Source organism: Dipteris shenzhenensis, chromosome 16 (assembly GCF_047967505.1).
Source record: "Dipteris shenzhenensis isolate YYH24624 ecotype China chromosome 16, Dip_SZ_1.0, whole genome shotgun sequence".
Taxonomy (NCBI): Eukaryota; Viridiplantae; Streptophyta; class Polypodiopsida; order Gleicheniales; family Dipteridaceae; genus Dipteris; species Dipteris shenzhenensis.
This window is the reverse complement of record NC_141611.1, coordinates 13,857,745-14,001,923: the sequence shown is the minus strand read 5'-3', so window position 1 is coordinate 14,001,923 and position 144,179 is coordinate 13,857,745. Positions and strand designations below refer to the sequence as shown.

The 144,179-nt window shown below is 42.6% G+C and overlaps 2 protein-coding genes across 2 annotated transcripts; both read left to right on the top strand.

Annotated features, from left to right (window-relative positions):
- The first annotated feature begins 16,841 nt into the window (after positions 1-16,841).
- On the top strand, positions 16,842-18,017 carry LOC147892588 (glutathione S-transferase U19-like). Its single transcript, XM_087386938.1, has 2 exons — positions 16,842-17,230; positions 17,527-18,017. The coding sequence occupies exons 1-2, from the start codon at positions 16,910-16,912 to the stop codon at positions 17,896-17,898; spliced, it is 693 nt and encodes a 230-aa protein (XP_087243064.1). The 5' UTR covers positions 16,842-16,909; the 3' UTR covers positions 17,899-18,017.
- Positions 18,018-44,288: 26,271 nt separating this feature from the next.
- On the top strand, positions 44,289-82,922 carry LOC147892587 (ABC transporter F family member 2-like). Its single transcript, XM_087387343.1, has 9 exons — positions 44,289-45,573; positions 45,965-46,306; positions 47,589-47,729; positions 47,813-47,992; positions 72,414-72,569; positions 75,754-75,855; positions 76,039-76,167; positions 76,287-76,391; positions 82,525-82,922. The coding sequence occupies exons 1-9, from the start codon at positions 44,566-44,568 to the stop codon at positions 82,618-82,620; spliced, it is 2,259 nt and encodes a 752-aa protein (XP_087243469.1). The 5' UTR covers positions 44,289-44,565; the 3' UTR covers positions 82,621-82,922.
- Positions 82,923-144,179: the final 61,257 nt, after the last annotated feature.

Sequence of the window (144,179 nt, the reverse complement as noted above, 5' to 3'; positions counted from 1 at the left end):
TACACTGACCCTAGGCTCAAGGAAGCATCTAAATTTCTATCCACACTATTGCATGTCAAGTGTGGAAAGAACTGATCCATTCCACTGTACACATTTTTTTGCTCAGTAGGTAGCAGAAACAAGATTGGATCAAGCATTTGTTCATATTCTTCATAAAGAAACCTGATGGTTCATCTGGAAAAAAATGTAAAATTCCCCACCTATTCCCCACTTACTTGCAGTATCCATTAGTAAAGAGGTGCAAGAATAGGAATGAATCTACCACTATCACAAAACCTCTTGGCGATATAAACATCCTCTGGTCACCCATGTGAGAGTAATCTCAATTGCATCCTCATGCCATATTGTCCAATGAGGATTCCCCACAACAACAATTACCTCCAATGGAGGTAGGGAATGAGGAATTGTGATAGAAGATGCTATAGCTCAATGCACAATTTCAACCAATAGATCTCCATTAGCAGCAATAGGAAGAGCCACAAGCTAGATCACTACAAGCACAACCTGACAACATCATGGAATTCAATGAACCACAAGGGGATCTATTGCAAGATCCACAACAAGCCTATTTCACCCAAGTATCATAACTACCAACGGATTAAAACCATAGACAACACTACAAGGCTATCAGGGTGGATGCATGGGCACCTCATGTATCAACAGTTTTGACAAACCTCATCACCTTCTGCCATCCCTTCAACATCAAGCCAGCTAGATGCTCCAAATTTTAGAAATATTCACTAGCTTGGACAAGGAGGAGCATACCCAAGAATTGGAAAGATGAGATAGAGGTCATAGCACTTTGGGCCCAAATAGCCAAGAAAGAGGTTGAAGAAGTGCGGATGATCCAAACTCTCCAAACTCAGAAGAAAGCAATGCTTGACATGACTTCCACCCTCCAGTAGAGCCATGTATAGCTGTCAATGGCAATTCATGCTACAATAATCCTACAGAATGCCAATGACCACTTCACCTTAGTACATGCTTAGCAAGGGAAAAACTTGGACAAGCTAGGATCACACAAGTCCAAAAAGAAGAAGAACAATAGGATTGCTAGGAAAAGCTTGTAGAGATACAATAGTCTGTGGCAGCATGCACTTTTTGCATTGAGGAGCTCACAAGGGAATGCCTTTAGAATCTACTCAAAGAGCAGCTTGCCACCAATTTATAGGAAACCAATGCTCAAGTCCAAGTCTTAGAGCCCTAGTCAAGTACCAATGAATCCATTCCTCAATAAGAATAGGTCACCTTAAACATGAAAAAGCTTAAGGAAGCATACACATCAGTCTACCATAAGTATAAGGAGATTTTTTATGAGCTACACTTCCACAAGGTTACAATATCAAAGCTTGAACTCCAATTACTACTATAGAACAGTGAGGTAATTGATGACCCAATAAATGAAGCCCCACTATTGTGCACAACCATGCTTTACTAAGAGCTTATGGCCACTCTACAAGCAAAATATCATATCAAAGGACGTGCACTAATGTAATGGAAGAAACTCCAACTCAAGATCCTATTTTCTCATCCACAAATAACATGGGAACATTCTATAGGGGCAAAATCCTTGTGAACATTTGGGTGAAAGCATGCTACGGTGTATGTACTATTGGCACTCTCTTTGCAGTAGCTGAAGACCACCATGTCTCCAAGGAAGCCCAAAGGCATCACATCTCCCGCCTCCAAGAAACTCAATGTCCTTTTTTCAAGAAGAAACACTCCATCCAAGAAGTCTGCAACCAAAGAGAAGGAAAAGGCTACGGACAACAAAGCGGCTTCTATTCCAACTCCAACAAAAGATAAGCCAAACACTAAGGACAGCAAACCAATAGCAATTCCGACTAGAGTCAGTCTTGGATGGAGATTTTTCCTGAGAGCAAAGCCAGACTTATATCTAGAGTTGGACACCTAGATCCAAGAAATATGGGGAAACAACAACAAAGAGAGCCGGCGTGGCTTTCATATAGGTCGGCTAAAGAAATTTTTGTTGAACGATTTTATGAAGATTTACTATAGGATTTACAATTCGAAAACAATCACAAACAATGAAGTTGGTACAGTGTTAGCACTAGCATTCACTGCATCTACTCATGGAGTAGATGTGGATTGGGATGACTTTGCCCAACATAGAGACATGAATCTGTACTCGGCTAGCTTGGACAGCACATGTATCAAGCATGAACAAGAGCTTGTAAGTTGATAATATCAATGGAAGTTTAGCGTGGAGCAAGAAGGTTACTGCATGAGTGGAAGGGTACAGGAAATTGCAAGATTGCATGCAGACTTTGAGGCTACTACTGCAACTTAGTGTGAAGCCCTCACAAAAGTTGAATCAATTGTACATACACTTAGCTAGGTACATAGAAAAGTAGACAATTTATTACATGGTAGTGTACTATGGGATGAGTTCTTGAAGGATGTAGTAAAACTTGAGGTAGAACTAGATGCAGCAAAAGTAATATTTGAATCAACAAAAAGGCAGCAAATTAGCAGAGAGCACTACCAAGCAAGCTCAAGTTTTTGAGCAACATGCAACATCTGATTGAGAAGCTCCCAAGTCAGGGTCTCAGAGTTCTAAATCTAGCACCAATTCACCATCCCACAGGCTCTGAGCAGCGACTATGAACGTGAATATTGAATGGTAAGATTCTTAACTTCCATGTACAAATCGATGTTTTAGTTTTTAGAGTTGGGTCCTCTTACAAGTAGTGTTTACTTACCCTTTCAATAAATGTGCAGGTGTGTTTTCTGTGGGCTTGGATTTTCTCAAGAAACTATTAATGTGCTTTTTGCACCATGCTTGCAGACATACCACATCATGTGTGTAGCATTCCATTTTTCTGAGAACTTGCAATGTATTTATCTATCCTGCAATGTATTCGTGTCAAATGCATGGTTGGCTACCATGGGCTTTGACAAAGCAGGTATATTTTGTTCACTCTTTCTTTCTTATTACTTATTACTCAATAGAGTAATATAATATTCTACATGTTGAACATTTGAAGTCAGTTATTTAGTACTAAATAGTACTATTTATGTGATTTAGCAATATTTAGGATTTAGAACTATTTGGCATTTAGCAATGTTTAACATTTTGCACTATCTAGACTTTAGTACTATTTAGCACTCTCTACTAGCACTGCTAGTACTGTGTGTTTCAGAACTATTTAACATTTAACACTATTTGGCATTTAGTAGTATTTGTGATTTAGTACTATTCAGCACTATTTAGCATCAAGTACTATTTAGCATTTAGTACTATTTACCATTTAGTACTAAAAGCGTAAGCATTTAGTACTATTTGGCACTATCTCTAGCACTACTAGTACAATTGTGTTTCAGCACTATCTAGCACTGCTACTAATACTGTGTATTTAGTACTAAAAGGATAGCTAAAAAGGCTAAATACTACTAAGCATTTAATACTAGTTAGCATTTAGTACTATTTAGTACTATCTAGCACTGCTAGTACTATGTGTTTCATCACTATTTAACATTTAACACTATTTGGCATTTAGTAGTATTTGGCATGTAGTACTATTCAGCACTATTTAGCATTTAGGACTGTTCAACATTTAGTAATATTAGCACCACCTAGCATGTAGTACTATATATCATTTAGTACTAAAAGGATAGCCTAAAAGGCTAAATACTACTAAGCATTTAGTACGATTTAGCACTATCTAGCATTTAGTACTATTTAATCTTTAGTACTATTTAGTTTTTAGAACTATAATTTAGTATTTAGTACTATTTAGCATTTAGTATTATTTAGCATTTAATACTATTTATCATCTACTACTCTAAGCTAGCAGTTATTACTATTTAATTTGTAGCATTTAGTACTATTTAGTAGTATCAATAGTAATTAGTAGTATTTAGCACTAGTTAGCACTTAGTACTATTTAGTATCAGTATCAGTGGTATTTAGTAGTATTTAGTACTATTTAGTATCAGTAGTATTTAGTAGTATTTAGCATTAGTTAGCACTTAGTACTATTTAGTATTAGTAGTAATTAGTACCTTAGTTAGCACTTAATATTATCTAGCACTAATAGGATTAGCATTAGTACTGTTTAGTACTTAGCACTATTAGTATTATTTAGTACTATGTAGCAGTAGTTAGTAGTATTAGTAGTATTTAGCATTATTAGTAGCACTTAGCACTTAGTACTATTTAGTACCAATCACATATGGACTCCAACACAACCAATGGAAATATGGCCCTTGAGGGGTCCCCTTAAGGAGCAAGGGCTGTGTTAGAATATGTCCCTTGCCCCTAAAGGGGACCCCTCAAGGGCCATATTTCCTTCAAGTTTAAATACTAATTTTTTTTTAATTATTGTCTATCTTTAAATAATCTATTTGCCTTTTGAAATCAGTTTCAAATAATTGTTCTTCTCCTTACACAAATAGGTAAAGACACCGAAATACCATGTCCAAAAAAGTTGAAGACTGGTACAAAGTAAGCTAAAGCTGTTGAAAATGAGAAATGTGAAACTCCTAACATTTCAAATGTGTTCATAGACACCAAGAAAGAACAATAGGTAGAGGGGCATGCCTCGTGTGGAAAAGAAGACAATGAACAACTATAAGTCGGTTGGAAGATGACAACTCCTTAGAGGATGTTGAGGATTAGGAATATGACGAGGATGAAATGTTGGACAATGTAAAAAAGCAGTAGGCAGTGGCACAGGGGGACCTGAAAGTTGTAGAGGAGAGAAGTAGGACTCTTTTTTTTTCCTATGTGGCCAAAAGAGGGTATTTAATGTTACAAGTTCTTGTTTTATCTATTTCATTTATTCTTGTTTTATAAATTGCATCTATTCATGTATTATATATTGTTTAGTAGATGAAAGTTTGCCAGTTAAGGAAGCTCTTACTAAGATGAAGCACCACATACAACACAAGAAGAAATCTGATGTATGGTCATTGTACAAAAGCAAGAATATAGAGGAAAAGGAGGGCATGTATTTTTTTGTAAAGATGCACATTTAGAGTCTTCTGTGTACAGCACCTCAAACGTATTTCTGATCTAACTTTATATCTTTGTAGACAATCTAACTGGAGACATCAAAGACGATCAGCACTTGGATGAAGATGATATGTTGAACTTGGATGAAGAAAATCTGCAGCAACCGGATAGGATTATAGAGGAAGCAATAGCAAGATTGACATGCAAGACTTACCGGGAAACCACAACAAGATCGAAGACATAGGTGGTGGTGGGGAGTTGACTGGAAAGAACAACAAGGGTGAACACACGAATAGTGGTGAAAAGCTTGACACAAATAGTAGCGAGAGGGTCACTGAGGCAGCTGAGATTATATCAGGGCTAAAGCCTGAACTGCCTGATAGCTCTGATGGAGAGCAAATGGAGGATGACACAGTACTAGGTAGCCTTCTCCCTTAGGGGACAAAGAAGAGGAAATTTAGTCAAATAGTTTCTAAGTCGTATTTGATTGATCCTAGCAAATGCCCAACCCCAAATGTTAGGACTAGATCGTCTATGAAATGACATTGTATGAGAGCTAGTCTCACAAGTTTTAAATGAAACTCTTTTTGCAATTTATCTTCTTGTTTTTTTTACAATTTATCTTCCTTGTTTTTTTAATGAAATTATTTTTGCAATTTATCTTCCTTGTTTTTTTAATGAAATTCTTTTTGCAATTTATCTTCTCATAAGTTGATATGAAATTCTTTTTACAATTCATCAACTCAAGTATGATGGATTTATATATGTGTTATTGTTGCTTCTAAGTGACTTCGAAGATGTTCTGCCTCAAAAAAAGTTGTTTTGAATGGAATATTGTTAAAGAGGTGGTGGCGGACTGCTCCTAGTGGTATGCTTGAAATGTCGCACAACTGTTAATGCCAAGTGTCTCATGTTCCTTTTGGAGCAATGGTGTGGCAGTGCATTGAGCGAGTTTCCTTCATGGTGTGGCACTTCTAGTGCAGAGTTCTCCATCCTGCACACAATCGTATGTCAATGGTAAATCATAAATTAATGAACGACACAATAAAACAATATGTCAAAACATGCATGCTCAATCTTACTATACGAGAAAGTCATCCTGAGAGAGAGAGAGAGAGAGATGTACAGTCACTCAAACATAACTGGCTTTTGCGCTAGAGAGGACATATGGTCCAAAGTGTGAGGGCTTCAATGAGAGAGAAGGGGAGAGCCAGTTTGCATAGAGAATGGAGAGATCTGGGGAGAGAGAGAGCAATGGACCTTTGGGAGAGAGAGAGAGCAATGGACCTCTAGTGAATGTGAATGGAGATAATTGCAGGGATAGAGATAGGACTCCACGAGAGAGAAGAGAGCCGATTGTCAATGGATTCAAACATGTGCGAGTGATTCCACGAGAGAGAAGAGAGTCAATTGAGAGTAGATTGTAGATCGTGGATTCCTCGATGTGCAGGGAAATCATCCTTGATTGAGACTGGATTGCAGATTGCAGATCGTGGACTCCTCAATATGTGGAAATCTAATCCAACTATCAGTGCCTTTTAGTACACATTTTAGTACTATATCTATGCTAGAACCTTTGCTAAAAAGAGTACTTTTTTGGACACTGTAGCATGCTTTCACCCATTTGTCAATACTTTTTCTAAGATGCAAATTTACCACATGTCAGCATGGATCGGCCCACATTTGTTTTCTAATGTGGACTCCTCTGGCAGTTCTTCTAAGGGAAAGAATGACACATAACCAACTTTGCAACAGTGCTTTCCCACAACCTGATGCATATGCATTCACGTCTCTTGTTTCCATAGTTGAGCCTAGCAAAGGCTGCATGTATGATCCATGGACCTGAGTACATGAAGAGAAGGAGCATTGAATACCAGTGGGGATACAAATATGGGTGCTCTACATTATCCCTTAACAAAAATGTACACAAGATAGAGAGGCTCCAGCCTGCCAAAACCACGTCCCTATTGTGAACAATGTGACTTCATGCTCTTTAATGAGTAACGGCCTTGCTTGCATCCATTTGAGTAGTTGTACCTATTATTGGAGCATGTTGATGCTCATTACCCTACTGTTGCTAAAGTATTGAGGTCCATTGTATTTTCAGCAATGCATGCTACATTACAATGTCCATGCATTTGATTTTGTTGTATGCAAAGGCCAACTTCTACATCCATAGATTCCATAGCCACCCTCATGCTTCTAGAACCTTGTGTTTTCGACCTTGTTCTTTGTATAGCATAAATGCGACAGGCCGCCCGCATTGAATCCATTTGAGTAGTTGTATCTATCACTGAAGCATATTGATGCTCACTACCTACTGTTACCAAAGAATTGAGGTCCGTTGTATTTTTAGCAATGCACACTACATTACTACATCCATGTATCTGATTCAGTTGTCTACAAAGGCCAACTTCTATACCCATAGATTCCACAGCCACCCTCATGCTTCTAGCACCTTGTGTTTTTGACCTTGTTCTTTGTATAGCATAAATGCGATGGGCCGTCTGTGTTGAATCCAACAATCTTCTCCTATGAGACCTTACTGAATGTACCCTCTCTTCTATTTGTCTTGCCATCTTTTGTATTTATGAGAAATTGAATCCCCTTAGAAAGTATCCACTCAACCAACTAGATAAGGATCTATTCCTTAGCAAAGGAACAATAGCTTAATTAAATAGCCCATGCATCATCCCCAACCATGACACAATTGATGGATCTCAACCAATGTGCCCCAAGGAAGAAAATAATTTAGAAAGAAAGAAGCATGGGTAAATAAGCAAAGCCATTCTTTTCCCATCTATCTAAAATTGAGAGTTGACCATCTATGCATCTCATACTGTTGTTGGTAAACTGAAAGGAAAGAGTAGAGTGGACACAAATTCAGAATACTTGCATTATGGAATGAAGAAGAGTGAGGTCCTTATGTAGGCACCTCTTATATGCTCACTGACATCACTGATGACTTCAAAGCTCCACAATCATCTCCTCAATCTGCTCCTAGATTCTCTCAATCATCCTATGTGGCTTTCCACCACCTAACTATGCTTATGGGCACCTAACTGTGCCTCTAGCACTCACACATAGAAACTAAGGTGTGCCTGAGGCATACACCTTGAGATATCCCAACAAACCCCCCCTTAAGGGAATGCCTTAGGCTATGTCAAGGATATATCTAGCACAAGGTGTCTCATGCCATCTCATGGTGGTCATGGATCTATCAATGGCTAGGATCTCAAGCTAGCAAGGGTTCCCATGGGTGTAAGGTAAACAAAAGGGATACAAAAAGACCTTCCAATGGTTATCTCCCCTGCATGTACGTGTACACAATGTTTGCAGGAGGTACCGTGGAGAAAAACACATACACATGGCCTACATCATAAGGTGACCAGAGGTGTTTACAAAACACACAAAACACAATAATTTATTTCATTCATTTTGGAGGACTATCCAGGCTGAGTACCTTGACTCAACATAAAGAGAGATCTAGAGCATACATAGAGATGTTTTAAAATGCATAATCTTCAAAGGATGCCTCATCTTGTGGAGGCAGTACTATCAATGAAGTATGGATGCTTCATACAAGAATAATCCTTGGGAATTATGTAACCTTCCACTAGGAAAGAAGGCCATAGCAAACAAATGGGTATACAAAGTGAAGTACAATCCAGATGGAAGCATTGAAAGATACAAAGCAAGACTAGTTGCAAAAGGATTTGCACAGCAATATGGTCAAGACTATGATGAGACTTTTAGTTCAGTAGAGCAAAGATGGATTCCTTACGATTCTTAACATCATCAGCGACACTCAGTAGATGGAATGTGTATCAGCTTGATGTCAAGAGTGCATTTCTCAATGGTTATCTAGATGAGAAAGTCTACATGCAACAACCAGCAGGTTATGTTGAACCAAGAAAGGAGAATCAAGTTTGCCATCTCAAGAAAAGTCTCTATGGCTTAAAGCAAGCACCCAGAAGTTGGTACAGTAGAATCGACAAGTATTTTGCTGATCTCGGATACATGAAGTCCAATGCAAATCATACTCTCTACTACAAAGTTCAAGGGGAAGACATTACTATTGCACTTTTGTACGTAGATGATCTGATTGTGATAGTTACACAGCCAGATATTTGTTATGTAGTAAGCTCACTTGCACAGTTTATGGCAAATCCAAAACTGTCTCATTGGAGTGCAGCCAAAAGAGTCTTGAGATACATCAGAGGTACAAGACAATTTGGAATAGAATATAGAGGAAGTCATCCAAGGTTGCATGGATACTGTAACAATGACTATGCCGAAGATCATGAGACTAGGAGATCGACACATGGATATGCATTTTTTCTTGGTCAAGGTGCTATATCATGGTTGTCAAACAAATAGCCAACTGTTTCTTTGCCTTCGACTGAAGCAAAATATAGAGCCCTCACTACAGATGCATGTGAGGCTATATGGCTTAGAAGACTATTGGCAAAAACACACTATTTTGATTAATCAAAGCCAACAACAATATACTATGATAATCAATCAGCTCAAGCATTGGCCAAGAATCCAGTAAATCACTCTAGGACAAAGCACATTGATGTCAGAGAGTACTTCATCAGAGAAAGAGTGTTACTTGGTGACATCACATTGCATCATTATGATAACAAAGAGAATGATGCAGACAACTTCACCAAACCACTCGATAAAGAGCTTTTCAAGAAACACCAACAAGCTCTTGGTTTGACTTAGAGGAAGGACATTCCCATTAAAGGGGTGTGATGGAATGTAATGCTTAGTCCTTCTTCAATTCCCTAGAATTATTATCTTGAGGGAAGGCCTGCTTCATAATGTTGATCTTGAGGGAAGGTGTTGACAAATTATCTCAACATCATGTGATTACATGTGCATAGCACTAACACATATAGAGTGCTATAAAGGAAAGGGTTAGATTCCCTAACCCTAACCCTAAAAGGGTTTGTATATATTCTACATTTTCAACTAAATCTAGTGTACATTTAGTCATTTGTGGTGTGCTTTCTAGTTGTGCCCTCTCTCCTCATCTCCACTGTTCTCCTCTCCCCTCTTCATATTTTGTCAGTATGTATGTATCTATATACATAAAACCAATATTAGATAAAATGGGAAAATCCCAATTCCCATAAGAAACAATCTCTGGGGCAAATTGTTGTTACATAAGAAAATATTACAAATACTATTTTGCAAATTAACGCTTTACAAAAAATTGAAGTCCCACCTCATGGCTTAGATATTTTATTGATATTTTTAAATATTTTGAAGTATTTAAGCATTAACAATCATAACTTTAGAATCTACTATTCCTACCTTACAAGAAGGCTTGGAGATCTCTCGCAAGAGTCTCGCAAGTGAATCCCACAGATATAACTTCACATCATCCTAAGATAAATGTACAATCCCATGATATTTGCACAGATGACCAAATTCACCACAGGGAACCCAACTCTTGATAATGTTTGTGAATCTATCAATAATTCGTGACATGTCTAACATCAATTGAAACACAAATAGCATACAAAAACCAAAGCTGATCTATCTAATTAAAACTCAATGTTTACCATCTCAAGAAACGATGTTTATATGAATGAAGATATTCAAATGGAAATGTATAAGCATTGCATAAGCGTTTATGTGAATACACGATGCAAAACATTATAAATATTTGTGTATATCTCAAACAAAACTAAAATGGCAAGGAACAATCCACAATTCAAATATTAAATTAAACTGTCTTGTATTGCCATAGATATACTTCAAAATGAAGGTAAGAAGCTAAAATAGATTATTCCCATAAATAAAACCACATAAAATCCTTAAATTGCAAAATAGGCACAAAAAATTTGTCTTGCTAAATAACTTAAGGGCAACCCAAGTATAGGAATCCCATAGAAGGATTTGGGGTTCCTATACAAAAAGTGATGCAAAAATCTCAGGAGTATCTTAATTGTCACAACTGCTCAGTTTATGGCTCATCCTTGATAGTAGCTAAACTTGTTCTTTCAACTTATCAACTTGTAGTCTACACCCATTCTCACATACAACTTCCCCTTCTCCACTTCTCCCCAAAATCTATTGCATCCACTGATTAGTGTCCTTCATGCTATTCTCAATTTGAGAAATCCTTGCAATGAGAAATCTAGGGAATTCTCCCATGTCCTATGCTATTACTCCACCACAATCTGAATGGATTTCTCCTCATAACGAGGCCATATATTGTGTGTTCATGGCACACGCATCCTTATTATGCTCGCACATGTCTTGAATGGACTTTAAAAGATTGTATTTCCTTGAATATGATAGGCTCCTACTTGCATGCTCAGTTGCATGGGTTGAAGCTCCCCCCCTTCTAAGTCATTTCATTATAACAACAGCGCGACATTCACAACTCGACTTAAAACACCTTGAAGGCAACTTGGGAGCTTGATTTGCTCCATGAAATGAAGCCTCCGCCCTTATAACAACTTGTTTTGTCACGTGAAGGTTGGGTGGCTCACGAAAGGATGATGACACAACGTCAAAAATTGTGGAGGTCTTCACCCCTTGCTTCATTACACAAAGGCTTTGTCGCACATGAAAGCATGACTCCCTAAGATTTGGAACAGTGGTAGAAGTCATTTCTACAGCTTCATCCAAAACAAAATACAAAAACCTCTTCAGGTATGTATTGACTCAATTGTATAATTGGATCACACCAAAGGCTTTGAAATTTGTTATAATCTAGAGATGAGAGAGAGAGAGAGCACTCACCTCACATACACATAGATGGGCACTCTAATATATGTGTTGAATGAGTTGTGTGATTGCATATCGAATTGAAGACATGTCCATCCTACTCTAAGGCATATATGTCAATGTATGACACTTAGAATCCAAAGCGCCTAATGTCAGGGACGATGGATAACATCAAGGTCCATCACTCCAAAGCACCTTATGTCAGCGATGATGCATAACATGAAGGTCCATCACTCCATCACTACTCTCTCTCTCTCTCTCTCTCTCTCTCTCTCTCTCTCTCTCTCTCTCTCTCTCTCTCTCTCCCCTCTCTCTATCTATCTATCTATCTATCTACCTAAAATATTACCGTATAACACTTTTTAAGACCAAAAGATTCCCAGATCAAAGCTTGTCTTAAACCATGCAAATGTACCGGCCCCCCTAGTTCTTGCCATAAAGCAAAATGAAGCATCCCATAAATCACAATTGTCTATGTTACATGAACTACCCTCCCCCAAAACGAATGCCTATATTTTCTTACACATGCATGTGAGTGAGACAGAAAGAGAAAGAGAGAGAGATCTATTCAACCAACTACATAAGGATCTATGAAATTTTAGCTACATGGAGCACCTACCAAAATTTTAGTCTCATTGAAAGAGTCTAGGGACCTGCCTAAGGGCATATTTTTAAATCGCAACAACATCTAGAAAAATGCATGCATGCCGAGATCTCTCTCTCTCTCTCTCTCAAATGGCCCATACTTTCAACATTAATATGAAACTTTGCAATAGATAGATAGATAGAAAGTATATATACACATACACAATAATTTAAAGAAGTGTGGGTTTTTGTAGATTAACAAATGGCCTTACTTCTCTTTAAAAGTGGGTTTTCACTCAATGATCGTGATAGCATCTCCCATCTACTGGATACCATTGAGTGTTTTTGCCAAGCCTCGGGCTCAAAGTGTAGTTGGTCAAAGACCTTCGTCATCCACATGACTCAAGATCCCCCCTCGACTAACTAAAGGACCTCCAAGTTCAGATCATTCCAAATGGTGAGGTAATCCGATACCTGGGCACACCATTGGGCATATCCCTCAAGCAGAGGTTCATGTGGTTTAAGGAGAAGATAAAGGCCAATCTAAGAGCTTGGCATGGTCTCTAGTTAGGTTGGAATGCTAGGTATCTGATTGTTCAGCGTGTCCTCTCGGCGGCCACCACCTACGTCGTGACTATATGGAATTTCAAGAAACCTCATTGGCTACAGATTGAAATATTGATGCAGTCCTTTCTCTAGGCGGAAGAGGAAAATCGAAGGCACATGCATGATATATCCTGGGAGCTTATGAAGCTACCCAAGCATTTGGGTGGGTTGGGGCTTCCAGATGTGTGCAATAAGAGTATCTCACTGGTGGGCAAGTGGCTCCCTAAGCTGTTCTTTGAGGACATCCTGTGGGCCAAGTTAATAAGGTTCTTTATGGAACAAGCCAAAGGGAAAAAGGTCGGGTCATGGTCGAATCTGGGCTGGTATGATAGGCTGTTCTCTGACTTCTCGTTTCAAGTTCATGGCTCCGACATGGCCGCAGGCCTGACCTCAGCTTTCAACTTGGAAGACATGCCTTAAGTTTCTAAATTGGGTTCCTCGTCCAGGGCTGAAGGGGGATACAAGCCTCTTCGAATCCATTTGATGGAGTTGAGCAATTAGAAAGGAGGGCGACGCGTTTAGTCGGCATGACCTGCTTCATGCCAGGAGTTTATATAAGAAGCATCAGAATATGGATGGATATTTGGAATCCCCATGTGGCAGATTGGATTCCGCTAGAGGAGCTCAAAATCAAGTTTGCCCTCATGCTCAGGAAAGCGGATCTGATGGCTACAGTCCTCGAAATAATTACAGAGGAGTGGCCATCTAATTATGTCCCTGCGACAACCCACAGGAAAGACCAATGGAGAGTCGGGAAGACTTGTCTGCAGAAAATTACTGCAAAAGCGACCTACAAGCTTCTTTCCCAAGGAGCAATGCCAATAAGGAACCTAAACTCCAAGTGGATGCTAAGGAGGGGTGTGAAATGGTGGAGGGACAAGTTCCATCAGATTTGCCATGTAGGCAAAGCCAGATTCTTCCTCTAGAAGATAGCACATCAGTGCCTTCCCTTGCAGGGATGCCTGGCAAGGCGGTTCGTGATCAATCCGACCTGCTCGATGTATGGGAGAGCCAAGGAGGTAGAACTACATATGATGTGGAGCTACCCGGTGGTGTGGCAGATTTGGGCAAGGGTGGAGGGCGCGATTAGGAGGACGGGCCTGATGAGAAGTTTCTTTCTTGGGAGCAACTGGCGCAAGGCCTTCCTAGGGGATGTCTCAAACCTCCCGTCAACTTTGGTGGCAACATGGCCATATCTACGGGCTACGGTGCTTTTGGCCATCTGGGAAATAAGGAACAGCATAGTCTTTTATCATCAAGGCAGCATAGCCTTGAGAGAATCAGCTATCTTGAATGGTGTGAGGAGCTTCCTGAGGGATTTTGCCAAGCTTCTGGATACCACAGATAACATTGTCAGTGATGTGCTAGGAGGAGTAGTCACCGAATTGTAATCCCTAGTTGTCTCTTTGGTCAAGTCAGCTGCTGGTACAGCGAAGGTCTAGGGCTTAAGGCTTGCTTTTGACCAAATTTTGTAGGTTTTATCTTGGGCTAACCACCCCCCTTTCTAATATATAAGTTACTTTTTATTTATTAAAAAAAAAGTGGACATACTTTCAACACTAATATAAAACCTTGCAATAGATAGATAGATAGAAAGTATATATACACATAATAATTTAAAAAGTGTGGGTTTTGAACAATGGCTGTACTTTTTCTCCAGGCAAGAGAAGGAGAGAAAGATAGGTGGAAGGGGGGGGAGGTGGGGAGAGAGAGAGAGAGAGAGGTGCTCTAGCGATGGTTGATTTGCGTGAGAATCCGCACGCGAAAGCTTGATGCTGAGGGCTGGAGGTCCATCGTCTACAGACTGCACCATATCTCTAGAGCTCACTGGTGGCCACCGTGCGTAGGAGCTTGCTGGAGGTCACCGTTGCTGAGCTTCTAGAAGTCAAGCTTCTGGAGAGAGGAGACGGTGAGTTTGAGTCTCTGAGAGACTCCAGCATGTGTGGGGAGGTGACAGGCTGAGCCGAGGTGACGATGGAACTGGATGGAGGAGAGTGCTCGATGGGGGAGATTTGCCAGGCGTGGTGGAGCCGTGTGACGACTATGGCTAGTCTTCATGGCCTTCATCGCTCGCAGGTGGAGGCGGGAGATTTTGGAAAGGTGCGCAATGGCTGCTCAGTGGGGGGAGATTTGCTAGGGGTAGTGGAGCGGGTATTCATGGCGTCATAGGGTGTTTCGCACCAACATTTTCCCTCCTCCCTCCCCTCGTGACATGTGGCACTTGACTCTCCCCCTCGTGACATGTGGCACTTGACTCTCCCTCTCCTCACATGACACGTGGCAAGGTTGGCTCCTTCTCCGTCCTTAAGATATAGTAATAGTAAGAAGAGGTCGATAAATCCCTTGTCCCTCACATAAAAGGTTGGGGGCCCAAGGAAGAATCAGAGAGACAAGGTGGGTGAGGAAAAGGTGGTGATGTGATGTAAGCAAGGACATCACATTAACTAAGGATAACACTCAAGGTAAGGTTAAGTAAACCAAGGGGGGGAGAAGCTTCCCAAATTCTATATAAATCTCAAGGCCCTAGTCATCAGCAACCTCAAGTTCTGTTGTATCTTAACTCTCTTGCTATCCATAGCCTGACACACACACACCTCTGTCTCTCTCTCTCTCTCTCTCTCCCCCTCCAAAAATGGCCCGTACTTTCAACACTAAAATAAAACTTTGCAATGGATAGATAGATAGAAAGTATATATACACACACAATAATTTAAAAAAGTGTGGGTTTTCATCGAGTGAACAATGGCCTTGCTTCTCTTTAAAAGTGGACCATACTTTCAACATTAATATAAAACTTTGCAATAGATAGATAGATAGAAAGTATATATACACATACACAATAATTTAAAAACGTGTGGGTTTTGAACAATGGCCGTACTTTTTCTCCAAGCAAGAGAAAGAGAGAAAGATAGGTGGAAGGGGGGGGGGGGGGGGCGCGAGAGAGAGAGAGAGAGAGAGAGATCCAATGCATGGTATCCCCCCTCCAACTCGAGAGGCAAACCGCCCTAATTGAAAAACTACCCTCACGACACAGGAGTTGCGAAGATGGGCAACGAGCCTAGCAAGGTATGTTTGCACGCTGTGGCGATGGCGTCTCTAAATAGCACCCCAGGACTCGCTGTGGTGATGGTTGATTTGCGTGAGAATCCGCACACGACAGCTCGATGCTGAGGGCTGGAGGTCCACCGTCTACAGACTGCACCGTAGCTCTAGAGCTCGCTAGTGGCCACCGTGCGTGGGAGCTTGCTAGAGGTCACCGTACGCGGGAGCTCATTGGAGGTCACCGTACATTGAGCTTGTAGAGATCAAGCTTCTAGAGAGAGGAGACGATGAGTCTGGGTCTCTGAGATACTCCAGCGCGTGCGAGGAGGTGACAGCCTGAGCCAAGGTGACAATGGAATTGGATGGAGCAGGGTGCTCGGTGGGGGAGATTTCGTGATGACGACTATGGCTACTCTTGATGGCCTTCATGGCCTCACAAATGGAGGCACGAGATTTTGGAAAGGTGCGCAATGGCCACTCAACAAGGGAGATTTGCAAGGGGTGGTGGAGCGGGTATTCATGGCGTCACAGCACGTTTCACACCAACGTTTTCCCTCCTCCCTCCTCTCGCGACATGTGGCACTTGACTCTCCCTCCCCTTGCGACATGTGGTGCTTGACTCTCCCTCTCCTCACGACAGGTGGCAAGGTTGGCTCCCTCCTCCGTCCTTAAGATATAGTAATAGTCAAAAGAAGAGGTCCCTCACACAAAAGGTTGGGGGTTTGAAGAGAAAGAGGAAAAGGTGGTGATGTGATGTAAGCAATGACATCATATTAACCAACGATAACACTCGAGGTAAGGTGAAGTAAACCAAGGCGGCGAGAAACTTCCCAAATTCTATATAGATGTCAAGGCCCTAGTCATCAATAACCACAAGTTCTATTGTGTTAGCTCTCTTGCTATCCATAGGTTACATCCATAGCCCGTCCAGTCGCTAACTCTGTGACAATGCCTGCTAGCGACGTTAAGGTCCTCAACACATGGCTTAGTATGTTCGGCATGCGCGTCCTCGTCGCCCTCAAGGAGAAAGGCGTTTCTTATGATTATCACGAGGAGGACTTGCAGAACAAGAGCCAGCTCCTCCTCTCTTCCAACCCCATCCACAAGAAAATCCCTGTCTTGATCCACAATGGGAAGGCCGTCTCCGAGTCCCTCATCATCGTCCAGTATATCGACGAAGCTTGGCCCTCCTCTGAGAAGAGCTTCCTTCCTAAGGATCCTTACCAGCGAGCCGTTGCTCGCTTCTGGGCTGACTATGTAGACAAGAAGGTGAGTTGTTATGTTCTTTGGGCGGTTTGTTTTGCTCGTGCGTTGTTGCCTCTCTGCGAGTTTCTTTTAGTCCTAGCAAGGTCGGTCGGTGCTGCTAGCTGCTGCTCTGTGTGGAGTCTGCCACGCTTCTCACATGCTGAACTTCTTGCCGATGATGTCTGCCGGTCGGTACTGCTGTTTCCTGCTCTGTTTGGAGTCCGCAACGCTTCTCACTGTCTTGCGTTTTCCTGTGATTCTGTGAAACTTTCCAAGAAATTTTGACTGACTGTTGTGAGTGGTTTCCGTTGATGCTCCAGGTGTATGACGCGGGGGCCCGGATCATCAAAAGCCCAGAAGGCGAACTCCAAGAACAAGCCAAGAAAGACTTCATCGAGGTTTTCACAACACTAGACGCTGCTTTACGCGATGTTGCTGGTGGGAAGCCTTACTTCGGAGGAGATTCCATCGGTCTGGTGGACATTGCTCTAGCCCCTTTCATCTGCTGGTTCATGAGTTATGAGACGCTGGGCAAATTCAAGATCCCGGACGAGAGGCAGCTCCCTCATCTCAAGCCATGGATTGAACGGGTGGTAGAGTACCCAAGTGTGAAGGAAGCGTTGCTAATGGCTCCTCCAGCAAAAGTCTTGGTGTTTGCGACGGGGATGAGGAAGAGGGCTTTAGGAGCGTAGGTGTGGGCACTGTGACATGCCCAACTCTGTTGCTAACACTCCTCGTGTTCAGCCATGAGTAGTATAGCAGAAATTGTCGTTTCTTTGTGAGGTACGCTACTGGCGTTCCCCGGGTTTGGTAATGAGTGAAGAAATGGGGATAATTAACATATGTAACGGCTGAATAAATACGTAACTGGTTTCTACTTCGCTTCCTTATTTGTCTTTTTCCTTAGAGCAATCTGAAAATTTGATTGTTTAATTTTGTGGAAATTATACAGACAGATTTCTGATGCGTGTGCGCAACGACGCTAATATTTGCCACGTGGACGGTTGGAGTTACTAGTGCCGCTAAGCTTTTCAGAAAATCCCGAGAAGTTTTAATTTTAACACGTTCGCGCATTTCATCTACTTTTAAAATATTATAAACACATTTTAATTTAAGCAAATCATGCAATTTTCAAGTAATTTAAATTGATCGAAATTATTTATTTTAGTTAAACGACCTTTCTTTACTTGCATCTTGCATCTTATTATTGGCCTATCTTGGAAGGATAGGTCTTAGTAATGAAATTGGGATTTAGAATCTACTCGAGTGTCACTCCAGTTTATTATACTTTCCTCACAATAGCTTACTTTTCTCCAGCTTCACTCGAGTCCTCCATGCTATCCTCGTATCCTCTCTCACTCAAGTTTCTGCACTCTTTTTCCATTGCACGTCCACAAATCAGCCACATTAAGTTCAAAATTGCCCCATTGAATGAATTCACCTTGTTCTACTTGCATATTTGCATCTAATGGTATATTTGTAAATTATGCTAGAGGACATTATTATGGCTAACCACCCATTGAATGAATTCACCTTGTTCTACTTTCATACTTGAGTCTAATGGTATATTTGTAAATTATGTTAGAGGACATTATTATGGCTAGTCTAGTGGTATATTTGTAAATTATGTTAGAGGACATTATTATGGCTAATCGCTTCTCCTACTCTAAGGGCTAATATTGCTTCTCCTATTCTCTTCTTCTACTTGTTTGAATTAAATAATTACTTCCTAATTGCTTATTTTGCTTGATTATCTTAATTAACCTAAGGGTCTCTCCCTAATTAAACTAAGTAGCCCAATTAACAGAAGCCTCTCTCCTCTCCCTCACCTTAGTAGGCCTTCCTCTCCTCTCCTCTACCTTAGCCTCCCTTCCTTGCCTCAGGTGCACTTCCTTGCCTCTCCCTCGACCTCTCTCTAGCTTCAGCCACCCTTCCTTGCCCTCAGTTGACCTTTGCCTCTCCCTCACCATAGTCGCCTTACCTTACCTCTCCTCTTCCTCATCCTCCCTTGCCTCTCTCCCCTTCAATTCACCTCGCCCTCTTCCTCCCTCCCTCTTGAGGCATAGAGAGTTGCTCATAGATTGTACGTTCTCCTCTCTCAGAGCCTCTCTCCCCCTTCCATTCCTCCTTTCTTCACTGGGAGGCTTTCACAGCGCACCTTCTCTTCCCTCCAGCCTGCCTTGGTATTTATACTAATTGCAGGAATCTTCTTGAAGAAGCTACCCAATAGATGGAGTAGCTTCTTAGAATCGAAGCTTCTTGATTTTAGTTTCTTAATCGCTTCAATTCGCTTACGTCAATCAATTTCAAGCCATTGCCTTTCCATCAAACTAATTAATTAATAGGGGCCCAAATTCAATTTGGGGCCCGTTAATAGCTTACAAAAATATAATTCTATTAATGAGTTCCTTCTCATAAAAATGAAATTAATTAACCTAAGCGAGTATTGCTCCTCTTAATTAGCCCAATTAATCGAAGCCTATACTCTCCTTGGTGCCCTCAACCTCCCCCTCCTTTTTTGTCATGAGTCTCCCTCCTTTGTTGCTCCTCTTCACCTATGTGCCATCTTCAACTTCCTCCTCCTCCCTTCCATCTTCCCTACTTCCCTCCTCCTATCGCTTTCTTTGTTCCCACTTCTCCTTCCCATCTCCTCTAGGTTGCTCGGCTCGCCCTCGCACTCGATTGCCTCTCACATTTGCTAAGCTTTTTTCCTCAATCGATCGTGTGCCTCACCTTTCTCTCCACAAAGTCACCTCCCTCCACAAAGTTAAACAGCTCAAACAATTGTAATTTCTTGCTGCACTTGAGAAAATACAACACAACGTTGGCTTTCAGGCAAGTCAAGCAAGGGCTAAGGGGTTGTCAGAGAGGGAGAGGAGTGAGAAGAGATGAGCGGGGAGAGAGTGAGAAGAGAGAGGGGAGAGTAGCAAGAAGAGGCTAGAGAGAGGAGAAAAGTGAGGGAAAGGGAGGAAGGGGGAGAGCTAAGCTAGCAACAAAGAGGAGAGGGAGGGAAACAAGCTAGAGTCACAAGAGGATATGGAACTAATACAATTGGAATTTTTGATTTTTCAATGTTAGGGGGTCATACTCGATGCCACGCTTTTTTTTTTTTTGGCCTACCCTCTGGGTAGCCTTAACAAGGCTAAAATTGGGCAAAACAGAAATTAGGCATTTTTAGAATTTTTGGAAGTACATTTTTCCTATTGGACAATATGTTCACTCTTCTTCATTGGACTTGAATGTAGACTTTAAAGTGGTTGACTCTCTCTCTCTCTCTCTCTCTCTCTCTCTCTCTCTCAAGGCTTCTTACAAACCATCTCCACCTTTTCTCCCCCCCCCTCTCTTTCTCTCTCTCCCCTTTATTGCCTAGAGTCTTCCTCCACACCATTCCTTTTTGTTTACTTTTTTGGCCCTGCAAGGGTCCTAAGGGATGGACAGATTAGTTTTTTGCTAATCAGGCCCATCCCACTTCTTTCAGTTCATTTAGTCAACTAGCATCCCCCCTTAAAGCTGCATGCTTTTCCAAGTCAATTTCTATACACAGTTTCCAAACTGCCAAATAATCCTGCCACCAAGTCAAATCTCTTGATTTTCATTAATAATTCAGACACAAGCCTATCAGACCAAGAAAGGGAGGTCCAAAAGCCTACTCTAGCACTTTGACCTTGTTCTATAAACCATTTTACCAATTCGACCGAAGGGGACTTATCTCGAAATAGTGTAGGCAACCATTTCCCAATTAATGATAGATTCTTCACTCATGTCAGGGAATCTGAACCCTCTTTGATGCGTTCTCCTCCTACCACTAGAGAAAGGACCAGAGCAACCTTTCAATTTGCATCCAAAGGATTTTTCAAATTTCCAAATACTAGCCACATACGTGGTTGCAGTAGTAAGGACATGCTTAAGAATCAGTAATCTGGCATTCTAGCCCAAACACAACCCACTCCATGCTTTGAATTTTGCTTTAATCTTGTCAAAAAAATAGTTGAACCTTGCTTCATAGTCACCCCTTACCCAATTGGGGCACCCAGATATCTCACAACCTCCCCTCGCTTAATCCAACCCAGTGCTAAATCGCTAGCCCATGGAGGGAGGGGATCGATACTAGTTGTCATCCCAAAGTTTTATGCCAGTTACACTTAGACCCCGAGACCCTACAGAAATATTGCATAACCAGCATCAGATATTGCACACTTTGATGATCCTCATGTACTAGAGCCATTAGATCATCTGCAAAAATTTGGGAGCATATCTATTCATCCTCAAGCAAGACAACCCCCTTCAAACTTCCTTCTACACATGAGAGGAACCATACAAACTGCAAATAATAATGGGGCAATGGGGCACCCTTGTTGGATAGAACGATGGAGATCAAAGCACCCGACCACGCCCCCATTCAAATAGAGAATTGTTGAAAGAGAGTGGATATCATTGCCACACAAAGCCATCTCCAAACCCCAATCAGGCAAAAACTTCTAGAATAATTTTCCATCTTATCCTGACATATGCTTTATCTAAATCGAACCAAATAGCATACACTTTTGACCAATTTTCACTACAAAATCCAAGGTAGTCGAGATGTTCAAGATGTTAAAGATCTCTCTTGACTTCATAAATCTGCTATGTCCCATCAACCACCTGCATATACACCTCCCAAATACGAAGAGCAATAGCCTTGGCCATGATTTTATATGATGTATTCAGCATTGAAATGGGCCTTCCATCCTGTACCCGAAGTTTGATCTAGCATTTAGGGAAAAGCTTCATTACTCCTACATTTACATCTATTGAAAGGAACCCCCTTCATACAAAGGCATTAAGCATCTCAACTAGATTAGCCCCCACCATGTCCCAAAAGTAGAGAAAGAACTTCGCTAGGAAGCCATCAAGACTTAGGGGACTGTCCTTCATCTTCTTCAAGGCATCAAATAGTTCATCCCGATTAAATGGCCTAGCCATTAAAGCACGTTGGCCCTCAAACACTCTAATATCCAATCCTTCCATTCAAACCTCTAAGGCATCCCTCCAGTCTTGATCTTGAGTGGCATGCATCCCAACAATGGCATGGAGCTGAGTTTTAAAAACCTTCGCAATATGCCAATCCTTTATAACCAACTCCCTTTTGTCATCAAGCACTCTATCAATCCTTCCCTAATGAATTTCCTCTTCATAGTCTAGGGGAAAAAAAGATGGGCAATCCCCAAGCTCAAGCCACACTTGATGACTACGGATCCTAGCTTTTTCTACCTCCTCTAATTCCTTTAACTATATAGTATTTTCCACTTCACAAAGCAAAGTAACACAGGTCAAATCATTCCAATGATTTCTTCAACGCCACACAAATATACCAAAATTTGCAATCTTAATCACCTTAAACTAAGCCTGCTTCATCCAATTTTGGGCAACCTTCTTAAACTTAGCCTGCTTCATCCAATTCTGGGCAACCTTTACCATCACTCTAATAGAGATGTCCCACCTTTGGTATGGCTCATCCAACTAGGAATGATGGGACCATGTGTTTCTTATTAGGCTGCATAATTCCACGTTGCTCAACAACATATTATCCAACTTAAAAGGGACATCCAAAGAATAAGCAACATGAATGGAATACCAAATTTCCACAATAGAGGGAGATGATCTAACAAGCAAGACTGGGTATTGTAACCTGAGACCTCCCTTCATAGGGGTGCAGCACCACCATCTTTCATATGATAGGTAGAATCTATCGATTCTACCCGCTCTAAATTCCTCCCCTTTGTGCCCGTTTAACCAAGAGAATGTTGTATGAATTGAGATCCTCGTAGATCCTATTAGTTAGCTGCCACCTCTCTTAGCTGGCAAACGAGGAGTCCTAACAGACTCGCCCGATAGATTCTACCCGCTCTAAATTCCTCCCCTTTGTGCCCGTTTGACCAAGAGAATGTTGTATGAATTGAGATCCTCGTAGATCCTATTAGTTAGCTGCCACCTCTCTTAGCTGGCAAACGAGGAGTCCTAACAGACTCGCCCTTCTTGCAATTCTTGCAATGTACTCAAGCCTTCTTACATAAGAGGCCCATTGACAATCAATCAATACCATCACTTTTCTTAAGTTTTTCTCTCTTGCATCCTTCAACTCCCTGGCTTTCGTCTGCATGATTGTATTCTCTCCCACCATTCCCACAATGGTTATGGGTCCCTAACTCTACGCATATAACCTAACTCGCCGTTCAGCACAACTGCCTAGCTCTCTTCGTTAGGATTTCCCACCTCCACCTGACTCACCCATAATGGCGTTTGACCCGATTGCGCTCCTCAACTCCCATGTGCTTAAACGATTGGAAGGCTCCACCAACTATGGTTTATGGAAGTGTAAGATCCGCATGTTTCTCGAAGAAAAGAACTTATGGCGTATCAGGTGAAGAAAAAGAACCTTCCACGGAAGAAATCGGGAGCCACTCCAACATTTCGATGCCCATCCCAACGTCCACTCAAGAGGCCAGTGGATCATCCACTCGTGTGGTGACCCCTCCACTTGCTCTAGCAACGACCATCAGTATCAACACCACTCGCATTGAAGATCCATCAATCTTCTTAGCAAGAGAATGACAAGCCAAGATGATCATATGCTTGACCTTCGGAGACATACCCACCAGCCAAGTCCAAAAATGTGACACTGTGCATCACGCTTGGATGATTCTCAAAGAAACCTACGAAGTGCGAAATGTAGGAAGCATCCTCACGCTCAAACGAACCTTGGGCTCCCTCAAAAGGAAGGACAAGCAGTCGCCCCCCATCTGGAAACGATCAAAGCCTTGGCTCAACAACTGGAAGCGGATGGAATGCCAGTTCCTGTCAATCAGTTGGCTTTCGTCATCTTAGGCAGCATGCCTAGCTCATACGACCCGCTCATCATGACTATCGAAGGCAAAGGAGACTCTCTCACCATTTCCAATGTCAGCAATCGATTACTTCAGGAAGAAGCACGAAGGAAAAGCGTGTTCCCAGTTGAAGAACATGCTTTAGTTGGAGGTCCTCCAGTCATCAACAAGAAACCACAGCAACCAAGCCGGTTCGGCAACAGCATGCACAATCCCAAATGCATCTCCCACGACGAAGGTACTAAGCCTAAACCCATCTGCTATTACTACAACGATCGTGGGCACTATGCTAAAGAATGTCCCAAGAGAACTGAGGACATGCTCATGCGAGACCAGATGCGTGCACATCTGTCCGAGACTCAGATTGACCTCAATCCACCCAAAGCCCTCGTCGTCTTGCTTCAGGCAGAAGCACCCGAGGCATCTGACACTCCAAAACAGAATATTCATTGGCATCCAAGGGGATACCAGAAGAAGCTCACACTGTTGATCGGCACTAGTACCTTGATTCAGGTGCCAGCTGCCATATGATCTTCGACATTCACACATTCTCTTCATATACTACTCTTCCACGGGTGAAGACAGTTGTGATCGGAGACAATGGCTCCATCGATGCGATCGGCAAGGGCTAGGTCCACATCTCCCTCCCCACTGAAGAACACACAGTGATTCATGATGTTCTACACGTCCCCCAACTCGTCAAGAATCTACTCTCTGTTGGTATACTTGACAACCGAGGGCTGGAAGTCCAGTTCAAGGGAGGGCACTGCCTTCTTCTACACAATGGTGTTGTCTTTGCACAAGGGATCCGTCGGGGAGGATTATATCAACTCGATGCCACAACGGCTTATCCTTCTCCCACCACCGCTCTTGCAGCAGTCGTCCCAGCGCGACACAACTGTCTCTGGCACAGAAGATTGGGACACACAAACACTACCAAACTTGAGTGTATGTACTATGGCCAAACATCAACTGGTAGAAGGTTTCGAATACCAACGCAGCCCTGATCTCACAATCTGCAAAGGGTGCATCTACGGGAAGCAACACAAGGAACCATTCCCTCGTCATCCGATCCATCGTGCTGTCGGTATCCTTAACCTCATTCACAGTGATGTGTGTGGCCCCATGCAGCTCAACTCTGTTGGCTACCCTGCCAACTGCCCACTCCCTGCACTTGCCTCCTTGACACCTGAATCTACACCTACCCCCCCTCCACTTTCTCCATCTTTCCCTCCTACTCCCACGGATGACCCCTTCTGACCTCGAGTTCCACCTGGAAAAGCACCCATGCCGATGTCACCTCCCCATGCACTACCCACACCTCCACCACTTGGCAAGAGGAGCATCTCCTTCGGCCTACCCCTACACGTTGACCTCGAATTACCCCCTCCATCCCCCATTTGCCATTCCCAGCTCCCTTCCCTCCCACCCGATGACTCGACCCCCTAAGTTCGTCGCTCCACCCGCATCCGCAACCCACCGATCCAGTTCGATGAGAATGTCTACCTCACTGGTTCTCCAGACCCGACTGAACCGACCAGCCTCCATGAGGCCCAAGCCTCTACTCAATGGGCACGATGGGAAGCAGCCATGGGCGTGGAACTCCTTTCCATTTAACGGAACCACACATGGGATGTGGTCCCTTTACCACCCAATCGCACACCCATTAGTTGTAAATGGGTGGTCAAAATAAAATATCACCCTGATGGCACAATCTCCCAATTCAAAGTGTGTCTCATTGCCCATGGTTTTACTCAACAGCAAGGCATAGATTACATGGACACCTTTGCTCCAGTTCTTCGAATCTCCTCCATTTGCCTTCTTCTAGCTTGGGGTACCATTCACCACCTCCACATCCACCAGCTCGACGTCCAAATGGCTTTTCTCCATAGTGACCTTGATGAAGACATCTACCTCCAATCGCCCCTCGGTTATGCACATCCAGCTAGAATAGTCTGCAAGCTTTGCAAAGCCCTATATGGCCTCAAGCAAGCATCGCGGTCTTGGTACCTCAAAATTGATTCCTATTTTCTACAACGGGGCTTCTAGCACTGCTACAGTGGTCACAGTCTTTATTTTTGCACTGCCTCTACATTTTTTCTTGCTATTGCACTCTATGTCGAACAACCTCATCATCCTTTGCAGTGACCTGCAATGCCTTGAGATATTCAAACAAGACCTGCAACATGAATTCTCCATGACGGATTCCGGTGACCTCCATTATTGCTTGGGTATTGAGGTCCATCGTGATAGACAATGTGGCAAAACCTTGTTACATCAACAACGGTATATCCACCAGATGTTGCCAAAGTACAATATGGGTGATTGTGTCCCCCTCAGCACACCTATGGATCCTAATGCCCACCTCTCTGCAGCCATGTCTCCCTCAACCGCTGAAGAGCATCACAACATGGACACCATCCCTTACAGAAGCCTCGTGGGCTCCCTCATATAAGCAACTAAGCAATTCCCACTTTACGGGGCAATCAAATGGCTTACAGGCCAGCCAAAAGGCCAGCTCTCTCAGCCAAACAAATGGCCTGCAAGTCCAGCTGGTCTGGCCGACCAGATCTGGCCGACCAGTTGGCCGACCAGCTAGCAGGCCCACCGACCAACTGGCAGGCCCAACCGACCAGCTGGCCGACCAGCTAGGTCTGGCCTATAAGAGGCCTTTGCCCTCACTCTTCTGTTTGACTCTTCCTGGACAGGACAGGACCTGCAGCTGATCCTCATCTCCTCCATCTTTTGCTGCAGGCCCGCCTGCTCCATCTACCTCTCCTCTGCTGTCTCCCTCTCCTGCCTCTCCTTCATGCCTCCTGGCTGCTTCATCCTCTACTCCAAGATCTGCTCCCAACTTCTGCTCCTCTGCTCAGATCTGCTCCCCTACTTCAGCTCAGCTCCTTCTGCTCCAGATCTGTCCCATCCTACTCCAGATCTGTCCCCTTCTGCTCCTCTTCTCCAGATCAGATCCTTCTACTCCAGATCTGTCCCATCCTACTCCAGATCTGTCCCCTTCTGCTCCTCTGCTACATAACAGCTCCTTCTGCCCTAGATCAGTTCCTTTTCTTCATCCTATTGCTATTCCAGATAGCCTGAAGGTTCCTTCCTCAGAGCATGCTGGTTTCAGCCATCTCCAAGGGCAGCTCCAGCTCCCATATCCTCGTCATCATTGAGCTACACGGAGGACTGCGTGACGCTTCCTCTGCGGCTATCTGTTCTACTGTCTCTCTACAGATTCACCTCAGCCACAGTCCTTCAGACACGATGGCTTGAGGTTCTTGTATTCAGTTTTTCATATTACCGACAGGCACTATGTTTTCTGAGTTCCGTTCTTCAGTTGTATCTGAGTATTGTCTATTTTCTGATCGCTCCACTGCAAACCCTATGGTTTCTCTATCGTTTCTCTATATGGTATCAGAGCCATGGTGATGAGAGCCATGGAGATCAGAGCCATGGTGATCTAAAGACCCCAGATCTCAGGTGATCTAAAGATCCTGCTTCTTCATGGAGGCCATAGGTACAGGGAGCATCACTCCTATGAACATATCAGTTTCCTCTTCATTCCGCTGCGCACTAAGGGAGAGACCTCCATCTTCTACTCCCATCCCTCCCTCCCTTTCAGAACTCCATCTTCTACTGCCATCCCTCCCTTCCTTTCTTACCTCCATCTTCTACTACTATCCCTCCCTCCTTTTCTAGGTTTCTGGCTTGACACTCCCCATTCCTTCGAAAGAGGGGGTCATGACACTTCACCTCTACCTCCATCGGCATCGACTTCCAGGATCTACAAGTTCTCCCTAGGAGGGACCCTTTCTGTTCACATGTGTCTAGATGACTGTTGTTTCGAATATTCTACCTGCATGGAGGCGGGAATAGACTCCTCTCTCCCGAGGTCCAAGATCGACACACTGGCTCACTGTTCAGCTCCGATCTCTTTGGATTATCAGTACTGCTACGACAAATTTGTTCCTTCCCTTTGCACTTTCCTCCACTTTTTCGGCGGTGAGAGGGGGTGGCTTATTCTCTCAAGCTTCACAGTGTTCTTATTTCTATCTGGTATCATACGTGTAACTACGACACTTGAGGAAGTGAACAATTCCCTTGCAAGGGCACTCCTCTTGTGATCTTCTATTGTGTATTTCACAGGAATAGCCAGCACCACCATCGACATCCCTACACGAAGCTCCAAGCACACAATATTTGCCCCTCAAAATTGGCAATTGAGAGGGGGTATTAAGCAACTAAGCAATTCCCACTTTACGGGGCAATCAAATGGCTTACAGGCCAGCCAAAAGGCCAGCTCTCTCAGCCAAATAAATGGCCTGCAAGTCCAGCTGGTCTGGCCGACCAGATCTGGCCGACCAGTTGGCCGACCAGCTGGCAGGCCCACCGACCAACTGGCAGGCCCAACCGACCAGCTGGCCGACCAGCTGGCAGGCCCACCGACCAGCTGGCCGACCAGCTAGGTCTGGCCTATAAGAGGCCTTTGCCCTCACTCTTCTGTTTGACTCTTCCTGGACAGGACAGGACCTGCAGCTGATCCTCATCTCCTCCATCTTTTGCTGCAGGCCCGCCTGCTCCATCTACCTCTCCTCTGCTGTCTCCCTCTCCTGCCTCTCCTTCATGCCTCCTGGCTGCTTCATCCTCTACTCCAAGATCTGCTCCCAACTTCTGCTCCTCTGCTCAGATCTGCTCCCCTACTTCAGCTCAGCTCCTTCTGCTCCAGATCTGTCCCATCCTACTCCAGATCTGTCCCCTTCTGCTCCTCTTCTCCAGATCAGATCCTTCTACTCCAGATCTGTCCCATCCTACTCCAGATCTGTCCCCTTCTGCTCCTCTGCTACATAACAGCTCCTTCTGCCCTAGATCAGTTCCTTTTCTTCATCCTATTGCTATTCCAGATAGCCTGAAGGTTCCTTCCTCAGAGCATGCTGGTTTCAGCCATCTCCAAGGGCAGCTCCAGCTCCCATATCCTCGTCATCATTGAGCTACACGGAGGACTGCGTGACGCTCCCTCTGCGGCTATCTGTTCTACTGTCTCTCTACAGATTCACCTCAGCCACAGTCCTTCAGACACGATGGCTTGAGGTTCTTGTATTCAGTTTTTCATATTACCGACAGGCACTATGTTTTCTGAGTTCCGTTCTTCAGTTGTATCTGAGTATTGTCTATTTTCTGATCGCTCCACTGCAAACCCTATGGTTTCTCTATCGTTTCTCTATAGCCCTGACATCTCCACTGCTATCACAAAGCTTGCCTAGTTCATGCTCAACCCCGGTCTTGAACATTGGATTTCTGCTAGGCATGTACTCAGGTACCTCAAAGGGACCTCATCCTTCAGCATCACATACTTACAACAAACTTCGCATCTCTTCGGATATGCTAATTCTGATTGGGTTGGGGACTTGGATGATCGGCATTCCACCAATGGGTATGTATGCCTACTTACAAGAGGTCCAATTTCTTGCACTAAATAGAAATCAGTCGCCCTTTCTTCCACAGAAGTTTAGCTAAAGAACATGTTTGGCTAAAGAACATGACAGGGAACAACTTGGACACGACCTATCCTCAACTCTGTAAAGTTCCAATCTCCTCCCAAAAGCGAGTGAGATTCCAATAATAGACAATTTAGAAGACCAATACTCGACCAATACTCACTCCTATCATTAGGAAGATTCAGAGCAGAGAGACTAAGGATATTAAAAACAAAACCATCAATAGTAAAACCGACACGGCTATGAACCAACCTTCCTTTCTATGGAAAGCTCTTGGGCTATTAGAGACTTCCCTACTAGAATTTTTGAACCCTCCTTGTCCCTAACTGGATAGTTAAAAAAAGCCTCAAACCCTAACTTGCTAAAAGGAACCAGAAATAGTCAAACTCTCTCCACTTCACCTCTTGCAGATGGATGACATCGGGGTTTGCATCCCTTAGCATAGAAAATAGCCATGATTCTTAACAAGCCCACAACATCCTCTGAGATTCTAGGACACCACAGTCATAGACTTACCCGCCTCATCCCTGATAACCCGGTTAGACTTCTTGGTTGGATCGCACAAAAAATCAAATCTATTTTCCTTACCTTGCCCTGAGTTTCTGGCCATGTCCTTGAGCCATTTAGACATAGATCGAAACTACTGTGGATAAGTAACTGCATTGAGAGGACCTAGGGGAGTCCTATCTTGAGCTTTGTCATCTAGGGGATGGTTATGCTAATATGCATCAGGTAGGTCCTCCTCCACAATACCAATTGTGTGAGTACCCAGGGCATTAAGTTGTGGATACTGCATTGACTTCTTAGGAGGGATCCACACCTTGAAGGAGAGCAATTACCCTTTCCCACCCAAACTACATTGTTTTTCCCCAAATCAGAAGGTGGAGATGTGAATTCTCATGCAACACTTTACCTTTCCTCCCAATGGTCCTCTTCTTGTGACCCACTAGTTTTTGCTTGACCACCTTGGGGTAGCTTCTCTCCCACCAATTATCCTTTCTCTTTGGACACTGCAGATCTCCTTCCTATGCCACCGACTTTGAAAGGTCTTCATTTCCAATCTTAGAAAAATTCTTGTGTTTCTCCACTAGCACCATCGGGTTAGTTGTATCCTCTGCTCTATCCCTCGATGCAAGCTTTTTATTGGTTGCTTGCTTCGGACAATTTTTGACAAAATGAGCTTGGAGTGGCAAAGGTAACAGAAGTTCGCAAACTGGCCAAACCACACATGTTGGGCAACTATCACCCCATTAGAGAGTTCAATATTGAGAAAGACTGTAGTATCCTAGCTACGGTCTCAGAGGATCCAAGCCCTTTGGATTGCCGATGATGAATTAGACACCTGTGGAACCAGAAAAACCCTACCCAAAGATGATGCAAGAAAAATCACAGAGCTACTAGACAAGTCCAAAAGACCCAGGAACTCTACCCAAATCGGACGTTCATGAATCAAAAATTCTTCTATGCTGAACAACGGGCTCAATTGAACAATGACTAAGACTGTAGAACTTGCAAACATATTTGTTTTACCTACAACTTCGTTTTGAATATCTTTAGAAATGAATCTAAAAAGAAACCTTTTCCTAAGAACCTAGCAAAAAGCCCTGTTGTGAGAATATCACACTCGTTGTCTTAGGCTTAAGGTCATGAAGCTTGAGTTTCCAGACTATGGATGCCTCTCCCTACCTCAAACCAAGGCTTCCCCTCCACCTCTCTCGCTCTTCTCACACCCTTTGCATGCAATAACTTGCGAGCATCTTCGTCGTCTAGCTATGAAAAACCACTCTGGAGTCTCCTTACAAGTTTGTCAGTATATGATGGAGCCCCCTTACCTACCCCATCTCCATTTATCCTGATGTTTCTACTCTCTGGCTGAGTTTTTGCCTTTAATGCATATAAATCCTCTAGTTTTCCCCCTATCCCTTCAGTCTTGACTTCACTCATCGCTTCTTCCTCGAAATCCCTTTCAGTAATCTCATCCCACCTTGGTGGCTTCAAATGCCCACCTACACTATGAGAACCCACTAGCATGCACTACTGCAGGGAGATTCACTACCCACTCTCCACCAACTCGTCATCCGTCCTCTATAAATGAAGCTTTTATGAGTTGTAGGTATCTTGATATTTATTTATTTTTTGAAAATATTTAAATCAATGATTGAGTAAATTCTTTTTATGAGTTGCAAACAAATAAATTTAAAATTTTAGCGAGTTGCAAATGAAACAATGCCATTTCACATCAATGAGAGAAAAGCTTTGAGTGAAAAGATTATTCAAAAAATGATGGAGATGAAAAGTTGTGAAGGAAGATGTGTGTAGAGGGCCAATCAGTATGTCCAATGAGAAGCATGGGCCTTGCTGAGTAGAGGTCATTATTTCCCACCAACGACGATACATCATGTAAGGTGCAAAAAACCTACATAATTGGTTTAACATTCACAAAGCTATCTATTAAAACACGATGTCTATTGATGTTAAGATTGATTCGAATTGACTTGACTTGTCTCAAGCTGTTGAATATGAGGCTTTTCAATCATTTGACAAAGATAACAGATGCATGCTACAACTTTCAGTTTATATTGAGCTTGAGAGTTTGTGCAAGGAATATAATAGGGTACAACACTATGGTTTCTTTATGCTTTTTTCTTGGAAAGGATGCCCATGGAGGATGTTGGTTTCTTGCAACATATGAGGGTAAATGTACACTTTTCAACTATCACTTCATTGGTCATGGGTTTTTCCAAGCTTCAATTTGCTCATTAACTATGGACGAAGCCCATTAGCATCATGAATTCCATGTGTGGATGCATTTCTATCCAAAGAACTACCATGCCAATGGTTTTCCAACTGTCATCGTCAACCATCTCTTCTCTTTATCGGGCTCCAAGGTTTTTGAGTCATCCTCAAAGGAGATTTGGACACGCCCAAGTGTGGCATAAGTTCCTACTCCGATCTTCTATAGGAGCATGTCCCCCCTCAAATTTTTCACCAGATTCCAAACAAGTGTTAGCGGCCTTTCTCGGGTAGTCTCTCGCATAATGAGACGTCTCCTTGCAAATATAGCATGAGTTGGGGAAGCCCCAATCCTGGCCTGCTGAGTGACGATGTTCCCATTGGATAGTTTGATCTTGAAAAAGTTGGGAGTGTCTTGGCTTTGATCCCAATGGATCCAATCCCTCCTAATGCTCGACAACTATTTGGTAGGGGGAGGGACCAGGAGCACTCTCCCCAAGGATGCTACAATCTGCTCCACCAATTCCCCAGGATGGTGGGAAGATTAGGAAGATCAATCCAAACTGAGCACTCTCAAAAGAGGTATTTGTCAATGCTAAAGCAGGGGCTCCATGAGAAAACCAAAATAGCAGCTCCTACAAAGACAAAGGAGTGACTGGAAATCTCCTCTCTAAGTTGCTTGAGGCCAGCTAACCACGAAAAATGTTGTTTCCAAAAATCTTGTAGGGTACCCAATCGATGGAATGTCACATCCATAAGATAAGAACTCCTCTAGCTCAACCATTGAAGGCACTCTTCCCATGAAGAAAAGGTACAAGCCACCTTTTTCCAAATGAGTGGACCTCAAATTGTTTGATTTTGCAAGAAATAGTGTTTTCTACCTGACTTGAACCACTGCTTCTTTGTAACTTCCCTAGCTCTCCTATCTACTTCAACATGCAACAGTTTGACATCCATATCATCATCAATCTCCAAAAAACCAGCACCAAGCCTTTTAGCAAGGGTCTCAACATAAAAGGGAGGGCAAGGATCATCAGCCTCTTTACTATTGTCCTTTGGATTAACACCTTCACCCTGCCCAGCCAACCTACAACCATCATTGGCACCGTCCGACATTTGCACCATCCCCTTCAAAAGAAAGCCAAATTCACAAGGAAACTCAACCCATCTTGAGTTCTTCTCGTAACCAACACCACCTGATGTTTGAGGCTCTAAGATGGACACAATGCTCACACGCAAAAACTCTAGCGCTCCAGCTGAGACAACTGGTAGTTGCCTTCTTTCATTAGTGAACTACTTGTGTTTTCTTTTATGTACTTGAATTTGAATTTCTTGCTCTTATTATTTGTCTTGAAATTAAGATTAGGAGTTGTGATTGGATTTGAAGTTTTTGCTTTTATCATTTAAGGAGAATGCAGACCCATTTGCAAAAAAAGACTTTATGTCACCTGCTCCCACTATGTCACATGAATAGTTATTTCCAAGATGCACAAAATCATTCCCTATGGGAAGTAACATGGACTCAAGCACCAGAATCCAAAATCCAATCATGGGTATATGCATCATCTGAAGTGGTAAGCAAGTCTTCTGGTAGACTAGACATGAAGAGAATGTCATTGTCTCACTATCATCAATGACTGCATTAATCTCTTCGATCTTCATCTTTCCTTTGTCCTCCCTTGGACTCTCTTCCTTCTTAGTTGCACCCCAATTTGCATTCTTTTTCTTATCCTTTTTCTCTCTTTTTAGCTGGTAGCAATCCTGTGGTAACACTCAATGTTCTATGCCTTGGATTTGTTATGAAACTTCCCTCTTTCTTAGGACTTCCCCCTGAACTGTGATCTGCCCCTTTGCACATTTAAGACTACATCCTGATTGTTGCCATCCATAGACTTCCGTCTAATCTCCTTAGCCAACAAGCTACCCACAACATCATCAAACTTCAGTACTCCACCAAGTGCAAAGTTACTGATAGCTGTATGGAAGGTATCCCATGAGGATGGTAGTGAACATAAGAGGAATATTGCCTTAGTCTCCACATCATAATTCATCTTCTAAGCCTGAAGCTAGCTGAAAATAATATTAAATTCATTCAAGTGAGAAGCAATGGAGACCCCTTCCTCCATCCGTAGCTCAAACAACCTCTTCATGAGGTAAACTTTATTAGAGGCAGTTTCCTTCTCATAAGTGGCACATAATTTCTTCCACAAATCTTCCGTAGTCTGCTCATTTACTACTATGAAATAAACTGACTCTACAAGGTGAAGTCTTACAATAGACTTTGCTAATGCATCCAAATCATTCCAATCATCGTCAAGCATATCTGCAAGCTTAGTATCAATCCTTGCCAAGGGTTTAATCTACTTCTTTTGAATAAGCACATCCCTTATCTGTTCTTTCCACAAAGAAAAGTTTATCCCATCAAAATTCTTAATGCTGAAAAACTCCTTTTCAGACATGGAAGAGTATGCCATGATGTAAATGAAACAAAATCCCAAATGCTAGTACCTACAAGAGAGAAATCACACCAAATACTAGGTGCACCCAATATGTATGCCTTAGTAAAGGATAGTGTCACCAAAACTCAAGGCTCACAACATCAAAATGCATCTAACTCATGTGCATATACTGTGCATCCATATGAGCAAATTTGGCCCAAAAGAAAATGTCAACCCACAGTGACAAAACAATGGCAATCCCAATGCCAATAAAAGCCAAATGCCTCAAGCATAAACACTGTCCATGGGCATAAGCATCAATAATGTCTCTATATTCAAGTAAATCTATTGTACAGTTAGTCATTTGTGGTGTGCTCTCTAGCTGTGCCCTCTCTCCTAATTTTCACTCTTCTCCTCTCCCATCTCCATATCTGTTCACCTTGGCATGAGGAAATTATGCACTATTGGAGGCCAAGCATGAAGGTATATGTGGTAGTCAATTTTCTTTCAAGATTATGCTTAGGAATATTCTGATAGAAAGATATGTGTGGCCTTCTTTGCGACTATGAGACATACAACATTGGTATAGGTCTTGTTTGCAGTGTCAACAGATGGGTAAGAGGATTCTTCATCCAGAACTTAGAAATGTGATGATTGCATATAATATTTTTGAAAAGTGGGGGGATTGATGCCATTGGTCGTACATGCCTATGATTGCTAGAGATAATTGTTATGTACTTAGCAAGAGCGGCACAAGCTATTAATGCTAAGCAAGTTTGTAAGTTATATATTATGAGCACATTTGAAATATTAGGAGTTTTGCATCTCATTTTCAACAGCTTCAGCTTGCTTTGTACCAATCTTTAACTTTTTTGGACATGGTATTTTGGTGTCTTTATCTGTTTGTCTAAGGAAAAGAACAATTATTTGAAACTGATTTCAAAAGGCAAATAGATTATGTAAAGATAGACAATAATAAAAAAAACAGTAGTATTTAAACTTGAAGGAAATATGGCCCTTAAGGGGCAAGGGACATATTCCAACATAGCCCTTGCCCCAAAAGGGGACCCATCAAGGGCCATATTTCCATTGGTTGAGTTGGAGTCCAAATGTGATTGGTACTAAATAGTAGTAAGTGCTACTAATAGTGGTAAATACTACTAATATTGCTAAGTACTAAATAGTACTAATGCTAATTCTAATACCGCTACATAATACTAAGTGCTAACTAAGGTACTAAATACTACTAATACTAAATAGTACTAAGTGCTAACTAGTGCTAAATACTGACAAAACATGTGTGCCTCAGGATCTGTGGAGCACTCTAAGGTGGATGGAACCTATGTGGAAACATGATGAAGAGAGTGCTCATGACATGTATCTCAAGTCAATTAGGTTCCAAGATAGATTAGCTTGGACTCATAAAGAGAATCTTGAGATAGTGCAAAGTGCTTGATTGATATTACTTCAAATGAACCTCCCTTTTATAGGTGAGGGTACTTACATCCATTTTGCTTGCTCACATGTGGGATATCTCCTCCATGCCATGTGGCAGCTTACCCTTAGCTCATACCTTTGCTCTACAAGTGCTCATGGCACCACAACTCTCAACACCTCCCCTTGGTGCCATGATCCTTTGGCTACTGCAAGGTGGTCAGATGTGAGTTACAAATCCATCACCTCCCCTTAGTGCATGCATGCTACTTAAGGTGGTCAAGTGTGGCTTTTACATGTCAAGGGAGGTCTGTCGGCTGGCTGGAGTTTTGGAGTTTCTGTCGCAAGGAGAGAGCTCTTAGTGGTAGTGAAGCGTTGCGAGTGAAGTCTGTCGTGGCTGTGTCGTTGGAAGCCAGCCGCTATTGTAGGCAATTCACTGAGGTAGCCCTTGCTGCTGTTGTCGTTCCTTTCAGGTCACAGATCGATGGCCACCGAAAGCCTTAGAGGCAATGCAAGCGCAACTTGCACTTGTTAGAAACATCCTCCCGATTGAAGGTACTGAATGACATACGAGGCGTCCCTGGAAGTGAGAAACAGAGTGCGGATGCAGAGATTCTGTTGGCAGTCGGTTGAGTAGATGAGTCAGTTGTGAAGCTTTCCTGTGAGCTGATAGTTGAGGTTGTAGAGTATGTTGCATTTGTAGGAGGAACAGCAGTCGTCTGAGAGGCTGGATATGTTGAAGCCTTAGGTGAGTAGAAGACTCTTTCACAATGGAACACTCTCAAGAAGAAACTTCTCTCTCAGGGTTCAAACCTCTCCTGTCCTAGATCATTATAGAGAATAGATCTATCTATCTCTCTCAATGCGTAGCCTCTTTCTCACAGTAAGAATGAACGGAATTCCCACAAGAAGATGGATTTCTCTCGCTCTTTCTCTCAATGAATTCTCACAAGAACTCTTGAGATCTAACACTAATCTTACATTCTAAAACTAATCTAGGAATGGGAGCTATCCTAATGAGCTACTAATGAGCTAAACTAGGAGAGCTAAACCTATGCTCTGATACCATGACAAAACATGTGTGCCTCAGGATCTGTGGAGCACTCTAAGGTGGATGGAACCTATGTGGAAACATGATGAAGAGAGTGCTCATGACATGTATCTCAAGTCAATTAGGTTCCAAGATAGATTAGCTTGGACTCATAAAGAGAATCTTGAGATAGTGCAAAGTGCTTGATTGATATTACTTCAAATGAACCTCCCTTTTATAGGTGAGGGTACTTACATCCATTTTGCTTGCTCACATGTGGGATATCTCCTCCATGCCATGTGGCAGCTTACCCTTAGCTCATACCTTTGCTCTACAAGTGCTCATGGCACCACAACTCTCAACAAATACTGCTAAATACTACTGATACTAAATAGTACTAAATACTGCTAAATACTACTGATACTAAATAGGACTAAGTGCTAACTAGTGCTAAATACTACTAAATACTACTGATACTACTAAATAGTACTAAATGCTACATATTAAATAGTACTAACTGCTAACTTAGAGTACTGAATAGTAGATGCTCAATAGTATTAAATGCTAAATAGTATTGAATGCTGAATAGTACTAAATACTAAATTATAGTTCTAAAAACTAAATAGTACTAAATACTAAATAGTACTAAATAGTATTAAATGCTAGATATTGCTAAATGGTACTAAATGCTTAGTAGTATTTAGCCTTTTAAGCTATCCTTTTAGTACTAAATGATATATAGTACTACATGCTAAGTTGTGATGTTGAACAATCCTAAATGCTAAATAGTACTAAATGCTAAATAGTGCTAAATAGTACTACATGCCAAATACTACTAAATGCCAAATAGTGTTAAATATTAAATAGTGTTGAAACACACAATACTAGTAGTGCTAGATATTGCTAAATCGTACTAAATGCTAACTAGTACTAAATGCTTAGTAGTATTTAGTCTTTTTAGCTATCCTTTTAGTACTAAATACATAGTACTAGTAGTAGTGCTAGATGGTGCTTAAATACAACTGTACTAGCAGTGCTAGATAGTGCCAAATAGTACTAAATGCTTATGCTTTTAGTACTAAATGCTAAATAGTACTAAATGCTAGGTAGTGCTAATATTACTAAATGCTGAATAGTCCTAAATGCTAAATAGTACTTGATGCTAAATAGTGCTAAATAGTACTAAATGCCAAATAGTGTTAAATGCTAAATAGTGTTGAAACACACAATACTAGCAGTGCTAGATAGTGCTAAATAGTACTACTAAATGCTAAATAGTGTTGAATAGTATTAAATGCTAAAAGTGCTAAATAGTACTAAAGTCTAGATAGTGCAAAATGTTAAACATTGCTAAATGCCAAATAGTTCTAAATCCTAAATATTGCTAAATCACATAAACAGTACTATTTAGTACTAAATAACTGACTTCAAATGTTTAGCATGCACAATATTATATTACTCTATTGAGTAATAAGTAATAAGAAAAAAAGAGTGAAGAAAATATACCTGCTTTGTTAAAGCCCAAGGCAGCCAACCATGCATTTGACACCAATACATTGCAGGACGGATGAATACATTGCAAGTTCTAAGAAAAATGAAATGCTGCACACATGATGTGGTATGTGTGCAGGCATGGTGCAAAAAGCACATCAATAGTTTCTTGAGAAAATCCAAGCCCACAGAAAACACACCTGCACATTTATTGAAAGGGTAAGTACACACTACTTGTAAGAGGACCCAACTCTAAAAACTAAAACATCGATTTGTACGTGTAAGTTAAGAATCTCACCATTCAATATTCATGTTTATAATCACTGTTGCAGAGCCTATGGGATGGTGAGTTGGTGTCAGATTCATAACTTCGGGATCTTGACTTAGGAGCTTCTCAATCAGATGTTGCACGTTGCTCAAAAAACTTGAGCCTGCTTTGTAGTGCTCTCCAATGCTGATTCGCTACCCTTTTGCTAATTCAAGTATTACTTTTGCTGCATCCAGTTCTACCTCAAGTTTTACTACATCCTTCAAGAACTCGTCCTGTAGTACACTACCATGTAATAAATTGTCTACTTTACTATGCACCCAGCTAAGTGTATGTACAATTGATTCAACTTTTACGAGGGCTTCGCCCTCAGTTACAGTAGCAGCCTCAAAATCTGCATGCAATCTTGCATTCTCCTTTGACACTATACCCTTCCACTCATGCAATACACCTTCTTGCTCCACGCTAAACTTCTGTTGATCCTGTAAACTTACAAGCTCTCGTTTTGTTGTAGACATGCCTACATCACGTTCGTGCTTGATACACGTGCCTGTCCATGCTAGCCGAGCATAGATTCACATCTCTATCTTGGGCAAAGTCATCCCAATCCACATCTACTACAGCAAATGCCCGTGCCAACACTGTACCAACTTCATTGTTCGTGACTGTTTTCCAATTGTAAATCCTATAGTAGATCTTCATTAAATTGTTCAGCAATGATTTCTTCAGCCGACCTATATGAAATCCACACCGGCTCTCTTTGTCATTGTTTTCCCATATTTCTCAGATCTAGGTGTCCAACTCTAGATATGAGTCTGGCTTCGCTCTCAGGAAAAATCTCCATCCAAGACTGGCTCCAGTCGGAATTGCTATTGGTTTGCTGTCCTTAGTCTTTGGCTTCTCTTTGGTTGGAGTTGGAATAGAAGCTGCTTCGCTGTCCGTAGATTTTGCCTTCTATTTGGTTGCAGACTTCTTGTATGGAGTGTTTCTTCTTGGAGAAAGGACATCAGGCTTCTTGGAGGCGGGAGATGTGATGCCTTTGGGCTTCCTTGGCGGTCTTCAACTATACTGCAAAGAGAGTAACATTTTAGTACTAGGACTCACACTAAGATGAAACAAAGTAAAATAACAAAGAGAGAGAGAGAGAGAGAGAGAGAGAGAGAGAGAGAGAGAGAGAGAGAGCAACAACAAAAGCATAAAGTTTGTATGTCGACAAAAGGAATGGCAAAAGACAATCGCATGCAGGCTTGAATATTGAATTATGGGGGCAAAGCATTTAGAGAATGGCGGAAAAGCAAAGAACGAATAGAGAATGGGGAAAAAGAGAAGAAGAGAGAGAGAGAGAGAGCGAGAGAGAGAGAGAGAGAGAGAGAGAGAGAGAGAGAGAGAGAGAGAGTACTCATGAGAGAGCTACCCGCATTGTCCTGCCAGAAAATTCGAGGTGGAAATCAGAAGTTCAGAAGTTCAAAAGTGGAAGCTGGAAATCAGAAGTTTGAAAGTGGAAGTGATAGAGTGCAGGTTCGAAAGTGAAACACCTGAGAGGAGACGCAGTGCATGAAAATGTGTGCATGAGCATGAGAATGCGTACGTGAGAATATCTTGTGCATGAGAATCTGTAATCAATAAATATATTATTGCACATCGATTCGAGAAATCTCTCCATATCGCACACTACTTAGTACTACCACATTCTAGCCAATAGTACATACACTGTAGCATGCTTTCACCCAATAATGCAAGTGAGTTTGTGTCGACCTACCGTGATGACAGAAGGCAAGCCAAAGAATCTCATGGATGAAGACATTTCATATGAGTTGAAGCACATATTCATGAATGAGCTGCAAAAAATGAATGTTTGCAACCTGTAGGTGGGCAAAATATGATAGGCTAAAAAAAGTAGAAGGCTTCATCTATAAAGGGGGTAGACACTTAGATGTTCATAGCTAGTGTAGATGGGGGCTTTTGGATTTAGTGGGTGCTCTTTTGCAAGTAATTATGGACCGATGTAAATATTCCAAGTTATGAAAATATGTTTTGCAAGGACTCCTATAGGAGATGATGAGTTGCAATGTGGGTGCACCAGGCACTCCAGAGCATCATGGTATCGAATCTGACATGGTGTTGGTTTTGGGATGACATGTGTATCATTGTTATCCGTTGTCATGTGATTATGTTGTCATGTGTGGGCTCCATCTTATTGTGAGTCAGGTGAACATCCATGTATTGGAATTGCATTGATTTTAGTCTGGTCATATGTGGACATTCATGGATTAATTGCCCTACATGAAGTTTGTGTGTGGGGGTGGTGTCTAAGGTCTATGAAGCAAGGTTTAATTGTCTTGGCCTAAGATTTTGAGAGGGGAATGGAAGAGTGGTAAAATCAATCTAATTACGTGGCTATAATCTGGAAAATCAAGAATGACATGCCAGTTGCATGCATGATGTCTATGTGACTATGATCTCCATGCTTCTAGATTGTGAGTTGGTGATGGCACATGGAGATTGCAATTGTGGGAGAGTTCTAGGGAATGGATCGTGCATGCAAGAGAGCAATTGATATAATTGGAGAGAACTGGCTGGAATCTTGGGGCACGTCACAAGAAATCTGGAGGAGGATGCCAATTTGATTTCGCAAGAATTCAACCACAAACAATAGAGAGGGACTGGAGAGCAGTCATGGTTGTTTTGAGGGTTGCACCATAGCTAGGAGGTGGCCAAGCTCGATTTCCAAAAAGTTGCACCATCAACGAAAGGATGGGTCGATTAAGATCATGGGCTCTGGGCTAGTTTCTAGAGGATCATAGGACCTGTGATCAAAAGGCATGTGGTCGTGCTATTAGTTTGAAGAGGCTAGTTTCATGGATTTTTGTGAGATGGGAAAGTGTCTATGAGATCTTGTGTGATCGCTTTTCAGGCAAATTGTGTGAGAGATTGCCTTGATGTCCACATGCTCTGGATACTAGTGCATATGTTCTATCTACATGAGCACCACATTGTGTTACTAATCCCATTGGTGTCCCTTTTCATTTTCAAATTTGAAGTTTCAGTTGGAAATTGTGAGAATTGTTTAAGTGCAGACCATTTGAGTGAAGAAGTTTGGTCAAACTAAAGCCATGCTATGATTTCTTGAGGGTAGTCTAGTCATTCCTATCTTCTTTTGTTATCAACGTGAATGTTCATTTCTTAGAAAAGTAGAGATTTTGTTAACCTGAGAAGCCGGAGAGTTCTTTCCAACAAAAATGGCAAGAGCCGGAGAGGTGCTTTTCAACAACCTTGAGAAGCCGGAGAGTTCTTTCTAGCAGAGCAAGCAATTTTTTTTCTCTTGAAAAAGAAAGAAAAGTTGGTGGATATGGAAGAGCATATACTCTCTCAACGAAGGCCTCGGGAGTTTATGGTGGCAATAGTCTACATGCTTTCTATGGAGTGGGTGCCATCAAAGATTTTCTTTGGTCTTTTCATTTGATTTATCAGATTGTTCATTCGGAATTGAGGTCTGGCTTGCTAGGTTGTCAGATGTTGAGATACATGATTTGATAGTTATTAAAAATTTAGCCCATGTAACGATCGACTAAGGTTGTATAAGTGTGTGTACTTGCAAAGTTGAACTTCATGCACTAGTGATTAAGGTGCTCAAATTGCAATAACAACTTTATCCTAGTGCTTGTAACCTTACTCCCCTGGGTATGATTGGAGGTGGCAATAGCACCAGTTTCGAGACATGAACGTTCGTTTCTCGAAAAAGCGGGGTATTCTGGTAACTTGAGAAGCCGAAGAATTCTTTTAGATTGAAAAGGCACGAGCCGAGGAGGTGAGTGCTGACAACCCGAGAAGGCGGAGAGTTCTTTCACTAGAGAATCACCTATGTTCTCTTGAAAAAAAAAAAAAGGAAGAACAAGTTAAATTATATTCAATAGGCCTACTCTGACGAATCGTTTTTGCGGAATTGAATTTTTGTTGTTATGTGGGGAATGCAATGTATAACAATGAATGGTTTGATCAGTTTCAAGCCTCTCGATGAATTCGTCACACCCAAGAGTAAGCCAAGCACCAAGCAAAAGCACCTTTGCCTGAAATAAGGTGCTACAACATTAATGCAAAAACGAAATGATTTTCAGCGATGAACGGCTCTGCAAGATCTAACTAAAAGCCAACACACCTTGCAAACTTGCAACATAGGAAAAGACTAGTGCAAATAGCAAAGGCTTGCAAGTAGCCGAGCAAGCTTGTGGAGGACGGTAAGAGCTAATTGTGGTGAGAAGGTCAAGGGATGAAGAATGGGATGAGTAGTAGCTTGAAGAGCTCGGGGTGCCAATTCTTGCAAGAGAGAACATGAAGACCCGAAAACAGTCACAACGAGGCCACTTGTAGAAGAGCCGCAGTCCTAACAGTTGGAGAAAGAAATTAGTAGAAGCCACAAATAGTTGTAACCAAGAGCCCCAGACTGTTGAATTGCAAAGGGACTCACGAATTGGAGAGGTGCAGGATGCATAGTGCTGTAGAGATCGCGTATGCAAAATCGAATACAAATCAATCTGAAAAAGGTACACAAAATATGATTCAACAAATTATTGCGCCATTCCTTCGTCAAACCCTGCGAAAACATCTCAATATGAATGTGTACCCATATCACAGTGCCTGACATTCAAAATAAATGAGCGCGAATACCTGCACTAATCCTATGATTCAAACATTTGGCACCCTTTCCTCTGTCATATAGCTTGACCTTCTCGCTGGATTAGCAAAACCAAGGATACTTGGTTAGAAATTTGACAATATTAATGCAAGTATTAAATTGGAAGAGCTCACCTTCGAGAAGCATTCAATCTGTGCATACACTTGCTTTGCCACTTGATGCAAGTATGAAATTGGAAGAACTAATTGGCAATCAATATGTGCATGTTAGCGACAGGAATGAGTGAAATCACAATTGAATGAATGAAGCAGGAAGATAAGAAATCGAACCACCTTTTTGGAAGCCATTGCTTCCTGTATCCATAGAATCTGCAGATGGAGCCATTGTGTTTATGCTTCTCCTAGAAAGAGGGACGAAATGCTGTGAGTGTGAGATAGACAGGGGGTGCAACGTTGTCCTCATAGAACAGACCAAACAAGCGGAATCGTCCACCAAAAGGAGAGACATGAGGAGGCAACTCTGCAGACACAAAGACTACTTGCTGACGTTGAGCTGAACGCGTGAGGATATATGCGCCAAAACAATGAGAGATTCACAGAAATGTGCCCACAATTTTTTTTTACAAGAAATCTACTCTCTCCAAAAGTTGATTAGGATATGGAAGAGCATATACTCTCTCTAAATGAAGGCCTTGAGAGTTTGTGGTGGGAGAAGGCTACAATGCAAGAGTTGTATACTAGCAACTGGACCTCAAAAACTGTGAGCTAACTAATTATCTTCTTCGTGAAGCTCATCTTCATTCATCATCTTCTGCAGCTCATCTTCAATCAATCTCACCTCTGCTCTGCTCTCTCTCCAGATTTTCATCTTCTTGCAACTCTATTCATTGCTCCCTCCCCCTTCCATCGCTTTCTCAGCAACTTAGCTCCTTCTACCTCTCGTCTTTTGGTTTCCTCCAGGTACCTCCTTCCCTTATGGACGCCGGGGCTTTAAGCTTCTCGTCCTCGGCTATCCAGGGATGCCACATCTCATCCACATTCGCAAAGCCCGAGGGCTTTCAATCCGACGTTTCCCAAGCTGCTCGCCATCGCCGCGCTGAGAGATGTTCACGATTGAAAGGCAATTTCACAAGCTGTGCAATGGACTTGTCCTTCCAAATACCGGGCCAGCGTGACAAGGTTTCTGGGGTCACTTTCCATTTATTAAGACGAGCCGAAAAAAGGCTCCAGGGGAAGCGCTTACTCTTGGTATCCTCCCATTGGGGATCAACGGAAGCCCATACAAGCTCGTCAAACTTGGTCTCAGTGATCCGAATAAAGAGGAATCGGAGAATTCGCACTTCTGCTGTAGCTGTACAAACAGCGGTCGACACTCGTCTCTCGTCCAACGAGGAAAACAAAGTCTCGAAGCGAAGTTCAAGCGGAGCTTCGAGTGTTTCTTCTGGTGTTAAGCTGGAGCATATAAGCAAGACTTTTAAAGGAGCGACAGTCCTTAAAGACGTGACTTGGGATGTCAAGAAGGGTGAGAGGGTGGGCCTTGTAGGCGTCAATGGAGCTGGCAAGACCACACAATTGAAGATAATCGTTGGCGAAGAAGAGCCGGACTCTGGCAATGTTGTGAAGGCTAAACAGAACATGAAAATATCTTTTCTTACTCAAGAATTTGAAGTTGTGCCTACCCGCACTGTGAGAGAAGAGTTCATGAGCGCATTCGCTGAGCAAATGAGCATTGCCGGCAGGCTCGAAGAAGTGCAGAAAGCACTGGAATCCTCTACTGAGGACTTGAACCGCATGGGAAAGCTCTTAGATGAGTTGGATGAACTGCAAAAAAAAGCACAGGCAGCAGATTTGTATGATGTGGATGTAAAGATCAACAAGATGATGCCTGAATTAGGCTTCACTCAGGAAGACAGTGATAGGCTTGTGGCTTCATTCAGTGGTGGATGGCAGATGCGGATGTCTTTGGGCAAGATTCTTCTCCAGGTTAGATGATATTTTGACGTTATGCTGTCCCGTTTCCTGCAAGCCTCATTTGGTCGCTAGTAACATATCACAATATCATAGAGGAACTTAGTTACACCTGATAGCATGTTGATCTGTGTAGAATTGCATGGTAAAGTATTTAACCCTGCCGTGCATGATCGAGTTGATGGTTTGAGACTGTGGATAGTAACTATCACCAGCAAGTCATGTATTACACATATCTTTTAAGCCTGTGCTTCGCAGGCTCCTGCTTCTTAGGAATCTAGACGTCTTTCAATCATTAACGTTTGGAATCTCAACTGTGTGGCATCATATCAAGGAAGTCTCAAGGTTTTCATATTTGTGCTTTCTTACAAGAATTTCTTGTCAACCTATTTTTTTACTGGTCCAGGATCCAGATTTACTATTACTGGATGAGCCTACAAATCACTTGGACCTTGATACAATAGAGTGGCTTGAAGGTTATCTTAGAGGACAGGATGTGCCTATGGTTATTGTTTCACATGACAGAGCTTTTTTGGATCAACTCTGCACCAAAATTGTTGAAACAGATTTGGGAGTGTCGCAAACATTCGAAGGGAACTACAGTGATTATGTGCAGGCTAGGGCAGAAAGAGCTGAGGCCCAGCGTATGGCATGGGAAAAGCAGCAAAAGGAGATAGCCAGAACCAAAGAAATCATTCAGCGTCTCAGTGGTGGGGCAAATTCTGGTCGAGCCACAACTGCTGAAAAGGTATACTATGGACTGCTACACTTGACATTTGTACGGCCCCAAACCTTGTTCAATTTCAGAGATTAGATTTATCTTCCTGACCTCTGCAGCTATTGTGGATCTCAATTTGACAAGGGAAGCCCCATAATTCAAATTTGCGGGTACTTTATGTTTCCTAACAAAACATATTTCAATAAGTGACATCACATACCCATCATAACAGTCAACATTGACTATTGCCTGCTGCCAGGATTGACCTGTTTACGTGTGCAGAAGGAATGAGAGTCATACCACATAAATAAGTATGGGGATGGTTTTTGCAATTTTCATGTCATATGTACATTTTAAGTAATGAGAGTCAATATTGCAAGCATGTCTTTGCTGTGCTGATGCTACGTTGCTTAGTTTTGGGGATCTGCCAGTGGTTTGGGAAGTTTTGATGCTATACATACCCACATGTTTTGGGGATGTCATAGTAGCTAGTCCGTGCTATGCGTGATGGAGTTTATGGTTTTCAATCTTATGAGTGACTATCGTGAGATTGAAACTGCACTATGTTGTGTTTTTAGAGGATGAGTTTGGGAATGTTCCTGGATTCATCTAGGTATATGCTTCTGCCGTATTAGCAGACATGCAAACTTCACCTTGTGAAGTTTTCATCCAAGTTGCGGCCTGCTGGTATTGCTATAATTCTTTCTATCTTAAATGGTGCGTTGCCCTATCAGCTAGATTTAGATTTAGATGCTCGTTTGGGAGAGACTAAAATAAAATCGTTTAGGCTTCACAAGCAGTTGTAGCTTGAATGAAGAGATTTGAACTACTTTTTGATTAGCCTTCTCCTTTAGTGCTAGCCTTCATCATGGCTGAGTTTGCCCTTCACCTCCGGAGTGCCGATAGAAACTCAGTACGAAGACTTTGTATAAATGGATGCTCAAGTATGTGTGGGTGTGTGGATTTGTATGTGTGAGAGCATACTTTTATACTATGGTCTACACCCACTGTTGGGCGCTGATGACGTCAGTCATAGTAGCTAGTCCTTGCTATGCGTGATGGAGTTTATGGTTTTCAATCTTACGAGTGACTATCGTGAGATTGAAACTGCACTATGTTGTGTTTTTAGAGGATGAGTTTGGGAATGTTCCTGGATTCATCTAGGTATATCAATTGCTGAGTAAGCTGGATCTAATCATTTGATCTTAATTTTGCCTTTCCTTCGGCATATCGAGGAAGGTGAGTGTATGGTTTCCCACCAGAGTTTGTGAATCCAGGTACTGACATCTTTGTTGGCATTTGTGTGTTGTAGCAATTGGATAAGATCCAAAATGAAGAGCAAGTCGAAAAGCCTTTTGAGCACAAACAGATCAAGTTTCGTTTCCCTGAACTGGGGCGCAGTGGCAGGATCGTTGCTGAAGTCAAGAAGTTATGCTTGCAGTATGGCGAGAAAGTAAGTTGAGCTGCATTTTGGATGGAAGCTGTACACATCTTGGTTCAGATTGGTGATAACTGGGCCATGATTTACTGATGCAGGTCTTGTTTAAGAACACTGATCTACTTGTTGAGAGAGGGGAGAAACTTGCAATCATTGGACCCAATGGTTGTGGGAAAAGCACATTGCTCCGATTACTGTTAGGCATGGAAGAACCAACATCTGGTGACATACGTCTCGGCGAGCACAAAGTCGTTCCTAACTATTTTGAGCAAAATCAGGTTCCTATTTCGCTCAATTTATTTCAGTAACTTTATTTGCTTCTTTTAGCAGTAGAAACACGTGCACACTTACAGCGCACGTATGCTCTCCAAATTCTTCCTTTTTATCATGCTGTTTTCTTGTAAAGTGTGAGTTTAGTCATCAAGTGAAATCTGATGGCTGCTATTATCATTTTCTGAATGCTAAAATCTCCGCTAATGTATTTCTTCTTTCTTTCTAAATTAAATAGCCTGTAATGTTGGAGGTGGTGGCCTTCACCCCTCGCAGCATGGTGAAATAGAAGAAATGAAGAGGGGGCCTGCGCTGCGGACACGTGTAACATGGGGAGACTAATCCCATATAGCAATGTGGGATCTTGGGGGCCTTGTATATAAAGGCCTTAATGAAGACCTCCTCATATCCCTTGATCGACCTTTTCAGGATTGAGGAGGCCGTGTATGGGGCGGTTTGGGACCCGCACCTGGCGCTTACGCTCTGCGCATGCCAACATGGTATCAGAGCAGGTTCATGGCATGCGGACTGTTTTGGCGGCGGTTTTGCACACGTGCCTGACACTGGGCACTGTGTGGAGTCTATCACGTTCCACGACGACAATTAATTGCGACTTGACAGCGGCGGCTCTTCTCGATTTGCTCCATGCATGTGCCTCCCGTGGGCTTTTGTGTAGGCTGATCTTTGGTGGCTACATGGACTTTGATTTGTCCCATGTGCCTTGTTTGGTTGGCCCCTCCTTGCTTTGGTTGGGGGTCGCCTTTGGTTTGATCAGTTGTACCTTGGGGTTCGTCCACAGGCACTGAGGACGTGTAATATGGGGAGACTAATCCCATATAGCAATGTGGAATCTTGGTGGCCTTGTATATAAAGGCCTTAATGAAGACCTCCTCATATCCCTTGGTCGACCTTTTCGTGGTTGAGGAGGCAGTGTGGCTATGGGGCGGTTTGGGACCCGCACCCGGTGCTTGTGACACATGGCACGCTCTGCATATGCCAACACTATAATCCTATGAAATGACATTTGTGCTTTGTCATTGAATCTTGTGATGGCACACGTTCTTGTCATATGCCTAAGCATAACAGCCAACTCTAGGGCTGCCAGGAGGCAACCATGAAGAGCGATTTTTCTTCTTGTATCTCAGTCCTTGCATGTGTGGAGTGAGTGTGTTTGGCCCTATGCTGCCATATTGCCAACACAAGCCCTTGGGCTTGCCGGACCAGCCCCAAGCGGCTCCCCCTTTTGCTACTGTACAAGTGGCTGCCTGCATGGTAGTCCACAGGATGCTAAGAGAGAGAGAAACTTGGATCGGGATGAAGGGTACACACTAAAAAGAGGTGACATGCTCTCTTCAAGACAATCCAAAAGATTGTAATCCCGGTATTTGTTCCTTTTACCATAGCACTAGTAAAGGATACCTTCCCTGCAATGGTTTATTGGCATCGGCATCCCCTAGGTCACACAAGAATGAGATGTAGAGTTCAAAGCTTGATACCAAAAATTGGATCCCACAGAATTGAAGAAACGAATCCATCAAGAAAAACTCGTGCTAAATTGCATATTAATAAATTGTTAGGTTATGTAAGTGTGGTGAGCTTTCTTGCGATGAATTTTGTCTTTAAGTGAGAGGAGTACGCTGCTTCATCATGCTCAAGGCCAGGTAATTAAGGTTATCCTAGTTATCGACTAATTTTCAAAGACTTGTACACCATTTACAATTTACTTTATCTGCAATTTTCTTCATTCAATACCACATCAAGGTTCTGAAAAAACCTCACTGAGATGCAAGAATGAAGAGAAGAGAGGAAGGCTGGTATTAGAAGGGACAAACCCTGACCTTGTAGCAGAATTTGTTGCTTCTTGCAGTAATACCCAGGTTCTGTGGCTAAAAGACGCTTATTCGGAGGAGATGCCTGACTTGTGAAGCCACTGTAATTCAGTGCCATGCATCTTGATACTGAGACCATTGCCTAAGCACCCACCACTAGAGTGCTCATAACACTAGGTGTGGTCACGGGTGAGAGGAGGACCCTATGCCGTATATGTCAGGGTTCTTAATTCCCAACTTGAATATAAGACTATTATATCCTCTAATAATGTGTGTCTTGATGTGCCATCATGAGGGCTTTTAGCCCTCTTTCTATTAAGCCGTTAGACCTCTAAGGAGAGGAGTGAGGCCTATGCCTCAATGCACACGGTGTAGTGTGACAAGTGCTGAGATCTGCATACGTGGGCTGGAAATGTCCATAGATCCATCCAAAAATGCCGCTTTCAAATTTTGGTATGTGGCCTTGAAAATTGTGCTGAATGCATGGCATCTCTATCATGGCCATGAGAGTGTGCCTTGAACTATGTGTTAGCTAGACAAAGTGTCATGTCTCACGTTCACAGCGCGTGCTAGGATTGGAGGCCCCTTCTTGGCTTGAAAAATGGTATCAGAGCTGCTAAGGCTTCTGCGCATATTGGCAGTGCGTAGTACGTGTCAATTAGCTCCGACAGGCAGCATGTGGCGAGTGGATGATGTTCAGTTTACTTTGATGACTATGGACCGCTCTGGGGGTGGCGGTTTGCAGAAGGAACACATGCATTTATAGCATGTAACCCTGAAATTGGATGCTCCTCTCATCCATGGCCACATCATTTAGCTTGATGAGTTTTGTAGTGGGCATTTAGGCAACCATCTGGAGAGCTGCATGCAACCCCACATGCATGCCACTTGGCATGCAAGGATTGGAGGCACTTGACAAATGGTATTAGAGCTACCCAGACTCTTGTCCACAGGTGGCAGCACATCGGATTTGTCAGATCCAGCAGGCAACAAATGGCAACTGGACGTTTTGCAGCCTATTTTGATGACTATGTAACAACTCAAGGGTGGCAGGATGCAGAAGCTGCACATACCTGCATGGCATGTGACAGTCTGTGATGATACATTTGAAAATGGCCTATTGTATGTGATTTGTTTGGCACCTACACTGTGGGACTGTTCACGCGAACAGCCATGTCTTCTGACTCACTGCAACTATGGCCTGATCACTATCTTCTAGTGGCTCATGTGTGTGGAAGCATGACACGTACAATCTGACAGCTGACTGTCAATTATGCTAGTACTTGTAAGATAAATAGCATGAGCGACTCGGCCGCCCACATTGTAGTTGGCCTATGGGGGCTGTTGTTTTGCCTCCTAAACCCTCGTGCATCAAATCAAAATTTCAAGCGTGCTCCGTTGGAAGTTTTTGTGCACCATTGACTGTGATTGTTCAGTCCAATGCCATAACTGTCAAGGTTGGACTCTTTTCTTTCTAGAGCAGGATGACCAGTCAGGTGAGCTCAGCCAAAAGGTTGTTGGCTGGCCGAGAGGTGATCGACTTATTTACCCCAAACATGTTTCGAGACCTTAGATCCACCCTCCACTTGTGCCTCCGAGTCATTGCTTCCCTATAAAGGTGCATTCATGCAGGACAACATTGGGTGTTGGCACCTTTGTAGTCAACTTGGAAGTAGCTCTCGAACACAATAACACATGAAAGAAGAGGTAAGTGTAGACTTTTCAGTAATACCTTAAGCAACATCAATTTCGAAACATTGCAAAAATGGGATCGACTATTGAAGACCTAGTGTTTTGTAAAAGCATGCCTAATCCACCTCTTACACCATAGGCTTAGGAAATACATAAGAATGACCTAAGGGAGTGCAAACATTTTAACAAAAGAAGCATGCAACATGCAAGTTGCAGTGTAAGAATTTCATGTCAATAATTCGTGCAACAATTGAGACTGGGAATAACACAACAAAATTTAACCCAAAGATAAAGACTTGTTACTGTCCTTGCCCTTGGGGCCCAGGTCCTAGCTTCCAGCCTCATACTTCAATCAAGACTATTTAATATAATCTAAGCATTCAAGTTTAAAGTATCACTTTCAATTTTCAAGAATCAAACTCATTGAAAGTCAAAACATATCACGATTTCAGGATATGATGCAAGCAAGGCTCCCAAAAATGAAGTATATAGGTGAAAGCAACTCAAAGCTACTGAAGATGAGCTAGTTTGGAGCCATGGCACTTTTTACCCCGTGCAAAGCACCCAGTACCCCGTGCAAAGAAACTCAGTACTTTGGAGCTAGGAGAGGGGTGATGTATTGACGCAGTACCCCGTGCAAAGCACTCATCTTCTGCTACACATTGTCGGAAGACTTCAAACTTGGGACGAGGAAGTGCCTTTGTAAACATATCTGCTATGTTGTCCTCTGTGGGAAGATAGGACAACTCTATGTCTCCTGCTGACAACCGCTCCCGAACATAATGATAGTGAACTTCAATATGCTTGGTACCCGCATGAAACACTGGGTTACGCGTAATGGCCAAAGTTGAAACCAGTTTTTCCTAAAGGTGTCTTTGTGAGGTTACTGATCTCTCTCTCGAGCACTAATCCGTAGATCTTGGCCAGTGTATGGCCAATCATGAGCGTGCGGTAATTCTCGATATCCATGGGGTCTCTTGACTTGTGTATCAGGACAATGGTGGTAGTGCTCCAAGGCAGGGTGAAACTGTGACAAATAGCCTAGTTGAACAGTTGGGGCTAGGATTGGAGCTATGACACGTCCCAACACTCCTGAAACCCCTGATCTGCAAAATAACCACACACAACATCAGAACTGAGCAGGCTGCTCACCACCCAACCGTGACATCTACGGGATGTGATCCCGAATCAGAAGATGTCCCCTCCGAGCCACGAGCTGAGCTACTGGCACGAACTCCCAATCAGATCCTAACCAGCCTGGTGTCCCATACCACCAGGTGGCGCTGTGAAGCCCTGGATCTGCCACTAGGCCTTGGGCTACGCTAAGATGCAGGCGCGCGTCCGCGACACAATCCAGGATCAGACCTAGCACCCGGGAATGAGACTTGCTCCCAACTGCACACTGAGAATTGAACCCCCTGGGCCTCTTTTATAGACTCGGGCCCCGGCGCCAAAAATAGCGAAGATCTATAAATAGTTCATACCCTTGCCACTCAACCCGAGAATCAAGCCTGCCTAGCTCTAAGCCTCCCCAGGCTAACCTGAGCTAGTTCTGTGTACATAGTACACGTCAGATACCAATCCGTGCACATGACATACTCCCCCTCCTCTAAGAACTCACTCCTGAGTTCGCTAAGAAATCCGGAAATGTTCTTTGGAGGTTTTGTAATGTCTCCCATGTTGCATCCTCCTCAACACGATCCTTCCACTTGATCTTGTATTCCGTGATAGTACGATTTCGAATCTGTCTTTCACGAAATTCAAGAATAGATTCAGGTTCGTGAGGAATAAAAGTCAAATCTGTAACTTCTATAATCTCATGAGGAGAAACAAGTTGATCATCTGCACCCAATACTTCTTTCAGTCTACTGACATGAAAAACTGGATGTACTTTAACATCAGGAGGCAATTCTAGTCGATATGCAACTGGTCCAATTCTTTTAATGACCTTGAATGGGCCACAGTATCTGGGGGATAATTTCGGAACCAAACCAGTACTTAGGCTCTTGGATTCCTTGGGAATTCTCAAATATACCATCGTTCCTTCAGAGAACTCTCTAGGTGAACGATGTCTATTAGCATAAAATCTGTCCCGATCTTGGGCACTTCTAATAGACTCCTGGGCAAACTGCAACATTTCCTGCATGTCTTGCAAGAAGTTCTCAGCAGCATCATTTTGAATCCCTTTTAATCCTACCATAACTGGTGACTTAGGTTGAAACCCGTACATAAGCATAAAAGGACTATAACCTGTACTAGAATGCTTTGCACTGTTGTAAGCAAATTCAATCATGGGTAGATAATCTTCCCATGAAGACTGTCCCTTAGATACATATGCCCGAAGCATGTCTTCAACCAACTGGTTGACCTTTTCTGTACTGCCATTAGATTGTGCATGATCCGAGGAACTCATACTTAGAGTAGTTTCCAACTTCTCAAATACAAGTGTCCAGAAGTTACTTGTAAACTTTGAGTCCCTGTCACTGACTATGTCAGATGGCAAACCATACAGCTTGAACAAGTGGTCCATAAACTCGTGAGCCAACTGAACAGCTGAAATAGTTGTTCTTGTAGGTAAGAATCTAGCCATTTTTGTCAAACGGTCAACTATGACCCAAATAGAGTCATGACCCTTGCGCGTTCGAGGCAAACCAGTAATAAAATCCATGGAAATACTTTCCCATTTATTACCTGGAATCTGTAAAGGCTGTAATAAGCCCGCGCTTCTAAGGCGTTCAGCCTTAGTAACCTGACAAACTCGGCAACCTACTACATAGTTCTCTATAAATGCACGCATCTTAGGCCAATAAAAGGTATGCTTCACAAGAGACAGAGTCCTATGTATACCTGTATGTCCCGCACTAGGAGCATCATGACACTCCCAGAGAATCTTGGATTTAAGGTCCAGAACATCAGGCACACAAATCTTTTCATTCCGGAACAGCAAGCCGTTCCTAATCATCCACTGACCTCCCGCCGCCTGTATCCTAGGTGGCACAATCCCTGAGTCCTGGTCAACCATGGAGCTTCCATCCTGGACTCTCTGCCAATAAGAACTGAAATGACTATCAGTTGCGTATAGCCCTCTCAGGGATTGAAATAGGTCTGAGGATATTTCCGTAAATGACAAAGCATTTACAAACTTAACTCGACTTAAGGCATCCGCCACACTATTTAACGAACCCTTACGATAACGTATTTCGAAATCAAAATCCTGCATTAACTCTGCCCATCTAGCTTTCCTTCCTCTCAATTCTGATCCATCACACACATACTTAATTGACTGGTGATCAGTCAATACAAGGAACTTTGAACCATACAAGTAGTGTCTCCAAACCTTGAGAGCATACACTACCGCATAAAGTTCCTTCTCAAGTGTGGGCCAACGATACTGAGTGTCGTCTAGCTTCTTACTCTCAAAAGCTATAGGTCTGCCCTCTTGGAATAGAGCTGCCCCAATCGCATAATCACTCGCATCGGCCTCTAAAACGTAAGGCCGGGTAGGATCGGGTAATGCAAGAACGGGTGCTTCCTTGATAGATAACTTCAAGGTTTCAAAAGCCTTGTTCATTGCATCATTCCAAGGGATCGGCTGAGTAGACCTGCGTCCACGACCTTTCAATATGTTGGTCAAAGGTGCCGTGATATGTGAATAATCACGCACTGACTTCCGAAGAAATACCGTAAATCCTAGGAAAGAACGAAGTTGTTTCACAGTCTGAGGGATAGGCCATTCTAAAACCTTCTGGATACGATCTAGATCAATGCTAATACCTTCAGAAGAAATCTTGTGTGCTAAGTAAATGATCTCCTTCATAAAGAAGTCACATTTACTCATCTTGGCATAAAGCTTATGCTGTCTTAGAACAAGTAAGACAACCCGAAGGTGTCCTATATGATCCTCAAGCGTTTTACTATAGACCAAGATGTCATCTAAGAACACTACAACAAATTTGCCCAGATAATCTTTGAACAAATCGTTCATCATCTGCTGAAAAGTAGCAGGAGCATTGGTCAAACCAAAAGGTAATACGAGGAACTCGTAATGACCATACCTAGTCCGGAATGCGGTCCTATCTATGTGTTTAGCATAGATACGGATTTGATGATAACCCGTACGCAAATCAATCTTAGTGAAATACTTCGCTCCGGCCAAACGGTCTATCAAATCATCAGAACGAGGTAAAGGATAGCGGTTCTTAATTGTAACTTTATTGAGTCGTTTATAATCTATACACATTCTCCAAGAAGAATCTTTCTTCTTTCTTAAGAGGACAGGTGCACCCCAAGGTGATTTACTTGGGCGGATATAGCCCATATTCAGGTAATCCTGAAGCTGGATAGCTAACTCATCCTCCTCTACCTGGCTCAGCCTATAAGGTGGTACACTGATAGGTTGAGCCCCTGGGACTAAGTCTATGCGATGATCTACTGCCCTTTCTGGAGGTAAACCTTCCGGCAGTTGAGCTGGGAATATGTCCTTAAAATTATCTAACAACGTTCTCAATTCTCGGTGTTCAAACACACTTAATTCATTCTTGTTAATTACCGAAACAACAAATGAAGAAAGTGGAATCAAAACACACTGATAGACATCATAATGAGAAGTGTTCAATATATTCCGAAGCTGCATCGCAGATACAATAGGTCCCTGAGAAGGGGGAATCTTATCACACTGAATACAAAATTGGGTGTCCTTATCTACAAAAGAAAGTGTACCATCCGATCTGAATATTGTGGGTTTTAAACCACTCTATCCCGATCAACAAGTCTACATGCTCTAGATGCATAACATAACATGTGAGAGCTGCCGTGTAGGCCTGAATCCGGATAGGAAGCGCTTCAACCTTGCGATCCCAAAACTGCTTCCCAGCTGGAAGCTGCACCTCGTAGGTGTGGTCGCTAGGTACTGTGGACAGCCCCATCTTCTGCACAAATTTGTAATTAACAAAATTGTGAGAGCTGCCCGGATCAAAGAGAATGTGAACCTGTTGGTCCCTAACTTCTCCATAAACTCGGAAAAGATCATGGGAACCAAACAACGAGGTATTAAAGGTACAATTACAAGAAAGGGGCATGTAATGACATTTACTGAAATACCTGTCATCGTGACTTGGTTGGCTCCCTTGGCTGCGGTACGTGGACCCGCCTGGAGCTTCGGTCCTAGCACCAACTTTTGGTTCTTCCGCTTAGGACACTTATTCTTTGTGTGGCCCCGCTCCTCACAATAAAAACACCGGCCTTCTTTCTTGAGCTTGAGAGTGCGAAGGAAACGGGCCTTACCATTCTTCGCAGGAGTTAAGCTTTTCCTGGAGGCTTTGTCCGTAGACTTCGTCTCCCCAATACCAGTTGCATGCTGAAAGAACTTGCGTTTGTTCTTTCCGCTCGTCTCGGTAACTGTGGTTGCCTTGGTACCGGCCATGGTATCATCATATATGCGCGCATATGTCATGGCCTCCTGCAATGTTGTGCACTTATTATTCTTAATCTGTAGCAAGCTGAATCTTTTTCTCATCTGGATAGGGGTGGAATTGGAAGTGTACTTGCCACTTGTGCAACCAAGTATCAACTACCTCCTTTGTTCTTGATTTTTGGTCACCTGGAAAGGGATCCGGAGTGATATTCGGGCCTAGCACTGAAGCCATGGCATCCACATGCGTGAGTGCCTGAACCGTGCTAGCCAGAAGAGTCAGAGTTGCTTGTATCCCCTGGAGTTGCTGTGTCAACCCCGATTGATTAGCATTGACCTGCTCAAATTTACCATCAAGAGCAGTCGTAAACTCACTGAAGGCTTTCTTAGTTATCAGGTCGTCATAGAGACCCTGATCATCCTCTCCCACTGGAGTGTAATCTAAGTCCTGATCTCCCATGGTGAACTCGGGATTTTGAGCATCAGACATGGCTGAAATCTGATTTGATTACAAACGGAGAGAAATAACTGACTGAAACGAAGCACAGAGGAAGATGGAACAGAAGAAAACCGTCCCAGATGAAGCTGACGGAAGGAGATGCTGAAATCTGGTGAATCGGAAGACCCAGAGTCACGGAGCCTCCCCGAACCCGCAAACCGGATGCGCAGGCTGCAGTAGAAGCTGTGCGGACTGCTGACGTGGCCTGTACGGCTGCTGACGCAGGCCGTACAGTGACTGCAGGTGCTGGCGCAGCCTCTGTTCGGAGCAGCAGCAGGTACAGGAGCAGGTGGAACAGTCCGTACAGGCTGTACGGCTGTCGCTGGAGCTGTACGGACTGGTACGGAAGCTGCGGGAGCTGTGCAGGGCTGACGCAGGCAAGGACTGATGCAGGGGAGCTGATCGAAACAGGGCGCAGGCTGTAGGACGAGGCTGGCTGGGCACGAAACTCGAGGTAAGATCTCGAATCTTGGGGCTGCTTGTGGGTAGCCTAGCACCCAGCCCCCACCTATATAGGGTGCAGGGCTGCTTGATTTGGAAGCTGGGCTTCCAAAAAAGGCTGAGCCCCTCCAGCTTTGGAGGGGTGCTTTTTCGAAAAAAGCACCTGAGCCCCTCTAGCTTTGGAGGGGTGCTTTTTTCGGAAAAAGCACCTTTCTCCTGCGCAGGCTGCACGCAGCCCTAGGCGCAGGCTGTTCGCAGCCTGTTGCGCAGGCTGTGGACAGCCTATTGCGCTGGCTGTGGACAGCCTTTTACACATGTTGTCCCGCCTCTACTGCCTCGCCTACTGCGCCCCTTTCTAAGCTCCGCATCCCTTCGTCCCTTGCAGTCTTTTTCCTGCACATCGCTCCTTCTTTTCTGCTCTCTTTCTCCTCCCTCTAAACTTCTCTCCGTAGCCTTCAGAAATTTCGATTCTATCTCACTCCTAATCTTCTTGCTTTTCCAGATATCTGTTCACCCCTTCTACCCCAGGTAGCCAGCAAAAACGCAGCAGGAAATCTCGAATTTTAGGGCATACCTGGAAGAGAAATCCGTCAAAATTCTCGCATCAGAAGTTCCTACCTCAGGAGTTGGCTCTGATACCAACTGACACGTCCCAGCACTCCTGAAACCCCTGATCTGCAAAATAACCACACACAACATCAGAACTGAGCAGGCTGCTCACCACCCAACCGTGACATCTACGGGATGTGATCCCGAATCAGAAGATGTCCCCTCCGAGCCACGAGCTGAGCTACTGGCACGAACTCCCAATCAGATCCAAACCAGCCTGGTGTCCCATACCACCAGGTGGTGCTGTGAAGCCCTGGATCTGCCACTGGGCCTTGGGCTACGCTAAGATGCAGGCGCGCGTCCGCGACACAATCCAGGATCAGACCTAGCACCCGGAAACGAGACTTGCTCCCAACTGCACACTGAGAACTGAACCCCCTGGGCCTCTTTTATAGACTCGGGCCCCGGCGCCAAAAATAGCGAAGACCTATAAATAGTTCATACCCTTGCCACTCAACCCGAGAATCAAGCCTGCCTAGCTCTAAGCCTCCCCAGGCTAACCTGAGCTAGTTCTGTGTACATAGTACACGTTAGATACCAATCCGTGCACATGACAAGCTAGGACCTCTATTCCATTTGCAAAGTGCTCAATCCATGGTCCCTCATGATCCTGAGCTCGCCACTTGTGAAATCGATATAGTGCAGCCTGCACATTATAGGTGGTAAACAGAGTGCAAGGGTGGGCATGGGGCTGGAAGACATATCAGATGGGGTCTAAGGCGGACCATCATACAATGATGTTGCGTATGTGTGCCATTTGCCTTGATATGTGATGGAAATCGGTGGCTTCTCCTCAATCAGAAGCCCCCATGTGCAATGGTGTGGTCGCCTCCTCGAGAAGGGTGGATCACCTTAGCCATCCTAGCCAGAGAGAAGTTCATCTCTTACATCGTGTGAGACACCTCGAGATCCACTGTGCCTCCGATCTCGTCAGGTTCCCCAAAGCCTGCTCTTGTATGAGGTGTGATCTTAGCTCCTCCGCACTCATCATCAAACCATGGGTTTTGTGGCATCTTCCCGATGGGGGAGTGTGCTGTAGAGCGGGTCGTGGGGAATGATCCTGTAGAGCGGGTTGTGGGGAATGATCTGATGGTTGCATCTTGAACCAATGAGACAAGTGTATCTGAGGAGTGAGTAAGGTCTGCGTCATTACCAAAGAGGGTCGGTAGCCCCTAGGATAGATGGCTCATGTATACCGCATCAAGGGTATGGTCAAAGTGTACTCGGACTCAGACGGGGGTAGGGGGATCAAGTCTTACGTCAGGCAATGCAATTGAGATACTGAAGGACAAATAGGAGTGGTCAACACCAAGTGGGAGGGGGTGAACTATGAAATCATGTACTTGCGCACAAAAGCTAGGGAGCCCAACAGGGAGTCCACTATTGACACATTCTTTTCTCTAACACTCACTCAGATCACGGGCGATGGCACTAGTTATTTCCTCCTAGCCATACTCTCGTAGATCGCAGGTTTTCTACAGATACGTCACTTTGTTTTTTCCCATGCATATCTACAAGACCCACAACTCCCTAGATGGTTCCCCCTTGCCACATGTCATTATTTTAGCCTTTCACTTGGTGCACCATTTACCCCTCTCTTGGGGCACATTAAAACCTTTTGCCCCTTGGCATTATTGCACATTTAGGTGCACCTAGGCCTTAGCACTTAGAACCACCTAGTCAATGCCATTTCACCCTCACCTAGGACCTTGGCAGTTACTTCTCTTGACCGTTTCATTCACGCACATTAACTATTACAAAAGTTGGTCATCTAAGAGAAAATGCCCACCGATCTTTCCGAGGTCATGCTATCTCGGCTAGAGCATAACATTCCTTCCCTCTTCAAGCATCAGCGTCCTCGATGATGAAATCTGGGAACACTCTCCGTAACTGGTATACGGATTCCCAGGTAGCTTCCGATAGAGGCTGACCATGCCATGCAACCAACACCGTGGGTATCTTCCGATTTCGTATTTGCATTGTTTCTCGGTCCAGGATTCTTGTTGGTTTGCGTCTTGCATTATCCTCTATCTCCTGAAACAAAACCACACCTTCGATTAGTGAGTCACCAATATGCAAAAATTTCTTTAAATGAGAAACATGAAACACTGGGTGCACCTTACACCCCGGTGGCAATTCTAATTTATAGGCTACCTTGCCTATTCTTTCAGAATTAACCACGGCCCACAGTATCGAGGTGATAACTTAGCACACTCTCCTGAAGTCAACGACTTCGAGTGCGAAGGAACTCTGAGAAAAACTTTTTCTCCTTCCTTAAATACTCTTATAGACCGGTTCTCATCCGCATATACCTTGGCTCTATCCATAGCCTGGCAGATATTAGCATCTCCCGCATTTGAACTACAAAGTTCGCGGCACTAGGCACTTTCTGAGGTACTCCAACTATAGTTGGATTTGCTGGTCTATAACGATAGTTCAGTTCAAACGGACTGAACCTTGTAGAGGAATGTTTTCTATCATTGTAGGCAAACTCCAACAATGGCAACCACTTGTCCCATGTATGTTGCCTCAATGACACATATGCTCTCAGCATATCCTCCAAAGTCTGGTTGACTCTCTCCGTTTGACCATCCGTCTCAGGATGATCCCCACTACTCATTCCCAACTCAGTCCTTAGTGTCTCAAATACCGCTGTCCAAAAATGACCGGTAAATCTGACATCTCTGTTTGACACTATGGATCTAGGCAATCCATGCAGACGAAATATATGTCTAATAAACAAATCCGCCACTTGCGGGGCACTAACAGACTCTCTAGACGGATTGAAGTGAGCCATCTTGGTTAGACGATCAACCACCACAAGGATAGAATCATACCCTCCTTGTGTTGTAGGCAGCCCTACAATAAAGTCCATGGAAATGCTCTCCCACTTACTTAGTGGTATTTCCAAGGGCTGTAAAAGTCCGGGTGGCTTCACCCGCTCGGCCTTGCTTACCTGACACGAGAAACACCGTGTCACATATTCATGAATATGCTTTTTCATCTTTGGCCAAAAGAAATCTCGCTTCACGAGATCATGTCTTCTCGACTCCTGGATGTCCCGCACACGGGCTATCATGGCACTGTCGAATGACTCTCTGCCTGAGATCATTCTGACTAGGTACTACAACCTTGCCATTTCTTTCTAGCATACCATCCCTTATGGTATATCTTGCATAAGTTTGGCCTTTTCTGGATGCCAGGTCATCCTTTCCATTTTCCCTGGGTTTTAACACATGAGCCTTAGGCCATAAGCTCTGGACAAACTCGTCCACCTTTTGAGTTTCTCTGATCTCGGTCATTAGAGCACTCTCTAATACCGTGAAACTCAGGTTGTGCATAATGCGACACAACGCATCAGCAACCTTATTAAACTCCTGCATGAGCTCTGCCCACCTAGCTTGGCGGCCCCTCAAGTCAGGCTGTTTACAAAAATGTTTCAGAGTATCATGATCCACATCCACATAAAACTCTGAACCATACAAATAATGCCTCCATGTTTTCAAAGCATGGATAACAGCATACAACTCTAATTCATGAGTTGGCCAATTCCTTTGAGAGGGAGAAAGCTTCTTGCTTTCAAAGGCTACTGGCTTTCCCTCTTGAAGGAGAACTGCTGCTACCGCAATGTCACTTGCATCGGTTTCTAGGAACAACGGTTTCTGGGGATCAACTATTTTTAACACCGGTCCTGTGACCACAGCTTGTTTTATGGTGTTAAAACTTTCTTGTTGATTCCGTCCCCATATAAAAGGTACTTTATCTGAGGTCAGTTCAGTCAATGGCGATACTATTTCGGAATATCCTTTGATATGCCTTCTGTAAAACTGGACAAATCCCAAGAATGATCGCAACGCGGTCAGACTCTGAGGGATTGGCCAAGTTAGTATCGCAGCCACTTTCTTCGGATCCATTTCTACCCCCTGTGGAGTAATTATGAACCCTAAATATTCAAGCCTAACCATACACAGTATAGTTTTCTTTTTATTTACATAAAGACTGGCTTTCCTCAAAGTACTGAACACTATTCTTAAGTGTTCACGATGCTCAGTAATACTTTTATTGAATATCAGGATATCGTCAATAAAATGTACTACGAACTTTCCGATATACGGACGTAGCAAATCGTTCATAAGCATGACGAATGTCGCTGGAGCATTGGTAAGTCCAAAGGGCATTACCAAAAACTCATAATGACCAAACCTGCTTCTGAAAGCGGTTTTATGCACATCCTCGGCTCTAATCCGGATCTGATGGTAGCCACACTTAAGATCTATCTTGCTGAAAATCACGGCTCCATGTAATGCATCTAGCAAATCATCAATCCGACCCATCGGATACCTGTGCTTAACAGTGATATTATTCAATGCTGTGTAATCTATACAAAGGCGAAACGTATCATCCTTTTTCTTCTTTAATATCACTGGCGAAGCAAAAGGTGAGAAACTTGGTTGAATGTGCCCCAACTTGAGATATTCTTCCAGTTGTCTACGCATCTCCGCCTCTTCAGTAAAACTCATTCTATAGGGAGGTCTATTTACAGGTTCTGCCCTCGGGATCAGCGCAATCTTATGCTGAACATTCCGCTCTGGAGGTAAGCCATAAGGTAGTTCATCCCTAAAACATTCAGAGAACTTCTCTGATATCTCTTTAGCCAACTCGGCCATTTTCCCATCTTGGGTAGCCTCAGTGCTAGTCGATGCATCATGAATTGACTCTACTGATGCTATACACAGACATAGAAACTCTTTCGGAGTCCTCCGAATTTCCATGGCTGAAATCAGTGGTCCTCGAGGTAAATCCTTCTCACCTCGCAAAACATATTCTACCCCATTCATCTTGAACTGGTAAATATGCTTCTTCCAATCAATGGCTGGATTTTTTCGAAAATGCCAAGCCATGCCTAGGGCTATATCTGCGTGAGCAAGTCTGGTCAACTCAAAGTCCAGCTTCTCAACATAGTCCTGAATTCGAAGTTCCAACTGGTAACCCTTTGGTCCCATACTTCAGTTGAACTTCCGTCCGCCATCCTGACCGTATAAGCATAGTCAGACGGACTAGTTTTCAATTTGAGCCTCTTAATAAGCTTTGAGTTGATTACATTGTGTGTTGACGCTAAGTCAAGCAACACAATCACATCATGATTGGCTACTTGCCCTTTCATTTTAATCAACTCGGGCTCATTGCAAAACCGTATACCCCGTTGCTGCGGGCTTAGAAAGGATGTTATCAGGTGTACCGCTTACTAACTTAGTAACAGACACACTTAACAACACAGGTACTAATCTCTGAGAAGGTCCCGCCAATTGCATCTGCATATGTTACACATTGGGACTCTCCTGCATCGGATTTTCTTTAGATCAGATCTGATTTCACAAATGGCGAAGGCTTCTTCCCACTTGTGTAACCAAACCTCGATCACATCAGAACTGGGCTCGGTCATCCGACCAGCGTACTTCTCCGGTCTATAGTTAGCAATATTAGGCACCTTGACCCTCACACGCTCTGATGAATGTATACTGGGCTCTGGCTTCGCTGGAGCTTTGCCCTTATCAATTCTAGATGGTCTAGCCGACAAGGCTTGCACGATCTTCCTGATCTCATTCTGACCAGCGTTCACTTGAAGCTGCTGGTTCATAATCTGCTGTAAAGCATCTTCTAATATCGAAATCCTACCGACCAAAGCAGGTGTTGTGTGATGTGACATTTGTTGTGTAGACCGTGCTCTAGACTCACTAGGATTAACCCTAGAATTCTGTCCTTCTGCCTCCATAGTTTCAAAAGGTAAAATAGTTTTTTTTTTTCTGTGTCTTTTCTAGAACCCAAATAAAATATATATACACCTCTTTTCTAATTTCTATTTTGCTTTCCTGTTTTTCTTTCTCCTGCACACTAAACTCCCAAATATATAATACTCTGAACGTTCCTTTTACTGTGCAGGAATAACAGGACCATAAATATATAATACTCTGAACGTTCCTTTTACTGTGCAGGAATAACTGTAAAAACTATATCGAAAGAAGGTGCTCCCTGCTCTTTCTCAAATGTCGATTGATCTCCCAACTCAGCCACCAACTGTCCTCAGCCCGCAAGCGTCTTTTCCCCCCACCTGAAAGTAGTACCCAGACCTAGGCACGTGCGTGGGATTTACGGGCACAATGTTTGTAGCAGTGTCCACAGGGTCCTGTTCGGCGACTTTCGAAGGCTGTTGCATGGAATTTCGCCTATCCTGCCCGTGAGGCGTTTCTTTTAAAGGTAAAGGATCTTGCAATCTCCGTCTGCGGCCTCTCTCCGCATGAGATCGATCTAAGGAGACCTCCAGATCCTGAATAGCTGGTCTCTCAGTCGCTGGCTTTCCGTCCCTCAATACAGCCGCGCTCCCTTTTTCCACAGTTCGAGTTCCCGTAGGCTCGTTGACGGACCACGTTCTGATGGAGGAAGGCCTGCGTAAATGTCCATCAATCCTACGCCACGTCGTCGCAGCAGAACGTCCACCTGAGACGCCCGTCAACACTTGATCGAAATCCTTCGCCACCACGAAGGTTCCCCGTCACGTACAGCCTTCGTCACAGCCAACGATCCTCACGTCCCTCGCACGTCACAAACAGGCGATGCAATTGATAACCTTGCGTCACCTCTGCGCTCCACGCCTATCTTCCGTCACCTAGCTCGTCTCTCTTCCCTTGATCTCTTTCCTTGCCTTGAGCTCTGATACCAATTGACACATTCTTTTCTCTAACACTCACTCAGATCACGGGCGATGGCACTAGTTATTTCCTCCCAGCCATACTCTCGTAGATCGCAGGTTTTCTACAGATACGTCACTTTGTTTTTTCCCATGCATATCTACAAGACCCACAACTCCCTAGATGGTTCCCCCTTGCCACATGTCATCATTTTAGCCTTTCACTTGGTGCACCATTTACCCCTCTCTTGGGGCACATTAAAACCTTTTGCCCCTTGGCATTATTGCACATTTAGGTGCACCTAGGCCTTAGCACTTAGAACCACCTAGTCAATGCCATTTCACCCTCACCTAGGACCTTGGCAGTTACTTCTCTTGACCGTTTCATTCACGCACATTAACTATTACAAAAGTTGGTCATCTAAGAGAAAATGCCCACCGATCTTTCCGAGGTTATGCTATCTCGGCTAGAGCATAACAACTATGCTACTATCCCCTCCATGTGGAAAGCAAGTAAGCCCTCTGGTGGACAATAGCCATGTGTGGAGGCCATTGTATATAATCAAGTCGTGTATTGCTCCCATCTCGAGTAGGTGTCTCCCATACCTTGTCACATTTGGTGCATCATTTAAATATCTCGCTATCTGGAGATCTGTTGGGTCCATCGAGAGGGTCTGTCTCAAAGTCTAACAAACCCACCTATCTACCTCTTGTGCGTGTGTTGAAGTCATCCAAAAGAAGGACCTCTCCCTACTTGAAGAATTCCATGATGTCATCATAAATCGTCTCATATGGGTTGTGGCCCTCTGTAGTGACATCACGCGGATAGGATGATGTATATGGGGAGAGTGGCACACGGCACATATCGACTGTGCATCATGTAGGTGAATCCGAACCCATGCATGCCTTGCATGCTACTCCTTTCACATAACGGATATCAGTGGTGTGAGGTGTGATCTAAAGAGGACAGCCACGCCTCCAGAGCCTCGTGTCCCTATATCTCTCCTCATCTCCTTTCTGTAAGTTGACTCCCAAGTGTACCCTCTCACAGTAGGCAATCCTCTTTTTGGGCTCTCATGTGTCTTGGTATAGAAAATAATCTCTATCTGTATATGCTTTGAGAAACCTCTTGGGTTGGACCATGGGTACCATTAGGCCATGCCCAATCTGTTCTGTTTCTCTGTCTTTGAGGCCGGATGCCGTCATGCAATATCTGTAGCCCTCTCACCTCTTTCTGCCATCTCCCAAATGTTTAGGTTACCGTCTCGATATACTGCTCATTTTGTCACGATCTGTGACGTATTCCTTTCTCTATATTTAGACTTATGGATGGTTTGATGAATGGACACTTGTGGAAGGGTATGCCCTTTCGACGGGACACTTCCTATGAGGCACAACCCTTCACAAGAGACATTCTATTGAAGAGACACTCCTATTGTAATGTACCCTCTCATCAAGGGTCACACCCTCCACAAGGGGTACACACCTCTTCATGCACATACACTTTGGAGTACACACCTTTTCATGTGTGACTCTTCACTCTCTATATAAGAGAGGCCCAATTGTATGGATGACACTACAGACACTACAGACACTCAAGCAATACAATTATTCCTTGTTCTCTGCTATTTCAGTCTCCTTTCTATTTCTTAGCACATTTCTAAATATAGTAAATCTAGGATTTCTTACAGTGGTATCAGAGCAAATTTCGCTCCTGCCTGTCTATCTGATACATTTCTTTGTGCTAGAAGGATATCTGTGCACATTGTGCATGGAAGAGATGGAGAGAATGAGCGTAAAAATTTTTAGCGCCAACCGTGCCTAAAGTCATCAATGGCCTCTCCATCTCCCACACATCACGAGTTGATGTGAATGGACACGACAAAAATCGTGTCTTTTCATGTGCTTGGCCTGTCCCAAAACGAAGGGACGCACCTTTTCCACCATTGGACACACCTTTTGATGAAGAGTTTTGACTCCTCACCCAAGGGACACACCCCATAGTGGAAAAAAGGACACACCTCTTCGTGTGGGGACACCCCTTTTAAAAACAGGGTCACACCCCTTCATGAAAAGGTGCACCTATTCCAGGGGGTCACATCCCTTAGAATAGGCACACCTTTTGGCACCAAGCACCTAATAAAAAGGGTACCTAGAGGGGCTAAAAAGGAAAAGCCAGCCCCATACCTAAGGCCTAACCCTAGCCTACCCAAGGGTTAATTAAACCCACACTTTAATTTTGGCAACCACCCAACCTAGGCAGCCACACACAAAAATGACGATCCACGATTGACACCGGTACGGATTTTCGTCACGCAGGATTCACCTCCCTTCCACGCCATACACAGCCCCCCCCCATGATCTGGTTTGCTGCCCTGGGTTCCTGCCAATCTTTCAGCGCCAGATCACTGCCCTTGCTGCCGCGATTCAGCCTTGGAAGCACGCAGCCAATTTCGCCACAAGCAAGCAGGCTGCCCCTTTTTGGCCACCATACCTGCCTTTGCCCAGCAGCTGTTCTGCCCTCTATCGCAATTCAGACCAGCCTGAATCCTGCTGGCTTATCTCGCCACCTTAGCCTGTGAAAAGCGCCCTTTTGCTGCCTTCCAATGCCGACCATCCAGGCCCAGATCTGCTCCTTGCACCCCACAGGCACTTTTCCTCTGAAATCAATGCAGGAAACCCCTTTTCTGCACCACGCCTCTGCCAATGCCCCTATCTGCCTCGAAAGTCTCGCCAGGCACCTTTTTCTTGCTCACACTTCAATGTGAACCTGCAAAGATAAGTAAATGGACCTCCGGACAGAGATTTTCAGGCCATTCTATGCAACAAATTGGCAGATCTAATCTATGCCAGGTGGATTCTTTCCAGTCTATTTCTAAGGATTCTCTTTCATATTGTTATTTGACGTTTATTATCAAATTACAGCAAATGAAAGCCGCCTCCTTAAAGTATGGAAACCCCTGGTAATTCACCCGTCCTTTCAAGGACACCTCAGGCATCATCTACCACACAATATCGTGTTCAGATCGACAGTTGGAGCAAACAGGCTCCCTGTCTTCCTACATCTCTCAGTTCACCACATTGGTGCTAGAGATTGATGGGTTAAGTGATAATGATCGCCTTCATGCTTTCATCTCAGGCCTAAATCCCTCGTCACGCATTGATGTCCTTAAAGCAAACATTACCACCATAGCTTGCGCTATTGCTTACGCAGAGCGCATAACAGATTTCCAAAACACAGGGAAGCGGAGTGCTAATCGAACACAGAACTCTACTATGGCCAAAGGTGCTCGCCCTCAAGATAACCCCAGGTTTAGAAAAAACTCGGGTAATCAAGGTCAGCGATAGTCTCAAGATCCCCACAAGTCTCAGAAATCGTATGCTGGATTCTAACAGAAGCACTCCTCCAAGGATTGCGCCTCTTCTTCACAAAGTCATCACCATCATCCCCAACATAAAGGTGCGGCCACTGACAAGAAGAACAACTCCAGCATAAAAAGACTTTGTACCATCTGTACAGGCGACCATAGATGGTTCGATTGTCCCAAGCGACCAAAGCAAAATTCCAATATGGAACCTAGCACTTCCCAAACAGAAGATGCTACCCCAGCACAAGTCAAGAAAGGCAAAGCTGTTCGAATGGCAAATACCATCCACATGAGCCTTGCCAGCAACCCCGAACCTTCCCTGGCCACTCAAGTACTTTGTGTTCAAGGATCGATTCGTGGAACAACGGTCACTATCTTCATCGACAGTGGCTGCTCTCATAACTTCCTAGCTAGTTCTATGGTCGACAAACTTCGGTTGACCACCAGTCCTAGTCCCATGGACTATCAGATTGAACTCGCAAATGGAACTACCTTCTTGTGCAACACTAGGATCACAAACTTGTCTTTTCGCATCGAACATTATACGGACAAGTTGAACTTCGACATCATGCCTCTTTCTCGGTACGATGTCATACTTGGACAACAGTGGCTCTACGACTATGATCCATCAATCAGTTTTCGCAGCCATACTATCCAGTTTGTCCACCAGGGCAGTACAAGTTCTTTTAAAAGATCAACCTTCGACTTCCGAACAGAAGATTTTCTCATCCTATTCTTATACGGACGACCTTCGGTATTATCAAGATCGCGTCTGTGTACCACATGACAAGGATGTTCGACGTCTTTTGTTAAAAGAGCATCATGTAGTTCCTTATGCTGCCCATCCAGGCATCAACAAGACTTATAGGTTACTCAGTGCAACATACTACTGGCCTCAGATGAAAAGCGACGTCATCAAAATGGTTACATCTTGCTTATCTTGTCAACAAATGAAAGCAAGTCGACGACTTCCAGCAGGACTTCTTCAGCCTCTTCCAGTTCCAACTGAAAGGTGGGAAAGTATTTCCATGGCTTTCATTACAACACTACCACGATCCTCAAGAGGTAACACTCAGATTGTGGTAATTGTTGATCGATTGTCCAAAATGGCACACTTTGTTGCTTGCAAAAGCAGTGCACAGGCTCCGAACATGGCCAAACTCTTCATAAACACATCTTTCGACACCATGGATTGCCCAAGAATATCATATCCGACAGAGATTCTAAGTTTACCAGTCACTTTTGGATTTCACTGCTCGAATCTTTGGGTACAACTCTACTGTTTAGTTCAGCCTACGACCCAGAATCAGATGGCCAGACTGAAAGAGTCAACCAAGTTCTGGAAGAAATGCTTCGACATTATATTCAGTCATGCCTAGCAGCTTGGAAAGAGTATCTACCACTCCTTGAGTTTGCTTATAATAACTCTTTCCATAGTGCCATCAGCATGACTCCATTCCAAGCAGCTTATGGACACACTCTGATCGTACCAACGAATTTTGTACTTCAACATCGAGGGGCCCTAGCTGATCAACTGGTTCAAGAAATGCAAGACATTCTACTCTAAGTCAGGGATCATATGCGAAAAGCGCAAGAGCGGTATCAACGGTTTGCCAACAAACATAGATGTCACCTGGAATTTGACATTGGTGACATGGTGCTATTATTTGTAGCCCCACATCGCTATAAGACGGTTAAGTCTGTGTTTCCTAAGTTGCGACCAAGATACTATGGACCTTTCCGGATCAAATTCATCTTTAAGTTACAAATTGGAATTACCACCATCATGGGGTAAAATCCATCCGACATTTCATATTTCTTTAAAGACGTACATTCTAGGCGATGAAGCAGTTCCTCCTGCAGGTGATTATGTCCGAGAAATTGAAGACGATTATGTTCTCCTTATTCCTGAGCGTATTCTGGACCATCGACAGCGAGAGACTCGACATCGACTTATCACGGAATTCCTTGTTCTTTGGCGAGATCTGGACGACTCTGACGCTACTTGGCAATCTGATGAAGACTTACAGCAGTACCCTGACATTTTACAGCACTATTTTCAGAATTTACCGTGATATTTTCTACATCAGTTCATTATCTCCACCAGGGTCTTATTTTGAGTCGGAGGGGATGTCACGATATGTGACTGTGACGTATTCCTTTCTCTATATCTAGACTTATGGATGGTTTGATGAATGGACACTTGTGGAAGGGTATGCCCTTTCGACGGGACACTTTTTATGAGGCACAACCCTTCACAAGAGACATTCTATTGAAGAGACACTCCTATTGTAATGTACCCTCTCATCAAGGGTCACACCCTTCACAAGGGGTACACACCTCTTCATGCACATACACTTTGGAGTACACACCTTTTCTATATAAGAGAGGCCCAATTGTATGGATGACACTACATACACACACTCAAGCAATACAATTATTCCTTGTTCTCTGCTATTTCAGTCTCCTTTTTGTTCCTTAGCACATTTCTAAATATAGTAAATCTAGGATTTCTTACACATTTTTCCTTCTGCCTTGCAGCCAGCACTTGAGTCATCCCTTCTGTTCTGTGCTCTTGTTGCAAAAGCGTGAGGTCATCATCCAAGTATGTCCTAGTCCCCTTCGAGGGTGCCCGCGTGCTCATGAAGGTAGACGTGTCTGCTAGTGTCCGGAATCTCACTATCATAGGTCTTGTTGTTACGTCATCCTACTCGTAGGCCTCGAAGGTAAGATTGACCCCCTCAATGCTAGGGCATCCACCGTCGTATCATCAACTGCTACACCTCTAACGAGGACATTTAGAGCTTTATTGTTTTTCTCTTCTCTTCTTCTAAGGCATTAGAAATAAATTCTTCCTTTGTTGGGGCTGCTGTGCCTTTAGATGCTCGTTTGGGAGAGACTAAAATGAATTTGTTTAGACTTCACAAGTTGTTGTAGCTTGAATGGAGAGATTTTGGACTACTTTTTGATTAGTCTTCTCCTTTAGTGCTAGCCTTCGTCATGGCTGAGTCTTCCCTTCACCTCCAGAGTGCCGACAGAAAACGCAGTACGAAGACTTTGTATAAATGGATACTCAAGTATGTGTGGGTGTGTGGATTTGTATGTGTGAGAGCATATTTTTATATTGTGGTCTACCCCCACTGTTGGGCGCTGATGACGTCAGTGGGGATGTCATAGTAGCTAGTCCCTGCTATGCATGATGGGGTTTATGGTTTTCAATCTTATGAGTGACTATCGTGAGATTGAAACTGCACTATGTTGTGTTTTTAGAGGATGAGTTTGGGAATGTTCTTGGATTCATCTAGGTAGATGAGTTTGGGAATGTTCCTAGATTTCATCTAGGTATGTGCCTTTCCTTTATATTTGCTTGGAGAACTCATCATGTTTCCCTTGATTGTCATAGGTAGGGCGGCCATCTCTTTCTTGATCCCTTCATTCCATCGTGAGTATGTTCATCTCCTCATTTAGGGGTGGTTGAATCTCCCCTATTTCTAGTGGATTGCCAGCCTTCAGCAACTCATTTTCTTCCTTGAGTTTGGCAACCTGAACTTCTAGCTCTTTTATCATTGATGTGTGGTGGCTGATCTTTGCATCAACCATACGGGTCATCTCCTCTCACATCTTACCAAGTTGGATCCCCATTTGTATGTGCATTTCAGATTTCCATTTGTTCATTTCCTCTTCCAATGAGGCATGCGTATCCTGCATTAATGCATCAGTGTCCATATCGTTAATGCCCCCAAACTTCTTTTGCAAGTTTTCAATGTCCACATCCTGCATTTTAGAGACTTCATTGTATTTATGCATGATTTAATATGTGAATGTGTGAGAGAGAGAGAGAGAGAGAGAGGGAGACAGAGAGAGAGAGATGACCATTGAGTTTCATTGACTTGCAGGCAGAAGCATTGGATCTTGAAAAGACTGTTATACAGACAGTGGAAGAGGCTGCCGAAGATTGGAACTTGAATGACATAAGAGGGCTTCTTGGCCGTTGTAATTTCAGGGCAGAGATGGTGCAAAGAAAAGTTGCATTCCTTAGTGGGGGAGAAAAGGTATGCAGTGGTTTTTCATTTTTCCTTCAGATGAATTGTGGTTTTTGACTGTATTTTCTTTCACTATGAAATTTTTTATTATGTGTGTGATTGAAATCTTTTTTTAACGTTAATGAGTCTTTGAATCTTTGGTGATCATATAGGGGGTTTTATGGTTCTACTGTTTTAAACTGATTTATTGGTTTTGAAATAGTAATGTGAGTAATCTCTCTCTCTCTCTCTCTCTCTCTCTCTCTCTCTCTCTCTCTCTCCACACACACACACACACACACACACACACAGACATAGATGATATGATATGGCTGCATTAAAGTCCTCTTGAGACCCTACAAGATCTAAGGACTGGTGCTATGAAACTATATAGTAGTCAGTTACATCCTGTGATAGGCAATCCTCACAAATCTTTTCTATGTTGCGAGTATTTGCTTTCATATAGCTTCCAAGCTTGTGGGCTGGCTGTTCCAATAGACTCTTCAGATTATTGCTTCTATGTCCATGTCTCTCCGTGATGTGTGCTTCATAGTTACTATCAAATGCGTTTGATTGATTTACCAAATGTCTGGAAACGTTTGAAAAAAGGCGTTTGGAAACTTCAATCAAACTTTGCTTTGCATGCACAAGTTTGAAAAACCACACGTTTGAAAAAATCAACGTTTGAAAAAGACCCTCAGTCTTAAACCATGAAGATTTTGCCTTTTTTGTCATGCCTGTTTTTAAGATGAGAAAGTATGTGCTTCCAATCAGAAAGTATACGAGTGACAAAGGGACAACCCTTAATCCAGCCATCAAATATGACCTAGAAGAAAATCCCATTGAGTGGGTTGCCAATGACCAGAAGCTTTTGTAGATAAAAGGCAAAATTAAGTGATGTATCATGTACAATCATGGCTGGTCACCCTGCATGAATTGAATCATCATTTTCCTTATGTGCTAGAATATGCATATAAATATTCAATCCCCCATGCATCTTTGGTGAGCATAGATGATCCAAAGAATGTAATGTGAGAGCTTTATGTCCATGATGAGAGAGCCCAAAAAGCTCCATAGTAGTGGACATGAAAGGAGGGATATCGCACTTGGTAAACATCATTAAAGGCAACTAAAACCTGCACATAGGCAACCAAAATGATTGGACGATGCGAAAAGGGACATGTAAGGGCCAAGTAGCTAGCTTCCAGTATTCCAATTTCTTTTCATCTTGGAAAGCACATAGTCTATTTGCTTGCGATGAGTATATGTCCACCCCAAACGGTAATCAAGATGACGCAAAAGCTGAGTAAGTGAAACTATTTCCCAAGGCCATAAAATGTGATGCCAATCTTTTTCATGCAATGGAAGAAGCTTGGACTTTTCGAAGTTAACCTGCAATCCAGCTGCCAAACATAGCACACATAAGGCATGAAATATCTCTTTCAGCCTTCGAAGGAGTGAAGGAGTCATCGGCAAAAGCTTGCACAATTAGTGGCCTTCCTCCACCTATCTCTAACCCGTACAATGCACCAATACGGTACTAAATGATGTGCATATTGAAGCATAGCTATCGCATAAGCAAGGCACTGAGAGACAGCCTTGACAAACTGAGCAAGAGAGTGTCCATTCATTTGTATTATCACCAGCTAGAATGCCCGCAGCTTTACTATCTTGATACAACCAATAAATGATATGGTGATTTCCCCCAAATCCTCATGATTGCATAGTTTGTGAAACGAATTCCCATTTTACGGTATCAAAGGCTTTAACAACTGTTTATTGCAGTAATAACTCATTCTGTTCAGTATACTCTGCATATTCAATCCTCACTCACACTAGCATTGGCAATATTATGTGTCATATGTCTTCAGGGAATGAACCCATACTGAGCAGGCTGTAAACCTCGATGCAAGAAACCTTTAATACGGCTCACTGTCATCTTAGCAATCAGCTTAGAGACGATAGGCATGAGTGTAATGAGCCTCCAATCTGTTGGCATTTAGATTGTATTGAATGCACGTAATAGATCATTCTTATAACCTAGATTCCACCACAAACTTGTAAATTTCACATATCAATACCACATCAAATGAAAGGATCTTCTCTTACGATATCAACTGCAGCAATCAAAGTTCTCACGATCAAATGTCAATGGAAGATTGAGACACTTTCAATATTCACAAACGACACTTTATTGACCTTGACTTTCGGAACTTATTTGATTATTCGCCTGATTTATGTATTCCGACATACATAATTCATCCCTCAACTGTGACTCTTCATCTGCAGCTTTAGAAGTTCACATTCAAAATTTGCTTAGGTCTTCCTCAATCCTGCTATGAATTCACATATGTTTTAGTTGTTCTGTTTCTGCAATTCTGCTGCAGCCATGGCCCAAAAGGGGCTTGCTGATTTGGTAAGCATTTTCTAGACATCTTGGTTCTTCTACCATTGTCAAAGTGTAGGCATTAAGTGGTTTTTTGAGGTCAGATGTTGTGCTATGGACTTGCCTCAACACCGATTTCTCTCTTTAATCACCTTTTAGAGCTTTAAGCTATATCAGAAATATTTATCAATACTGTTGAACTCTTGTATATGGCTCAGTTTGTCTTGTGCAATGGTTTTCAAGAATGACCCTTATTCTCACCTGTCTTATACAGGCCGCTGCAAGTACAACCTGCTGCTACACACGGGTTGTGGTTTGTGATTTTCTAGATGAGCAATTTTAAAGTATCTAGAAAGGCTTGAAAAGCAAGTTGATACCTTCTTTCTTGTCAGATATTTTCATTTTGAAATTGAATCTGTTCGTAGGATCTTGAGTGTTATCTCAGTACTTATTTCTATTTTGGTCGTCACATTCTCAAAATTTTTCGGTTTTATATGGTGTGGCTTAGTCTGGCATTTTCAGTATTGGCTAGCTTAATGTGTTTTGACATGTGGTAAATATTTCATTAGGTTATAGGTCTTTATTATTCTCTTGTGCAAATCTAAGCACAATGCAAAACTAGAGTCCAGCAGTAATCTTTTTGTTGTATTATTGGTCTTGTTGAGATGTGTGGCTATTTCTGCTCTCTTATTTGGAATGCCTTTTGTCTTCCATTCCAAAATAAATTCTTGGAATTGTTTATCTTCTATTCTTCATACTTAGGCCACAATATGTTTTTAATTTTAAACAAACTTCTGTGTAAGTAAAAGTTGATTGGATTTGCTGCAGGCACGATTGGCTCTTTGTAAGTTTATGGTCACTCCATCTACTATGCTTATTTTGGATGAACCCACAAATCATTTGGACATCCCTTCAAAGGAAATGCTTGAGGTGTGGTTTAAGTTTTATGTTTATTATGCAAGAAGCTTGTGGCTTTCTCTTGACATAGTATTTAATGCTAATTTTGTGATTTCCTTTTAAGTAGATACTTCCCAATGACTTACAGTGTTACAGAACATACTGAGCTTCTTATTTTCTCATACAATCTTCCTGTTTTCTAACTTGCTTCTGCAGGATGCTATAAGAGAGTACCAGGGTACGGTCATCGCTGTTTCGCATGATAGATACTTTTTGAGGCAAATAGTTAATCGAGTAGTGGAGGTGAAGGAGATGAAGTTGCAGAACTATGCAGGGGACTATAATGTAGAGTATCAACTTTTGTACATCATGAATTTGATTTTGGCATTGTACTTTTTCAGTAATGGAAGAGTTTTCTGTTATAATTAGTTCTGTAGTGCCGGTGAACAAATTGTGTTTGGCAGTACTATCTCGAACAAAACTTAGAAGCTCGAAGAAAGGAGCTTGAAAGGGATGCAGAGCTTGATGCGAAAGCTCCTATCGTGAAGGCCAAATCCAAAATGTCTAAGGTTTGCTCTCTAAGTTCGTAAATCTTTTTGAAATGGCGATTTAGCCATGTATTCCATGTTTCCTCTTTTTAAAATTGTTTATGGAAAGACGTGGTTCGAGAATGGTATAAGTTGGAGTGCCTTAGCGGTGTTTCTTTTATTGAGGAAATGTATTTTGGGTTGATAGAAAGTATAAATGAATGCTCTAGGATGTGTATGTGTAGGAGCTTATGTTTATATTATGGTCTATACCCATCACTGGGTGCTGTTTTTGGTGTTGACGTGGGTCTTATAGGAAGAGTTCCTGCTATTCGTGATCGAATTTATGATATTCAACATTGTGTGGGATTGCCATGAGGTTCAAACTGCACTATTTCTGTTTAGGAGCATGTTTTTGTATTCATCTAGATATATGTTTTTGCCGTGTGAGTGTCAAACATCCTCTAACCATAAACACACTCCAAGCACAACAAGGTAAACATAATAAAGATCAACAAACAACTGACCTCCCAGACACCCCCCAAGCACACGTGCTAGAGATTAGACTCCCACAAGGCTATGGCCATAGCTCCGGCATCCATACCTCCGTAAGTCTTCAATAGGAACTTTAGCATAGTATCTCGTGATCTGCCATGTTTCACTAGGAGCTGGTCCTAGAATTCCAATTATTGTCTTCATTGGCCTCCAAGAATGACATACATCATTAGAATAGAACCAAAACTCTAAGCTCATGATCCGGACCAGATCACACTCCTAGCACAACAAGGTAAACAAAATAAAGATCAACAGACAACTTACCTCCCAGACACCCCCCAAGCATGCATGCTAGAGATTAGACTCCCACAAGGCTATATAGGCCCATAGCTCCGGCGTCCATACCTCCATAACTGTCCAAAAGGAACTTTAGCATAGTATCTCGTGATCCGCCATGTTTCACTAGGAGCTGGTCTTGGAATTCCAATTATTGTCTTCATTGGCCTCCACGAATGACATACATCATCAGAACGCCACCAAAAATCTAAGCTCGTGATCCGGACAAGACCTTGTAGCGGCATCAACACACTAGAATTCCAATCCAATAGCCTTGGCCACTAAAGATGCTGGCTCACCCTTGCACTTTGCTTCCTTGGCAATTTCACTGTCTAAGCCAATTTTCGGATTCAATAGGCATCCAATTCCACACACTACCACCCAATTGCCAAGGCAAGGCATTTCCCACTGTCTATGTCCAACTAAAAGATGACTGCATTCCACAAGGCATCCAGCTTGCTGTAGAGGGTTTGGCAGTCCCACAACCCAACAATGCAACAACACAAATCTCGAACTGCACAAGTAACCTCAAGGCAGGAAGAAATCCACAACACTCTCCCTCTGGCACTAATCTAGGCATACCCTCTGTGTTTGGGTGTTTGTCCACGGCTTGAATGGCCGAGAGAGAACTTCGAACCACAAAAGAGCAACAATACGCTTCAAAAATGACAAATGGAATCCAAATGAAGGTTAGAACGACTCTACTTGCCGTCCATGGAAGAGGGACGAGATGTGGCTTCGCACCTATCCTCTGTCCAGGCCCCCAACAGTGCACAGATGACCTTACAATCACGAGCAAATGAAGGAGGGGCACTTTAGCCTCCCTTTCAGTTTTTAAAGTTTGTTTCTCAGTGGTATTTAACTAATGGAAGTGGCTGGAAATGATGATTGTCTCTTTGATTAGTGTGGATGTCAAGTTAGTTATGGTTTATTGCCCTTTAGCTTGCTAGAGGCTGGTATCAGTGTTTCCATTGCTGGGATAAATAAATACCAAAAAGTGCGCCAAAGCATTTGGGGCCAATCTGCATCTGGTGTGTATGGTTCATGAGTAGGGGCACTCTAGCCTCCCTTTCAGTTTTTTTAAAGTTTGTTTCTCAGTGGTATTTAACTAATAGTAGTGGCTGGAAATGATGCATTGTGGCTGTGATTAGTATGGATGTCAAGCTAATTATGGTTTACTGCCCTTTAACTTGCTCAAGTATGTGTGGGTGTGTGGATTTGTATGTGTGAGAGCATATTTTTATACTATGGTCTACACCCACTATTGGGCGCTGATGACGTCAGTGGGGATGATCCCGTTACATGTGGTTGGCCTTGTGGGCGGCCCAGTCGGGCATCATCAGTCATAATTTTTTTTAAAAACTTTTTCACAGAGCCATAAAAAGTCCTTTCTTTAGGGCATGCAGCAAGAGGAGTGCAGCAAGTGTAGCAGCAGGTAGGCCCCCTGTTGTTACTAAATTTGCAGCAGCAGATAGGCCCACTTTTGTTACTAAAGTTGTAGCAGCAGGTAGGCCCACTTTGTTACTAGATTTGTAATAGCTTTAGGATGTAGTGTGGAGTCCATTCCAGGTCAATTTTGCAATGACTTTGTCCATTTCTTGAACATATTAGAGGCATGATTTTGCTGTCTGTTTGGCTGCGTTCTCTATGTGACTATGATTTAATTGTATGTAGGCTGTTAGATTGTGATCTACGGCAATGCATAGTTATAAACAAAACACATTTCTTTGAGAGAGAACTGTTTCAAACCTTTTGAAACGTTTCTCTGCATGCATGCATGGGTTTTGCCCTTGATTTGTATTTTTGGGTTTCACTGTATTTTTTGGATTTAACATTAATTTCAATTATTGAACACCTCTAACTTTCTCTAGATCTCATGACAATTCACATGTGTAGACAAATAAGCATAGAATAGGACCTAGGTTTTTATAGTTCTATGCATTGTATGCCATTTTCTAGAGCTGTATAATTGAGAATTATTCATGTTTAGCATCATTTTTGGGGCCAGAAAGTAAAGCTCACGTTTCGAAATGTTTCTAATTTTTCTGAAAAGTTTCAGAGTGCTTGACAGTTTTACATTTCGAAGTGTATCTGGTGACTATGGAGTACTGTGATCCTGGGTACAAGCGTGGGTTTGCCTCAAGAATAAAGCCCCTATTATCTCACACCTGATATCAGATCCAAATGTATTTTCTTAATGAAGGGGAAGGGTCTATGTGGGAAGGAAAATAACATTGATTCAAATAGGTGTGTCATTTGTCAAGGGCTGCAAAATGTCTGGTTATTTTTCATTACTTTCAATTTCTTCAAATTCATAGTGTTGGGCATACCTATTCTCAGGTTCAGGGAGAGGGCAAGTTGAACAAAAACATTACCCATTTTGGAAAGGTGAAGGTCAGGAGCCATGTCGCACAGGCCTCATGCCCTGACGTAGTTATCTGACAACACAAGAACATAGAGTCGGCATTGTACTCACCTCTTATTACTTCCGGAGCTAACTTGGCGTAGCTTGTATCTAACCTAGGATTATGTTTTAAACCAATCATAGTAGCTATTAGCTATAGAGCAGGGTTTTCCCCACTGGACATGGGTTTTTCTGGAGATCACTTGCAATTCTCTCATCTCTCTCTCTCCTTTCCAGTTTTGTGTGTGTAGGTTTGCTCTCTCTCTCTCCCTTCCTCTCTCTCTCTCTCTCTCTCTCTCTCTCTCTCTCTCTCTTCATTTCTGTTCAGATCCGCTGCACTTCTCACATGGTATCAGAGCCACAGCTGGCTAGAGGCCCGAGGTGTCGAGGGGGTGTTGAGCCAACAGAGAGGATGTTTAGGCCTGTTGTTCGGAGATGTTTGTGAGGAGGTGTTTGCAGAGGTGTGGACCGTACGGGTGTCAACGACGGCACGACTTTGAAGGGCGTTTTCAGATACGAAAGGAGTAGTTCTGAGCCAAAGGAGTTCTAAAGGGTCAGGACAGCAAAGGCATGAAGGAGATCGGCATAGAGCCTCTTCATCATCTTCTCCAGCCTTCTCTCTTTTCTTCCATCACTTCCCTTCTCGACATTCTTTCCCATCCACTCTCTTTCAGTTTGATTTCCTCGTCCCTCCGACTGCCTACCTTGACTAAGATGGCGGAAAGCAAGGCCAAAATTCCAGTATTGCCCTCCTTCCCAATCGACCGTTAATTGGATGGCCTCAATTATGAGAGTTTGGCGGGTCATGATGGAGTCTATGCTATAGGCATATGATTTGGCGGACTTCATATTGGTGGGAGTTCACAAGCCTAATCCCCTTGTGTCCAACCTTGGGATCCTAGAGCAGGAGGAGGCCGAGACCTTGTCTCAACTCTAGGACCGTGTCAATGCACGTGCAAGGTCATTTATCTTTCTTAACTGTACTCAAGTGATTAATCATGTGACTCATATGATGGTGGGCAAGAATATCTAGAAGCACTTGGCGTCCTTGTACAATCAAACCTCTCCCACAAAAAGGATCTCTTTGGAAGTCTAGATGCGGTTGTTGGATCCCAAGAAGTCTTCATCGATGTGCTAACAAATCAATGAGTTACAGTAACTTAAACAAGAGATCCTCCAAGCGGGTAAGCAGATATCTTCCGAGACCTGGCCATAAATCTACTATCCGTGTTATCCTCTCAGTATGGAGCATTCTATTCGTCCTTGATAACCAGTGGAAGGATGAATGCGTTGACCTGGGAAGAATGGGTCCCGATGGTGCTTGACCAAGAGGAGAGATTTGGAGATCGTACCTATAAGAGTCTGCCTTTTCTCTCTTATCTCCTCTCTTTTTCTCTCTTTTTTCTCCTCATTACCTCTATTTTCCTCTCTTTTCTCCTCTCAAGGCTTTGGCAGCTGAGCAGAAAGGATGGAAGAAGTTGACAGCTGAGGAACGGGAAGCACTTAGATAGGCATTCATGCTCACAATGAGATACCAAAACAATGAGGGACTGATAGATAGCCTGGCTCCCCCTCCCTAGTTGGCTGTACAAATGAGCTGACCCTATGCTCTAGGGGGCTGACTCTTGCCCCTAGGTGGACTGACCTGGCCTGCTCAATGAAGGGACTGCTGCATAGCCCTATATGAGGGCTATAGCCCCCGGCCTCCTAGCCCGATTGCCCCTCTACAAGGGACGATCCTTACTGCCCTGCCATGAGCCGACCAACAGGCCTCCCTCAGCCTAAAAGGGCTGCTTGGGCCTAGTTCTAAAGGGTGGCCACACTAGCCCCCCTCCTGGTCTCCACAGTGCGCAGAAAGGACTGATCCAGGGGCTGCCTATGCAGAACATCAGCAGGCTGATCCCCTGGCACATGCGACCAGAACATGGCCCAGGTATGCATCCATCCCCGCCTGTAAGGCTCTCACGGCTGGCAAAGTGGTAGTCCCACCTGTATATGGAGATGAAACTTCACTCCCAAACAAGGAGGCAGGAATAGATGTGGAAATCGGAGCAGGTGTGCTACCACACATGGAAGAACATGTTGCTCTTGGGGGACTGGTGATGCTCGACCTGAAGGATAAAAAATCACAGGTTGTGATCCAATACTATCCAACATACCTTCAAATGTGCAAGGTCTGCTATTGGAACCATTAAATGAGCCTGCAATTGGTTTGTGCCTCCACTTTTTGTTGCTTTATAAAAGTGATATTTCCACTTGCATGCTCCTCCTTTTGGGTCTGAATGCCATGTGGACGAGCCATTGAAAGAGAGGATGAAAGAACGGTCAGGAGCTGCAAAAGAATGCAGCAAAAGGACTGCAACATTTGCTGCAGCCTGCAAACTTCCAAGGCAGGTGGGAGGGTCCAAGAGGGACTTGAGACTTACCACTCAAGAGAGCATGGGGCTGAGAGGAGGGAATTCTGAGCTTTGAGCTGAGAGGAGAGGGCTGAGCAGTGAGAGGAGGGAAGAGGTTTGAGAGGGGTGGCTGAGCGAGTAAGGGTGGGGCGAGAGGGCTGAGAGGAGGGCAAGGCTGAGACGAGGGTCCAACAGCAAAGAGCAACAACAAACAGTGCCATTTCAACATTCAGCCATTTTAACCCCCATCCCATGGCATTGCCAGACCTAGAACCTGGAATGCCAAGGCATTCTGGGAACACTGGTGTCCCTTGAGTTCCTGACCTGGTGGATGTTCCGGACGTCCCATGTCACCTTCAATTCCAGTAAAGAACGTTCCGACGGTCCGGAAGGGGAATGGTGTTCCCCTGATAAGTATGGGCCAGACTCCACTTAGTTGCTCAAAACAATGATGGATTTTGCTGCTGCATAGTAGTGTCTGATGTTTTTGGTCTATGCATTGGATGGATGAGATACTCTAACATGGTCTTCCCACTCTGTACAGGCCGAGAAGGAGCTACAGAAGAAACAGAAGGCCCAGTCTTTCCAACAGGGTAAAGCTAAGGGTAAGGTCAGCAAAAATGCAAAGAGGTGGAATTGATCGGGTAACATAAGATTCTATTGTAATCCCTGTATCTGGAACAGGAACCGTACTAGAAAGATATGTTGTTGAAAGAAAAAGACAGCATTTCATTTTCTGTACATAATTGTATTACAATTACATGTAAATGAATGGCTGGTAGCAGATAGAAGTACTTCTATACAACATAGAATCTCAACGCTACCAATTTCCTGAACTTTCTCTGCCATTTTTCTACCATTATATGCTGTGCTCCAAATGTTTTTGGGCTGCAGACAGCTACAAATTGAAGGATGATTCTGAATTTATTATTGTACGGACAACGATAAATCCAAATTCTATAGGTTTTAACCTCAAAACACAATCATAGAGAATTTCATCTCTCTCTCTCTCTCTCTCTCTCTCTCTCATACTGATGTTTGATACAAAATGGAAGATTCTCAAACACGTCATAGTCAGTAAGTTTACAAGTGGAGTAACAACAAGGCTTGCAAGCAAACCCAAGTCACATTAATTTGTAGTTTGGACCATGTGATTGCATAGAAAACTCTTAGATTAAGGACATTAGATTCATACTTGCATATTGAAAGAGGCCTTGATGTCGACTTATTTATCAGCAACACATATTTTCCATAATGCATATTAAGCTATGAGATGCCTATGGTGCAAGTATCACTCACACTAATATTGCCAACAGAACTTACAAGAGTTTATTTATTTGTTTCAATATTGTAGCAATGAATTCGGTATGTTGTGTGTGTGAGTTTTGTAAGGAAAATACCATGTTTCCAAATTGCACATTTACAATAAGGGATATTAATATTATCCACAAAATTCACGAGGTGTGCGTAAAAAGGAGATCAAGGGGTTACGGATGGGTTTTTAAATATGAGTTTGAACGCACGTTGTATGCAGAATTATCTAAAAGTGCACCCCTCGTATATGTAGAATTTTCTAAAGGTGTGCATCCCTCGTGGCTTAAACAAGGAACCAATCATCTAGAGAAAACTACTTTAGTAAATGAGGTCAATGAAATAGATGATTCTATAAGAAGTCATGAAGATCTTCTCCAATGGTTGTATAAGCAATGCTCACTCCTAGAAGGTAGGAGTGTTCTCCTGTGAGCCACCATCTTCATCAAAATTGGTGTTGTTGGAAGGGAGAGAAAGATCATCAAAATTGCTATTGTTTAGTGCTAGCCTTCATCATGGTTGAGTTTGCCTTTCACCTCTGGAGTGCCTATAGAAGCTCAGTACGAAGACTTGAATAAATGGATGCTCAAGTATGTGTGGGTGTGTGGATTTGTATGTGTGAGCATATTTTTAAACTATGGTCGGGTGCTGATGACGTCAGTGGGGATGTCATAGTAGCTAGTCTTTGCTATGCGTGATGGAGTTAATGGTTTTCAACCTTATGACTATCATGAGATTGAAACTGCACATCGTTGTGTTTTAGATGATGAGTTTGGGAATGTTCTTGGGTTCATCTAGGTATATAGGTATATGTATACCCAATGTTGATCTGATATCTAAGTATTCGTAACACTACCAAATATTGTGGCAAAGCCATCATTATAGATCTTACATGTCCTTTCTTGCCTAGGAATGTCTTCCATCTACTTGTTTGTGTCTCCAAGTCATGGGAGCTGACTCTAAATCTACATGTGGCCTACCTCTTGTACATAGACATGTTGTCTTGGAGCTCATTGTATGTCAGCATACGGTTTATCTCTCTCTTGTAAAACGCCAACTTCCCTTGCATTCTTTCCATAATGTTTTCACCACTTTCTACTTCCCAAATTCTCTTATAGCCCCTTTTCTTTCAGGTAAATCTTGGCTTTCTACTTCCTGATTCTCTTATAGCCCCTTTTATCTTGGATAAATCTTGGCTTTCTACTTCCCAAATTCTCTTATAGCCCCTTTTCTCTTAGGTAAATATTGGCCCGATATATATCCACATCTTTCCACCAAATGTGTGCTTCTCTAAACCATCCTTTTTCCTTTGTGACTTTCATTACTTTAAGCAAGATTCTACTGTTGTCGATTTTTTGAAATTTAACTATGTATGTGATCAAGACAAAGTGCTTCCCTTTCAAGAGGTAGCATTCCAAATTCAAGCAAAAGTACAAGATAAGTAGTTTACACTCTTGCCCCTACCCAAAACCTTTTTTGAATATTCAATTCCTTTGCCAAATTAGTGCCCCATACTAGACATCCATCTAAGACCACTAGTAGACTAAGATACTAAAGAGAAATTTCCTCATACTTCCATTCCATAACTTTGAAATTTTGTATTTTATGTGTAGATTAAGGCTTTTAGAACCCCAAGTATCCTTTTCTCTATACAAAGATTCCATTTATAATTGAGAGAGAGAGAGAGAGAGAGAAAGAGAGAGAGAGAGATGAATATTACATCAGTCACAAAAAAATCACAATATCAAACAACATATTTCCACTACTTCTCAAATTCTGTGTTGTTTTTTCCATCTTGCCTAACTAGAAGATCATAGTCCAACCATTCCTCAAGCTTAGCCTTTTTAGCACATCACAACATATATCCCTTCTTAAATCTTATGTGGTTTTTCCATCTTTCCCACGATATGGTATCAACTACAATAGTCTTTTAGGACCTACTTGCTTAGTAGAAGTCCACATCCTTGATAGATGATAAGACATCATTAGGGGACAAACGGGATCTCAAAAGGGCCTCATAAGGAATGGATTAGGGGAGGATTTGCTTCGTGTCCACATTATAAGAACAAAATAATTACGTGCAACAATGTTATTGTGTAATTTTGTATTTTTCTCCATATCATGTTCATCATATGGTTTCCAAAGCTTCCAAAAGAAGCCATATTGGCTCCCTCATACTCATCATAAATGGAGGAATTGCATACTTGGTGCTAGAGAAATGTGACTCGTAGGCTCATGAAACCAATAGACTTCACCCTAGGCACTTTACAAATGCTTGCAGTTCATGACAAATTGTGAATCACATGTTTCTTAATCTATGCTAGTAATTAAGTTATTGCAATAGTTGCTTTGATTTAATAAACCTCTACACCTGACACTCTGATGGAGTAGCCTCTTTTATTTACCACTTGTTGCAAGCTTGCAATAGAGGTGTGTTGAGAGTCTATTTATTCCTTTTTAAAAAAAAAATCAAATAAAAAAAGGATTCACTAATAACAAAACGATAGAGCTTGTTTGAATGCCTTAATTACACAAGAAACTTCACTAGAATGGTTGTTGAAAAAACTCATCAATTCAAGCACGTAGATTTAAACCTCTCGATGGAATCTATAGGTAGCTTTGAACTTCTTGATGGAGGTGTGTTTGGAGTCTATTTATAATTCCATTTTCCTTATGACAAGCTTGTGGATTATTACTTCAGTCTCCCATCTCCAACAACTACACCACATCAATTGCAAAATAAGAGCATGTGTGGCTATGGCTAAAACAAAATCCCATGTAAAACAGTCCTCCCTATTTCTTCCTTATATGGGACTTCCAGTTAATGCAAAGTACCATCATATCCATTGTATCTGGAAAGCTACAACATCAAAGAAAGCATGTAATAAAGGATAAATTATTGCTAGAGTATGTTTTGAAGGTATGCCATGAACATATTGCATTTTTGAGATGGTGGCCTATATATATTAAAAATTTTCAAGTGTGTTTAAATTAAAGAGTGAATTGAAGCCCCCATCACCCACTCTACTTAAATAACGCATTTCCATTCAAATTGTTATGCTAGTGGAGATACACCTCAATATATGTTACTCTATACAAGGATGCATGAAAGGTGACCTGAAAATTATATCACATGATCGAGGTAAACATGAATTTGTGGATACCTCCCTTTAAGATATTCGAGGTAAACATGAATTTGTGAATACCTCCCTTTAAGATATTTCCTTCTTCAAGTTCAAAATTACAAGATAAAGAGAAAATTAAGCTATTGTTCTTTTAAAAAATGATGCTTGAAGTTTGTTTCTTTCCTCCTTGAGGTTGTTCCTTAATGATGGCATACCCTTATCTATTTTGGAAAGGCCACCTACTTATCTATAAGCTCCCATATGAGGAGAGCATGGGGAACGGTACTATGATAGGATAGGGATGCCACATGGATAGCACACATGGGTTGCCATGTGGGGTAGCACATACTAGAGATGTACTTGGCTGCTTAGAAGTGTTTCAATAGTTAGTACATAATTGGATCAATAGCATAGCATGGAATGAGCAATCTTAATGACACATGGCACAATCTAGAACATGTTACAGAGGGGCACAACCTAGCATAAGGCTTGGATTAGACCCTAAAGGTCTCTATCAGCCTGCATGGATGTTTGGAGTAGGAGCATGATATAACAATGAGGGGAAAGTCAGCAAAAGTAGACAAGAAATGCAGCACATCTATAAAAAACTATATGGGTGGCTATAGGTGTCAAAACAAGGATGGAGTAGACGATCCAAGGATGTGACAGGTCCATGTATATGGAAAGGCACCAGGACACTACGATTGGATGGAGCAGAGGTTTAGGCTAGAAAAGGACTACGATAGGCCCCAGGTCAAGGCCACAATAGCCAGGGCCATTGGCAAACTGCCATGTAGTCAGGTGAGGCCAATAGAGCAACAAAACAGAATCCATGTGGTCAAAGGGCCAATATCTAGGGTTTGTCTTTGTGTATACCATATGTTATAATTTTAACACATGTTCCTCACAAATTTCACTAAAAGCCATTGATTTCCTGCATAAAGCAAATATCTCCCATGTACAAAAATGTGAGGACTGCTAAGCACAAAGAGTAAGACTAGCAAAATTGTTATTGTCCATGTGTATGCAACATCATAAGAAAATCCAACAATTGAAACTCAAAGGCCACAACAAGTGAAAATCAATGTCTACAACATGGCTTCCTTATGTGAAGCAACCACATCTCCAGATTGTATATTGCTTCAAATGTTTGTTCCCCATCGAATATCTCTATGCAAGGCCCTTATCTATCCATATGTGAATATCAGACTCTAGCCTCTTACTGTCCTACTAAGATAATTATTACAGGCACTTAGATCATATAAGAAAAAACTCAAACCAACTAATTCCTTTGATACCAGCATAAAAATAGAATTTGGGACCAAATGATCAACCTTCTAAAAGCTGACAAAGTTCTTCAATTGTTTGTGTTGCCGGTCACATATGTAGTTTCAAAGTTTTCTTTTCCCAATATTACTAATTAAGATGACAACCCCCTTTGGCCGTAACATGTGCATGCTACACATAGCTTAAAATTAACACATCCCAAGACAATATGTCTTGCTACCTCTGTCGCCGCCCTTTTTCCCTTTACATGTGTTGAGAAATGGAGAATACTTCATGAGCATGCCCATGGTGCACATAACTTGAAATCAACACATTCCAAGCCACTATGCCTTGCTACCTCTTCCATCGCCGAATGAGAGCTCCTCCAACCATGAATTGACTAGACTTCGTTTATGGCATCATGCCTTAGAAACATAAATTTTTCTAAGCAAACATGGTTCTTAGTCAAGGGGCTACTAAAGTGAGATCCCACATAGGAATCATCATGATAGTTGGAACATCATGCAATATTTCAGCGGGATGGCTCAGGTCAAACAAATGTTATGTGATTGTCTTAAACTAGCATGGTTGAAACAAAAATAGATTTCACATATAGAAATAGTTGATGACTAGCTCAATGGCTGAGACCAGACCAATGGTTGGTTGAAATTGCTATGTTTCCTAGTAGTTAAATTATTTAAGTTAAATCATCACAAAAATAAGTGATGAGCAACTTGGTGGCTGGTTGAAATTGTTGTGTTTCCTAGTAGTTAAATTTCTACATTTAATATCTAGATTAGTTTGGGTCATATACCAATCATTTTTGGAACAGGGATGGCTTGGATGTATGTCAGTGGTTAGAACATCATGCAATATATCATTGAGCTGGTTCAAGTCAAACATGACATTTGATTGTTTTGAACTAACATGGTTGAACAGAAAATAAACATAAATATATTTCGCAATCAAAATAATTGATGATCGGCCCGTTGGTTGAAATTCCTCTGTTTTCTAGTAGTTAAATTAGTTTATTTCACTAGTAGTTAAATTAGTTTAGTTTAATTTCTAGGCTAGTTTGCGTCATGCTTGGAATGTGATCAGCCCGGTGGTTGGAACAACAATATATAATTCAATTGGTTAATGTGGTTGTCATTTAGTTGTTTAGTTGTTTTATTTTTTGATAGCTTGATTAGTTTAAGTAGTAGTGTGGTTGCCCTAAACCAGCTCAGTGGTCGAACCACCGAGATGGTACAGGTTAGACAAACACCAGTTATGTGACTATCATAAACCGGCCCGGCGCATGAAATTATTTTAGTTTGTATTACTGAAATTGTTTTGTTTTCTAAGTAGCTTGATTAGTTGAATTAGCTTGATCAGGTTTTTTTTTTGCACATACCGATGTTGCTTTTCCTCATAGTAATGCAGAAAATATAGTCTCTTGCTTACTTGAAATTTTATTTCTCACATGTTGGGTGAGTAGACGGACTTGTATTTGAGGTTTATGGCTTAGAACCTTGACCTTACAAACGATTAAGCAAATGAGCTTTGAACATTGTAAGCGCTGGTACGTCAGGAATATCAAAGACAAGAATGTGCGTTATTGTAAAATACACATAGACTTTGACCTAGCTTGACAATCTTTGAATGACTTGAGATCTGGTCATGTTGGAGCATTGCTCCATGGAGATATATGCCCATGTTTTGTAGATGAATATGCAATCTGTAGGCCACCCTCATCATGTGTTGTGAGGGAGACCCTAAGGTCTCTGTGGGAGTGAGTAGTCTGTCCAAAGGAGACCCTGAGTGGCACTGCATTGAATGCATTCGTGGCACATGCATGCATTGTAGTCTAAGAGGAAGACACAATTTGATGTCTGTGCAAATGAAATGAGGGAAGACATCCCTCTTGCTCTAAAATGGAGAAGATTTAAACATGTTAAAAGTTGAAGGATCAGAGAAAAAGGGATGGCTACTTAGCCAAGGGAGCTTGTAGAACACTTGGTTCAATCCATCCCACTTCTATCTCTGTCATAGATTTTGCATAAAATTACTCATTTTAAAAACAAGGTGAGATACAAAGTGCGATCATTGCAAAAGGATATATATATATACAACCCATCGAGCTAGTTTTAAACCTGCATGATGGCATGCTAAGAACATAAATTAAGAAAGGGGACCCCTCGATGTAAAATATATGAATAATTGTGGGACTCCAATGCAGGTCTCACATGACCCATCCAATTAAGTTAAACAAAATTTATTTGGTTTAATTAGGAGTAGTTATACTAGCCACTAAAACAACTCCATGAACTAGTGCGGTGGTTGCACCAAGCCAATGTCAGTGCAATGGTCATAAATCTAGATTAGTGTGGGAAAGATGCATGTAGATGAGAGGTGGTGAGTGGCGGGTAGAGGACAGGATAGACTGGGGACAATCTAATGCACAAAGAGACTCAGTGAAGGAGGAAAAAATTGATTGCATAGTGACATGTGTTAAGCTCTACGGGTGTTCAAAACAATGAGTTTTGATAGATTTTGTCTCATTATTATGCCGGTAAGGCAATCATTGCACTGGAAAATATTTTCAATGAGACCACGAGTCTATCTGAAATTCAAAATATCACCCTCTAATGCATCACGTGGCGGGCCCTTAATATTGACCCGATCATGTATTGACCCTTAATATCCATGATAGTCAAGTTAGTCACATTATATATATACATTCAAGAACCTTTTACCCTCTGATATGAATCAAAACTAAACTTCCAAGCCAGCTCCACCCTATCATGTATTGACCCTTAATATCCATGATATTCAAGTTAGTCATATTATATATAAACATTCAAGAATCTTTTATCTTCTGATATCAACCAAAACTAAAATTTCAAGCCTTAAGGTCTATCTACCAAATTAAATCCTCCGTTATAATCAACATATCTACCTCCAATCTTCTTTCTCATCTTTGGAACCCTTCCCAGGTGCCATATACCATGGGTCACATTCATCTTCTTCAAGCTTGTAGCTACACCATCTCTTTTTTTTAAACCATTACCATGCCCATGTGCATGCTCCTAAAAGAGACATCACAATCACATTCTCTGCCAAAAAAGCTTCCATTTCCTTTAAATCCTTGTTAGAGTATACTCCTCACTTTACTCGTATAAGTCCACCCTTTAACAAAGTTGAATTTCCATTTAGTTGGCTCACTAATTTTGACTTGAAGATAAAACTTCCATCAAATTCTACTATGGGATTGCCAGTTTTCTTGTATTTCTCATTGCTTGTTTTGTTTAGAATGTCACCTACCTAATGTCTAATCTCACTTAAGGAGGTTGTCTTTTCATTTTCATTGATATTTTTTACCAATGGATCCGGTGCATCACTCGACTCTACAAAGTCATCATACTCATTAGATTCCCTCATTTCAACTTTCAAGAAACTCCCACAAAGCTAATTTACCTTCAAACTTTCCTTTTCTATGAGTCTTAATAATGTTGGTACAAAGACATCATACATAATTTCTATTGACATATTCAATATTTGCTTCTTTTAATGATCTATTCCTCACAAACATCATAATTGTTGACCTTGTCCACCACAACTTTTTGTGGCTTCATTCAAACCTTTTTTCGATTGAACTAGAATAGCTCCTTTTAACTCACTTATTGTAAGATAATCCAATCTCCTTCCTTTACCTGTTCCCCTAGCTCCTCTTTTCTCATTGGCAACGCCCTCTCTATACAACCTCATACAAATATCTCCATAGGTTGGGATTTTATTACAATGTTTACATGAGAAACCTAGAAATGGGATTCCAATTTTGAGATGTGAAGACATTGTACATGCCTATAACATCCTTCGACATTATATTACTTAGATTCATCATATAAAGTAGCTCTTGTAAAGGGCTCGCAAAAATCTCCATAGGTTGGGATTTTATTTCAATGTTTACATGAGAAACCTAGAAATGGGACTCCAAATTTTGAGATGTGAAGACATTGTACATGCCTATAACATCCACCTTATATTACTTAGATTCATCATAGAGGATACATGAGTTTTTCCTCATATGCTCTGTCAATATAATTTTGAAGTCAGCACAAATAAAGCCACTTTCCATTTGCTCATTACTTTCACTACACTCTTGTCCTTGTAGTCATGTAGCATTGCTTTAACTAACTCAAAATTTGGTCCTCAGATAGCAATAGGCGCATTTTAGAGAACATAGATACAAAATTCAAAATTACTAGATAAGATCAACCTCTCACTTGACTACATCACATAGCTTTTTCCTTGCCACCTGCTATTGCGTAGCTTTGCCATCTGTCATTGTGCAACATAATCTTTTATTGTGCTGACCACCATGCTGGTTTGACCACAACCACGTTGGCCTGACTACAACACACATTTTTTTCCTGCCACCTGTAATTATGTAGCTTTGCCATCTATTGTTGCACACCACAATCTTTTGTTGCCATTACAGAAAATTTGGACTCAAAAAGGGGGGCCTTTGGAGAATTACTAAAATATCAGAGGCTTGGATAAGGGAATATGTTATGCATGAAAGAGATTATGCCATGTGGACTTTTGTGTAATAGAGGCTCCTGAAGTTCTTCGAGAGACTATGAGATTGAAAAAAAACCCAGATACAACTTATCCAAAGGGTGGAGCTGCTAACAAAATAAAAAAAATGTCTATGTAAAATTAATGTCCATGACATAGATAGCTAAGGGCAACAAGGCAACAAGATGATCATCGGGTGCAAGAGAGAGAGAGAGAGAGAGAGAGAGAGAGAGAGAGAGAGAGAGAGAGAGAGCAAATAGGGACACAAAGGAAGGGAAAGAGATAGATATATATAGAAAGCGAGCAAGCCACAGAGAGAGAGGGAGAGAGAGAGAGAGAGAGAGAGAGAGAGAGAGAGAGAGAGAGAGAGAGATGAGGGACACAAAGGGAGGGAAATAAAGAAAGATATATTAACGTCCTCGAAAGACCTTGCGGGTCTATGAGAGAGAGAGAGAGAGAGAGAGAGAGAGAGAGAGAGAGAGAGATGGAGATAGCTAAGGGCAACGAGAGAGAGACAAAGAGAGAGAGAGAGAGAGGGGGGGGGAGAGAGAGAGAGGGGGAAGGGAGATAGCTAAGGCCAATGTGTGTGTGTGTGTGTGTGTGTGTGTGAGAGAGAGAGAGAGAGAGAGAGAGAGACTCTCCAAAGTAAAAGCAATAAATATAAACATATTGTAATTAAAAGCATTTTGAAGGGCAATGCCCATTTTATAAAGTACACTTCTAAAGTCATTTTCACAGCTTCAGTTTCCCACTCTTGAGTAACCTTGCATTCCACAATCTCCTCTTTTGTCTTCTTGAGTATCCTCCTGCACTCATGGCTTCCCCTAGAGAGGCTTCCCGACGAGTGGATTTCATCTACTGATTCCCATGCCTTTGCTGATTAGGTTTATCCTATCTTTTGCAAGGCATTCCGAATCTCACTCGAGAGCTCTACTTCCTGCTGATAGTCCCTCTATGCAATTTTTTGATAGATTTATCCATGGGCAATCTATCACGATTGCTAACTCCCCTCACTAATGGCTTTCATTGGATATTTTGAGCTCTTTTGAGCAGAGTGCTAACTTCAAGAAGACACTAGGTAGGGCCATGGATAATGTCCCTATCTCTCTTCGTGAGTACGCTATTCCCATTGGGGATGATTCATCTTCCCTAATTCATTTGATCAGAGAGATGTAGCCCTTACTGTTCTCCTTGCAACTAAGAAGTTTGATGAGGATGTTGGTGAGCAGCTCGAGGGTCCTTCTACATCCACGTGGTGGAGCAGGTCCATCAACAAGTGGTGGAGGAGATGACATAAACCTAGACCTAGAGCCTGAGGAGCATACTCTTAACCTAGTTGAGGAGCAAGTTGAAAGTGAGGTCATCTTATTATCATATCCAACTTGTGCATATCCATCCTCTACCTATAATTCAGATGAGGGAGCAACCAAACCACACCTTACTTCGATTGATCTAATCATGATTTAGGATGAGGAATACCTTACCCTAGTGAAAGTGATGGAAGAAACTGGTCTCCAAGAGGATGAGGTGCTATGTCGGCTCTTGAATGACACCTTTGATGATGTCATTGACTTTCATTCTCCAGTCAATCCAACAATTGATGAGATTGCACGCTTCGATGACTCGAGCCTCACCGATTTGGAGGCAATCCAACAAACACAGAAGGCAATTGAGGATGCCGCACCAGAGTATGACATGTCCAATGAGGAGTTCATTAATTTGCAGAGGGAATTGTTTGGGGAGGGAGATGAAGAAGCTGGCACCTCAAGCCAGCATGAAGTTCAAGACCAACCATAGAAGGGAGTCCAGTTGGACACTGTAGAGCTGACGCAGTCCGTGATGAGGTAGAAAAGGTTTGTAGCTTTGCTGCTAGCTTCATCATGTGATTCAAAATCATTAGTATAATTCTAGGTTCCATTTTAGCAACAAAACTCATTTCCTTGTCTTTAAAACTAGTAGTAAATAAAAGAGGGTTTACCCCAACCAAATTTTTTGATTTTAAACCCAAGCTATCCTGCATGCATACCAGGCATGTACATGGATTTTCAGCCCAAAACAGGGCCCTAGCTACACGATGTCAGATATCATGCTTCTAGGGCATATTTTGGGCTGAAAATTGGTATGCATGCAAGATGGCCTGGGTTTTAAATTAAAAAATTTGGTTGGGGTTTGTACCCTACATTATATTTTTTATTCCTTCACTTGAAATTGAATAAATTTGACTCTCCATTACCACAACCCCCTCCAACTTGCCCCCACCACTCTATTTGTGGGAAAAATTAGGCTTATGGTTTTCTAACATAGGGAAAATAACAGGTTTATGGATTTTATTCAGTCCATAGGGAATACGATTCATTTTAGGATTTTCTCACAAAACTGGGCTCTGGTTGCACAATATCGGATTTAAGGTTTGTAGGGTTTTTTTTTGCATAAAAATCATGCACATGGTTCCTGATGTCTCAGTGGCCTCCTAGAAATGATTGTTTTAACATATTATTTTTCATTTGTGAGAATTCTTATTAATTCTTAAAAAATGATGTTTTCTTAATTTACATAATCTTTGGGTTTTGATGTGATATGTTGGTTGCAGGATTCTTATGGGTTGTTGAATATGCTGGACGCAAGGGTGGAACCAGAGGGTCTTTTGGTGGGGGGATGGCTTCGATTGGCCACTACATCAACAGAGTGGCTCAACACATTTTGGTCTTCCATCGACAATTATTGCCGGATGGAAAGCTGAATATCATGAAGTTGAGGGTTTTTAGTCGGATGATGAAGATGAGGCCCATCCATTAGATCATGTTGTTTTTGTTAGGCATAGTGTAGCTTTATTTTTGTTCTTTGACACACGATTTGGTCCTCTCCATAGTATCATACCTATTGGAGGGATAGCTGGTGTTACAGATCCCCAGGCTATAGAGAATGAAATTGTGCAACCCTCTCTGCTTCAGCAAGCTAGAAAGGGATCTGAGCCAAGCAAGAAGAAGAGTAGACTAGAGCAGCTTATGCGTTAAAGTGGGTGCCCTTTGTAATACTACTGTATGTCAATAAAGAATACCATTTTCAAATTATTTTCTCTTCCCACTGTGGAACACTGTTTTTTTTTCCATGTTAAGTAAAATTGAGTATTATTTCCTTATGCATGTTCTATTGAGATTTGATGTTTATTATTTCATTTTGCATTAAGTAAATTGAGATTGCATGTAAGTAAATTAATACATTGCAAATACAATGAAAATGAATTTGAGATTGCACACACAAAGACAATTCAAAAAAAGACACTTTATTATATTGAAAAGAATGCTGAAAACTTATGTTTCACTTTGCTATAACCGATCGGCTGTAGTGGAGGGTATCCCTTTATTCTGCCTTCCTTTTCATGCAGCAGCAAGCTAATTACTTTTTTCTGAAGATCAAGCTTGTTAGTGACCCTTGGTCTGGAAAGAGGGGATCAAATGGTAGCACCTTCGACTCCCAATACTATTAAGGTTTTTCTCTCTCTAGAGGATAAGCAACAAGTTCAAAGTGCAGTGGAAGCTCTTTAGGATAGGGCCCTAGTAGGCCGAATTGTTGGGCTCACCCCCTCGAGGCAACAAATTCGAGATTGGCTTCAGGCGAGTTTAGCCCTAGGAGATGACCAAATCCAGGAGGTCACCATCTATGGGAGAGGGGTCTTCCTTCTCTAGCTGAGCTCTCCAGAGACCACCTTGTCACTTGTGGAGTAGAGCCCTATCTTTCTTGGTCCTCATCTGGTCTTCCTCTTCCCTTGGTACCATGGCTTCATAGTGAACACGACTCACCACGTACCTCGCTTCTTGGTGATGCTCCGCTTCCTGGGGCACTCGAAGGAGTATAGATCCATTCTCTAGTCTATCAAAGGATGTTTGGGTATGGTGCTAGAGTCTCCTCCTCCCTGGTAGCCACAGTGGTTGCAGATGATGGGGTCCCCAGACTCAGAGTGATTGTGGACACCCCCGAGATGCTTTTGGAGACCTTGGATGAGGAGATCCTTCTGGAGACCTTGGATGGAGGCGAACTACATCAAAGATTTGAGGTCACTGGGCTTCCAGGCTAGTGGCTCCGATGTAGACAGATGGGACACTTAGCTTGGGACTACATGAGAGGCTAGGGTAGGGATCGTCCTTAGCCTAGGAAGGAGAAGGGGGCTCCCCCTTAGCCCAAGCAGGGGCAGAGGGCTCTCCAACATCAGGCTAGGAAGTCAGATCATCATCAACACTCACAAACACCTTTGGTTGAGCCCTCTCTGGGGACTTGGACCAAGGTTGAACACAAGAAGCCCAGCAAGGCATCCCTCAAGAATCACAGGTATCGAGCTAGGGTCAAAGAGTGTGAGAGAGCCCGATCGGCAATCCCCTAGCCTCAGGAGAAGCTAGCAAAGGTTGCCCCTATGGAGCAGGAGGAGGAGACCTTTCTTCGATCTCCTGATTGAGCCGCATGCACCAGTAGAGTAGAGTTCCTAGGGCCCTTTTCAATAGGATCCTGGAGCCACCGCTGAGGAGGTTTCGGTGGACCCTCCATCGCCCCCTGCTTGACCCACCGTGTTTCCCCCCCCTTAGTGTGCCCTCCCCCCTCCCCATTCCCTTGAACTTGCAGTCACTCGTACCACCTGCCCCCCTCCTTCTTGCCTGCCTCCCCTCCTTGCCTCTAGGATTGCAACCCCCTCGCCCCCTCCATTACCTGCCCCCCTTCTCTCTCCAGACCCGTGCCTTCAAGTAAGGGGTTACTAGAGTCCTCTCCCTTGCAGCAGGCAGAGCAACATGGATGGGTTTGAGGGTTGGGGACTCTAGGATTGGGGTTCTCAATGTGTATGCCCCAGCTTGTAGAGAGCACTAGCAACCCGCCTTCTAGAGGCAGTTGACAGAGTCCCTCCCAGATGTGGACTCATGGATTGTTCGAGGTGACTTCAACAATATTGAGTTTGAGGTGGACAAGCACAGAGGTGCTTCTTATTATGGGATAGTTCTCTAGGTCTCTTGGCAGTCTCAGTTTCTACTTTGGGTAGCAACAACGTCAAGATGGTCTACTTCAGAGATTAGATAGATTTTATGTCAGAGTTTGGGCCATGCATAGGGGTGGAGCCACTGGTATTCTAGAAGGGACTACCCTCTCAGACCACTCCCCTATCATTCTTCACCTAGAGCAGCCTCGTTGTGGCCTATCGCAAAGAGGGGTCCACATTCCATATGCTTTGCTCCTGGAGGGGGAGCAGTGAGGAGCTTCGCACCCATGCTATGCACCACCATCATACTCTTCACGAGAGAGAGAGGGCTTTGCAATAGGACTTGGAACATCTTCGGAAGCAGTATTTAGAGTCACAGTGGTTAGCAAACCTATATGAGTGTGCTCCTTTGGAGCTTCAAGATACTGAGATGAGACGAGTTGAGCACTCGTACATTCCTCTTGATCTATATGGGGTACAACCGGGTGTCAGGATGACCAAGTAGTTCTTTCAGGCCACTAACACTAGATCACAGCCTGCTGGCACATAGTTGCAGAGATTGAGGGACCCTAGTGGGCAGATGCACTCATATCCGTAGGAGATCTTGGAGTTGACCTTGGATTTCTATTGATGCTTGTTCCAGGCCAAGGAGGGGTCCTCACAGCTTTTGGCAACTTGAGATTCAGTTTGGGCGCACATTCTAGAGGTGGTCTCCCGAAGTGTGAGTAGCCAATTATATGTGCCTTTTTTGTATGCAGAGCTTTGGGAGGCCCTTTGGGCTCTTCCATCCTAGAAGTTCCCCAAGGAGGATGGCTGTCCTATGCTTTCTTTAGGTGCTTCTAGGAGTGTACCCATACCCGCCATTACTTGGCTTTTCACAAGCTCTTCGACTTGGGCTCTCTCCCTTTGACCCTGATGGATATGCTTGATCCTGAAGGGGGGGATTGCTTGGACCTGGGACAGTGGAGACCGATCACTCTCCTGGACATTGCGTATAAGTTCTTGGCCAAGATCTTGAGCTTATAGCTTTGCCCTCACCTAGTGGACATCATCCATGACACACAGACAGGTTCTGTTCAAGAGCGTAGCATCCTGGACAACATCTTTACTTTTTAAGAGGCGCTGGATTGGGCCAGAGAGGAGTCTTAGCCTCTCGTGATTTTGCTTTTGGATTTCGAGAAGGCATATGGCAGAGTGGAATGGTCTTTCTTGGAGGGCACCATGCAGAGGCTTGGATTTTTGGATCATTGGATTAGGGGCGTCTCATCCCTCTATGCAGATAGTAGATACTTATTGGGGGCTACATGAGAGAGGCCTTTTTGCTTTCCCGCTCGGTTCAACAGGGATGCCCCCTTGCCCCTTTCTTCTTCCTCTTTGTGGATGAGGCCCTAGGTATTTTTTGAGGTCTCAGTCGGTGGGACTCATGGGGATGAGGCTCCTGATTGGCAGGAGGAGGAGCTTTTGGACTCAGAGTTTGTAGATGACATAGCCCTTTTTGTAGCCTGGTCTCAACTCAGAGCTTGGATGCTGTTAGGGAGGCCTTGGCAATGTATTGTCTAGCCTCAGGCACCAAGATCAACTTGACTAAATCAATCGATTTTCTCACAGCGATAGAGGTGGTACAAGAGATCGAGGATTGGGGCTCAGCACTAGGCTTCTGGTGGATTCCGAGGGGGCAAACGGTGAGATACCTTAGCTGCTAGGTTGGCATTGATATTTCAGTAGAGCAATAGATCTCCCCTAAACTAGAGAGTGTTTGGTGCAAGCTTTTGTACTAGAGCTCGGCCAAACTCTCTCTTGCAAGAAGGGCCTTGGTGGCTGACTAGGTCCTCCTTGCTATCGCCTGGTACATAGCCTCGTGCTGGTGTTTTCACAAGGGATGCATGGGATAGCTGAGGCGCTTGGTGCACAATTTTCTCTGGGTAGGATTGGATGGCACATGTAACACCTAAGCTAGGGTAGCCTGGTAGCCAGTGATCCCATTCCAGGCCTAGGGAGGATTGGGCATCATTGATCTGGAGATGCAAACAGAGCCTTGTCGGGCAAGTTGGTAGTGAGGGGCCTCACTCCAGGTATAGAGCCCTGGAAGCTTCTTTTGTAGCACGGTCTCCTTTGGAACACCCCTCGCATGGGTGGTCAGTGGCTATAGTCACACATATGGCTCTTCTCGAAGGACCCCTTTATAGGGAAGGGCTCTCCCTTGATGCAGAGTCTCTTTAGAGTTTGGCAGTGATGATTGGCAAGGGGTCTCGGTCTTATCTATGCTAGTCCTCAAATTTTTGAGAAGTTTGCATGACAGCCTCTGATATGGCACCCGGAGGTCCGGGATTAGGATAATCGCATGTTGGGATAGAGGTTACACATTGGTTGGACACAGTGGGATAGTGGCCTAGCTCGATCTTTGAGGATGTGGGTGAGACTCCCGAGTGACGTAGAGGTACGATTAGAGACCCTCTCACATCTTAGGGGCATGGGCCCGAGGATGGCAGAGATAGAGGTAGCTATCCCAGAGTCTTGATGGGTGGGCCTTTAGAGTTTCACAGCAGCACAGTGGTTGGACCAATTCTCAGGGACAGGGGTACACCTCTTTGGATTGAGCTATGCCCCCTCCCTCCCACTCAGCCGAGCAGTTCTACAATGTGGGTTCAGGTTGCCTCTTGCAGTCTCTGATAGATGGAGAGGGGCATGGCTGCTTGGTTGCTAGAGGGTGGCCATGACTTTCCCATTGATGTGGTCTCTCCAACATACATGATATAGGGCCTGTGCATTCACAACATTGAGTTTCATGAGACGACCCTTCCCACTAGTCATCGACCTCTTCCTTCATCGGAGGACATCATGTGGGAGATAGTGGCCAGCATTACAGGCATGGAACATTTGGGTTTCTCACTACAACTGGGTTATAGCCATCTAGCAAGACATCATCTTCACACTTCATGCCATTTGGGAGCGAGGCTCTCCAGGTTCTCGAGCTATCATCACATGATGGGTCTGCAAGGCTTGTCTTGTAGGTGTTTTCTACAACATCACCCCGAGAGGGATCAGATGGTTGTATAGTCCACCACCTTGGTTGGTTAGCCCCTGTTACAAAGAATCCCTAGGCAATGAGTTAGGATCTCTGGCAGAAAGAGTCTTTTTGACAGCCATCATTTAACTTTTTGTTGATTTTCATGGTTGGCAACTTTATGGTATTTTCCAACTTGTATGATCATTTTCTACAAGCATCAATAGAATTTCTTTCTCTCGGGAATAAAAAAGAAAAAATATATAAATAAATAAATAAATAAATAAATAAATAAATATATTGAAAAGAGGTTGACACAAGACTGATGCCCACGATAGGTAGAGTACATGAACTCTAACTATCACCCAAGGCAAAGCATACAACATCCCTAAGTGCCCTTGGGCTTCCTAAGACGGACAATAAAATGTATTTGATAGTCACAGTGACCCTTTTTTAATGGAGGGAAGCCAGCTAGTTGTCATCCATTAGGTATACTAGGCAGGCCTCAGCTGCATGCTACATGGCAAGCAAGGCATCTCTAGAAATATGCCATGGAGCCTCTACAACTCTTCTACACCTATAATACTAGGACATTGGGCTATTGTTGAGGTCCTGCACGACCTCATGTACCACCCTTGCAAAGCTCACCATCGGCATGAGCAGATCTATGGATTTTTGAAACTTTTTGATCTCTCCAAGTGCCACCATTCCTAGCTTGAATTTGTATCACTTCACTGGAGGAGGGGCTCTTTGCCCTCGATGTGGAGGGCCTCTTCCTGGATGTGGAGGGCCTCTTTGCCTTGGACCTGAAGCTCGGTGTCCTCTCCCTCGTGAGCATGGACCTTAGTCCTCTGCTTTGTCCTTCGTTGTTGCTCTTCCTCACGCTCCTCCTCTGTGCTCTCTGAGTCATCAGCCTCTGCATGATGATCCTCTTGTTCCTTCCTGTGTCCCTTTGTCTACAGGCATGCCCCTTGCTCCCTCTTTCACCTCTGGAATGACGATTTCTCCCTTTGAGATGGGGATCATTGGGAGGAGAGGGGGGGGGCCTATCACTCTCTGTCTCTGAGTTTAGAGGTGGGTCTTGCAGCGCCAGTCTCCGTAGTGCCTTGATCTTGGGCTTGGCCATGGGGGATGGAGAGAGTGTGCAGGAGAAAGGGCGAGGGTGTAAGAGAAAGGGTGGAAATGTCAGGGGCAAGTGGGAGGTGGTCTGGGAGTGGAGAGCTCTTTAAACAATGAAATGAAAATGAGGGCCCATTCTTTTATATAGGGCTCGAAACCCTAATTTTAAAAATACTTGTTTTTAATAAAAACTCTAAAAAAAGTAAAATTACTGCAACCTTGAGCTAAATACTTATAATTAACATCCAATAACTCAAAATTTCTCATTTGTACTGCAATTCATGGTGATTATACGTTGTCTTTACTACAAATCACGTAACTAAAATTACAAAGAAACTATGAAACTTATGCATGGGCATCCACATTGGAAGAGTCTACACCATCATTTTCATATGTCTCCACCCATGTGCGCCCTTGGTTATGATGGGTTGCATGCCACCTTGCATGACTCTGTCTTGCCTTTGATGAGTTGTATATTCTTCTTCAACATTCCACGCTAACATCTTGCACTACATGGGACACTAAGGACTCTTTGAATGCTAGTGTTGTAGCAACTGCTCTTATTTCGATATGCCTATACCACCAACCATTGGGCTTGAGTTATTTTTGCCACCCCCGTGTTGGGTCACCCTATTATAAGCACAACATTCTTGCCAATGCAATCTTTCCATGCCCTGAGTGGACCACACTCTGATGCTTTCATAATTCCATGCCATGTACGATGCATGAGCATATAAAATGTGCTGCCAAATAGAAAAACAAATTAGTAAATATAGGACCATTCAATATGCACATCTCAATGTCCATGTTAGAGATTACCATGTACTTTGTGAAATGATTCCCCAGGCTATCTCCATCTGGCTAAAGTCATTTACAGCATTGATGAAACACTATGCATCATCATCTTTGAATCTTTTCTTTCGTAGTAAAGGTACCAAGCTGTCAAGAGCTAACCACACTCATGCCTTTTCCAAACTTTTTTGTCCCTTCCCCCCTTATTCACAATAGGCATTGTGTAACTTTCTCCATACATCAAACTCATTAGCACGTTCAAGCTTATCATTCTTCTTCTTTGCAGAAAGGAATTTTAAAGCCTTGACACCACCAAAGCTTGGCTTACAAGGAAGATTGCCTATTTTTCCAGATCTTTTCTCATCTTTTGTAATCCTTACTTAAGTGCCTAGAGTGTAGTCCCATATCTGAAAGAACCTTTTCAATTCTTGCAATCATCCTCTCACTCCTTGTTGGATCTTCAAGTTATATGTATCAATGATATACAGATGCACCAACTTTTCAATTATTCTCACAATAGCATGAAGCACACAAATGTGTACTCGCTCAAGAGGAATTTCAAGAATTGGGCTCCATGATGGATCTTTCCCTAGAGCATCCCGATCTAGTGCCTTAGTTTGATCTATCTCTGCAAGTTCAAAGGCCCATTGCTTTTAATTCTTTTTACCACCCTTTGTAGATACTCTCGTTTGCATGCACAGTGGACAAGGATGGCTTGTTGTATTCGCTCCATGTGCCACATTAAACATACATATAATAGTCTTGAGGTCAACATGAGTTAGATGCCATTCTACACAGTAGGATCCATAGCCCTCAACTTCAAGTAGCTCACCATTATTATGACTTTTGATCACACTTGGGATATCGGTTTGGTAAAAAAACCACTTCAAAATTGAATGTGACTCTTTTGGCACTTGTAAAAAAAATTCACATGTTATTTCAAATGTCTTTTTACATTATTGCATTAAAATTCAAATTTCCATCATACCTTGAAGGCAACCAACCACCAAATCTCCTGTTCTGATTGCACGTTCTGATTGCACACTGAACTGTCTTGCATCATGAAGCTCAACTTCAAGGTCTAGTATTCTATTCATCATTGTCAAACTATCTCTTTCAAAATTTTGACCTTTGACCACCTCACTTTCATCAAGCTTTAGTACAATCTTCAGAGTACCATTGCATTCCTCTATAAGCATATCATAAAACTTCACCATGGCTTGCAAAACTCTTCAAACATACATCACAAAGTTATTGTTGACTGTCAATTCCAATTCTTTAGACTCTACAGCCTTGGTTTTCAAAATCAGTGTACTACATACATGCCAGGACTCAGCTACTAAATCAAGTATGCCCAAATTGAGTGCATGCCTGGCCTTATGAACATCAGTCGGTTTAGTAAGCGGGGCTTTAACTTTTGCTCCCATAGAAAGACATGCTGTTTTTAAGCTCTTAAATATGAGCCAATATGCCCTTGTACTTATCCCTGCAATATCATAAACTCCCTGTGCACTAGCTGCATTGAAATGCTCCACAACTTTGTTCATTGACTCAGATGTTATCTCTGATTTTAGACTTTTTAATTTTGGATGTTGTATAATAGACTCCAACACTTTTTTCATAAACACTTCACCCATAGCACCATAATGTTCATCATGGATTGACATGAGTTCTAAAACACTCCTACAAGCTCTCACTCGACACTTCTAGTGACCACTTTTCTTGGATATTTCATCCATTGGACACAATTTCCTCTTACGTGGTCTTGGACCCATTGGAGTATCCTTCATGAATGATAATTTTTTTTCTAACTTTTTGATCTCATCCTTCAAAGCTGTGTTTTGCATCTGTAAGTGAATTGAATTTATAGTGATTGAAGGTCAAATTGATGTATGTGTGTGTGTGTGTGCCTATGGGCTAGGAGTCATATGCAAGGAGTGTGTGTGTAGGTGTGGTGGAAGGTTCTAGTGACTTGGTAGTTAGGTATGTCAGGTTGGTGTGATGTGTGGATTTGTAGTGATCATAGGAGGTGACTGATTGAGATAATCATGGAGATAATTGTGGATCTGGGATCTACCAACATGGAGGCAGTTGCCTATATATGTAACCACTCATGAATAAAGAAGTGTTCATTGTGTTTCATCTTTGCCTCATTGTTCCATCTATGAACCAACATGTGGTATAAGAGCTTGCTGAGAATTCTAGTGCCTAGTAAGAGTATCCACGAGATTCCAAGAAGATTCCCTCTTCTTTCCCAAATGCTTCTCATCCTTCCTTCTTTCATCGTGACCTTGGAAAGCTGAGTTCTCTTCATCCAAGCAATGGATTGAGAAATCATCTCAAATGGACTCTGCTTATGCCTGGGCATCCTCTCTGACTGGAGGGATTGACACAATTCGTCGCCATTCTCACGCACCACTTCTCTTTCTCCTCTACGAAGTTATTGCAATGCTGGTCACTGTAGTCTCTCACTTTGCAATTCCTATTAGCCATGTCTTCTCTACTACTAGAGCTACCCATAGTAGAACTATGGAGTGATTTGGTCAAGTAAAAGATGTACATTGATGAAAATCTAGACATTGAAGAAGATGCCATGAAGGACAAGACCTTGTGGGAAAAGGATCGAAGCAACAAAAAATATGCAGTCTATTGTGATGATATGATTGTCATCAATAAGGGATATTTCATCCAGGGGGGCATTGGCCCTATATTTTAGATTAAGATTGAGTGTTGGGTCAATAATGGTTCTCTACCATGAATAGTCCATCCTTAAATGATTGTTAGTCTTTTGTTTGAGATTTTTCCTTGTTGGACTCATGAAGATTTCCATGCGTAGTCATTGTCTATCTCCCAATTGTGTAAACCAAGGGTCCTAGGAGTGAGTCACAGGTTAGGGCCATGTGTGTTGCCACATGATGGTGGGCAAGCCATGGAGCATCCCATGTACTACTGCTGAGGGATGAAGTCATCAATTTGTGGGGGGGTAATGGAGGACAAATTGATGTATATGTGTGTGTGTGTGTGCCTATGGGCAAGGAGTGTGTGAGTGTAGGTGTGCTAGAAGGTTCTAGTGACTTGGCGGTTAGGTATGTCAGGTTGGTGTGATGTGTGGATTTGGAGTGATCATAGGAGAGTCATAGGAGGTGACTGATTGAGATAATCATGGAGATAATTGTGGATCTGGGATCTACCAACATGGAGTCAGTTGCTTACATATGTAACCACTCATGAATAAAGAAGTGTTCATTGTGTTTCATCTTTGCCTCATTGTTCCATCTATGAACCAACAGTGCTCTCTCCCAATTGAGCATCTAATGTTTGCATGCAAAATCTAACGATTGAAATCTACAATTCAAAAAAACATTTACTCTCCATTTACTTATCATCAAACACTGTTAAAGTATGTGAATGAACAATACCTCACAGGGATCTTGGAAGGAAAGATGTGATCAAACTTGTCCTCCTCAATGGTCCCTCTTGTAATCTAGGATGTTGAAGTTGATGGTTTTTTCTCCAAAACTAATTATATGCTTCCAAACAACTTCGAATCTATTTCAAACCATCTTTTGTAAAAAACCTCAATAGTAAGAGTGTATCTTTTAAAACAAACAAATCTTTCTTCCTCTTCAAATCATCTATTAAAAGAAAACAACACAATTACCAAAACAAACTACAAATTAACTGTTTCTTCAAAGTTGCATCATAAAATCTCATTATTTTCATTGCCTTCCATTGTTCTAAAGGTTTTCTCACCTAAATCTTCATGCAAGTTGCTATGATAGACCCTGATTGGAGTTGGAAACTAAAAACATTCTAAAACTACATGAATGAACATTACTTGATTCTTGGAGCAAGGTACTTTGAAAGAAAAATGTGATCAAACTTGTCCCTCCAAGTGGTCCCAAGTGTGTTCTTGGAATGATGAAGTTGTTAGTTCTTGATTCAAAACAAATTATATGCTCCCAAACATCTTAAAATCTATTTCAAGCAATATTATGTAGAAACCTATTAATAGTAAGAGTGGAAAAGACTCATTTCTCAAGAAATTTCTTACAAAACAAACAAATCTTTCAGCGTTTTCAAACCATGTAATAAAACAAAAAACCACTACACAAAATGGACTACAAACTAACTGTTTCATCAAAGTTACATCATTAACAAACAAATCTTGTCATAATCATTGTGTTGCATTGTTCCAAATATTATCTCGCATGAACCTCCATACAAGCTATTTGGATGGACCCGAACCTTCATAAATGGTTCAAAATCATGCACCCTTAGAGATTGCAGGACGGAAATTGACTAGTATTGAGAGATGGTCAAAAGAAAGATTGATTTTCATGCATCAGCAAATAATTGCACTGCTTGAAAGTCAATCTTCTTTGATCCTTTCTCAAAGAATCTTGTTCAGTAGCTCCTTCTAAGCTCCAAACACCTTGCATCATTCATGGTTCACTCAGAACATTGATTGCCTTGTCTTCCTAATTGAGTTTTTTAAAGATCATGGGAGAATCTTAGATGAGAGAGGTGTAAGAAAATAATACAATGTCTGTGCTCAACAGATAACATGATCTCGTATGCAAGAGAGAAAACGAGATAGTATGGTGAATCAAAAATTTGATTACTGTAGAACTGATACAATAGATGGTGCTGCCTCCCAACCATGTGCTCCTGTGAAAGAAGCTTCGATGGTGTGCTAGAAACAGTAGAAGACGGAGGCTGGATGCTAAGGAATCAGGGTTGCTATAGCCAGTGATTAAATGGGCTTCACGGGCTTGCTCTTATATAGCCGTAGTCGGTTAGGCTCAATTGGGTGGCCGTCCCAGTCCACCCAAAACGGTTGATTGGGGGTCGGCGGTCCTTAGGCCACTGACCATATGATAGAACTGGTGTGCAAAATAGAGCAACTAACCTACGGTATCCGTTCGGCCCAGAGCCCATCCGGGATCATCTGAGCTCCAAACGGGCCTCGCAACCCAAGAGTGGGCTGCCTCAGGAAATGTTTCGTCTACCCTCAGTGTGGTCAATCAAGGGATGCCTTCCCGCACTTGCATGTAGCCTAGTTGGTGGTGTGCCAACTCTATCTGAAGCCGTTCAGCCATCAGGCCACACATGGCCCCCATCTGGTGTCCAAACCAAGACCTACCGGATAACCGAGCCACTCAAATGCCTTCTCCTCATATGGGGGGCTTACAAGTAGAGTTAACTGGTTCCTGCGTAGTTACACAAGAGTGGAGCATTGATATCTAACACCCCCCCTCAATGTCCACCCGCAAGTGAACTTTCTTTTTTGGCCCAATGCCAAGTCGATGAAGATGCCTCTCCAGCAAGTCTCTTCCAAGAGCCTTCATGAAGATGTCCACAACATTCTCTGTAGTCGGACAGTAAACCAAGTCGACCTCTCCATCCATGATGAGCTCGTGTACAAAGTGATATTGAATCTCAATGTGTTTTGTGCGAGCCTGGAACACAGGGTTCTTTGCAATCGCCATGCAACTCTGATTGTCACATGATAACTGTGTAGGCTTATTCTGCATTGCACCCATGTCCCCCAAAATCCTCCTCAACCACACTGCCTCGCAAGAAGCAAAGCATGCAGATTTGTACTCAGCCTCGGTAGAAGAAAGAGCAACTGTGGGTTGCTTCTTGCTGACCCATGACACAACTCCATATCCAAGTGAGAAATAGTACCCTATCACTGATCTCCTGCTGTCCACATCTCCTACCCAATCCGAGTCACAGAATCCGGTCAAGATGTTGCCCTTGGTATAGGTGATGCCATAATCAAGTGTGCCTTTGATGTATTTCAGCACCCGCATCCCTGCCCTCCAATGGTTCTCCCGGGGCTTATTGGAAAACCTGCTTAGTACACCAGTCGCAAAACTGATGTCCAGCCGTGTGTTTCACAGGTAAATCAAGCTGCCCGCAAGCCTTCTGTACTTTGCTTCATTCACCAGTGGTGATGAATCCTCGTTTGAGAGCTTTGCATCAACCTCCATAGGGGTACCAACTATCTTGCACTCAGCCATGCTAAATGCCTTCAGTATCTCCCCAGCATACTTCAGCTGTGAAATGAAGATCTGTTTCGGCTCTTGCCAAACTTCAATCCCTAATCAAAAATGCATCAATCCGAGGTCTGTCATTTGAAACTCTCTTCCTAGCAAATGCTTCGTCTGCGAGATCTTCTCTTCATGGTTCCCTGTTATGACAAGGTCATCCACATAAAGGACCACGATCATACACGTGCCTCCTTCTCTGAAGATATACAAATTTGCATCAGATGGGCTCCTCCTGAACCCGTTTTGTAGAAAGTAGGAATCAATTCATTGGTACCATGCTCGTGGGGCCTGTTTTAGCCCGTAAAGTGCCTTCTTCAGTTTGCAGAGTTTACCTTCTGAACCGAGGATCTCAAAACCTGGTGGTTGTTCCATGTATACCTCCTCCTTGAGATCTCCATTTAGAAAGGCAGATTTCACATCCATCAGAAACACGGGCCAACTTCCTTGGGTAGCTAAAGCCAAAACACTGTGAATTGTGGTTAGTCGAGCTGTGGGAGCAAAAGTATCTTGATAATCAAAACCATGTACCTGTGCAAATCCTTTTGCCACAAGCCGAGCCTTGTACTTATCCAACATGCCATCGGAGTTGTACTTGGTCTTGTACACCCACTTGGTTCCGATTACCTTGCATTTTGGTGGTCGATCCACAAGGTCTACAGTGTTGTTCTTCATTATGGAGCCATACTCTGACTGCATAGCCTCCATCCACCTATCATTGCCCTGTGCCTCTTCAAGACACTTGGGTTCATCAGCATAGATCACTTCTATCATCAAAGCATAGTTGACCAAGTGTTCCTGCGCCCTTCTTTGCTCCTCTAATCTCTTGGACCGGCGGTGTTCGGATGGTTTCTCCTCATTGGCTGGAGGTTCTCTGCCATCCAAAAGCTGCTTTACCCACTTCAGGAATGGCCGTTGCCATTGTGGTTCTACAAGCTCTTCTTCATCTTCTTTGTCTTGAATCCTCCCAAGCACCATTGGGGGAGTTCGGTCTACTGTTGGTGGCGGTACTGGATGGATATCCTGGTCCTAGTTATCTTGGAAGGAAGCATCCTCCTCCAATTAATGCAGCTGTTCTGAGAAGACCACATCGCGACTTATAATTATCTTCTTGGTAATAGGGTTATAGAGATGGTAACCCTTCGCCTCTTCACTGTAGCCTAAGAAAATACACTTCCGGCTCTTCGGTTCCCATTTGGTCCTGGTAGCATCAGGGACATGCACAAAACAGTCACATCCAAAAACTCTGAAATGTGCAGCTGAAGGTTTCTTACTAGAAAAGGCTTGCAGTGGAGTGATCCCATTCACAGCCTTCGTGTAGCTACGATTGAGGATGTAAACTGTAGTGTTACATGCTTCAGCCTAGAAAGTCTTTGTCAAATCTTTCCATTTCATCATACTCTGGCCCATTTCGTAGATGACGCGCATCTTGTGTTCTGCTACTCCATTTTGCTGTGATGTATGTGGCAGGCGTTTCTGCCTCTTGATTCCGTGACTTTTGCAGTAACTTTCGAATTTAGTTGATGTAAACTCTCCACCTCTATCTGATCTCAACTTCTTCACCTTCCTCCATGTTTCTTTCTTGACCATTACATGCCATTCTTTAAACCTACTAAAAGCCTCGTCTTTAGTCTTCAGGAAGTATATCCATATCCTTCTACTGTAGTCATCGATCAACATCACGAAGTAGTAGGAACCACCCAAAGCTTCTGTCTCCATCTTTTCGCAGAGGTCCGTGTGAACGAGCTCTAGAGGAGCCTTTTCCCTGTTGTCCTCTTTAGGAAAGGGATGCCGATGCTACTTGCCCATCACGCAAGCTTCACATACATCAGGCAAATCTGAAATTTCTGGTAGCTCTACAATCATTCCACTTTTATGCATCTCCTTCAAAGAACTAAGGTTTAGATGACCAAACCTCTCATGCCACAGCTTAGTGTTCCTCACATCCACTCGAGCACTGAAAGCTGAGAGTTCGTAAATGTTGTTGTGCCGTGTACCTTTACCAATGACCTTCCCTTGAAGATCCAGAATCTGTGCACCATTCTTATCAAATTGAACTTTAAGGTCTCGATCCGTGATCATAGAAATGGACAACAAGTTCCTCTTGATATCTGGCACGAAAAGAACATCAGACAATTATTTTACAACTCATCTGACTTGAGAGCAATCGTACCTTTTCCTTTTGCTAGACATTTTGCATCATTGCTGACTACTACCAGGATGTCATTCCCTACCGGCTATAGAGAGGTATACCAATCCTTCTGACTGGTCATGTGGCATGATGCACCACTGTCAATGATCCATGGTTCATCTGCAGGTACATGAACTGCCTCCATGCAAATCTCCTCAATTGCTATGAATAGCTCTATTGGTGCTGCCTGCGCATTGTTGCTAAACTCTTTCTTTACTCCGTTCTTCTCATTTGCAATCTTCTTTCGGCACTCATTCTGCTTGTGCCCTGCCTTGTTGCAATAGAAGCACTTGATCTTCTTCTTTCTCTTTTTATCATCAAAAGAAGGTGGGTTACCAGAGTCCTTACCCTTACCTTTCTTTGATCTGCCGGTCCAGAAAGCCGAATCTTCTCCAGTCCTTGTCTTTTGATGCATCTCCTCCTCTAGAAGCATCGCGCTGAAATCCTCAAAGTTGAGGGGCAGATTTCTGTTCTACGTATTCAGCGCCATAACAAGATCGTCGTACTTTGGTGGGAGAATCCGTATGCACCTTCATGCTAGATTCTCACTAGTGATGGTGATGCCAATCGCAGTCATTTGATCGCACAGATTCTTCACCCTAGTGATGAACTTCTCTGCTACTTTAGACTCAGACAACTTCTCGTTCGCGAGTTGAGTCTCTAGATTTTGAATCTGCATCTAATCCCTGGTCTCATATTGATTTTTCAAGACCGTCCATGCCTCCTCCGTTGTGGTGACATGTTGAATTAATGCCATGACGGAATCACTAACATTGCAGACAATATAACATAGCGCATCTGCATTTCTTCTTGTCCACGCGAGAATCTTATCCATAGTTGGTACTATCTGTTGTCCTGCATTGGCTGGATCTGGTCTCGCAACCGGCCTCACGTCCACCCCGGTAGTAGTGTCCCAAAGCTCGTATGCACTTAGGATGGTCTTCATCTTGAACTTCCAGAGTGGATAGTTAGAGCCGTCCAACTTTCCACTTTCGCCGAACGGTGGGATTCACAGTCTTGCGGGCTGGGCCATCTCTCACAATTTTCTCGCAAATAGAAACACATTACCAAATCTTCTTGCTAGAGTCCAGGCTCTGATACCATGTAAGAAAATAATACAATGTCTATGCTCAATAGATAATAGGATCTCGTACGCAAGAGAGAAAACAAGATAGTATGGAGAATAAAAAATTTGATTACTATAGAACTGATACAATAGATGGTGCTACCTCCCAACCATGTGCTCCTATGAAAGAAGCTTTGATGGCATGCTGGAAACAGTAGAAGATGGAGGCTGGATGCTAAGGAATCAGGGTTGCTATAGCCAGTGATGAAATGGGCTTCACGGGCTTGCTCTTATATAGCCACCAGTCGTAGTCAGTTAGGATCAATTGGGTGGCCAACCTAGTCCACCCAAAACGGTTGATTGGGGGTCAGCCCTGAAATAGGCCACCGACCATACGATAGAATCGGTGCACAAAACAGAGCAACTGACCTATGTTATCCGTTCAGCCCAGAGCCATCCGGGATCATTTGAGGCTCCAAACGGGCCTCGCAACCCAAGAGTGGGCTGCCCCGAGAAATGTTCCGTCTACCCTCAGTGCGGTCAGTCAAGGGATGCCTTCCCGCACTTGCATGTAGCCTAGTTGGCAGTGTGCCAACTCTATCTGAAGCTGCTGTCTAGCCATCAGGCCACACATGGCCCCCATCTGCTGGTGTCCAGACCAGGACCTACCGAATAACCGAGCTACTCAAATTCCTTCTCCTCATATGGGGGGCTTACAAGTAGAGTTAGCTGGTTCCCGCGTAGTTACACGAGAGTGGAGCATTGATATCTAACAAGAGGAAGTGGCAAGATTTGAAGGAGAAGTGCCCAAAATAGAGAAAGGAGAAGGTAGGTTGAATCTCATTCAAAAATCTTGAAAGTTTTGAAAGAATGAGAGTGAAATGGGAGGGAAATGCAAGTAGAGAAGAGAAGCATAGATATTTTGGCTTGATAGTCCATCCCATGAGAGGGAGAATAGAGAAAGAAGCTTCCCGCTTAGGAGCCAGCAAGAAATTTGAAAAGAGGGCTGGAGCAAAGAAAAATTCAAAATGGTGCTCAGAAATGAGAGGGAAGGAAGAGGAATGAGAGAGAATGAAAGGAGTGTGGTAGTTGGATGGGAGGATTTGGTTTTAGGTAAAATGGTACAAGTTTGGTTGAGAAACTAGGTTTCTCAGTTTGTTTACAGTTTAAAAATGTGATGGGAGAGTTGAGGTAGCAAGTGGGTGCTCCACATCATTGTTTGGGCATTGAATAAAGAAATAGAGAAGTCAGGCCACTTTCAATATTCTATTTCCCTCCACCACCCAATATTTTATTGGGTTTTATTCACCTTATTCTTCCATGTCAGCATCTAAATGGCTCCCTTATAGGGCTCTTTTTGAGTCCAATTTTTTTGTAATGGCTAACCACCGTGCTCGTTCGAGCAATGATGTTGGCTTGAAGAGACCACCACATTGGCATGAAGACCACCATGGCATGTCAATCTCTAAAGAGAACCCCTCAACCATCGTGCTAGATGTTGGAGCTATTTTAGCTCTAAACCAAGGGAAATAGTCTTATTTTGGAGATATTTTAGTCATGTTAATCCTTGTGCAACAATGTTTCAACCACTGCTCTTTTTCTTGGAGCTATTTTAGTTCCAAGCTAAGGAAAATGTAGACATTTGCAATTTGAAATAGTTTCCTTGCAACCACCACACTGGTTATTGCAGTTATTATAGTTCTAAATCAAGGAAAATATACTTCTATTTTGAAGCTATTTTAGTCCTATTAGTCTTTGTGCAACAATTTTTGCTAGTTCTTGGAGCTATTTTTGTTCCAAGCTAAGGAAAATGTAGTCCTATTTTAGAGCTATTTTAGTCCTTTTGCAACAATTTCTTGTGTAGCAATCGCACCGGTTGCACTGGTTGCACTAAGTCCTAAATGAGGGCATTTGTGAACCATTTTCCCTACAGTAACAACAGTTTCTTGTGCAACGATCCCTATGGTTGCAGTAAAATGTAAACGAGGGGAAACATATGCCATTTGTGCTTCTTTAGAGCCACTTTTACTACTGAAGTAACAACAACAATAGTTTTGGCAATAATGGTACTACATTGAAATTGAAACAAAAGAAATTATATCCGATAGTTTTTGCGATAATAGTATTACATCAAAATTGAAACAAAATAAATTGCATCCAAAGCAAACATTTAACAAAATAGGAGCAAAATAGACTACATCCAAAGGTGCTAGCACTTTGTCTTTGTGACACTTCTTTAAACACTTTTAGCACTTGTCAACACCATCGTTGCAGGACCTGGTGTCACTTTTTGCCCTTTTTAGCACTTTCTTACACTTTGGCCTGGTGCCTCATATGCAGCGGACAATATGAGCACCTCATAGTGCTATCGTAAGTTTGGAATTTCAATAGTTTTGATAGTGGACAAGGAACTCAATCTAGTGGTGGGCTCACTGACGCATGCTCTCAGTGAGCTCATCACCAAGTTGAGTTCTCCTTCCCCAATGCTAAAGGTTGTGCTAGGCTCATCACCAAGTTGAGTCCAGTGCTAGTGTTTCCAAGAGAGAAAGAAGGAAAGGGGAGAAGGGAGAAGAGAAGGAGAAGGGGAGGAGAAGAGAAGAATGAATGGGAATGGAGTGGCAACCACAAAGGCACTACAAAAGAAACAAGATAACACCCAAAAACACTCTTGGAAGAGAAGGGGGAGCTTGTATTCCAAACTTGTGCATGCAACAATGAAGACCAATGTCAACAACTTGGCCTTGTATACATGTCACCTCTTGAAGGGAGGGCCAACCCTAATCTCTTTATACCACTCTCTCTTCTCATTCTTTGACCATCCTCGTAGGCCCATCTAGCTCCAAGTCACAATCCTAGCTCTATGAGCTTGGCATCATCCATCAAATGACATTACTAATTGGCGGTGGCATATTGTTAACCAATCAGTTATTAACAGGTACTCATGTTGTAAGACTATGTGTTTGTACACACTACGAAAAGACAATGTGTTATCTGATGCTTTGTCCAGAAGCTTAGTGATCCAAAATGTTCAATAGAGTCGACCAATTGATTTGAACCTCAGACTCTACACCCCATGCCCAAATACAAAACCATATTTTCATATAGGTTCCATAGTCCAGTCAGTCGCTCGACATGTCTAGTTTCCCTATTTTACAACAAAAAGCCCAATAGTAGCAAAGATTCTAACATTTGACAACTACATGCTCATTTTCAGATCAAAGACAATCTATTGTATTTTGTCTCAACAAACCAAGAACCACGTTTATATGTCCCGAATTCTTTGCGTTCTCATTTCATAGAATATTTTCATGCACACCCTTTGTTTGTCCATTTAAGAGTAGAATCCTTGAAGCCGTACGTACATCATATTACTAGCCCAAAACGAGACCTTTCATCACCGACTATTGGCAAATTGTTAGTCCACTAAAGCATCGGCCCGCAACCTAGATTTCTACAAAGTATAAAGTGAAAAAACATTTTGAATTGGTGTCTTGGGATGTAATAGGACCTTTTCATCTATGCAAGGAAATAAATACATAATAATGCTCACTGAATATCTCATGAAATGGTGTGAAGCAATTGTTGTTGCAGATATTTCAGCCAATACTATAGCTCACCGAATAATGTTCACTGAATATTTGATGAAATGGTGTAAAGCAATTGCTATTGTATATATTTCAGCAAATATTCATTAGGGGAGAATTGGGGTCTGAAAAGGGCCTCATAAGGAATGGATTAAGAAATGGATTAGTCCTAATGAAAGGGCTAAGGTAGGTCCCAAAAAGTCCTACCCCCCCTCACCTAGGTGGGTTAAGCCCACTAGTGACCCCACCTCTTACACCTCTTACACAACTCTTACTCCTAGGTGGGAACCAAAAATTTCAAAATTCAAAAATTCAAAATTCAAAAATTTGAATTTTGAATTCCCTCCCTCCTTCTCTCTCCTCCCTCCCTTCCTCCCCCTCCTCCCTCCCCCTGCCTCCCTCCCCCTCCTCACTCCCTCCTCCCCCTCCTCCTCCTCCCCCTCCCTCCCTCACTCCTCCCCCTCCCCTCTCCTCCCCTTCCCCTCCTCACTCCCTCCTCCCCCTTCCTCCTTCTCCCCCTCCCTCCCTCCCTCCTCCACGTCTGCTCCCATAATGAAGAACAACACTTGGGACCTTGTGGATCGACCACCAAAATGCAAGGTAATTGGCACCAAGTGGGTGTACAAGACCAAGTACAAGTCCGACAGCACGTTGGATAAGTACAAGGCTCGGCTCGTGGCAAAAGGATTCGCACAGGTACATGGTTTTGATTATCAAGATAGTTTTGCTCCCACAGCTCCACTAAGTGCAATTCGCAGTGTTTTGGCTTTAGCAGCACAGGAAAGTTGGCCCGTGTTTTAGATGATGTAAAATCTGCCTTTTTGAATAAGGATCTCAATGAGGTATACGTGGAACAACCCCTAGGTTTTATGATCCCCGATTTAGAAGGTAAAGTCTGTAAATTGAAGAAGGCACTTTACGTGCTGAAACAGGCCCCACGAGCATGGTACCAGTGGATTGATGCCTACTTTCTGCAAAACGGGTTCAGGAGGAGCCCATCTGATGCAAATTTGTATATCTAGAGAGAAGGAGGCAGGTGTATGATCATGGTCCTTTATGTGGACGACCTTGTCATAACAGGGAATCATGAAGAGAAGATCTCACAGACAAAGCATTTGCTAGGAAGAGAGTTTGAAATGACAGACCTCGGACTGATGCATTTTTGTTTAGGGATTAAAGTTTGGCAAGAGCCAAAACAGATCTTCATTTCACAATTGAAGTATGCTGGAGAGATACTGAAGGCATTTGGCATGGCTGAGTGCAAGACAGTTGGCACCCCTATGGAAGTTGACATGAAGCTCTCAAATGAGGAGTCATCACCACTAGTGGACGAAGCGAATTACAGAAGGCTTATGGGCAGTTTGATTTACTTGTCCAACACACGGCCAGACATCAGTTTTGCGACTGGTATACTAAGCAGGTTTTCCAATAAGCCCCGGGAGAACCATTGGAGGGCAAGGATGCGGGTGCTGAAATACATCAAAGGCTTATGGCATCACCTATACCAAGGGCAACATCTTGACCGGATTCTGTGACTCGGATTGGGCAGGAGATGTGGATAGCAGAAGATCAGTGATAGGTTACTGTTTCTCACTTGGATCTGGAGCTATGTCATGGGTCAGCAAGAAGCAACCCATAGTTGCTCTTTCTTCTACCGAGGCTGAGTACAAATCAGCATGTTTTTCCTCTTGTGAAGCAGTGTGGTTGAGGAGGATTTTAGGGGACATGGGTGCAGTGCAGAACAAGCCTACACAGTTATCATGTGACAATCAGAGTTGCATGGCGATTGCCAAGAACCCGGTGTACCACGCTTGCACAAAACACATTGAGATTCAATATCACTGTGTATGCGAGCTTATCATGGATGGAGAGGTCGACTTGGTGTACTATCCGACTACAAAGAATGCTGTGGATATCTTCACGAAGGCTCTTTGAAGAGACTTGCTGGAGAGGCATCTTCATCGACTTGGCATTGGGCCGAAAAAGTAGTTCACTTACGGGTGGACATTGAGGGGGGGTGTTAGATATCAATGCTCCACTCTTATGTAACTATGCGGGAACCAACTAACTCTACTTGTAAGCCCCCCATATGAGGAGAAGGCATTTGAGTAGCTCAGTTATTCGGTAGGTCCTGGCTTGGACACCAGATGGGGGCCATGTGTGGCCTGATGGCTGGATGGCTTCAAATAGAGTTGGCACACTGCCAACTAGGCTACATGCAAGTGCAGGAAGGCATCCCATGACTGACCGCATTGAGGGTAGATGGAGCATTTCTCAGGGCAGCCCACTCTTGGGTTACGGGGCCCGTTTGGAGCCCCAGATGATCCTAGATGGCTCTATTCTGTGCCACGGTTCTATTGTGTGGTCGGTGGCCTATTTTGGGACCTTGAATTTTGGGAGAATTTTTTAGGTGATAGTATGACAAGGCAAGACACAAGTGACGTGCACAAGAGAAGTAAATTTGGTAAAAAATTGAGTGTAATCGTAGGAGTTGCCAAATTTTTAAAAAAGTTGGCGGCCATGTTTTCTAACTCTGACTGTACACTGCACCAACTTGTGCCCCCTAGATGAGTGCAAAGAAACACAAATTGGCTAACAAAAGAAAAAGGCAAAATGGCTTGCTATAGTGAGTTTGATGCTGTGGATTATGAAATGGAAACACCCCGGAATGCCAACCTTGGGAGTTCTATAAACATTTTCGGGCCTCCTCTGTTATTTTTAGACCCCCAAAATTTTTGGGAGAAAAATGGCAGTGGAGGCTCCAAAATAGTTGTAAACCTTCAATGCCAGTGTTAAGGGCTCTACAAAAATTCTAAGGCCTTCATTGCTATTTTTGAGCCCATTAAAAAAAAAAAAGTTGTGAGCACAAAAAAGGCAATCGAAGCAACCAAATTGGGTGTTTGGAACCATTTTTTGGCTTCATTGGGGCGTCTACAACCATTTTTAGGCCCTAATATTGTTGAGGGCCCAAAAATAGTAGTAGGGGTTAAAAAATGGTTGCAAAGCCTCAACATCAGACTACAACAAAGAACAATTTCTACATTTGAAATTAAGCATTAAACCATTCTAATATTTAGATGTAAATTCATTTTCCATCATTGGATGAAATTTGAAATATTTGAGTTTACATTTAGCATTGCCATACCATTGGTGAGTATAAATATAAGCAATGTATTGACTACTATGATCGATATCAAATGTGTAAGAAAACAATACAACGTCTGTGCTTAACAGATAACAGGATCTCATATGCAAGAGAGTTTCTCAAGTAAGCATCTATCTGCACTATGGTCATTCACATCATCATGCTCTGTATGCGAATATGGAGAATCAAAAAATTTTATTACTGTAAAACTGATACAATAGATGGCGCTGCCTCCAGCCGTGTGCTCTTGTGTGAGAAGCTTCGATGGTGTGCTGGAAACAGTAGAGGACGGAGGCTGTATGCTAAGGAATCAGGGTTGCTGTTGATTGTAATAAGATGAAGGATGCAACATCCCATGCAAATAAAGTGACAAATAAATGTGATAGGGAGAAGTGTACAAACGTACAGAAGAAACGAAAATACATATGCATGAAAAGAAAGTGAGTCCAGGCAGATGTAGAAAAGCAACCAAAGAGAATAAGAGTAATGAATGAAGATGTTATGCTAAAAGAAATGCGATCTACATGTTGCAAGTGAAGTTGTATGCATTCCATTAACTTATTTGACATTAAGGGATGTAGACAATAGGTGTGGCAAAGAAAAGGGAGCAAAAGAAATGAATACCTACTCACGAGGCTCTCTTGCTTTCTGGTAAATGACATGAAAAAGCCAAATTTCAAACAATAGATAAAGCCTCGTACAAATGAAAAAAGCATTTGCAATAATGCATATCACATTACTATAGGATTATTACATGGCACATACTGGGATTTAGCTAACAAAGCAAAGTATGGAGTAGGCCGATGTTACTTAACCGCATCTTCTGTTGCACAAACCATGTCAAGGTGATGCCCTCCAATACCATTCTCACTTCCAAAGCTTTTCGATCATCATTCCAAGCATGGTAAGTTGCGATATTTTCAGAATGGTCTATCCAGACCATCACATCCTTAGTTGGCAACCCCTGGAAAGATTTTGGTCGCACATGCTCATTTGTTCAATTGTTGCTTGCGGGCAAAACATGATGAATTCAAGAATGACATCAAGGCTTGGTTCATATGAGCCATTTGGTTAATGAGTGCGATATGCCACGTGTTAACCTCTCACAATATCTACCCATTAATGAGAGACATTGGTCAATACCATTGAAAGAACATTGACCCTTGGATTTAATCTTATATATGTGCCATTAAATTGAAATGAGTTAGGACATTAATGTGTGCCCTTAGATTGAGAAACCACCTCGGAACTATCTCATTTGCAAGGTTTATTATTCGTTGAACGCTTCGTCAAAATCAGTCGAACACGTTATCCGTATTTCCATCTGTTTACAAGAAATTCCAAAGAATTTCTCATCTAACACTGAAAAGCGGATCGGTGTTAATTATGGTGTTCGAGGAAGGGGCAAATCGCTTGTTTGGGAGTTATGTGGCAGTGGGTGTCACGCAGACAGTAATGTTCTCATGCTACTGCACAAGGTTTTGAAGGAACTCACAGGAGCAAATGACGACGAGCAAATGACGATTTTCTGAGTAGACATATATAAATACTAAGGAGCAGGTAGAGGCTTTGAATGCTTCACAACGGGGTAGGTGAAGGGTGCCCTTGTCCTGCAGCTTATTTGTTTTGTTTCCACTTTTTGGAGGAGCAAAGTCGCAAGCGTGTTTTTGGAGTTGGATAATGTTTCAGACAATTAATACCCGTAGAGATTCGATTAGAGGTTGCTAGAAAAATTCTCTCATTGCAATTTAAACGTATGGTGTTGGTCACTGCAAGAAATCGAGACGTTCCGTCGAGTGATCTATTCGACATGCTGTTGCTGTAGAATAGCCACGGGTCCTGCAATTTTGTGTTATTTGTGAGTGCCACATCTTTGCCATTCTCACGACTCTTGTGATTGGCAAACCACGGGGTTGGCACTAGTTGAATAGAAGGAAAGAAATCGATAATAAAGAACCAGCGAGCCAAAACATAATGTTGAAACGTCAACATGCATAGAGAGTACCTCGAAAGTAGCAAATTAGAACATGAAGCGTAGGGGGAGACAGAGAGAGAGAATGCATTCCCTAAAATGATTTAAGGAGAGCGTATGTGGTTCGCCTGCATTTCCTAAAGACGGCATCAACAGCATGAACTTGTACTTGTCCATCGGCTCATATCGATGGAGCCTCTATTTCTTCCGAATTTGCAAAACAATCCATCACTTTACAGGTCTGAAAGATCAGTTAAAACTGTTGCGAAAACGTAAGAAGAAATGCCGTACAACTGCATTATAAGATATTCAAGTAGTAGAGCATGAACAAACTTGGAATTGGATGTGTTTGATCGAAACCAATGAGCTGCATCGATCGGTGGAAGCTTGCCGGAAAACGTTTCACAAAGTTTGTTTGGCACTCCATCCACCTTCTCCTATCAGCGCTGGCTCTGAAGGATGTAGCTATTGAAGATCTTTCAGAGAAACAAATGAAATAGCTAGACAAGAGGAGGTGGATAGAATGCCATCAAGCACTATGAGAAGTTTCCAGGCAAGCTCAAACCGAAATCCGCTTGACAGAACGGTCGCTGCAATTCTAGCCCTACAACAAAGCGGAGAGGTGACTCACTAGCCTAAAAGGCATTTGCAGAGCTCTAACATTTATAGCAACGGATAACGTAAGGAAGGGAACTTGGTGAACTGCAGGAAATGAAATAAGCTTCCACAAATGGGCTTTCTGTGCAAAAGGAAGAAAAGGACGTTAGAGAGAAACTGAAAGGGCTGGTGGGCAATGCGATATTCTCAGACCAGAGTTCTCGAGGGGGGGAAAAAGCTTCAACAAATGGGCTTTCTGTGCAAAGGAAGAAAAGGACGTTAGAGATAACCAGAAAGGGCTGGTGGGCAATGCGAGATTCTCAGACCAGAGTTCGTGAGGGGGTGAAAAAGCTGGGGAGCGCATCCAAACGCGTAAGATATGGTTGAAAACGGAAGCTAAGAAGGCCAAATAGAGGGTGACAAGGCGTTTGAGCGATCAGGAGCAAGATCTGGAACAGGCGCACGAAGGAGACTGATGAATATATGAAGGCGCACGAAGGAGGTGACAGCTCCCAAGAATACCACGTGAATTAGCTGTCAACCGTGGGCGATTCCCACATGGAGGAGGGGACGGGTGTACGACTTGAACTTCTAAGTGACTAAATTTGGCATCCATTTCGTTCTCATTGCCGTGTAATAACCAAGGCTTGAAAATCTGCATTGCCGAAATTTTACATTTCACTCTCATTGCGGTGTGATAACCAAGGCTTGAAAATTCTCGATTTGACGTGAAAAAACAGAAAATGGAGAATTTTGTACATTTCTTCATATACATAGGTATAGATGATGTTTTTTTTTAATAAATGAAAATCTATGGTAGGACAAATCTTGTCAATGGAAAAAGAAACCCATTTCGAATTTTAGGCACTCTCTACAAGTTCAAATTTAAGGCACTCTCTACGAGTGGCCACTTATCACAACATGTTTCACCTTTTCAATATATCTTAAACAATAATTAATAATTACAAGGCTTTTGTCACCACCCCAAAGCGCAACACGATGCTCTCCGTAGATCTTATTCTTCATCTTATCTCCATTTTTATTTCATGTGGGATGTGATGAGACATTTGCCATTTATAATAAGACATCATGCAAGTCCAAAGTGCTACATGACGAACCATGATAAGATGACACCTTCGACAAAATTAATAAACATAGGTATTTTTAGGAAAGCTTAAACAAAATTCATAAATGTAGGCCATGTTAGGGTGTGGCTCAAGGGGTTCGCTATATGTAAATCCTCTGTCTTACATGTGTTCAATGCCTAATTTTAGAGTCCCGTATTTGTGAAATTTTCATGAATAAAATGCACCCTTTTCCTATTCAATTTGTGAATATCTCCTTCAAATGGCACCCTTCTGTATGCAAAAATTGTGCAAAGAAAAGAATCAAAAATCCCTCTGTTAAACCCACGTGCTATGGTTATAGCTTTATGAGTGATCCCCTCGAGGGGTGTGGTTGCAAGCTTCAAAAAATAGTTACAGAGAATATGCCATCCACACAGGAGCCCATTAAAGTAGGTAATAACCCTTTAAAGTAGGTGATAACCCTTTAAGGGACTATAGACCCTTCACATTTAAGGAAATGCGATGAATACCGTGATTTAATAAAGCCATAGTCGGGTGAAGAGAAGACAATATGGAAGCCACTTCTCAGTAAAGAATAAAACAAGTAGGACATTTTCAATTGATAATTAGCAGCCATGACACATATATGCATTGTTGTGAAGCTAGTGTTTGTTGAGCACTTTGAGTTTAGATAAAGGTGTAATGGCCTTGAACTCATGTGGTGTATATGCTCAAGCACAAGTTCTTAAAAAGGTTAAAATCTTAAGGGGACATAGGTTATGGTTATCCATATAGTGAGAAGGCTATGAAAGAAGCTTCTATGCATAAATACTAGCACTTTTCTATTTGTTCTCTAGGTTTAAAGGCTTCACATCAACAAAATTCTATGAATCTTTTTTTAATGTGAAAGCTCGATAACTACCTAGTATAATATAGCATGTGAATTCAAAGGGATTTTTCTCCCTAAAATCTAAAATTTGAAAAAGTGTATAACATTTTCTAATTAAAACACCCCTTTTGAGAAAGTGTATACATTTTCTAATTAAAACACCCCTTTTGATGAATGCACGTGCTATGTTACATATTCCTTAGTAAGAGATGACTACTACTTGTACGGGCTCATAGATTATCATCTGGCCTCTTGCAGTGCCTTGAACCTTCTAAAAAAATACTAGTTCTAGCTTTGTTTGAGTCCAAATGGAATTACGAATCATATATTTATTTATAATATTGACATCATCTAATTTATTGTTGTAATAGTTAATCATAACAATTCCAACTACATGACAGTACACACCTAGATATGTGGAGTTGTTACTTTAATGTGATTTTGGAAGTAGAACGTAATTGAGTGAAACATTTTGGTATTCTTGATGTGATAGCCATGCGCTATAGGGAATAGGCTCCATAGCTTCACCTACTATTTTTAAGTTAATGGTACTAAAACAAGAGTAATTATTCTATTTCATCAAATTTCCTATGAACCTTAGGTGTAATGGATACATTATGGCCACATTTATGACCCTAATTTCACACATAAACTCTTTACTTTGTGATTCTATTTACTGCTAGGGATAGATGCTCTATAGGCCCTTTAGCTATATAACAACTATTAAAAACTAGCTATGTAATGATTTAAGCCATTTATTTGGCTTTTGGTATTAATATAATGAGATAGAAAATGCAAGAATATTTTAATTTATATGACCCAGCTGGTAACATATCAATATATAAATCTTATATCTTTTTAGAAAATGGATGTTATATGGGTTTGACAAATGGGCTTTGAGCGAAGACTAATCTTTAACCTATTAACCACGGACAACTAAAGAAAAGAGGAGGACACGTGGTAGCATTAAGGAGAGAGGAACATCCAAGTGTCTTCAATTTTTGTATAGACGCTTCAATCCCGTTATAGAAGAAGGAATTTGAACATCTATCATTTGCAATACCTCTATGCGTGTGCTCCACCTTCTACCCTTTCATCATACTTCTCCCTCTTCTTGCTCGCCCCTACCTCCTACCCCTGACACTTCCTTGGATCCCCTTTGCTCTGTGCATCTCCTTCCACTTTGCTTGGCCCTGCAGCTTGCCATCACTCCATCTATGGCTTCTCATGGCTCACCTCGCCTCTCTACGTCCCATCCCTTCCTCTTGACCTTAGTTTGTCTCTCTCACTTTCTCTCTGGGTGTCTCTCAATATGGTCAAGAAAATCAAAGCAATTGTGGAGGCTCACTAATCAGGAAAATCATGATAAGGTTTCTGGGTGATAGGATTAGTGCTACAAGAAGATCAAGATCAAAAGATATTTCCATCGCTATGATTCAAGAAATTGGCATGCGCCATGGAGATATGCAGTGGCTGCTTGACTCTCGAGCTATAATTTCTACCCGCTATGACCCCCAGAGGGAGCCATTCGCTCACTCCTCTTCCTAGTGCTCACCCTCCTTGCTCTCATCTTCTTCGGTATTGCCTTGCAATTCATGGTACACGCTGGCTTCAAAGCTATGTGCTCCTCCTTCACATGACTATAATAGTAGTAGCTCTAGCCTCACCTTCTATTTGCCCCCCTACCTCTTCCCTTCCATTATCCCAATTTACGAGACTCCCCCGCTGTCCATACCCCTCCCTCACCCTTACCTCTCCTTGCCGTCATCCCTTTTCCATAGTCTTTGTTGCCTCCAAAACCCCCCCACCAAAGGTGAGGGCATGAACAAGAAATTGGATGTCAGCATTTTTGAGGCTAAAGACGTTTGCATAGGGAATGATGCTTCCAAAGAATGCATTGTTGCTTGGGATGAAATGAAGGAGACATGAACATTGTGGTAGCTGAAAGATGACATAGGAGGAATTCTGTTGCAGCAAGCGAAGGAAGAAGGGTGGTGAGTGCCAGTGGCTCATATCTTCAAACAATGCTATGCATGCTTCCTTTTATGTGCCACTGAAATCAACCCCCTCTTAATGAAAGAGCAATTTCCATCAAAGGATTCAACATGAAGAGAAAGGGACGAGGGAGGAGGAGGGAGGGGGTGGAAGGAAGTAGTTGGAGAGAGGTCATAGATGCCAAACAAGGAGCATTAATTTTCCCAATTCAATAGGAGAGCCTCTTCAACTTTTGTTAACTTTTAGTTCACAATGGAGGCTAAATAGAAGCGGTGCGAATCTACACATGAATTTGTAGCATTGTAAAGCAATTGTGATGTGAAGCGATGGATTTATGATGATGCAGAGCAAACACAATGCACATTATTATTGTCACATGAAGTGTCCAATTCAAATGAAAAATCTGGCATCCATAGAGAGCTTTGTTGTTGTTTTCCTCACCCCTCCGCCTTGCCATGTCCTCGCCATGTCGCACATGCAATTCTGCAATTTCCAAACAGATTTGTAAATTTTGGAATCTATAATTGACTCAAAATAGTGTTAACTTTATTCATCAAACAATTTACATTTGGGGCTCTCTTAGGACCCAATGCCTCCCCTATCTGACTCTACGTTGCAACCAAAGTGCAACCCCTTGGCTCCTTGTTGAGGACTTTCAAGCAACACATCTCCTTGTCTTCTTGACATGTTGAACCACTTTTGCGAGACTTGAGACCTCTACCTTATCGTGCTTGAGAGTCCTAGCCTCTAGACATATATAAAACCAATAGAACATTTTGTGTAGTGCATTGCTTCTCCTGATACCACCCCCATGCCCTATATTCTTGAAGTATGTTACCTTTGCTCTGTAGTGTGATTTCTCCATTCCTTGTGTATTCCAAATGGATAGAGGGCCCCATTGCTCCACAAACTATGGTGCATGTGCATAAAGAATATGATGTAAAGAAAAACATTGTATTAGAAACATAAACTGACTCAAGTTTAAAGCACAAAATTTCAACCTAAGGATGATTACCATGTAATGTGTAATATGTGACTCCCCCCTTGACCTTGTCTAAGCAACTTTATAAATGCATCAAGCTTTATCCACAGTTTTGCTCTCAAAGTAGCAATTCGCGGATGTGAAGCTTGATTTGTGGTGCACTCACACAAAACTTTCCAGTACTCCCAACCTAGGGTGCTTTGAGCCAATGTATGTTTTTCTTTATCAGCATTATGGTTGGACAAGAACCTCCTTGCTTTTCCTCCACCCATGGACACTTTAGTAGGGAGATTTTGTGTCTTTCCTGATTGTTTCTTGTCCTGCTTAAGCTCCACATTGCCTTTATGAAGTCCCATTAGTGAGAGTAGCTCTTCAGCTTTTGCAATGCATTGTGTAGATACTTGTTGTGGCCTCAAATTCCAAGCATAAACTAGATGGAGATAGAGTAACTTATCAAGTATATGTAGTTCAACATGCAAAGTACACACGTGAACCCGCTCCAATGGAATTGGTAGAATGGGGTCCCACTTAGGATCCTTTTTGTGATGATCAGGGGCTGCACTTTGGTTGCAAGAAAGGATGCCATTTTCCTGCTATAGGCTTTCCTTTTGCATCTTCTGAGAGTGGGTGCAATACAAGCATGTCCATTTTTTGCATCTGCACCTGTATCACAACCATACAAGCACTTGAGGGTCTTCAAATCACTAGCTAGATGCCATTCAACTTAAAACGTTCATGCCCATCCACTATTATTGAAAGCATTCATCTCAAACATTTGGATGCCCGATTTCTTTTTACTCTTCCAAGTCATTGTGCCACTTACACAATGGTATCCTCCAAGCTTTTCTCTAGCACATTGTTTTGTTTCTTGACGTGCAAGCCTTATAGACCACGGTGTTGGCAATGGCATTGTAGATATCTTATATTTTTTCTCCATAGGAGACTTGAAAATTTTTAAAATAGAGTTGTAAGCTTCACAACTTACACTAGTAGCATCACAAGCTCCAACCACCTCCTTTGCTTGGACGAGGCGCTTGAAATCCTTCATTACCTCTCTAGCAGCTTGTTTACGTAGCCCTTTTTATCTAGGGTCCTTCAACACTTCCATGACATCACTTGGCTTTATTAAACTTCTCAGAACATATGAAGGATGACTATCATCCATTTCCATTGTTCCCATCACATCCTCCATGAAATTCCTAGAGTAGAGTACAAATGAGTCTTAGTGGAAAGAATGCAATACCACAAATATTTTGGAGTAAAAAATTTCATTCAAAATTTGGGGAAACTAACCTTACAACCTGCATTCTCCTCTTTCGGGCACCACTATTGGTTGACAATGCATCCGTAGATTGCAATTGTCTTTCCCGCTCCTTCAGTCCCGAAGGTGTTCCCTTCAACTTTTGTACTCATTCTATCAACTTCTCTCATTCCTTCTCCATAGCACGTTGAACTTGGCCATAGATAGACCTTTCCAAATCTTGTTTGCTTTCAGCGAGCTTCTAGATTGATTCTTCCAATTCATGTCGCTCCAAGTCCAGTGCATGTGATGTGTCACTGAGTTCTTTGTTTTGCAATTGGAGATCCTACATACTATTATGCATTGCCACAATGGTAATATTTCCCAAATGTGCAAGTTCTTCTGCTTGGGCTCTCTTCACCTCGCTTGCTTGCAAAGCCAATTTATAAGAATGGTTCAATCGATTGCAATAACCGAGCAATCCAACATGTCCCTTGCCAACAAATAGAACAACATCATGCACTGTATGAAAGGAGGACTCTTTTGGATGGCAGGGTCTAAAGGATACAAGTTTCCATCCACCCAAAGGTCAAGATGCTTCTTCCCTTGCAATCAAAGACTGTGGAGCACACTTTGAGGAGTTCCACTATATCCCAAAGAGTGTGTGCTTGCATATTCTGCCTCCAGCTGTAGGTTCACATGGTACTCGTTGGATATGTCCTCAAATGGTACCATGAGTACTCAAAGAGAGGTATCAGTGATGTAGGCTAAAATGTAGAGGAGAGTTGGAAAAGATGGAGCAGTGAGAGGGAGAGAGTAGCAAGGAAGAGGGAGGAGGAGAAGTAGATGAGGGCAAGAGGAAGAGGAGGAGAGTAGGGTGACAAGTGTAGAAGAGAGGGAAGGAGATGTTGTAGAAGGGAGGAGGAGGGGAGAGATGCTACAGGATGGAGGAGGAGGGGAGAGATTCTACAGGAGGGAGGAGCAGAGGAGAGGGAGCCTGGGCAGCTAGAGAAGGAGGGGAGAGGAAGGAGGGAGGAGGAGCCAGAAGGAGGAGGATGAGGGGAGAGGGAGGAAGGAGGAGGAGGAGCCAGATAGAGGAGGGGAGTGTGGGGGTTAAAGGTCACTGTGCCTTTACCCCAATTATATACAATAATCAAACACATATATAAATGAATAAAAAAGAAGATTAGGGTGGTTATGCACCCACCAAAACTTGTGTGGCTCTCTATCTCTCTCTCTCCCTCTTCCATTCTTGCTTCCGTTGAGAGCACTCTCAACTCGTATCAGAGCCCAAGTGATCTAGCTGAGCATGCATGAATGCTTAGAAGCTCAGCAGCTCTGTGGGAGGAAGGAGAAGCTATGTGGGAAGCTTTGTGGGTGACTTTACTTACATCTGAGTGTGCAAAGACTTGGAGGAACCTTTGGAAAAGTCACTTTGGTTTTGCGAAGTGGTTTTGAGAGCCTATTAAGTGTTTTCAAAGAAAAAGTCGTTTTTTGAGCTTTTTCCTATTTAGTTCGATGACAGAGACTTCGTATTGACTTGTAGAGGCAATTATTGCTTGCTTTTGGTGTCCACTTCACTTCAGGAGCTTGAAAACACCTTCATTCTTGAATCTGGGATCATTTCATTGGATTTCTGACTCACTGTGTCAGTTCCTACGTTTCTCTGCCCGAGTATTGGAACTCAAGTTTGGAGCAACCATTTGCAGATCTGTCAGTTCCGGTGGACTCAGGAGGTCCTAAAACTTCTATGTTGCTCATCATTCGCACTTCAGTGGAGTTTACAAATAGCTCTGTTTCCAAAAACGTTTTTTAGTCTGTGTGTTGGACCCAGTGATTGAGACCATGATTTCCAAAACCGTCTATCCCATTGCGTTCCGGATGCCCAAAAACCCCTACCTGTCAGTTCTTACGTGATTCGGTGGAGGATTTTCAGAGTTATAGATCTCTGTGTATCGATTTCATCTCTCTGTTATGCATTTTTCATTCTAAGGTTTTGAAACCTTAGATTTATGCCACATGGCAGTGGATAAGTGTTGACTCCCATTTCTCACTCATCGGTTGGGATTTTGGAGTTCCGGCAGAAGAGAGATATTTACAGATTTTCTTACTGAGTCCAATTATGCAATGACACCCATGTTTTGAGGCATCTCAGGTTCTATTTTCAGTAGCGGTCATTACCGTGGGACTATGATTTCTTGAGCATACCTTATGCAGATCACTCTGGTTGCAGTGTGCGCTCATTCATGGTATGCATTGGCTTGCAATGGATGATTTATAGGCCATTTGGATGCATTGCGTTCCTTATTGGATGTGCTGATAGGCCCAAATTGCCTTGTGGGATGTTATTTTTATGGATGCTTTGCACATGGATGCTATTTTATGCTGAGGGACAGCTTTGACACATTGTAGGTGATGCACTGATAGTGCTATGCTCTCTTGGATGAGATATTATTAATGCATATGCCAGTGGACGGTGTTTATGCTTGAGTCATTTGGCACTTATTGGCATTTTGGATTGCCATTGCAGTTGTCATTTTCTATTGGGCCAGATTTGCTCATATGGATGCATAGTATATGCACATGAGTCAGATGCTTGGAGACATGAGTTTTGGTGATATTTCACTCTATTGTGGCATACACATTTGGGTGCACCTGGTATTTGATGTGATTCTCTCTTGTAGACACTAGCATTTGGGATTTTTGCTTCATTTGCATCATGATATCCTCTTCCATGTCTGAAAAGGAGTTTTTTAGCATTAAAAAGTTTGATGGGACAAACTTTTCGTTGTGGAAAGAACAAATAAGGGATGTGCTTATTCAAAAGAAGCAAATTAAACCCTTGGCAGGGATTGAAGCTAAGCCTACAAATATGTCTTAGGATGATTGGAATGAGTTGGATGCATTAGCAAAATCTACTATTAGACTTCATCTTACAGAGTCAGTTTATTTCACAGTAGTAAATGAGTAGACTATGGAAGATTTGTGGAAGAAACTGTGTGCCACTTATGAAAAGGAAACTGCCTCTAATAAAGTTTACCTCATGAAGAGGTTGTTTGAGCTGCAGATGAAGGAAGGGGTCTCCATTGCTTCTCACTTGAATGAATTCAATATTATTTTCAGCCAGCTTCAGGCTCAGAAGATGAATTTTGATGCGGAGACTAAGGCAATATTTCTCTTATGTTCATTTCCATCCTCATGGGATACCTTTCATACAGCTATCAGTAACTCTGCACCTGGTGGAGTACTGAAATTTGATGATGTTGTGGGTAGCTTGTTGGCCGAAAAGATTAGACGGAAGTCTATGGATGGCAACAAGCAGGATGCAGCCTTAAATGTGCAAAGGGGCATATCACAATTCAGGGGGAAGTCCCAAGAAAGAGGGAAGTCTCGTAGCAAATCCAGGGCATGGAACATTGAGTGTTACCACTGTGGCAAGAAGGGCCATATGAAAAAGGATTGCTACAAGCTGAAAAGAGAGCAAAAGGATAAGAAAAAGAATGCAAATTGGGGTGCAAATCAAAAGGAAGAGAGTCCAAGGGAGGACAAAGGAAAAGTGAAGATCGAGGAGATCAATGCAGTCACACATGATAGTGACAATGACATTCTCTTCATGTCTAGTTTATCTGCAGAGTTGCTTACCACTTCAGATGATGCATATTCCCAGGATTGGATTTTGGATTCTGGTGCTTCATTCCATGTTACTCCCCATAGGGAATGGTTCTACACTTATGACAATGGAAAGACAGGTTGTATGCATCTTGGAAATGACTATGCATGTGACATAGTGGGAGTAGGTGACATAAAGTTTTCTCTTGCAAATGGGTCTGCATTTATTTTGAAACATGTGACATGTGTCTAAGTTGACCAAGAGTCTTATTTCAGTGGGTCAGCTAGATGATGCTGGTTCTCACACCACTTTTGGCTTTCAGAGTTGGAAAATTCAGAAGGGCTCTATGCTTTTGGCCAGGGGTGCCAAGTGTGGGACTTTGTATCCCTTACATGTATCAGGGTTATTTGATCATGTTGTTGTAATAACCGAGCAGCCAAGCACTTCTTTGTGGCATTGCAGGTTGGGGCACATGAGCCAGAATGGAATGAAACTCTTATGCCATTTGGGTTATGTACCGCATTTGATTTTCTATGATTTTGAATTTTGTGAGCACTGTCTCTATGGAAAGCAGAATAAATCAGCCCATAAAAGAAGGGGAAAGAAAGAGTTTGAAAAGCTTGATTTGGTGCATTCAGACGTATGTGGTCCCATGCCTACACGGTCTCATTAGGCGGGGCTGAATACTATGTGACATCATTCATTGATGATGCAACTAGGAAAGTGTGGGCTTATGCTATGGCTCAGAAGAGTGATGTGTTCCAGGTATTTCAGAAATGGCTGGCCTTGGTTGAGAATCAGTCAGGTAGAACGATTAAATGCCTACGGACTGACAATGGTGGAGAATATCTCTCTCATGACTTTCAACATTTTTGTGATACATGTGGGATTAAGAGGGAGCTCACATCCCCTCATACTCCAGAGCAAAATCCAGTTGCAAAAAAGATGAACCGTACCATTCAAGAAAGGTTGCAATGCATGCTTTCCAATGCAAGTCTTTCTGGTGGTTTTTGGGCTGAGGCAATGAAGACTGTAGTGCATGTGATCAATAGATCACCTAGTAAGAGTTTGGATGGTGGTATTCCTGAAGAGGCATGGAGTGGCAAGAAGCCCTCTTACTCTCATTTGCGTATATTTGGGTGTGAGGCATATGCACATGTGCCAAAAGGTCTTCGAAAGAAGCTAGATCCTAAGTCTAGGAAATGCATCTTTCTAGGTTATGGTGAAAGTGGAGAGATGGGCTATCGTCTCTGGGATCCAGAAGCAAAGAAGATCATACGCAGCCATGATGTAGTCTTTAATGAGAAGAAGATGCATAAGGCACCCATGAGGATGTGGAAATGAGGAGAATCACTTTCTAGGATGTGAATCCACCTGCATATGTTGATAGACAGCAAGCTGTCCATGCACCAAATGTGTAAGAAATGGTACCACCAAGTACTCCCATAGGTATACAATCAAGGGTAGATGATGGATCATCTATTGGTGGAAATGATGAGCCAAATGTGGCTGATATGTAGGTGGGACAGGAAGCTGAAATGCACTTGAGAAGATCATCTAGAGTGTCTAGACCACCTGATAGGTTTGTTCCAGGGGTAGACTATGTGATGCCTACTGATTGCGAGGAGCCTTCTTACTACAGAGAGGCTATGATGCGCAAGGATCAACGCAAGTGGGAGTATGCCATGCAATCAGAGATGAGTTCACTTACGAAGAATAAGATTTGGGACTTGGTTTCTTTGCCACATGGAAAGAAAGCATTGCCATGTAAATGGGTCTACAAAATGAAGGTCATACGTGATGATGTGCCTAGGTACAAGGCTCGTTTGGTCGCTAAAGGGTTCAAGCAAGAGAAGGGTGTGGACTTTGATGAGATATTTTTTCCGGTTGTGAAGATGACCACACTTAGATGCATGCTTGGCCTAGTGGCATCAGAGGATATGGAGCTTATGTAGATGGATGTCAAGACAGTTTTTTTGCATGCGGATTTGCATGAGGAAATTTACATGGTGCAGCCGGAAGGCTTTGAAGAAAAGGGCAAAGAGCATTTAGTTTGCAAGTTGAAGAAGAGCCTCTATGGTCTTAAGCAAGCGCCTAGAGAATGGTATAAGAAGTTTGATGCTTTCATTCGGTCCCAGGGTTTTAGGAGTGAAATTGATCACTGCCTCTACACTAAAAGGGCTAAGGATAATAGCCTGATACTCCTGACACTATATGTGGATGATATGCTATTGGCTAGCAAGAATACATATGAGCTAGATGCACTAAAGGCCAAGTTGCATGAGGCCTTTGATATGAAGGATTTGGGACTTGCAGGTCATATTCTTGGTATGCGCATCATGCGTGATCAGAGTAGGAAACTCCTTTGGCTTTCACAGAAGGAGTATGTTACAAAAGTATTGCAGCATTTCAATATGGAGAGGGGGGAGGTAGTGAGTGCTCCATTGCCTCCATATGTGAAACTGAGTCATACAGATAGTCCCAAATCAGATGAGGAAAGGGCCGTGATGGCCAAGGTTCCTTATGCATCAGTAGTTGGGAGTCTTATGTATGCTATGATAGCTACTAGACCAGACATTGCATTTGCAATGGGAGTTGTTAGCCGGTATATGGCTAATCTAGGAAAGAGGCATTGGGAGGCAGTTAAGTGCATCATGAGGTACATGAAGGGTACCAAGGAGATGTGCATGTGCTTTGGTAGAGGAGACATGCGTATACTTGGGTACATAGATTCAGACTATGCAGGGCATGTGGATAGTAGGAGATCCACTTCTGGTTACGTGTTCACCTTTGTAGGTGGTGCAGTGTCGTGGATGTCTCGTGCACAGAAGTGCGTTGCTTTGTCTACCACAGAGGCTGAGTATGTTGTTGCAGCCATAGAGGGTTGCAAGGAGGCTATATGGCTTGATCTGCTAGTGGAGATTTGGGGATTCATACAGGTGTACCGACATTGCATAGTGATTCCATGAGTGCTATTCAGCTAGCACGAAACCCGGTCTTTCATGCAAAGACCAAACACATTGAGGTCAGGTACCATTTCATCAGGGAGGTACTCGAGGACAAGCGCATAGAGCTTGTCAAGGTTCATACAGATGATAACCCTGTAGATATGCTAACGAAGAGTCTACCAAGTCAGTGGTTTGAGTATTGTCGTGTGTTGATGGGCATTGGATAGTATGCTCACTGGTTGTTCTCCCTTCAAGGCACATTGTCCTTTAAGGGGAGGTTGTGGTGGTTAAAGGGCACTGTGCCTTTACCCCGGTTATGTACAATACTCAAACACCTATACAAATGAATGAAAAGAAGATTAGGGTGGTTCTGCACCCACCAAAACTTGTGTGGCTCTCTGTCTCTGTCTCTCCCTCTTCCATTCTTGCTTCCGTTGAGAGCACTCTCAGGGAGAGGAGGAGGGAGGGGAAGGGAGGGAGAAGGAGGGAGGGAGGGAGGGAGGGAGGGAGGAGGGAGGGAGAGAGAGGCAGGGAGGGAGAGAGAGAGGGTTGGAGGGAGATTCAAAATTTGAAATTCAAATTTCAAAAAGTGGCACCCTCCCCTCATTGATGGGGGGAGACGTGGGCTCAAATGTGGGCTTAACCCACCTAGGTTGGGCTGGTTAGGCCTCTTTGGGACCCTCCAAGCCCCTTGCATTAGCCCACTAAGCATTCCCTAATCCATTCCTTATGAGGCCCTTTTGAGACCCCAGTTGAGACCCTAGTTCTCCCCTAATGGCAATAATTTTTTTTGCAAACTACAAGCACTGACCTTTTATTATAGAATGCTTCTATTTGAATGCATTTGCAAACCTAATAACTCTCCTTTAGCCTGGATATAAGGTCCGTCTCCAGCCAAAGTCCGCTTCTTTGAAGGACTCTTTTGAGGAGTTACAGATGAGCTAGTGTCTCTTGCTACTGGTAGTTCAATTTTTCACTCAGATAGACTAGAAGCTTGAGCATTTGTGTTGGGCGGGTCAGTGAGCAGCTTATGAGAATATGCTATAAATAACAACAAATGAAAGTTCTTGGACTTCAATTGCAAAGTTAGGTATTCACTTCAGTAATGTGAAGTAATGTATTCAGAGGTCTCTAACAAATGTACCATAGATGATTTCCATGGGTTGGAATTCATCAAGAAGTTCTAGCTTCCTATCTGCTAGGTACTTTTGACTGGTTTCATGTTCCATAACTTGTATATTGCAAGCAGTGGATTGTTACTCAAATATTCAGACTAGCATCCATTGTCACTTTTACTTCTACACTATGAAAGGACACCAAGGAAAGCTGAAATACCAAATTCTATTGCTGAAATTCGTAATGTTCAAGAGTGCTTCTTAATTTAGTTTCCAAAGTTCCTTAAAAAACCTAAAATAAGCAAAATTACAAGCTACTTCCATGAGCATTTTCTTTTAGAAAAGCATTCCCACAAGATTTCATGTGTCCCCAAGTAGATTACTTTCTATATTTCTATGTAACTCCGCATTCTTTTATGCTTCAAGATGTTTAAGGAGGAACACAATCAAATTTTCCAAAGCATCCAGTATGTTATGATTATCTGATGGGATTAACCAAGACAGTAACACAATGACAATAACATTTCAAATCGATCCACTTCATTATTATTCACTAATTCTAATGATTCATAGTGTACCACACTGCTATAATCAATATTCTCCATAGGGTCATTGTTTGCTTGGATGTAGCCATTTTTGGTGAGGTTCAGGGACTTTTCTGTATATAGGTATCTGGAATGACCCATAACTTATGCATTGCTCAATGGAATTCGACAAACTTTGTCTTCAAGTTGTAGTCATTAGGAAAAAAGGGAGCTCATTTTGGGGCCTTTTAGGGTTTAGAAAAATAGGCTCTCAACCAATCAGAAGAGGGCCAATGTAACGTTGGCAAAATACGAGAAACCATGTAAAAATGTAAAATAAGTCATATTCAAAATCTTTTTCTTTTATTGTCTGAAATACATCATCTTCAAAAGATGTGTGCAGTATTTGATGATTCTGACATCGCGAGCATGTCTAGAGTGAGCCAAAACCCCCAAATCAACCTTGGAGACACCAAAAACTGACGCCCGAAGTCCAGACAAGCGTAAAAATGCCTGGAATGGGGGATTTGCTAATCGTGTTTTTTGTGCAAATCCCCCATTCCGAGCATTTTTACCCTTGTCCAGACCTCCGAGCATCAGTTTTTGATGTCTCCAGGGTCGATTTGGGGGTTTTGGCCCACTCCAAACATGCTCACGATGTCATAATCATCGAATACTACACAAAAAATCAAGGATCTTATATATACATTTAATGTGAAGCTTGAGTATTATTTAGGCCAATTGCACTTGTTTGAGATGAACCAGCCTACAGTTGCATGATGTTCCAACCACTAGGTTGGTTTAGAAAAATCACATTTAGTCCAAGCCTCGTTTAAGAAATGAAATAAGTAAACTATCCCAAAGCTCAATCACAAATAACCACCGGGCTGGTTTAGGCACCACTGACCTGCGTTGTATCTAGCATGTGTATGATATGCTCCTCAAACACCTTGTGTCCCGTCCACTTCTTATAGATGTCCTTTATATTTAGAGAAACTCTCATATTTTCGTGCCATTTAAATGTCGTCACTATAGCACTGACTTCCGCACTTAGGCTATCTCTCCTTTTCTTGCGTTCTATTGAAGTCCACAGACTTCTCAGATCGGGATGATCATGCATTGCTTCTTCTCTACGTTCAACCGATAAAGCCATTTAGGTCCTTCTGATTGACAACATCTTCAACATTATGCGCCCAAGCCGTTTCTCCTTTGTTTCAAGGGACACCAACATAGCTAATGTTGCCCTTTTTGTAGCTAGTTGATCCAAGCTATGCACCCCTTTCACTTTGTGTAGGCCATTTCTCATGTTAGAGAGCATTGCCTCTTGGGCGTGCATCTCTCGAGGTGTTGGTAGGGTTGTTACTCTATGAACTTTAGGGTGCAGGCTAAAGGTTATGAAGACTCGAGATTGGTAATCACATGTATGGCCTGATGTTGCTGCCTCGAATGCTCCCACCAATCATGACATCATAACTTGTGTTCTTTGCTCCAATGGCAATGACCAAATGCTTGCATCTACAACCACTTCTTGCTACTGCTTTGCAAGAAGTCTTCTTTCTTCTCATTGTTTCTCCCTTCACAGATGTTGCAAAAGTGTCTTTTGTTGCCGATTTGATACTATGCTAGCGCGCTCGTGATAACTTATCCTGCACTAATCTTGCATTACTACCCTGCTATCCATACACTACTGTCATGCAATCCTAAAATTTGTTGCACAATGCTATACTAAAACAATTCCCTTTAAACTATTTATCATTTTGTTAATTGTCATATTTCATCCCATGCTTGCTTTTAGTATATCCCAACAACCACCATGCTAGTTTCCCATAACGAATCCATTCATCTTATAATAATAGAAGCAAACCACCGTGCTGGTGGTTGTTCATATACTAGTGCAACCAACCACCATGCTGGCGATAAATTATCCTGCACTACTACCATGTTATCCCTATAATACCACCGTGTTATCCTAAAATTTGTTGCACAATGCTAGTGCTAGTGCTAGTGTTTTAAGTAGCCCTCCTTGCTCCTTTCCAAAATGGGGCTGGTTCCTTCCTGTAGGGGCCCGTCGGCCCCTCCCTTCATGCCGCTTCCTCTTTCCTTGATTTGAGCTTCCTGGTTATAGGCTTAGTCCTTCTTTCTCCTTTCCTAAAGGGGGCTAGTTGCTCCCTACAGGCTCCTTTTCTTCATAGTCAGGCTCAATCTTAGACTTCTTCAATTTGAGCTCCTTGTCTTTAATAGATAAATTGAGCTACAATATCTACTTTCTCATCGTAGTAGATAGCTGTAGTAGGTAGGCACATTTGATCTTTCCATGACCTGGGCAATGGCAAATGGCATTCTCTACATAGCGATTTTGTATGCACAAACACTCTACGTGCATAGGGTGATAGCACATAGGACATCGGATACAGCAGTCATCTATGATGGGGGTATGGCATACCATGCATTTTGCATGCTGCTGCATAGTAGGATAGGCATCCGATTTAACTATTGTAGCCCTCAATACCATAGTCTTGCTCTGTACATGACAAAGCTGCTTCTTGATTCCTTGCTCCCTCATCCTAAGGCTATGGATGTTCTCCTTTATCTCCACTTTTTTCTCACTCTATGCAATGGCTTCATATGAATCCCTCAGCATTTGTTGAAGCTATGTAAATTGCTAAAAAACATATTCATGGGCCGTTTCCAAGACTTACACTCTAGTTTGGAAATATCTAAGGATGAGGGACTACTTTTCATAACTGTCAAAAGCCACAACAAGCTCATGCAAACATCTATCCTGATCTTCTTGCAGAGTCTTGTAGCTTGCTCTTTAGATTTCCAATAGTGTTTTGAAAAAGCAACCCTCACCATGGCAACTACAAATTGCTCCACCATGGTGGCTCGAACTTGCTCCATTGTGATGGCTGGAACTTGCTTCACCGTGCCTACTCTCTACTGGTATGTCATTCGAATGTGGTCATACTTGATGGGCATGATACTTTACACACATTTTTTATAAGCTGGAATTTGAAAATTCTAACCATATAGATGACTCTAGATGGCTTATACTGATTGATTTGAGTACTTGGAGGGCTAAATTTGGGTCTCATACAAGGAAGTTATGTTAATTTTGGGGCTAATTTATCAAATTTCAAGTTTGAAATAATAGCTAAACAAGAAGGGGAAAGGGGGGGGGGGGAGGGGGTAAAAGGAGAAAGGTGGGATGGGAAGGGGGGGGGAGGGGAAAGGGTGGAAAGGGGGAAGGGGAGCGGAAGGGGGAATGGGGGAATGGACGAAAGGGGGGAATAGGGGAATGGGGAATGGGGGGAGGGGAATGGGAGAAAGGGGGAAGGGGGGGAAGGGGGGAATGAAGGAAAGGGGGGAATAGAGGAAAGGTGGGAATGGGATTTAGGATTTAAGGGATAGGTTTTAGGATTTAAGTTATAGGAAATAGTGTTTAAGGTATAGGAATTTGGGTTTATGCTATAGGGATCAGGATTTAGGATTTAAGGCATGGGGTAGAGTTACAAATATTAGCCTGTGAATTTGGTTTAAGTATAATTAAACTCCATTCACATGTTTTAAATAAGTTCAAATTTGAAAATTCTAACCCTATAGAGGACTTTAGATGGCTTATGCTGATTGATTTGAGTACTTGGAGGGCTAAATTTGGACCTCATATGATAAAGTTATGTTAATTTTTGGGTGAATGTATCAAATTTCAAGATTGAAAGATTAGCCACACTAGTTTGGAGAAGCTCCTAAATTCGCCTTTGGGAAAATATTCGCCCTTAAAAATTTATCTTGGGGAGGGTAGGGAAAAAAGAAATTAATGGAATGGAGGAGAGGAAAGGGGGGGGGGGGGAAGGGGGAGGAGGAAAGGGGGAGATGGAGGAAAAGGCAGGGGGAGGGGAAAAGGGGAGAGAGGGGGGGGGGGAAAGGGAGGGAGAAAGGGGGGGGAGGGGAGGGGAAAGGGGGGGGAAAGGGGAGAGGGGGAGGAAGGGGGGGGGGGGGAGGGAAAGGGGGGTAGGGGGGGGGAGGGCAATGGGGAATGGGGGAAGGGGGGAATGGGGAAAGGGGGGGAATGGGGGAGGGAAGTTTGAATTTTAGAGAGGGAAGTTTGAATTCCTTGAGGGAAGTATATTGACTCTCACCTCTCCCTCCCCCTTTTCAATCACACCCTCCCTCTCATCGTGTTCCCCTTCCTTCCTCTCTCCCTCTCCCTCTCCATTGCATTGTGTTGCGCTCCCCCTCCCTCTCCCTCTCCCTCTCTCTTGTGTTGTGCACCCCTTCCCCTTCCCTCCCCCTCCCCCTCTCCCTCTCCCTCTCCCTCTCCCTCTCCTTTCTCCTCCCTTCTCTCCCTCCGTCATTCTCCCCCTGTCTCTCCCTCCCTCCCTCCCTCTCTCTCTCTCTCTCTCTCTCTCTCTCTCTCCTCCTTCTCGTCTCCTCTCTCCCTCCCTTTCTTCTATAGTCTGCGGAGGCGACACACACACACCAAGAGAGAGAGAGAGTCATGTTGCCGGCGGCAGAAAAAAAAAATCTTTCTTTTTGTGCCACCACTGCACTACCGTGGCAGCGCGATTCTCTCTCTCTCTCTCTCTCCTTCCCTCGCTCTTCCCTTACCTTCATTCCTTCCCCCTCTTCTTTCCTTTCTTTCCCTCTCCATTCTCTTCCCTTCCTCCTCATCACCCACCTATCTAGTTAATTTTATTTTTAAAAAATTATTACTCCCTCCTCTACTCTTCCCTTCCTCTCTCCCTCTCCCTTCCTCTCTCCCTCTTCACTCTACTCTAGTCCTTCCTTCTACTCTCGCTCCCATCGTGGTCCCCTCCCTTCCTCTCCTGCTCCCTCGCATTGCGCTGTATTCCCCCTCTCCCTCTTCCTTCCCTTTCTCCTCCCTTCTCTCCCTCTCTCTTCCCATTCTCCTCCCTTCTCTCCCTCTCTCTTCCCAGCTTATTGCATCACTGAATGTATGACTATAATATAACTGCATTTAGGACCTATGCTCCAACGCCATGCTAACACCTATGTGTAACCACATCCATGACAACTCGGGGAGATTTTAGCATTGTCCTTCTAATAACTAATCCCCCACTAGATGCCACAATCAACAAGATGCCATTTCTAGGCATTTTTAGGCATTGTGTAGCATATGCCGCAAACAACAAGATGACATTTCTAGGCATTGTGTCATATATAATACCTCGAGAAAAGATATGGTCTAAGAAGCTAGAAAGGGTCTTCTTTAATCTTTGAAGATACCATATATAAGAGCCTTCTTTAGCTCTCAATGTAGCAGACACAAGGGCTTATGTTCTCCTAACCTAGAAATAGTTTTATACTTTAAATTGATCAAAACAAAACAAAATAAAATAAAACAAAACAAAACAAAACAAAATTTAAAAATAATAAAAATTTTACTTTAAAAAAAAAAAAACTTCCCTCTCTTTCCCTCTCCCAAGATACGTCATTTGAAGATGTTTGCTTAAAAAATCTTTGTAACTGTTGCAAGGTGTTTATTAGCACCATTATAAAGTTCTTTGAGATTATATCATTTTTTCTTTTTGAAAACTGAATGGTGTTTATTTGCACCGTTATTAACTCTTGGAGATTTTAGAGTCAAAACTTTGAAAGGTATTTATTAACATCGCTATTATTTCTTGGAGATTTTAGAGGACTCTCATGGTAAATTAATCTAATGCATGGACCTTATATTTATATGTATGTATGTGCATACGTACATATGTACATACGTATGCACACACACACACACACACGTACATATATAGTTTACCCATGGATTTAAATGATTTTTATTTATTAAAGTTATTAAAAATTTAAACTTTTAAATGAAGATTCTTTAAAATGAAAAATTATACTAAGATTTCTATAATATAGAGTAATGTAAGAATTACATTTCTTAGTTTTTGCATTATTAGCACAATATGATAGTGTAAGTAAATAAACTCTTTATTTCAAAAGGGTAGTGTCATCTTTTGGTTTTGGGAGGATATTTTCATAAAATAGATTTTTTCAATAGAAATTTAAGTACAAAAATGAATCGGGACCGTGCATCGGTACTATTTCTTATCTTTTGGTATAGCTTATCTTTGTTACATTTTTATAATTTTGATTTTATTTCCTTCAAAACACTCTTAAAAATTCCTTGTTTTTATGTTTTTATCTGTGTTTCTTAAATTTTATCCATAAACTAGTACAAAAGTATCTATTAAAATGAATTTGTACATTGACAAGTCCAAAATTAATGAAATAAGTGTTTCTAGCTCTTTTCCACCCCTACTCTACTTTGCTCCATGCTCCCTCCTCCAACTCTCACCACTCATCTGCTACTCACCCACTCATCTTCACCATGCCTACTACCACCCCCCCTTGATGCTCTGTGATCCCAATGTTATCTGCCTTCTCATATAAAGTGATTGCATTGCACTCACTCGGAGTAGAAATGCTAGCACTAGTGGAGACCCTTCATTTCCACCGTCGATTCCCCACACATCTAAATTTCATCACCTTAGATGACATGCTAACAGAGGGCCTCTTTATGGCTGTGTTGTATGGGTTCCCTCTAGATGTCGACAAAGGTCTCAGTATTTTCAGAGCAGAGTACTCTCGAATTACTGGGGGGACCATAATCTAAGTCTTGGTAATGTTCATGGTCTTTGGCCTCTCCATTGTATCCTCCTTTAGCTCCCTAAAAATTTTTAATGCAATAAGCTAGACTGGTGGAAACTTAGTTGTACAAATTCCCTCTTGCTCAGACGAGGCTCTCAGCTGGTTGGATGTAATCTTTTGGGCTCTCAAGAATCTTTTGGCTCATTGGATATATTGTTTCGATCTCTAAGGCATTGATGTAATCTCTTTTTGTTCAATTTGAGGCTCTCAGTATGCACTGCTATTAACTTTTCTATTTGTATTTGAATGGTTATGGCCGCTACGTGAAATCTTTTGGCCTTTAAGGCTCTCAACAATTGTCAAGTTTTTATAAATGTAAGATCCTCAGTTCAATTTTTGCTCGGTATAAATTGATAATTTTTATATAACATGTTATTGGACGTAGATGTACATTGTTATCTCTTTTGCTCAATTTTCACTCGATAAATTATACTTTTTCCTTGGTTTATGACTACAAAATAGCGCTAAATTTTCATTGGAAAGAACTACAATTTTCTTGCTTTATAGCGCTAAAATAACTTCGATGACCCCATCGTTGTGGTTGCATGGAGATACATTTAGAAAAATATAATTAAACTTTAAAAAAATGGAATTGATGATATGGCCCTTGAGGGGTCCCTCTAGGGGCAAGGGCCATATCGACGTACATTATACAATATCCAGGATGCAACTGGACAGAAATGGCATGTCGATATGGCCCTTGCCCCTAGAGGGGACCCCTCAAGGGTCATATCATCAATTGCATTTTTCTTGGTTGGACAACGGAATATATTTTCCTTGGTACACAAATATATAACTCAAAGAACCAATGTGGTGGCTTTCATAGATCTCCTTCTGTTTGCTAGCGTGGTGCTGGTCATCATAGACCTCCTCCTGTAATATGTAAAAATAGGTAATGGTGTGAAATCGGGGGATCGAGCTCTCGTAATCACTAAGAAAACATCCTAATACAACACTAATATAAGGAGGATGCAACCTAAGTGCAAACATGATGAAGAGAGTGCTCATGACATGTACCTCAAGTCGATTAGGTTCCAAGATAGATTAGCTTGGACTCATAAAGAGAATCTTGAGATAGTGCAAAGTGCTTGATTGATATTACTTCAAATGAACCTCCCTTTTATAGGTGAGGGTACTTACATCCATATGCTTGCTCACATGTGGGATATCTCCTCCATGCCATGTGGCAGCTTGCCCTTTACTCATTCCTTTGCTCTACATGTGCTCATGGCACCACAACTCTCAACACCTCCCCTTGGTGCCATGATCCTTTGGCTACTGCAAGGTGGTCAGATGTGAGTTACGAGATCAAATCCTCCCCTAGGTGCTTACATAGCTACTCTCAAGTGGTCAGGTTTGATTTACAAACATATGGGCTAAAGGTGGCAAGGATGTTGCTTCTCAATACATGTTGTCGATGTTATTGTCTTCTTCGCTTAATGTAGCTTGATGCATGATGCTTTGTTCTTCCATGTACCTTGATGCTTTATGTGTGGATGCCATGCTTCATGCTATCATCATCTCATGTTACTTGTGCTTTTGGCATGCTTATGACAATGATGTGTGCATTCATGCTTTGATTTTCCATTTGTTGCAAAGGTCTTACCAATTGATTTCTTTCAATATTGGCAGTGTCTAATTGCATACAATGATTCTGACTTGACAAGCGCGTAGAGCTCAAAAAGATGGTCACTTTTCTTTTTTGGAGCATATACAAATTCTTCCTAGATTGCAAGTTATGGTGTCAAAGTTTCTATGAAGAAGAGGGCCTTTAATGATGTGGCAGAGGGATCCATATGCTGAATTCCATGCTGTGCTTACCAAGGGACTCTATGCTTAGGTGGCACTACTGACTGTGCATGCTGATGTGGTATAACTAACCCTAACTCTAACCATGGTGGGTTAAGTAAATCAGACTAGAGTCTTATCTGCCACGTGTCACATTAGTTAGTTAACCCTATCCAAAAAGGTAATCTTACCTTGGTCAACTTGACCCAACCTTATCTGCCACTGGCAGAAGGAGGTTTAGAGAGAGAAGCTGGCTGGTGAAGGTGATGATGATGAATTGATTTGGGAGGAAAAAGCTCATTTCGCTATGGCACTAGTAGACAGGGCTTGTATCTGCAAGGTCATTTACATCTGTTTCGTTGCTGGTTGCACAGAGTTGTACTATGAGCCCATCATCCACGTACGTTGAAGCTGCCTGCATGGTTGGCTATTGGTGGCATCGAGGAGCACTACTTTGGTTGCTTTAGGAGGAGCCGTCTCAGTGCATGGGGCTGTGGAAGCTCTTGAGGTTGTTTGAGAGAGTCGTTGAGGCATCGAAGCACTTGGAGCCTTGCAAATGGAACTTCTCGTCTTGGAATCCGTCGCGATTACTTGGGGGTGGCTGAAGCGTTGCTC

What these genes read in the sequence shown, in the direction of transcription:
- LOC147892588 (XM_087386938.1), top strand. Translation starts at nt 16,910, where the DNA reads ATGCCTGCTAGCGACGTTAAGGTCCTCAACACATGGCTTAGTATGTTC. An exon ending in CTGACTATGTAGACAAGAAG is followed by an intron (nt 17,231 to 17,526) that starts GTGAGTTGTTAT and finishes TTGATGCTCCAG; the next exon opens with GTGTATGACGCGGGGGCCCG.
- LOC147892587 (XM_087387343.1), top strand. Translation starts at nt 44,566, where the DNA reads ATGGACGCCGGGGCTTTAAGCTTCTCGTCCTCGGCTATCCAGGGATGC. An exon ending in ACTATGCAGGGGACTATAAT is followed by an intron (nt 76,168 to 76,286) that starts GTAGAGTATCAA and finishes TGTGTTTGGCAG; the next exon opens with TACTATCTCGAACAAAACTT. An exon ending in CCAAATCCAAAATGTCTAAG is followed by an intron (nt 76,392 to 82,524) that starts GTTTGCTCTCTA and finishes CACTCTGTACAG; the next exon opens with GCCGAGAAGGAGCTACAGAA.